The following is a 144,179-nucleotide window of genomic DNA, read 5'->3' on the forward strand; positions in this document are numbered from 1 at the left end:
AATAATGTGAAACACATATTAACATGTTAAGCATAAGATGCATTCATTATCTTCAACAGAATGGTTCTGTATTAATTTTTTTAATGTAATACAATTTCACTTTAAAAACTGAAAAATCATCATATTTTCATTAAGAAAAAAATTATAAGTATTGCAAAAAGATGAGGAAAATACCTATAATAATAACTTCCAACTATAACAATTCTGTTTTATATACTACTGATCAGCTTTCCATGTGTCCAAGCATTACAGGACTTTTTATTAAACCTAATCCTCACAAGAACATTGCTTTGAGTGATATTCCAGAGTGGTAGTCCTTTAAGGCATTAGAACAATTTGTGAAATCACTAAAAATATTAGGGAAAATATTCAAAAAATGACAATTGTGCCATTATTCCTCCTCCTCAAAGAGACTATCATAACTAAAACTCTATGCCTCATATTTCTGTTTATTTCTGTCACTTTGAAGTCTCAGAGGTATTATCGGACTTTTATCATTATATGACTCTGCTTTTCCAACAGGATCAATCATCTATGCCTTATCTAACATCCTGATAGATCTTGAATGCCTACGTTCTGATTAGCAAACTCTTTTCTCATTTTTAATAAAAACTTGAACTCCTGATGTGTCTGGAAAATATAACCCCTTCAACGGGTTGCTACTTTTTTGCTGACCCAATCTTCACCTGCCTAATAATGAGGAGGCTGGGTACATACAATTTCAGTTAATTTGTAGTTATCAGTCTATTATAGTTCTTTCCTTCTGAAAACCAACAAATAAACCAACAAGCATCACCAATAAACTTTGCCAGTTTATGGTTCATAGCATAGGTCTACACCAAGCTTTCTATTCAAATGCTTTTTCAAACCTTTTTTTGGTCTCTCTCTCCTTTATGACAACTTTTGCTTTTGGCTTTCAAAGACATTCTCTCCATTATAAACTCTGTCATTATTCTCTATTGTGCTTACTTCAAACTGGTAACTCTTTCAAATCTTACCTGTCAGTTTCTTGACCGCCATGCATGTTAATAACATTTCTTTTCTATTTTAGACAGCAAATGTTTCTCAATATTAAAAAAAATTAAAATAGTCTACTCTTTGGTCCTCTCTACCTCCCATTTCATCCAATATCACTTGTTCAAGACCTGAACTCATACAGGTTTTTGACCTCTTGAAGACTGTCACTCTATGCACTCTACCCTCTTCTCTGTCCTCCATAGCCTTCTCATTGCTTATCTTCCCTACTTGTCTGGGAAATGATGACATGTTTCACCACTGTAATTAATCTCTTTCAAATGGTCTTTATGCCAAATTATTTTATTGTATGCTCTTTCCGTGCCATGCCTTGTTTTCCAAACTTACCACAGTACACATTTTACAATTAGTTTTCCATTACTGAATTAGTGCCAATCTCTGTCTTAAAAAAACAAATACAGTAAAAAATGATAGAGTTTATTTTTTCTTATAATACTATCACTAGTGCACTATTAGAATAAATTAATCTTAAGATGATATAAGCATTTCTGTGAATGATCTTCAAATTCATTGATTGTTTTGTGATTTCAATTTCCATATTTATTGTTCCTGTTGCAGTTTCTTCAGATTTTATACTTATATATATTAACTCAGAATACATACCTCTTATCACACATATTTTTTCATATAATTTAGCTAAATCTCATAGAAAATGGCTCATTTGCATTTTATCTTATTAGACTCCTGATTTCAAATAATATATTATTTATGAGTATTTTTCTGTGCTGTAATTATTCATTCTTACAGATATGTGACATAATTCCTTGTTCAAAGGTAAAAATTGAGCTATCTTTTGTTGAGGATTTGTTGATCTCTGTCAAAAGTTTCAAAAATAAAGAACTTTAAAAGCAAAATGTAAATTCCTTTCAAGTTTTATTAAAATTACTTAAACATAGTAGCTTAAACAATATAGATTTATTATGTTACAGTTCTGTAAGTCAGAAATCTGACTTGATCACACCATGGTAAAAAAAAAAAACAACATATTGCCAGGGTTGTTTATTTCTGGGGGGGGTCTTTGCTTTTACACAGCCCAGAGGCTGCTTGCATTCTTTTACTCAGAGTCCCCTCCCCCATTCTTAAAATAAGGAATGGAGTCAGGGTGACTATGGTTAGCAATGTTGTATCGTATATTTCAAAATAGCCAGAAGAGAGGATTTTGAATGCTCTCACCATAAAGATATCAAAGATGTATGAAGTGAAGATTATGTTGAATATTCTGATTCAATATTTAAACAATACATACACATGTTGAAACATCACACTGTATCCCATAAATATGTACAATTATTATGTGTCTTAAAACAAGATTTAAATTGTTTTAAAAGGCCACCAATGGCAGTTTATGAGCTCCCATCTCATCACTCTAATTTCTTCTGCTTCCTTCTTCCACTTGTAAATGTCCTTCTGATTATTTTGGTCCCATCAGGATAATCCAGAATAACTTTCCTATCTTAATATCAACTGATTAACAACCTTAATTCAGTCTACAATTTCAAATTTCCTTTGCCATGCAATTAACACATTCACAAATTCTGGGGACTAGAATGTGGATACCCGTTGTATTAGTTTGTTCTCACACTAATAAAGACACAGCTGAAACTGGGTAATTTAAAAAAGAAAGAGGTTTAATTGACCTACAGTTCCACATGGTTGGGGAGGCCTCAAAATCATGGTGGAAAGTGAATGAGAAGCAATGTCACATCCCACGTGGTGGCAGGCAAGACAGCTTGTGCAGGGGAACTCCCATTTATAAACCCACCAGATCTCGTGAAACTTATTCACTACCACAAGAACAGCATGGGATAAAGCATCCCCATGATTAAATTGTCTCTACCTGGCCCCATTCTTGACACGTGGGAATTATTACAATTCAAGGTGAGATTTGGGTGGGGACAGAGCCAAATCATATCGTTCATGGAGAGTGGTGAATCTGCCGACCACAAGTAAGATGTACAAAGCATGGAGGGAACTACAGCCAGAAACAATTGTACCATTGGGAATTTCTAGCAGAATAAATAGCAGTTATTAACTGATAAGTTAATAGATTAAGTAAACCTAAACAATTGCCTTCATTAGCAGTGAGGCTTTTGATGGTTCCTGTATCACAAATATTTAAACACAAATTCATTTTTCTCATTTATTCGAATAACAAAAGTGTTTTTTTGTTTGTTTTGTTTTGTTTTTGAAAGTTTGGCATGTGAGAGAGATGAGCCGATCTGACTCCTCCAGGCTAGAGGATATGTAGCTGAGGGTCTATGGCTGAGTGGAGGAAAAAAAAAAAAAAAATCACAACCCCTGTCTGGGTTAACAGAGAGATAAAACTGTTTCTGTTGAGATATGATGGCCCCCATCACACCAAATTTGGGCTTCTAGCTAGCCTGAGTTCTTCAGATAGCTGACCTTCCTTCCTTCCTCCCTCTTGTAATAGTCTTTGTGTGTTTAGAAGTGCCTTGAAATACTGGTCAGAATTGTGGCACCAAAGGAAAAGGCTTGCTCACTCCACATCTTGACCTGATCATTTCCTGAACATGATTGTGTGAGACAGATGATTCTTTGCTCCTCTTTGGCTGATCTGTAGGAATAATATTGGGAATAAGCAAAGCTCCTTTGGACTCCAGAGGGTGGTGGTCAGGAAGTGGGCCATTGAGAACCTAGGTAGAAATACAGGCCAGATTATTGGAGTAGTTTGGTTTATAATGTTAAAATATTTATACATATGTTATGTGGGCTATTTCCACTCTTGTCTTAGAGTCCACACATATTGTTGGAGGGCCTAGCAATGTTTCTGGAGTTTTTGGAACTATGCCTTTTTCAAGATAAACTGAAAAACATTTATCGATAATTTTAATTTTTCCCAGTGTAGATTCCAGTGCCCAATTCCTCTCTCAGGCACTGTTTCTAGTATAACATGTTAATATGTAATCTTGCTTCTCTTAGGGATTTTTAGAGACTCTATCCCAGGTTACTTAATTCAACTCCAAGATGTACTTTTCTTTTAAATGCAGTGAATAAAGGGTGAGTTACTTAGTCATTTCAGTTTAATTTAATCCTACTATCATCTGCCAACGTGGTATTGATACTGTTTCGTATTTCTAGCTTGTAGCTAGAAATATTCTGTAATATTTATTCCTGACATATGTCTGTTACTTTAATGGGAATACATAGGCCCCTTGCCTCTCACAAGTTAGACAGTCCTTCCCAGAATGCTCAGCCGAAGAGCTGTAGCAGATCACCCTGTTCCTCCTTAACCTCTCTGTGCCTCATATGTTCACCTGTAAAATAGTGATCATAGTAACACCTATCTTGTGATGACGTAGAGAGGATTTAAAAAGCTAATTAGGGGAGACCAGACATGGTGGCTTATGCCTGTAATTCTAGCACTTTGGAAATCTGAGGTGGGCAAATCACTTGGAGTCAGGTGTTCGAGACCAGCCTGGCCAACATAGTGAAACCCATCTCTACTAAAAAAAAAAAAAAAAAGACCAATAATAATAATAATAATTAATTGGGCATTGAGGCATTTGCCTCTAATCCCAGCTACTTGGTTGGCTGAGGCAGGAGAATCACTTGGACCCAGGAGGCGTGGGTTGCAGTGAGCCGAGATCACACCACTGCACTCCAGCCTGGGCAACAGAGCAAGGTTCTGTCTCAAAATAAATAAATAAATAAATAAATAAAATAAAGTCAATTAGGGTGGAAACATTAAGAATGGTGTGTTCATAGGTTGTCACCCTCTTGAAGCAATTGTTGGACACTATTTTGAAAATGTTTTACTTCTGAGTGAAATGTTGCATTTTATTTTACTAGCAGATTCTTATGTAGTTTAAGTACATTTTACAGTATTATCAAAGAGTATGAACAAAATATTTAGGAAAAATGAGACCATATTTCTATTATTTGTGATATCACCACAAAAAATCAGGTAGATGAATTTTTATTAAGTTTTTGTACCAATTTCATATCTAAAATTTCAAAGAATTTTATTGCAACAAACTCTCTCTTATTGTTAACTCAAAAAAAATTTCTCTGTTTTAAATTGACTTCATTCCATAAGTCTCTACACTACTAATTTGGTCAGAAGTTATTTTCAATCCTAATTGGGAACTACAAAGATCCACTTGATATCCTTTCAATTTATGATGTTGAAGAAAGTTGAATTGTAATAATTTGAGTGTGCAGTCAAAACAATTTTCAACACTATGTATCACTGTAGAAACAAGTGAGAATGTCTTGGTTAACTATTTAAGTGGCTTGAGTATGGCAATTAAAATTTCATCTAAGCTTATTTTGATGAATCTTGTAAGGTGACATTTATTTCTCATGCTCTGAACATCATAAGTTCTGTTGATTTTTGTGGGAAGTTTTCAAGATCATTTTCAGAGATCTATGACAAAATGACATTATTTGAGGAATAAAAACAAGAAATAACTAAAAGTTTAAAGCATTATGCTATTCCTTAAGCCCAAACTTTTCTTCCTTTACAAAAACAAATTAAACGCAAAACAAACAAACCATCAAAAATAACTTGAATCACTGTTGGTGGGAATGAAAATTAGTTCGACCACTGGGGAACACAGTGTGGAGATTCCCCAAGTATCTGAAATCAGAAATACAACAACCCAGTAATCTCAATACTGGTTATATATCCAAAGGAATATAAATCATTCTACTATAAAGACACATGTACATATATGTTTATTGCAGCACTATTTATTCATTTCTTTTTTTTTTTTTTTTGAGTCAGATCTCACTCTGTCACCCATGCTGGAGTGCAGTGGCACCATGTCTGCTCACTGCAAGCTCCGCCTCCCGGTTCACACCATTCTCCTGCCTCAGCCTCCCCAGTAGCTAGGACTACAGGTGCCTGTCACCACGCCCGGCTAATTTTTTTTTTTTTTTGTATTTTTAGTAGAGATGGGGTTCACCATGTTAGCCAGGATGGTCTCAATCTCCTGACCTCGTGATCCACCTGCCTCAGCCGCCCAAAGTGCTGGGATTACAGGCATCAGCCATCGTGCCCAGCCTATTGCAGCACTATTTCTTATAGCAAAGACATGGAACCAACCCAGATGCCCATCAGTGATAGATAAAGAAAATGTGGTACATATACACCATGGAATACTATGCAGCCATATAAAGAATGAGATACTATCCTTTTTAGGAACATGGAAACCACCATCCTCAGCAAACTAACACAGGAACAGAAAACAAACACCACATGTTCTCACTCATAAATGAGAGTTGAACAAGGAGAACACATTGACACAGGGAGGGGAACAACACACACTGGGGCCTGTTGAGGGTAGGGAGAAAGGGGAGGGAGAGCATTAGGACTGATACCTAATGCATGTGACTTAAAACCTAGGTGACGGTTTGATAGGGGCTGCAAACCACCATGGCACATGTATATCTATGTAACAAAACTGCACATTCTGCACCTGTATCTTAGCACTTAAAGTAAAATAAAATAAAATGATATAAACAACAACAAAAATATCTTGAATCTCCAAAATAAGTTAACACAAATAGTTAAAATTGAGCATGCTTTTATTAGAATAAGAAAATGTCATTGAAAATATAATAGATAATTAATAGATGTGAACATATGTAAGAATGTATGAGTGCTTAGATCTGCTACGTAAAGTGAGTTCCAAAAGATAAACTTACAAAATTTTTTTTTGTGTGTGAAATATGTGTATTCAGTGAGATAATGTCACAAAATTCAATCATACAGATTGCTAACTTTTATGTTTATTTTTCAAAAGCAGCTCAGAATAGTTCTTTAGATTCTGTAACACCACAGCGTCCTAATTTAGCTCCTAAAAATTTGTTACAGAATTTTAAATTCACTTTCATTTAATCTTCTTCTAGGTGTGTAAGCTACATCAGAGATCTGCACGAAATGCTTTTTACTCTTTCATGGTATACATTCTCCCTAGGTAATTTTGATCACTGCAATCTTTTCCATCATCATTTCTACTTGAAGACTAACTAATATACGTAGAACAGATTTCAATTTCTAGACCTATATGCTTTCCAGATATCTCAAATAAAAGACAAAATTTGGGGAGATATACTATGTTCATGGTTTTGAAGTATGGTTTTGACAATGTGATATCGTCCTTAAGAAAGAGTAAATAGATCAACAGAACAGTATAGAAAATACAAAAACAGATGTATACATATAGTTTTTTTTTGTTTTAGAAGCAAGTCAATTCATTAAGAAAAGTATCAGCTTTGAAGAAATGGAAGAATTTTCAAAAGAAGAAATGTAAAACAATTGGGTATTTATAAGCAATAGAAAAATAAATTTGATTCATAGCTTGTAAAATACATAAACATTAATAAAAAGCCAACCTGAATGTATTAAAATCCTAGATACAAACATAAGATAAATCTTTGTGACCTTAGTTGAAGCAAATAAGTGTTTTATATGACATTAAACATTTAATTTGTAAAATAAAGTATCAACTTGAACTTCTTCAAAAGTGAAAGTTTTTAGTCTTTTTTTTTTTTTTTTTAATATACTTTAAGTTCTGGGATACATGTGCAGAACATGCAGGTTTGTTACATAGGTATATACGTACCATTCTGGTTTGCTGCACCCTTCAAACCATAATCTGCATTAGGTATTTCTCCTAATGCTATCCCTCCCCAAGCCCACCACCCCCTGACAGGTCCCGGGGTGTGATGTTCCCCATCTTGTGTTCATGTGTTCTTATTGTTCAGCTTCCACTTATGAGTGAGAACATGCAGTGTTTGGTTTTCTATTCCTGAATTAGTTTGCTGAGAATGATGGTTTCCAGCTTTATCCATGTCCTTGCAAAGTACATGAACTCATCCTTTTTTATGGCTGCATAGCGTTCCATGGTGTATATGTGCCACATTTCTTTATCCAGTCTATCATTGATGGGCATTTGGGTTGGTCCCAAGTCTTTGTGATTGTGAACAGTGCTACAATAAACATATGTGTGCATGTGTCTTTATAGTAAAATGATTCATAATCCTTTTTCTATTTAGTAATGGGATTGCTGTGTGAAATGGTATTTCTGATTCCAGATCCTTGAAGAATCACCATACTGTCTTCCACAGTGGTTGAACTAATTTACACTCCCCAAAACAGTGTAAATGTGTTCCTATTTCTCCACATCCTCTCCAGCATCTGTTGTTTCCTGACTTTTTAATGATCACCATTCTAACTGGAGATGGTATCTCATTGTAGTTTTGATTTGCATTTCCCTAATAACCAATGATTGTGAACTTTTTTTTCACATGTTTTTTGGCCACATAAATGTCTTCTTTGAGAAGTGTCTGTTCATATCATTTGAGCACTTTTCGATGGAGTTGTTTGTATTTTTTCTTGTAAATTTGTTTAAGTTTCTTGTAGATTCTGGATATTAGCCCTTTGCCAGATGGATAGATTGCAAAAATTTTCTCCCTTTCTGTAGATCATCTGTTCACTCTGATGATAGTTTCTTTTGCTGTACAGAAGCTCTTCAGTTTAATTAGATCCCATTCATCAATTCTGGCTTTTGATGCCATTGCTTTTGATGTTTTAGTTATGAAGTCTTTTCCCATGCCTATGTCCTGAATGGTATTGCCTAGGTTTTCTGCTAGGGTTTTAATAGTTTTAGGTCTTACATTTAAGTCTTTAATGTATCTTGAATGAATTTTTGTGTAAGATGTAAGGAAGCGGTCCAGTTTCGGTTTTCCACATAGGGCTAGCCAGTTTTCCCAATATCATTTATTAAATAGGGAATCCTTTCCCCATTACTTGTTTTTGTCAGGTTTGTCAATGATCAGACAGTTGTAGATATGCGACAATATTTCTGAGGCCTCTGTTCTATTCTGTTGGTCTACATATCTGTTTTGTTACCAGTATCATGCTGTTTTGGTTACTGTAGCCTTGTAGTATATTTTGAAGTCAGGTAGCGTGATGCCTCCAGCTTGGTTCTTTTTGCTTAGATTTGCCTTGGCTATACGAGCTCTTTTTTGGTTTCATATGAAATTTAAAGTAGTTTCTTCTAATTCTGTGAAGAAAGTCAGTGGTAGCTTGATGGAGATAGCATTGAATCTATAAATTACTTTGGCAGTATGGCCATTTTCATATTGATGCTTTCTATCCATGAGCACAGAACAGTTTGTCATTTGTTTGTGTCCTTTCCTATATCCTTGAGGAGTGATTTGTAATTCTCCTTGAGGAGATACTTCACATCTCTTGTAAGTTGTATTTCTAGGTGTTTTATTCTCTTTGTAGCAATTGTGAATGAGAGTTCACTCATGATTTGGCTCTCTGTTTGTCTATTATTGGTGTATAGGAATGCTTGTTATTTTGCATATTGATTTTGTATCCTGAGACTTTGCTGAAGTTGCTTATCAGCTTAAGGAAATTTTGGACTGAAATGATGGGGTTTTCTAAATATACCATCTTGTCATCTGCAAACAGAGACAATTTGACTTCCTATCTTCCTATTTGAATACACTTTATTGCTTTCTCTTTCCTGATTGCCCCGGCCAGAACTTTCAATACTATGTTTAATAGGAGTGGAATAAGGGCATTTAAAAATATTTTTTTTAAAAAGCCATGGACTGAGAAAACATTTGAATAGCATACATCTTATTGGTCAAGAAGGGTTTATCTCATCAGGACTAATGTTTGTCTTTAGAACTGGCACTTGGCTGTCTTTTGGGAGATAACCTGTGAGCCCTTCATATATTCTGTATGATGACAGTGTTTCTATATATCTTTGGCTTTAGAGTACAGTGAACAGTTGATTTTGAGTATCTGAGGACTTGGACCATGCTGTGCTCATTTGTCCAGATAGGTTTAGCCTAACAATATAATTTACGGTGAATGACTGTGTTTATTCTGACAGATGCTGGAGTCTGAGTAGCTGAAATTATTCACATAGGCACTACCCTACATGACTGATGCCCTGTAAAAACCCTGGAGACCAAAACTTAAGTGAGCTTCTCTGATTGGCAACACTTCAATATGCTGTCCAATATTGTTGCTGGGAGAATTATGTGTGTTCTTGTGGGATTCCACTGGGAGGGAACACTTGAAAGCTTGTACCTTATGTCTTCTACATTTTTTCCCCATGGGCTTTTTTTTCCTTTGTTGATTTTAATCTGTATCTTTTCATTGTAGTAAACTGTAACTGTGAATGTAACGTCTTTTCTAAGACCTGTGAATCACTGTAGTTAATAATTGATCCTAAGGGTGGTCGTAAGAAACCCCAACACACTAATAAATTACTTTCATAAAGAATATATAAAAGCTGTCAAAAATCAAAAATAAACAAATCATCCATTTTTTTAAGGCAAAAGATTGAAAACGACATCATGGATAGAAGATAGAAGATGTGGATGACAAATAAGTATATGAAAAGATTTTAACATCTGTAGTCATTAAAGAATTGAAAACCACAAAGAAATACTACTTATAGTCATTACAATGTCCAAAATGAAAACAAAAAAATATTGACCCTACCAGGTATAGGCAACACAATGGAGGAAGTGAAACTTTAATATAGTTTTGATTGACAACCACTTTGTAAAATAGACTGACAGTTTCTTAAAAAAGTAAACCTTGTAATCTAGTCATTTATCTTCTAGATATTTCTGCTTTGAAAAATGAAAAGGAAATTGTTATGTATAAATGTTCATGGACATTTTCTCTGTAATAGCTAAAACCTGGGCATGACTCAAATATTCATTATTGGTGATATATCCATATATTCAGAGCTAAATTCTGCTCAGCAATAAAAACGATGGGCTACTGACACATGCAACAACATGAATGAATTTTAAAACGATTTTGCTGTAAAGCAAAAATACCAACCAAAAATAGTGCACCTCATATGATTCTATTTACATAAAATTTTTGAATGCACCAAAATATAATATATAGTAATATGCAATATTGAAAGATGTATTTTCATCTTTGTCTAGCTATGATGCTTATTAGGAGAGACAATAATTGCAAAAGGGATTATTAAAAGTAGTCACGAGGAAACATTTTGTGGATTTATATGTTCATTATCTTGATAATAATGATGATTTCATGGATGTAAAAATATGTCAGAGCTTATCTAATAATTTATCTTACATATTTTCAGCTTTTAATATGTTAATTATAGCTCAATACATTTCTTAAAAACTCATTGAACTCTATCTGTAATCTCTGTGTTTAGTTTTAAGTAAACTGCAGCTACATAAAAGAAATTTTAAAAATAATTTTTCTCCATCATTACAATATTCAAACATACTTTCACTTACAGAATAGCATACTGAAAATTAGTACATGCTTTTATAATTACAAACAAAAGAGTAGTATATCATTTTTGCTGAAATAAATGTAAATCAATTACAAGGAATTTATTAGTTTTTATTTTAGATACTTCATGTGTATTAGCATCTAAGCCTCAAAAATTCATTGTATAATTGTCTAAATTAGTAGTAGGGTTGCCTGAATCTGATTTAATAATCAATTAATCAGTATTTATCTTTAAACATTATTTCCTTTATGAATTGTGTAACACTTTTAAAGAGCCCTTCCTACATTACAAGCATATATAAAATATATTCTTATACTATTTTAGAATAATTTTAGAAGTTAGATTGTTTTTGAGTTTTTAGTGTTTTCATTGATATCAAATTTACTTTTATGTACATAAATGTATAATTTTAAGTTAGATTATTTCAAAGTGGTATCATTGCAATTATCTGAACAAAATTTTTAAGGAGTCACATTGACTTTTTTTTAAAACAAGTTAATTTTAAACTATTTGGTGACATATGGATCTACTTCACTAAAGTTGTATTTCTCTGTGTAATTCTTTAATCCATCTATAGACATTTTAATTGTTTTTCAATCAGATAGTCAGTTAAACCAGAAAGAAAAATCTTACCAAAAAGTTTCCACTTAGAAAATTTAATAGCCAAAAAAATTAATATATGCAAGAATGAGCAAAAACATACTGATAAAAGTTATACATCATATTTTTATTGGAATATTTCATAATGAAATGTTTCACATGGTTAAAGAACTACAAATTCATTCAATGTAAATAAAAACTTCATGGGAAATGTATAATATATGAGGGATTATTTGGTATCTGAAAAAATTAGATAGAAAATAAATGCTTAAAAACTTTTAGAAGGTAATACAGTAGAATATTTCTCAGCTTAGGCTAACAAATGATATAAACATGATTAAAGAAGATCTGAACTTAAATAAAAATATTAAGTTGATGACAAAGTGTAAAACATCATTCTTCAAAATATGCAATTACAAATAGGAAAGTGCTACTAGGAGAAAAAACTAAGATGTTTATAACGCAAAAATTATTAGCATTCAAAACTGTTGATAATATAAAAAAAAGATATTAAATGGAAAAGTATTCCAGTAGTAGAGTAGCCTAAATATAAGGCAATTTGAAGAAAGAAAAGAGGAATCATGAATAGGTTTATCAATGCTGATTCCATCTCACCAGTCATTAGACTGGTAAATAAGAAAATGTATGATACTAAGAAAATGTATGATACCACCAAGGGTAATAAATATATATTTCATTTACCATTTATAGTGCTGGTAAACATATATACTGTACAACCACTTTGGAGAAAACTTGGAAGTACCTAAAATGTGAAAATGCACAGTTGCTATTGATCCAGCAAGGGTACCTCTAAGTATATATTGTGGAAAAATTCTCACATATGCATACACGGTGAAACATGTAAGAGTGCTTATAACAGCATTGTTGGCATTTTTTTAAACCCTAGATTTGACCTATATATCTATCAGTAGAGAATCAAAATATATTCAAGCTATTTTTATACAGTGGGATATAGTACATCACTGATAATTAATGAAATTAATATTATGAACCATCCAAGTTTGAATCAAATATTAGGAAATGATACAATGAAATTATAAAACTATTTAGAGTTTAAAACAGGCAAAAATGTCACCTTTATTTTAGAATTACTAATTGAATAGTAGAAGAAAGTAAAAATGCATAGGAATCATAAACATGAAACACAGGAGAAATAAATGAAGCAGAGGCAGGTGATTGCCTGCAGAGCAAGAAAATAGAGTTTATTAGGGAGGGCAGTATAAGAACTATTTAAGGTATTTTAGGATAATAAGTGGTTTTGTGAATTTGATTTCATTAAATAACACTTTCTATTTTGTTTTGTTATTTATCTTTTAACATTTTAAAAAATATATAAAAAATTTTCATAAGTATTTTTAAACTAGAAGACAAATAAGTTGAATGAAACATCTAAATCTTAAATTTTGGTGTGTACTTCCTATTAGTTTCTAAGCAAGGACACCTGGCAAGCAGAAATAACTCTGAGGACATGATGGGATTTTGAATTTTTGGACACCTCTGTAAAGTTGTTTGGCAAGCAATAATAATGGCTACCACTTACTTATCAAGTGTTTACTCATGTACTAAGCACTACCATATATGCTTTATTAATTCTATCCCATTTAGTATTCAAATCAACATGATGTCTATTTTTGTTCTGTTTTAAAAATAAAGAAGCTAACATGTCCAAGTCACATATTTAGTAAGTATTGGAACTACATTAAAACAAGATAGAAACACTTCAATGGTTTATCCTACTATCTACTTCCTAAAGCAAAATTTTAAATTTACAGTAACTGATCCAAATACATTTCCAGAGTTACTTCACCTTTCACAGTGTTGGCCAACACAATGTGTTTTTTGTTTGTTAGTTTGCTTGCTTGCTGGCTTGCTTCCTTGTTTTTAAATTGAGAACATTGCCTATAGTTGACTATTTCAATATTTAATTTTGCAATCTTGTATTTTTTATCTTGATAAACATCAGATAAGATGGAGGCAATTTATACTGAATAGACTTAAGAAGCTGACCTTTACAAGCAAAATTGAGATGCTTCATTTTACCAGAATTTCTCCACTACTTAATTTTATTACACCTGGTCCATATCACGCATTTGGGTTGCTTGCCTGGCTCCTCTACGACAGAAAAGAAGGAAAGGAGAAAAGAAGTCAAAGAGAATAAAGAACCTAAATAAGTGCTATTCATCTATTCAGAGCTGTTTCAAAAAATTAAATAAATATTTTCTTCAGTATTCTTAGTCAAATCTTGCTTCATACTTATTATAAATACCCTGAAGGAGTCATACCAATGTGTTCTCTGTAACTGCCATGAACAATACTTTCTTTTCATATAAGGGCTTTCACGACCATTGTATTAATAGCACATTTAATAATATTTCAATAGGTCAAAATTATGTCATATGTTTTCTTACAAATTTTTGTCATATTTTAGAATTAATGCTACAGCCCAGAAAATAAACATTATTATAAAGTGTTGTTTGTAAAAAATTTCAGTAATTTTATATCTTTTTTGTAAGATTAGTGGCTTCTATTGTATATATTTACAATGGATATCAATATTGATATTGAGTTATCCAATCTAATATTCTTAATAGCTCCTGCTTGAACTATGAATGGTAGATAACTATATTCTGTATGTATACCAATAGGAGTTTTTTTTATATTAAAGATTTTATTAGAATCCTTAAATAAACCATAATCGTATAATATGATTTTTGGCTGGAATTTATATAATTTATCATCATAAAAATATATTGAATTGCTCAGACAAAAATTTTAACTTCTATAAATCTTAATATATAAAAATATATTCTTCTTCAACAAATTGACATTCCAAATTGGTTTTGGAATATCCTTAAATAATTATAGTTTTATTTTCAAATAAGACAATTTTGCAAATTGTTATCATTTTTAACTTAACTTTTGTGTTTTGTTTTTTGTTTTTATGTCTTCCCCAAATGTCCTCTTTTTAATGCAAATTTAGAGAAGGTACACACCTGTCATCCTAGAATTAAGATGTGACAATAAACTTTGATTTTGTAAATGAATTTTATGCTGACCCAATAGAAGATGAAAAGTGGAAAAATTTGCACAATGAGTTCAAGAACTCGGAGGAAAGGTATTCAGACAGTCTAGTTAAGAAAACCTTATTAAGTGGAAAATTTCATACCAAGTAAGGCTGCACAACTTGGAAAAGCCCTGCACTTAAAATTAACTTCAGCCCATCATGTGCTGAGGCTCTTGACTCAAGCACAGGCACACGGGCTGGATATGATTTGGAGAAACATGGTAAATCATATGAATGTTATTAGATAACTTTAATTTTGTTGCTCGTGTGTGGAGGACGTAGGGTCAAGTCTGCCCCAAGAAGACCTCTGGAAAATATATGTGGGTCTGGATACAGAACTGATGTGACAAAAAGAAGCAATAACTAGGAAAGACTGATTCTCTCTGCTTCTCATTTAGAACGATCAAAATAACTTTGAAATGAAAAAACTCTAGGGGTTTTGAAATTATTAAACTGGCATGTACATATTAAAAGGGAGCTAATAAGGAATTTACCACTAATAGGGCATGGGGGAAAGCAGACCCAAAGTTCTAATTAATGTTTTAAAATGATGGTATCCATTTACCCGTTTTAAGATAAGTCCATACTGCTGAAAATTGCTCTATGTTTCTCATCAAATTTATCTATATCAGCATTTATTTTACTTCTAAATTAAATTACAACTTTTAAATTCCATTATACAAGTTATCTCACATTTAATTATTTGTTACCTTTTTTCTTATCTTACAATATTACTTCTCTACCTGTCAAACTATGTACAGTCCAGTTCCTATTCCAATTATGGTTATAATACTATAGGCAATTATGGTACAATTAATCAATTAATTAAGTATAGCAAAAAATCCAAAGAACTTTAAAAAATTATGTATAATTGTGATCAATATTAGGTTATTAACTATGTTCAACTATTTATACTATTTTCCTTCTCAAAGAATTTTCAGAATGCTGAACACATAAAATAAACATTGAATACATTAAAAATAATTTTTCATTCTAAACAATTTAAAGTAATTTAAGTATAGTTCCTATTTAGATTTAACCATAACACTTTGAAAAACTTGACAGAATTCACTGATTTTTAAAAATTTATAATTAATACCTATTACACAATTTGTAATATGTATTTTTACTTTGAACACAAGGACATTTTAAATTGAGCTTCTTTGAAATATAATTCACGTATAAAAATTTCAGAAAATTTTAAGGACCTTTTTCCTTTCTTTTTACTAATGCTTTGATTAGGATTTCAGTCTGCATACAAATTTATGATGATTTTATCTGATACTAATTCAGGAAACTATTTTAATAGATCATTACCTTTCTTTATCTCTCAATGTCACTAGATATATACATTTTAATCTTAATTTCTAAGAAAAATAGACATATATTTTTCTGATTATGTGCCTCTAAGTTTGATAAAAAGTTCTTGATGCAACCAGTGGACTCAATACTTCTTACTTTGCATTTATAATAATAGCAGTTTTTTTCTGCAAATTAAAGTATAAATTTTTACTTTTAATTTTTAAACTTTACTCAATGCTATATTTATAAAATGACTTCTGGAGAAACATGTCTATTTTCTATTATTTATTATGTCATAACTGAGAAAAGCAAGAACTCAAATTCATTATTATAATACATAAAACTGAATAAAGAAGACAAATATGTCTTCTTTGTTTTACATATCTACTGTAAACCATATTACTCAGATTATCTCACTTCTGCCAAGTTTTCAAATAAAAGTATTTACCCTACCTATGTGGCATATATTGTAATATATATTTAATAGTAATTCATTTAATAAAAGTTATATATTTAGAGTAGGTAAAAATAGCAATTTCAATTTATTAAATGTTGACTTTTTAATCTTATTGACATTATTCTGAAGGCAAATTGTAGAACTATTTGAATAACAACAGAAATTTCCAGTGGAGAGAAAGTCAGATATGAAACTTCCATGTGAAAACTGTGTTTATCAGTAACTGAAAATCCTTGCTTTAGGACCAGGCTCCCACCTACTTGTTCTTGTAGATACTCTGTCTAGATACAGATACAGATAGATATAGATACAGATATAGACATAGATGTAGATACAAGCATAGTTACACTGAAAAATGAAATAATATTATAAGAAATTCTGAAATAGATATAATATGTTTAACATTGTTTTAAAAGTTATTTGTTTAACCAATTAAAGCAGAAACAGCTTAAACAGAATTTACAAAATGTCATCAGATTTAATAAAGTTGTCTATTCAAAGATAGAGACTGTTTTATTTTTAAAAAATTAAATAAGAAAGCAACTATTGCTTAATTCAAATTCCTCTTCTTATCAAAATACGTATTTTGAATTTGTATTGTTTAAAACAATATAGAATTCTAATTAATAGTTATGTTAGTAAGGAAATGTCTTTCCTCAAGACTACATACAATGTCCTATCTTGCATACAAAATTACCAAATAAACACAGTGGCTGCTGATAAATTTTTACCTAATTATTCAATATGTTTCCCTTGAAAGATGAATGATTAAATGAATTAAACAACAGTTAAACAATTAGATTCAGTACGAATATTATGTGCATACTATGCATACTTTTGTATTTTCAAGGTCAATCATTGCATAGAAAGAAATTTATTTTTTTAAGAAGATAAAAATATAATACTTAATCTTGAATAAATTTGTTAATAAGTAGGGCACATTAAAATATCCCTCAAAAGTAGTAAAATTACATTTTAACATTAATACAAGAGGTTGCCTAGAATATCACAAAAGAAAAAACACCTAAAAATAAAATCATTCCAAAAACAAAGACTCAAAAGCAGCCCAAAACTTTTACAAAAATAAAAATAATGCCAAAATATTTGTTTCTATTTTAATTGAAAAAAGCAAGGTAGATTTAGTTATTACTCTAGATAGATATTTTATTATTGATTTTTCTAGATTTGATAGATTCAATAGTTGGAACTTAAAACCATATTTCTCAATTTTATTCTAATTTTCTAACCTCAAACATAAAAAACATCATTTCCCTCTTTATTTTTAAAACAACTACACACACTAGCCACATCATTCTATTTGTATTTACCTCATTCTTTTTCATATAATCTTTGTGTGTGATTCTGCTTTACCATTTTCTTAGAATATCTTTTCTCAAGTTTTCATTTATATTAAATATTGTTTTAATATATAGCATATTAATAGAAAAGCTAAGGTATAGTAAGGCCAACAGATCAGAAGACAATTGCCATTGAAAAGATACACTTTCCAAGAGAAGGGAGCATGTCACTCCAGGGGAGACTACAGGGAAGAACTCAGGTCCATCAGGAAACAGAGAGAGAGGGAGGAATTCAGGAGCAAGATCCTAGGAAGTGGTGTTTGCAGGAAGAAACCAAGCCGGGTAAACACGCTTACGACTGGCTCCTTTGAACAATTTCAGTGGGCTCTGGGGCATAAGAGCTGTCCCTAGTCGTCTGGTTTTTGGCCCTGGCGTGATTAGGACAGAAGCTCTGTGGCCTGGAGTGTGAGAGTCCTATAGAGGATGTGTTTGGGAATTGGTTAATTTGAATTTGTAAAGCCCATCCTCATAAGGAGTTCAGGGGAGACTTGGTAGCAAGAAGCTGAGGCAAGGTGACTCCAGCATACTATCCGTCGTCCAGAACAAGATGTGTCTGAATTGCTGTATGTTATAAAGATTTGATATCTAATAGAGTAAATCTTTTCATCCTGTTGGTCCTCTTTACGTTGCTTCTTTTTTTTCTCTAAGTACTATTCTCAGAATAATTCAATCTGATATGTGTGTCACTATTTCAAGGAATGAGTAGATCACGCTTTGTTTTTCTGCTGCTTGTGAACATTACTTTGTTCAGTTTTCTGAAATTGTCAACGCTGTTGTGATTTTTTTAAATTAACAATGCTACTGTGCTTATTGTGTACTTGTCGCCAGAAACACATGAGCTAATATATCTCTGGAAATGGAATTCCTGGGTCACAGGGTTGGCACATGCTCAACATTATTACACAATGTTAAATTATTATATAATGTAATCATATTAATTTGTATGCCAATAATTAGTATACAAAAGTTTGAATTGCCCTACATCCAAACTCACTCAAAAATAAATGCAGTCTACAAATTTATAATGTGATGTATATGAAATTATATTTTGGGCTGGGCACAGTGGTTCATGCCTGTAATCCAAGCACTTTGGGAGACCAAGGAAGGAGGATCAACGGAGGTCAGGAGTTCAAGAACAGCTTGGCCAACATGGGGAAACCCCGTTTCTACTAAAAATACAAAAATTAGCTGGGTGTGGTGGTGCATGTGCCTAATCTCAGCTACTTGGGAGGCTGAAACAGGAGAATCGCTTGAATCCAGGAGGTGGAGGTTGCAATGATCTGAGATCACGCCACTGTATTGCAACCTGAGCGACAGAGTGAGACTCCATCTCAAAAAAAAAAAACAAAAAAGAAGTTATATTTCGTTGTGATATGGTTTTAATTTGAATTAATAATAAGTTTTGGTACCATTTCATATCTTTTAACTTTTTACTATTTAAAAAGTCTGATTGTGTATTTTCCTATTTTAATTTTTATGTATTTTTCTAAATCCTTAACAGAAATTAATTATATCATGAATTTTAATAGATTTTTATGTACTTGCAAATGTTGCTATGCTGTTTATGAGTTTTCATTTTAACAGTGGTGATTTAGAAGGAGCAGATACTCTTGATATGAGTGGGACCAAACTTGTAAATCATCTCGCTCCAGTCGATTTTTGTGCTGGTTTGAAAATTTTTTTCATACTCTGAAATTCAGGGTAAATTGCTTTTAAAATTGTAAAGTTTTATGTTTCACATTTATGTTATCGATCACATGTATAGAGTGAGAATGAGATACATTGCCTTTTTATTATAAACAATCTTGCTTTAGTAGTTACTAAAGTTTACTTTTGAAATTGTATTTCTTAAATATTTCTGTTAATTATAGAAAATTGATTTTGTGTTCTATCTTATATCCATTAACTTTGCACTTTTAGTAATTCTAATAATCTTAGGCATTCTTCACAATGCATCATAAGATAATGTGTACATTTCATAGGATGATAATTTTTATGTACACTTAATGTTATGAGACTATAGATTATTGGGATTTTCTTTGGTTTAAAATTGGCAAACTATTTTTAAGAGGAAGTTGTTAACAATCACTTTCTACAATATGTGACTCTCTATTCAACTAGTAAATCAGAGACAAATTCTTTTTTTCAAATTTCTTTTTTTGAAAATCAATAATAATGACCTTATTTTTTAGTTTTAATGAATTATCATTAATTTAGAAAGCAAATATTACGGACTAAATGTTTGTGTCCCCCCACTCCAAATTTATGTTTTGAAGCCCTAATCCCCAGTATTATGGTTTTTGGAGATGTGGGCCTTTGAAGGTCCAAAGGTTGAAATGAAACCATGAGTATGGAGTCCTCATGATGGAATTAGTGAATTGATTAGAAAAGACACCAAAGTGCACTTTCCTGTACACTTCCTTTGTCTCTGTCTCTCTGTGTGTGTCTCATCTCTCTTTCCTGTGGGAACACAGCAAAAAGGTATCTGTATGACAAACAGGAAGAATACCCTCAGCAGAAACTGACCATGCTGGTATGCTAATAGTACACTTCTTAGCCTCCAAATTATGAGGAAAAAATTTTTGTTCTATAAGCCACCAAGTTTATTGTATTTTTTTTATGGCAGCCTGAGTAGACTAAGAAGAAAACAATAAAAAGTATAAGTAATTAAAATGAAACTAAATTTATCATCCAAACTCTCACCATCAAGAAATAACCATTTTCAAAATATGTAGAACAACATTCCACATATTTTCCTAAAATTTATAGACAAAGAGATAATTGATAAAGATTTTATACAAATTAACTATTAAGAAACAATTGTATTTAATTATAACAGAAGATAAAAATAATTTTGTATAGAGAAACTGATTAATGTTCATGCATATTTGTTCTTAAAGCACTTTCAAAGTTAAGAGAACAGATTATAACATCGTAAATTAGATGCCATAGATGACTTTTATCATTTTGAGGTATGTTCCTTCAATGCCCAATCTGTTGAGAGGTTTTATCATGAAGGAATGTTGGATTTTATTGATGGCTTGTTCTGTATCTGTTGAGATGATTCTACATTTTTTGTTTTTGATTCTGTTTATGTGGTGAATGACATTTATCAATTTGCATATGTTGAATCAACTTTGCATCCCAGAAATAAACCCTACTTGGTCATAGTGAATGAACTTTTTGATGTGCTGCTGGATTTGGTTTGACAATTTTTGCATCTATTTTCATCAGAGATATTGAAAGAAAGAAAAGGCAAGAGAAAGAAAAGGCATCCAAATAGGAAAATAAATTAAACAATCTCTCTTTGCCAATGCTATGATTCTACACATAAAAATGCTAAAGTATCCATCAGAAGACTCTTTGAATTGATAAGTGAATACAGTAAAGTTTCAAGAAATGAAAACATTGTATGAAAATAAGTAGCATTTTTATGCACCAAAATAATTGCAACTGATAACCAAATGAAGAACACAATCCAATTTACAATAGCCACAAAGAAAATGAAATTCCTAGGAATTCATCCAATCAAGGATGTCAAAGACCACTGCAAGAGGAAGTACAAAACACTGTTGAAAGAAGTCAGAGATGACACATAAATGGAAAAATATCCATGCTCATGGATTGGAAGAATCAATATTGTTAAAATGGACATACCGCCTAAAGCAATTTACAGATTCAATGCTATTCCTATCAAAATGCCAATGTTATTTTTTACATAATTAGAAAGAAACCTATTATAAAATCCATCTGGAACCACAAAAAAGCTTGAATAGCCAAAGCAATCCTAAGCAAAAAGAAAAGTCAGAGGTATCATATTGCCAGGCTTCAAACTGTACTATAAGGCTACAGTGATCAAAACAGAGTGGTACTGATACAAAAACAGACACACAGACCAGTGGAAGAGAGAGGACCCAGAACCAAATTTGCACATTTACAACTATGCGATCTGTGAAAAAGCTGACAAAAACAAGCAATGGGAAAAAATACCCCTATTCAATAAATTATGCTTTGATAATTGGCTAGTCATATACAGAAAATGGAAATTGGACCCCTACCTCTCAACATATATGAAAATTAACTCAAGATAGACTAAAGATTCACGAGTAAGACTTAAAACTATAATAATACTAGAAGAAAATCTAGGAAGTACTGTTTTTGATATAGGCTTTGGTAAATGGATGGCTGAATCCCCGAAAGCACTTGAAACAAAAACAAAAATTGACAAGTGGGACCTAATTAAACTAAAGAGCTTCTGCATACGAAAAGAAACTATTAACAGAGTAAACAACTTGCAAAATGGGAGAAAATGTTTGCAAACTATGCTTCTGATAAAGGTCTAATATCAAGCATCTATAAGGAATTTAAACAAATCTACAAGCAAAAAACCCAAAATATCCAACTAAAAAATGAGCAAAGGACATAAACAGACACTTCTGAAAAGGTGACATATAAGCAGACAAGAAATACTAAAAACTAGTAAACATCACTAATCATCAGATAAATGCAAATGCAAAAACCACAATGAAATACCATCTCATGCCAGTCAGAATGGCAATTATTAAAACTTACAAAAAACAACAGATGTTGACAAGTCTGTGGAGAAATGGGAATGCTTATACATTGTAGATGTGAATGCAAACTAATTCATCCACTGTGGAGAGCAATTTGGAGATTCTTCAAACAACTTAAAATAGAACTACCATTTGACCCAGCAATCCCACTATTGGGTATATATACCCAAGGGAAAGTAATTTATTTTGTCTAAAAGACACATGCACCTGTATGTTCATTGCAGCACTGTTCACAATACCAAAGCAATAGAATTAACCTAGGTGTCCATAAGTAGTGGATTGGGTAAAGAAAATATGGTATATATACATCATGGAATACAATGCAGCCATAAAAAGGAACAAAGTCATGTCCTTTGTGGCAACATGAATGGAGCTGGAGACCATTATCGTAAGTGACATAACAGAAGAACAGAAAGCCACATACCACATCTTCTCACTTATAGTTGAGAGCTAAACATTGAATACACATGTTAAGACGAGAACAATAGACACTGGGGACCACTGGATTGAGGAAGAAAGGTAGGGATTGTGGGCTGAAGAACTACCTGTTGGGAACTGTGTTTACTGCCTGGGTGGTAGGATCACTGGGACTCCAAGCCTCAGCATCACACAATTACTCATGTAACAGTCTTTCATTAACCTATAATAAAAGTTGAAAATAATTAAAAAAACAAAACAACTACACTGTTTTGTTGCTCTACATTTCATTTTGTCTCCATTTACTTATGGAGAGACGTGCAGAGACAGAAATAACTGTCAGGTGTTCTCATACACATAAAGTCCTAGAAATAGGAGCCACAACACATCATGCACGGGGGCCATATGGGGGAAGTACCAGAGTCGATGAAGGCAAAAGGAGCAAGACTAAAGCATGAGCCAGAGCCGTTAATATGGTTTTCCTTGGAAGGAATGAGTGAAACAGGGTAAGCAGCTGAGCAGGTTTAAGATTGGGTAGTGTGAGTATTTTTTGTGTAATTTAGTCCCTAGTGTTCCAGCACATGATTCTGGGGTGATGAAAGCAGAGGGATAATGTCCCAGACCACTGGAGCCATATAATAGGAGTTAAGCGAGGGTGTGGATTCTGGATTGGTTGGTTTGCATATAAATAACATGCTCATAGGCAAGTTGTTTAGTATTTCTAGAAATTAACTAACCCTAGGAGGAGCACTCTGTCATGAAGTCCATAGGGTCCCAAAATGTCAAAGCAAAACAAAAACAATAACCATGATTAATACAGCAAGATGGAATAACTATATGTTGCCTTAAGGAAGAAGTTACTTGGCTCTCTATGGCTGACCCTCATAGCCTGTAAGATTTGTTCTCTTGACTTGAGTTGGACAATTGGTGTTTTACTTCTGAAGCATTTTACAGGAACTATTCATGGTTCTTGTTTTCATCATAATAGTCATGATGCTGGGCCATTGCATTCGACTCAGTCTTAACTTCCTTTTTATAGCAGCCCTCTCACCAAAAGATTTCCCTTACTACAAAACTGCAAAAAGTTCAAGAACATCTCATAATATGGTTGAAAATAGAGACAACTAAACAGTCTCTAAGTAGTGAAGATTTGAATCTCTAAACTTCCCTGAACTGGCTTGGTCAATGCTTCACAAACTGGTTAATGACAAAATGGGAAGAGGATTAGCCAGATCATATCTAAGAATAGAGCTCTGACCCACATCTTTGTAGTAACTAGCCTGGGAAAGCAAACCACAGCCTCTGCATCAACCAGCTCCAAATGAATATGATTTAGTTAATGATTGCCGAGTTCCCTATTTTTGCCCCCACTGCCAACTCAGGACCCATCAGAGAAAGTCAAATATGCTTTCTAACCAATCACATAAGATGCTCCATTTTCCCATATTTATTTAGTCCGTCTTCAGTTTTCCCACACAACCTTAAAACAGAGCATATCCAAAAGCTTTCCTTTTCCAAGTACAAAACCTTCCTATTCCTCAGCCTTTGCGTCTCTGCAAAACACATATGATGACAGCTGACTCCCTTGTTATAAAAAGTCTGAATAAATATAGCTTCTCTCTGATATTATTACGTGTTATTTATTTCCACAACCTACAAAAAATCTTTAAAAGGTGCAATATTGAAAAATTCTACATAAAATCAGGAAAAAAAAAGTTAATCTCACTACTATTCTATGACACATTATTGTAAGCACTAACCATTATAAAAAGAAGAAAAATAAATAAAGGAGATAATGATTAAACAGGAAAAGCAAAATTGTCTTTACTTGAAAATGAGATGATTGTTTTTGAAAAAAACTAAGGAATACATTTCAAAAGCTACTAGAACTAAATAATATATATATATATGAAATTTATAGCAAACAAGGTTAATATATAAAAGTGCATGTTGAGTGTTCCTTATCCAGAAATCTGAAATCTGAAATGCTTTAAAAGCTGAAACTTTTTGAGAGCTGACATGAAGCTCTCAAGGATCAAGGATATGTTCTTTTAAGCTATACAGATTTTAGATTTCTGGATTAGCAATACTGAATTTGTAAGTATAATGTAAATATTTTGAAATCTGAAAATAATTTGAAATCTGAAACACTTCTGGTCCCAAGTATTTTTTAACTCACTATATGTGTTCATTTGCTTTCTTTAAACAAATACCTATTAAGCAGACACTATGAACAGAAATTGTGCAAACATTGGAAATACATAAGCACGCAAGGCAGAAGGGCCTCTTGTATTAAAAATAAATGAAGGAGGACACTAGTTAAAGTGGTAAAGATAGATTTTAATCAGTAATAACGATTACAACCAGGAAAAGAGTGCAGCATGAGTTGTGTTCAACTTCAATTTGTATATTGGCAAGTGAGTGTTTTATTTTATTTTTTATTTTAGATTCTAGAGGTACATCCACACATTTGTCACATGGGTATACTGTGTGATGCTGAATATTGGACTTCTAATGATCTCACCACCCATGTAGTGAACATAAGATACAATAGGCAGTTTTTCAACACTTAGCCGGCTCCCTCTCTCTTCCCTTTTGGCATCTCCAGTGTTTATGGTTCTCATCTTTGTGCTTTTGGGTACCAAATGTTTACCTCCTACTTATAAGTGAAAACATGTGGTATTTGGTTTGCTGTCTTTGCATTACTCTGACAAGCATTTTGGATAATCAGTTCTTGACCGGTAAAATGTATTGTTGCACACTAATAATGAATCATTAAAACATAATAATAAATTCTATTCATAATAGAATAATCACAAACATATAATTCTTAGGAATAAAGGCAACAAAATATGTATAGGTCTTTTATCTAGAAGCTAAAAAGTATTACTGAGAAATTTTAAGAACAAATAGAAAATGTGGATCTTTACATGTTCTTATTGATATGTTATTTATATTAAGATATCCATCCACCTTATCTTGATCTACAAATGTATTTCAACTCCAGTGAAAATCACGGCAGATTTTACTGCAAAATAAAAATAAACAATGTGATGTTAAGTTGTATATAAATATGCAGAAATACAAAGGAACATAGGTAACTTAAACAATCTTGGAAAAGATTATAATCAAAGAAGTAACATTAAACTATTTTAAGATTTTCAAAGCTGCATGTTCAAAAAAAGGAGCATCCATAAATATGTTCATATTTAACATAGATGATGAACTGATTTTCTATAAAAACAAAGGACAATAGAAAATACATAATTTTACAACAAATCTGAAACAACTAGATAAATTTATGAAAATCATATGAAATTTTTATTTCTAATGTTTTCTGTTGCCCAGGCTGGAGCAATGCAATCATAGCTCACTGCAGCCTCGAACTCCTGGGCTTAAGAAATTCTCCTTCCTCATTCTCCTAATGCACTGGGGTTACAAGTGTGAGGCATCATGCTTAGCCTAACTTCAATTTTTATCCCACATCATTTACAAATTTCTGATGAGTCCAATTTGAGATGCTCATAAACATACATATGAAACATAAATGTAAAAACTAATGCTATAAAGCATATAAGAGAATAATCTTGCATCAGGGAGGCAAAATAGTGCATCTTTAGGGAGACAAAACTATTTCAGACAAAACAAACAGAAAATGTAGCCATAAAGGAAAAAATATATATAAATAGGGCTTTCTCAAAATAAGATTTTCTACTCATCAAGAGAAAGCATTGAAAAAAATTTAAAGACAGGCCACAGAATCAGAGGAATTATTTTTAATACATACAAATGATTTAGAAGATCTTAATAAGTAATACTACTCAGTAATAAAATGTCTAACAGCCTCTCCCAAAGTAAGCATGAGTCTTGAATATCTTACAAAGGAAGATATGCTATGTCACATGACCAGGCACTGGACATCATTATTTATTAGGAATATGCAAATATAAATGACAATGACAGCCATTGCACATTCACTAGCAATTCCTTAAAGAAATTTTAAAATACTGACAATACCAAAAATTATGTATATGTAGCAACTGGAAGTCTTTTGTTTCTTAAGAGTGTAAAATGGGGCAAACACTCCACAAAACAGTTAATTGTTTTCTTATAAAGTTTAAAATATGTTTTTCTTTGGCCCAGTAAAGTTTTTCTCTGTTATGTATACAAAAGAAATAACAACTTATGCCATGATGAAGATTAATTCAAAACTGATTAGAACAGTTTTATTCTTAAAACTAAACCTTGAAACAACCCAAATATCCTTCAATAAAGGAATGGATACATGAATTATATATATTCATACAGTCGACACTACAGTACTCAGAATTAACAACAACAACACATCATCTATTGACATGTGTAACAAAAAGTTTGGGCCTCTATAAAATATTATATTGAATAAAATAAAAAACTTGATTATGTAGATATTCTTATTATGTTGAACAAAATTTTAAAAAATTACATGGTATAAAGTTCCATTCATATGACATTCTAGAAGAGGCAAAACTAATCCATGGTTATGGAAATAAGAATGGATTAAATATTTGATGTGTGAATGAGATTTAAGTGGAAAGGCATGAAGGAATTTTCGAGGTGAGGAAAATGCCTGTAGCTTGAATCGGTATTGATTATGTGGGTCTTTGTATTTGTCTGAAGTTACTGAATTGTAAACTTTAGATCTGTGCATTTCACAGTTTTGAAGAACTTACTTCACCTAGTGAAACTCTGTCTACCTAAAATCTGCAGAAAGCCTAACTCAAGAATTTAACATAAGGTGCCCTTAATCACATGGAGGTAAGAAACAGCCATCTTTTAAACATTTAAAAAGTCAGGGGAATAAAAATTCCAGGAGTTTTTTTTTTTTTTTTTAAACTATTAAACTTATGCCAATGAAAGAAAATAAAATTAAATTTCACAAAAGTTGATATACATGACTAAGAGGATTAAATCAATATTGATGTTGTTGAGATTAAAATACAATGCAGTTTTAATAAACATTTAAAGCATGGACATGTTGCCCTTAACAATTTGTCGATAGGGGAGAAGATAATATAAAAACTAAATTTATGCACTCCTGTAATCCCAGCACTTTGGGAGGCCAAGGCGGGCGGATCACGAGGTCAGGAGATTGAGACCATCCTGACTAACACGGTGAAACCCCCTCTCTACTAAAAATACAAAAAAGTTGGCTGGATGTGGTGGCAGTCGCCTGTAGTCCCAGCTACTTGGGAGGCTGAGGCAGGAGAATGGCATGAACCCGGCAGGTAGAGCTTGCAGTGAGCCGAGATTGCGCCACTGCACTCCAGCCTGGGCGACAGAGCGAGACTCTGTCTCAATAAATAAATAAATAAATAAATAAATAAATAAATAAATAAATAAATAAATAAAAATAAAAATAATTTTATGAATCCCACCTAAGGTACCTGTTAAAAACGTATGCCTCTGTTCTTTTTATTTAAGAATCACTCGCAGAAAGCACACATTCTTTGCTTCTGCACTGACTCTGGAATTCAATATTAGAAGACTCAACTGCCATGAATATAAATCAAATTCATCTGCATCCCCATATCAGAATAAATGTGTTTATTTCTCACTACTCTGCTATATTCCTTGTATTAATTTTAATAGAATCAAAACTGAGATGTGGAAGAGGATGTTATATATTGAACCCCCTTTCTTCCATCTAACATACCAAATATTTGCCGCATAGGCCAGAAATATGAGAATTAGAAATGCATCTTTATTTGGGGTCCTTACTTCATTCACAATTCTAGATAGTCTTCTAGTTATGACAAAGTCTAAGAATTTTATTTTTAAATAAATGATTACCATACTTTTCTGTTACCATTTTTTGGTTGATTTTCCATGCAGTTTGTGTCTACTTCCAGGAGGAAGACACCTATACTCATTTACTCTTCTCTACTTCCTTTACAGATGTGAATATGAAAAAGAGAGCCAGGAATTTCCAAAAGTTGGTTACTCCAAGATCCTAGGCATTCTGTTAAAATCTAACTTGGATGATCATCTAAAATACTTACCATTTTATTAGTATAAATATGTTCATTCAGATGGTAACAAGATTTTCACTTGATTTCTAAATCACTGATCTTAAGTGAAAAATATCAAAATAGAGGCCTTCGCAAATATTATCATTTAGAACATCCTCACTTTAAACAATCTAAAGTTATTTTTAATGTTGAATCAATCATACTCTGACCTTCTCCATAGGAAAGGAAAATGTAAATCTCCCAGACAGCAGAGAGCAAACTGTCATAAAAATAAAACTGTACTTTCAAATAGTTGTATTTCACAGCACAGCTGTAACCCAAATTGTCATTTCAGTTGCTTCACATTATTAGATAATACGTACCTTTTAGCTTTGAACATGAAAGAAAAGTACTCTTAGTCTATCAATTTCCCTAACTAGAAGATTCATGTATTTATTGGGGTCATATAAAGAAACTGATAGTGCAATTTAATAAGGATAATGCAGGGAGGGTTTGGAGACTCTTTGAAAAGCTGTTGAAGGTTTGAGAAAGAACACAAGAGACTGCAGTAACCTTTGATTAGAGTGATTTTTATCACCCCTAGTTTGAAAGGGCCAGTGGCAGAGGAAGTTTACTAACTTTAGGATAAAGTAGACTCATCAGGAGAAGAGCAACCACCTAAGCTTAGGGGATAAAGCCAATCACTGGTGGGAAGCCAGTGTTAAAAATACTTGATCTTGCTCTCTGCTTTCCTGAGAATACAAATCATTCACTTTAACTCACTGAATTCACTCAGCAGTCAGAAGAAAAGCAAGCCTCTTGCTGGAATTCACACTAAGAAGATCAGAAAGTGTAGTGGAAAAGAAAGGAATAGAACTGCAGGTGCAAGTAGAAGTCAGTGTCCAAAAAGAAGTGTATTTGTATTGTTCATTTGACCTCATTTATTTTACTATGCAAGTGTATGCTTACAAATATTTCATCTTCTTGTTACTATAAATGCAATTAGTCATTATTTATTGAAAGATTATAAATCCATCATTACTACAATGATCTCATTTTTAGCTTTCTTCTTGTTTTTTAAAGAATGCAGTAACTTCTGGCATTCCCCTGAGAATATTAATTCTACTTATTTGGAAGTCCTCTTTTTATTGCTCTCTACTGTCTTTCTTCTTGTATTTTATAGGTATTTCATTTGTTTTATGTTATTTTAAATCTTACCCTATGCACTTACAATGATGGCACTTCTCTGAATGATTGCTGATTTTCTTCCTTTCTTTCTTTTTTTCACTTTGTCTACTTATTTTGTTTTTCAAGGTGTGTTTCTGCTAGACCGTTATTACTGAGCAATCCTTTGATGGAGAAGGAAGTTCATGCTACTACCAGCCACAATTTGCCTCATTTGCAGTCAGAGCAATCTTTTTGTCAGAGAGAGGGCATGCCCATTAGGCAAATACGTATTCAGATATTTCCAACTGATCACTGCCCTTTCCTTCTGATTCAAGTTCCCGTTCTCAATATATTTACCTAATGTATGACTCCCTTTTGCCTTTTTAAACAAGACTCAAAAATCAATACCCTTGAAAAAAAATTGATTAATTTGGCTAGCTTAAATTTTAAGTCTTCTCTTCTAGCAAAATAGTTTTACTACATATTTTTTACTAACTGAGAGACAATATCTAAACTATATATACCAAAGAAAATCTATAAATAATTTAGAAAAATAAAAATATATCAATAGAAAAGTGGGAAAATGTATAAACAGGTACTTACTGGGAGAATCAAAAGAGTAGTTATAAACACCTTAATTATTTATTTAAACTAATTTAATTAAAATTTTAAAAATAACTAAAAATTTTCAATAATCGAGTAAAACAAAAACAATGGAACCTTTTATTTTGAGATGCAAAAGCATGAATCAAAGACATATGTAAAGCTTAAATTTATTCAGGTTGTAAAGCTAACCCATGTAAACCAGTCTAGGCCAGGAATTAGACTATTTCAGTGTCCCAAACTCCCCTAAGTGTCCCTTGCTAAAAGAAACCCCTCTCACCCTAAGTTTTATGTATACTTTTTCGCTGTACTTCAAAAAGTCATACAATGTATGCATCTCTGAACAACATACTTTAGCTTTTTTAGCCTGCTTTGATAATTGATATGAAATCTTCTTTTGGTATTCTTTTGTGCCACACTCCTTTTGTTCAACATATGTTTATAAGTGACAGCCCTGTTGTTGCAAGCAGTTGTAATTTATTTATTTTCACTGCTCTATAATATTTGATTGTTTATATACATGAGAATTTTCTATTTTATTCTTTCTATACATTTGTGTTATTTTAAAGTTTGGGTGCTTAGGAGCAAAGTCAATATGAAAATACTTGGACATATGCTCTCAGGAATATATGAATAAGTTTTTCTACAGCATATAACTATCCAAGGAATTTTAGGAGCAAACATATGTGGATACTTACTTAATCACAGACTAACTTTTTTTTCAAATCAATTGTATCAATTCATACTTCTTCCTGTGGTACCTAAGATTTCATGAAATTATACTTTCAATCCATGAGTTTAGCAAAATAATTCAAAGTTTAATAATATCAAATTGACATCTATAATTTAAGACCACCTTAGATGAAAACTTATGATATCTATTACATTTTACAATGTGAATAACTTACAAGCAAAATTTTCCTTAACTCATCATCTGTCTTAGAGAAATACTAGTGCATGTGCATATGAAATGCAATAGGATATCTATTACAGCTTTTAAAAAATAGTCAGAATCCCATTAAATAGATTAAATGTCTACCAATAGAGAAATGGTTAAGTAAATATGACATATCTAAGAGTTAAAGAAATGGTAAAGATTAACATGTGCTGAATCACTAAGATTTCCAGTGCATATTAAATTGAAAAATAAAAAACATTATTGTGGTTAAAAATACACAAAGTATTAGATTATCAAATCAGACTCACATGCATCAGAGATCTTATGCAAACTTAACTATTAATTTTAAGGATAAAAAATATTGTGAGGTACAGGTGAAGCAAGGTAAGGCCAGGTAGCACTGTGAGAATCCCTGGGTCCTTTCCTCTCACATCAGATGTGCTTTGACCAGGGATAGTAGATGGCGATTCTGAGTAAGATGTGCGGTCATCTTACTTACACAGAGGAGATATTTAGATCATGAAATATCTCATTTTGTCTTTAGAAGATCCAGGAAACTGTCCCATGAATCAAAGAGATTTAGGTTTCATTATAAAAAATCCTAGAAAAAAAAAAATCACAACACAACACAAACATTCTGCTAAAAACATTCTGTAGGTAAGATATTTCTTCCTGGAAACTTATCAGTTTGTTTGCCAAGAGGTTAGTCAGTTGTATGATCACCAAAAAACCTGCCTTCTTTGTCTCCAGCATGGTTCTTATTAAAGAGAGTGAATGAATTGCAGAACTATTGTTTACACATTTACTTTTAAATGGTTTATCAGTAAAATATGTGAAAATACATATTTAAAATAAACTTATGAGATTGCTTTGGAAAATGTCTGGAAATATACAAACCACTCTGATAATAATGGCCTTCTGGGGATGAACCAACACACAATAGACTTACTGGTATCATTTGGTTTTTTTCAAAAGTGCTCAATTTCTGTATAACTTGCATGATTAAAATGTATTTAATATAACTTCCACCTGTGATAATTTTCGTATGTATATGTAGGACACTGCTCTTGCTATTAGTAGGTATATACTGTCATATTTACAGCTGAACCACAGGGGTTAGCAGACTATGGCCCATACACTGAACCTATCCTGTTGCCTGTTTTTGTACAACCTGCAAGCTAAGAATATTTTTACATTTCTTGAATAATACAAAAATATCAACAGCAGAATAATAGTTCATAACATAAAATTAACAACATTTAACATTTGTGTCTATGAATAAAGTTGATAATATCGTAGCCACATCCATTTGTTTGCATATTGTCTACTTTCATGTTACAACAAGGTTTAGTAGTTGTGAACTTCTACAAGATTCCCAAAGCCTAAAATATTTACTGTCTTGCCCTTCATAGAAATAAATAGTTTGCTGACACTGTGACTCATAATAATGTTTACAACTACTTTTTGAATAAATTCAAAAGTTTACACACACACACACACACATACACACTCCTAAAATATTTATCTTGCTCTTTATAGAAATAATTTGCTTATCCCTGTGAATTATAGTGATGTGTACAACTGATTTTTGAATAAGTTAAAAAATTTAGCTGGGAGCAGTGACTCACTCCTGTAATACCAGCACTTTAGGAGTCTGAGGCGGGCAGATCATCTGAGGTCAGGGGTTCGAGACAAGCCTGACCAACGTGGAGAAATCCAGTCTCTACTAAAAATACAAAGTTAGCTGGGTGTGGTGGAGCATGCCTGTAATCCCAGCTACTCAGGAGGCTGAGGCAGGAGAATTGCTTGAATCCAGGAGATGGAGGTTACAGTGAGCTGAGATTGCACTATTGCACTCCAGCCGGGGCGACAAGAGCGAAACTCAGTCTCAAAAAAAAAAAAGAAAAAAAATGTACACATACACACACAAACGTAGATTATGGATTGAGTTGCATGTATTTGAATATTAGTTTTGTTATTCTTGCCACTTATTAGGGGATTTGACACTTTTTCTAAATTATAATTGGGTGAAATTTTTGCAATTGATAAATTGCTACATAACATAATCTAGCTTATATTATATAACTTTCAACGTTAAATCAGTAATAAACCTCATGAAGATCTCTGTTTCTAGGAAATAATTAGTTCGACAAGAAGGGGAAGTAAAGACAGAAAGTAAAACAAAGTATAAGACAAAATAAAATAAAGATGGGAATGGAATGCTATAGAAGTGTGGAAGTTGGAGGGAAAATTTCTAAAATTATTTAGATAAAAAAGAAGCCATATATTTTACTGAATCTTCTAGATGGGTTTTAATTCTGTATTCTTTCATATTCATATACTATGCCATTTTTCACGTTTTCATTCCACTAGTCCTTCCTAACTTAGGAAGAATTTACCCATATAGAGTCTTTTTATCATTTAGACTAAAATTGTATTTATTTAAAGGTAAGAACGGTTACATACTACTTAGTTGTTTTCAGAATTGAAAACATGGTTGAGGCCAGGTGCGGCATCTCACGTCTGTAATCCCAGCACTTTGAGAGGCTGAGGAGGGTGGAACATGAGGTCAGGAGTTCAAGACCAGCCTGACCAACATGGAGAAACCCTGTCTCTATTAAAAATACAAAGTTAGCTGGGTGTGGTGGTGCATGCCTGTAATCCCAGCTACTTGGGAGGCTGAGGCAGGAGAATCACTTGAACTTGAACCCGGGAGGCAGAGGTTGCAGGGAGCCAAGATCATGCCATTGTACTCCAGCCTGGTAACAAAAGCAAAACTCCATCACAAAATGGAAAAAAAAAAAAAAAAGAAAACATGGTTGAAAGTCCACGTGATAAATTGAGTTAGAAAGCCAACGAGCGCTTAGCTAAGCTAATATAAAAATGATGGAATGAAGTATCAAAACTTTTCAGAGACTTAGAAAAAAATATGAAATATTAGTGAAAATTTAAGAGAATGAGGCTTGAAATATCAAGATAATTAAACTGCAAACTTTAAGAAGACAGGAGAGATATCCTTTAATTAGTTTCTCTTGTCTAACCAATGGTTAATTGAATGCAATGCACATAACACATCCCTTTGAGTACTTATTGAATAAATGTAGAATGTCATTCTGGAATAAATTGAGGCAAGAAACTGGAGGGATAGCAGTGTGAAGAGTGAGATTAATTTATTTGGTGTAGAGTCAGTAAATTTAAGTGGGCCATTTGAAACAACAAGCTAAAAAGAAAACCAAATAAGCATTTTCAATGCATAGAAGTGCAACCATTTTTCTCCTTCTGTTCTTTCTCCATCCAAACACTACTTGAAAAAATATTTAACTTTCAGTCTTGCCTTTTTATTTCCACCAAACTCAGATAATTTCGGTCTTTTGATGACCTTTCTAAGCTAATTCCTGTTTTAGAATGCTATGGATGAATGAATCTCAATACTCTTTTGTAACCAATTTATTTTATTCCATTTCCTAAGGAATAGAAACTTTTTACCTCCGACCCAGGGGAGCTATGAAACAAACTCCCCATTTATTTCCAATCTAAACACATTTGATAAAACAGGCAGAGGAATTTTTATCAGATCTTTATTTTAAATTTTCATGACTGTTGTTCAAGAGTTTCCATTCTTTATAAATATGTAGAGGTTTAAAATTCTTTTCTGAAAAATAAACTGCTACTTTAAACGATTTTAACTCTTTTTTATAATACCTTTTTTATTCTCTGATGATCTCTTGCTGTTTTTCTTTCTCTAGAAATTATCTAAGAATAAATTAGCTGATACACTAAGAAAGGTTCACAAAATGAGTCCTTCACCTGTACAGCACCTCTTCTAAATAACAGAGAGATTACAAATCCAATGTATTAAAACTCTGAGTTGTCAATATGTGTAGTGTTAAACAGCTTTTCTCCTGAGATTTCAGTGGCTAGCTAATGATCTCTTTTAAGGATTAGGACAATTTCTAGACAGTGAAATTGCAGGAAAGCATATCAAAGACATATTTTCCATAATAGTATTCTGAGGATTGTAAAGTCTTACTCAATGTATATCACCTTTAATTTTTAGGATACGTAGAAATAAATGGCAAGTGTTTACTTGAAGATGTCTTAGAAAGACACTTTTTTCTTTTAATTTGAATTGCTACTGTAAATGTCATCACATGTATTTCAGTATTGTCTATGCCAACTTTGTACCTGAAAAGCAGTATTATGAATTGGGCATTATATTCCATATTCATAAATTTAAAAAGTAACATAAAAACTAGTGAAGTGGAATGAGGAGGGTGTGGGGAGACACAAAATTTTTCAAAAGTAATGACAAATTCAGGTATGTACTAGGCGGCTTAGCATATAATAACTTAAATGATTTAAATCAGGTATATGTTTACACCAATAAGTTTTAAATTCTTGATTCTAACCTCATCAAATACCAACAAAGAATACCTTTCCATGTTGATAACATTTTGGGAATTAAGATAAAGTATATGTAATTAAACAGTCAAACTCCTTTTGTTGTTTAGTAGGTAGTTTGATATAATAAAATAAATTGTGTTCTCATTATATATTTGTCACTTAATGAATGCATGTAAAACCTTAATCAGGATATCTGACTTCTTTTAGTGACATTACCCTTTTTGCAACTAACACATCAAATTAATAATATTTATCCTACAAAAATAATGTGAAGATAAATGAGATGAAGTATATAATAGTCACACAATATTTATTGAATTAAACTGTTTTTATCTATATATTTCTATATACTTACTACAAATGTTCTTTTTAAATATTTTATTATGGTATATATCAAGTCTTTTACTTTTTTTAATACTTAATATATTATAGAACTCACTATCCAATAAAATTGTAATACAATTTTCTTGATTTACTAATCCTCGGTGAAAAAAATACTTATGTTGTCTTCTGTTAGAATTATGCTTAGATGATGGAATTTTAAATAATCTCTTTGATTCTTCCTCTTCCCGTTTAAACTACTCTCATTCTCATTGTGGCCCAGATTCTTTTTCTCTAATATTGCCTTCAGGTGCTAAGTTTCTAATATAATAATATTTTGAGTCTTTGCCACTTCTCTCTAGAATCATGATTTAGACTAGGTTATTAAAGTAAACAATATGATTTCAACTCTTTTGTCTTTTTTTGTGGGCTAGCATCCAAAAAGCTTAAGAATTCTAGGGGAAAATGACATAATTAAGCTAGATTATTTTAATTTCAATTCAGAATTAAAAATCATTTTCAATAGCTTCTTTGTCTTTACTCAATTTAACAAGCATTTGTTGAACATTTATTATATTTTGAATTCTATTTTTTCTTTTATTTTTAGTTGACACATGATTATACATATTTATGGGATACAGAGTGACATTTTGATGCCTGTATACAATATGAAATAATCAAATCAGAGTAATTAGCATATCTATCACCTTGTACATTTGTCATTTCCTTGTGTTGTGAATATTCAGAATTATGTCTGGTAGGTTTTTAAAAAGATTCACTAAATTATTGTTAACCTAATTCACCCTACAGTGCTACAGAACACTAGAGCTATTCCTCCCTTCTAGCTACAGTTTTGTAACAAAGTCAACTTTGCTTACAGGCCTCTTTTCATCCTCTTCTTATCCCCATCCTTTCCTGCCTCTGATAACCACAATTCTACTTGCTACTTTTATAAGCTCATTTTTTATCTCCCACATGTAAGTGAGGAAATGTGTTTTTTCTCTCTCTGTGCCTATCTTACTTCACTTAACATAATGTCCTCCAGGATCACACATGTTGTAACTAATAACATGATTTCAATGAATTACAAAACTTAAAAGGATACTCAACAGTGGCAAACATTCTGTGTTAGTTTCCCAATGCATTCACTCCCACAGAATTCATAACAACAACCTTCTACAAAGTTACCGTATGTCTTACGCTAAATTGATGGTATCTCCCAATATTAAGTAAATAGAATTAATCAGACAAGAACAGTTTCAATAGAAGTTTTACAATTTGTCTCCATTCACTAATATTTTTCCCTCCATTCCATATCTGAACTATTTCTTCTATCAAAATTCTGTCTCTTAGCTCTCCCTCTCATTCTACTATTATCATTCTCATTAATGAATAACTCCCATTTTATTAAAAACTTACATTGACTTACTGTTGTCCTTGAGTTATCACCTTACTTTGTATTCTTTCTTTGAAAGAAATCAATTAAACAATAATAGAAAGTCTCCTTCAATATTTCCTGTACTGTCTTCAACCCACCTAGCTTAGTGCTTTCTTTTTTCTCTACTTACTCACTTTTTTCCCGAGTGTTCTCAAGCATTTTCATGGGTTTAAAGACCATTTACATGATAGCATCTCAGAATATTTCCAATTTTGGTATCTTCTCTGAGTTAAAGCTTTACATAGTCATCTACTTACTTAATATCAAATGTGGATTGTTTTATAGAAAACTGAAGTTCATACTGTTTTAAGTAGAATTTTGTTATTTTCTCTGCTTCCCAGTTTGTGTGTGTATGTTTGTTTGTTTACTTCAGCTGGTGTTGCCATTGATTTTATCTTATTCAATACGCCAAAACCCTATTTATCAGTAGCTCTTTTCTTCAAACTTGCATGTATCTTAAACATATATTTCATTATTTTGAACAAGGTCTCCACCTTCTTGTCCTTTCACTTTAATAGTTTTCTAATTCATTTCTTTGTGTTTATTGTTGTCCCTGTAAAAATTTTTCTTGGTTTAAGAGGCAGATATATATATCTGTTTATATAAATATATTATATATATAAGATATATAATGTATATATTTTATATATATTTGTGTATATATAAAATAAACACAGGGAAGCAAATTAGATATAAGCCAATTATCATAAATCAATATAGTAATAATATATATTACATTTTTTCTATGCTTTTTTTCTTTCTTCTTTTTCGTTTTTATTTTTTGTAAGGTGACTAAAGTTCTTTCCCTCCTCTGCCTTAAGTCCTTTAGTTACTTGTGGAGTACAATTACAAATCTCCAGGATGCTAAAGCTCTGCTCTGCTGTCTACAACAACAGGCACCATTCAAGCCCCTCAATCCTAATGACAGGGCTCTTTCCATTCCTGAAACATAGCTTTTCCCCATGTCAGGGTGTTACACAAGGCAACATCTTGTCTTGGAAGCTTCATAGTTAGGCTTGTCGATCAAATGGTTCATTTTCCATATTTAAGTCATCACTTTACATTTCATTTTCTTCGAGAGGTCTTGCATGACTCCAAGCTATCACCAGTTATGTGCTATTGTAGAACATGGTTTATCCAGAAATAGTGATAACTTTTATCACTATATCATTCATTGGTTTTGCTTACATTGATTTTATATCTTAAATACTGTAATATAAAAGACCTCAGGGATGGACCATGAATTTCATATTCATGAATTTCATATTTAGGACAATATTTCAAAAGATCCATACTATCCTTTTTCTCTTTCATTCATTTTAAAATTTTCATTTTGAATTACTTTCACATTTACAAAAATATATTTAAAAAATCCAAGAATTCCTATATATTCTTCATCCAGCTTCTTGACTACTAACACTGTACCTAAGAGCACATACTTACCCACAGACTTTATTTACATATATTGTCCGTGGTTCCACTAATGATCTTTAACTAGATCAAAATCAGGGTCACATATTGCATTTAGTTGCTACATTTCTTTAGTTTTCTTTATTCTAAGACAATTCAGTTTTTCTTTTTGTCTTTCATGCCCTTGATACTTGTTTTCTTTGTAGATTATTCCGAAGTTTGATTTTTTTCTAATATTTCTTCATGGTTAAATTCACATAATGTATTGGGGCAAGAATACCACAATGCCGAGGTTGCCCTTCTCAGTGCATCATATCAGGAAGCACGTGACATCAAGTCCTAATATTCTTGACATTAACTTTGATCACTTGAGTAAGATATTGTCTGCCAGATTTTTTCACTTTAAAATTACTATTTTAAAATCACTATTTTGTTGAGAGATACTTGGAGACTATGTAAATATCTTGTTTCTCATAATTGTATCCACTAATTTTAGCAGACTTGTCTTTTGAAACAATGGTATGGTATTCGCCAAGAAATGAGATTCTATCTCCACTATTCTTTCTATATTTATTGATTAGAATTCTACTGTATAGAAAAGCTTTCCTTTGTCTCTTTTTTTCTTATTTATCCAATTATTTATTTATATTAGTGTGGATTCATGTGTATATGGCTTATTTAATCTTAATAATCCATTGGCATCACTATTTATGCCCTTGCTCAATTTATGTCAGTTTGGGTCACTGAGAGTCACTTCTAGTTAGCTCCTATGTTCTTTGGTATGTCTCCATCATTAGTTGAGACTTCCTTATTTTCTTAACAACAGATGTCTCAGACCCATTTTGTTCTTTCTGCCCCATGCACCTAGAATCAGGCATTGATCCAAAGATCTCTGTTCCCTTTTAAAGAAGAAAAGAGTGAATCCAAGATTTGAATGCTAGATGTGCTGATTAATATTAAAATGTTATTGCTTCTAGGTCTTAGTGGTTAAAATTAAGAAATATACACACATTCACACACAAATATGTGCATCTATGTTATTTATATATCTACACATTATTTTCAATTTTCATCTAGCTTAGAAAAAAGTAAACTTAAGTATATATTGATAGTTTTGATTCTGATTGAACACCATAAGTGTTATTCTAGTCTCCACTCCCTCTCATTTCTAAATTCTTTTTCTAAAACAGAATCACTTAGTTTTGTATTAGTTAATATACTTAATATGATTAAGTATTTGCTTTTTATTTTTATTTTTTAAATTTCAACTTTTAGATATGAGGATATATGTGAGGGTTTGTTACAGGAGTATATTGCATGATACTGAGGTCTGGGGTATGACCGAAGCCATCACCCAGGTAGTGAGCATAGAACTCAAGAGGTGTTTTCTATGGCACTTTACACATTCTAGCCAACTGGTTGTTAATCAGTATAAGCACCTATAATAGTGCCTGATATATTTAGTACTTAAAAATATATGTTTAATTAAAAACAAATGTATAAATTAATGATTGAATATCAAAATATTTACTTAAAATGTAACATATTTCCAAAAGAGAAAACTTTTTTTCTAAAAAGACTCTCTCAACTGCTCTTTCTGATTTACTATTACCCCCAAATCTGCAGTTGTTTCATTATTGTTTGGAATTTTGCATTAGTTGTCAATAAACAAAAAATATGGATCATAGCACAGCTCTTTCATTGCTTTCATTTCTTGAGATATATGAATGTATGTGATATCTTTGATGTCCTATATTTTATCTTTATTGCTTTTTGTTACTTAAGAACATCTAGAAAAGAAGATAAATAAATATTAATTATGCTAGAAATTATCAAAGGTTGATTACAATAAAAATTTCTCTAATGTGATAACCACTCAAATATTTCCTTCTTCATCAAAACATAGCATTTAAAAAAAATAGAGTCCTTCATTTTCCTTCTTCATCAAAACATAACATTTAAAAAAATAGAGTCCTTCATTTTTATTTCACAGAAAATAATCAAATAATGATAGCCAGAATATTACGAACTAGAATCACATAGGATATTCTAATACTACTACTTGTGAAAAAAGTATTGAGGAGGTCTTATGACCAAAGAATATTTGTTTAATAGTGTCAGAATTCATTTTAACACCACAAAAAGGATATGTATTTGTTCAATTTTCACTCACTGCACAAAGAATTAGATAAAAGAAGATTTTCAGTAATAGCATTCATTTTGAGTCTTACCAATCCTTTCAGTTTTGGTATAACAAAAAGGCTATTAGCTTTTACTCTGTTGTGTTGAATTTTGATGATTTCTGACAGTCTTCACTGAGATACTCAAAGAGATGAGACTTGCCAGTTGAATAACTTAAGATCTCATTAAATTTACCAGCAACAAAAAAGCTATTTCTGCCTCTTAACTTTTTGATGTGTTGCCTTTTTCTAATCCTCTTCTCAGGACCTATTTAAAATACAATAAAAATTTTGTTTTTGTGTGTTGAAAGGTTTCTCCATTATCAAGAGAGTAGTTAGTTCTTAACTTTAGAATTATTGCATATATAGATAGGAAAAATAAGCAGTCATTAAGAAAACTAATCAATCTTTTACTAACATGTAATAATTATAACAAAATTATTGTGCATTGTATTTTGTAGCACTTATGCAGAGGATATGCTAACAGGTTTAAATTTTTAGGCAGAAATAGTAGAAAATAGAATATTGTCATTTTCAGGAGCAAGGATGTAACCTGTGAAAAAGTGAATGACTTTCTTCAAATAATATGCTAGTGAAACGCTGAGATATTAATGTCTAAATATTATAAAACTTTCGTTTTAATATAATGTTTTACTTTTACTTTATATTTACATTGTATTGTCTAACAAAGAAATGTGAGTCTTGTTACACCTGAGAACTTGAACTGGCAATCTACACATTGTTGTTGAAACAATTTTAAATTAAACATATAATGAAAGAGAGAAAGGATTCTGTTGCCTCAATCTTAAAAGGGATATTATGAAGAAATAATTTTCTATATAATAGTTTCTTATGATCTTGCCTTTTAGCTTCCCTGGATAAAGAAATGCATACTTGCAATCATTGAAGGAAGACAACTTTCCTTGTTTTCTGCAAATTAGAAATACATTAGGCTATTAAATACATAAATAAAAATATGCAGAATAAAGGTATTATAGAACCTAAGAATTACGTAAAGAATTATATACATAAAGTAATAAACACATATACAAATGGTATAAAAATAATAAAAATAGTATCTGCATATTGATTAATTACTATGGGTATTATATAACTCTTAGTTTCTACATTGCCTTTCTATTCTTAGTTATTATAACAGGTATATTATAAATACTAATAGAAACTACTTATAGTTTATATAAATTTGTTATATGTACATGCATATTATAATAACTAATACCTATAAACTATTTACAGTTGTAACATACATATTTTAATAACTAACAAATATAAACTACTTATTGTCAAAACTGTTTTTAACTATTAAAAGATAAAGCACACAGATATGTTTTCTTTACTCCCAGAAGCACTCATAAAACTCAGGATTTTCATATAGCAGTGATGACAGACTTGCTATTTTTATTATTCTCATTTTACAGATTAAGAGCACAAGGCTCATATTAGTGTTAGTTATCCATATCAGAGCCAATTCCCAGATATTTTTTTCCACTTGCTTTGTCATGAAGAATGAGAAGTAGAATCAGCATCAAGTTTGTGCTAAGCAAGTATGATAATAAGAAAGCACAGCAAATGCTGACCAGACTGTAAGAATATTTTTGCTTTTAGGCTACCCAAAAAAGATAAGATATATGAGGTGATCAAAGTGAATAATTACATAAACAAGAGGAATTAGAATATAAATAAGACAGGAAATTTAAGAATAAGCCAAAAAACACACACATCTATTTCTTATTTAAACCTAAATGGAGACAAATCCATTCAATCTATTTTGCTACCTCAATGGAGATAAATATCTTCTCTAAGAAAAATCCCACTTTACTTAATTTGTATCACATTATCTAATAAATAACATATTACTAAAATAGAGACCAACCAAAAGCGTTTTACTCTTTTTTTGCTCTTTTTTGAGAGATTTTTTGCTCTTTTTGCCCAAGTTGGGGTGCAATGGCATGATTCCAGCACACTGCAACCTCCACCTCCCAGGTTCAAGCAATTCTCCTGCCTCAGCCTCCTAAGTAGCTGGGCTTACAGGCATGCACCACCGTGCCTGGCTAATTTTTGTATTTTTCTTTTAGTAGACACAGGATTTTACCATGTTGGTCAGGTTGGTCTCGAACACCTGACCTCAAGTGATCCACCCACCTCAGCCTCCCAAAGTGCTGGGATTACAGGCTTGAGACATCATGTCCAGCCTCATTTATTTTCATGTAAAATACAGGATCAAGTATGTTGAGATATTAGTTACAGTATATTTTGCTCAGTATTGCCTGAGAGTTGAATTATTTTATTGTTGTAGAGAATAGCTTCTAGATTATGAGAAAATTAAATAAGATAAACTGGAGAGACACTCAGCAGCAAACTTGGTATGTAAGTATATATGTAAATATGTATCTATTTATCTATCCTATCTATCTATCTATCTATCTATCTATCTATCTATCTATCTATCTATCTCTCTATCTATCTATCCATCTCCTTTTCTTTCATTTATGTCTGGATCTATACCAAACACCAGGCAGAAGAGTTAGGAGAAGTAATGGAAAAACCCATGGGTGACATCACCAACTAAAACAGTGACAAATAATCATCATAAAATCCAGAATACAAGAGTAATTGTCCTAATCCTTAGCAGCATGGGGCCAGTAGCCGCTAGAGTTAATGGCAAAGATAAAAGGAAGATAAAAGAAAGTATTGTAAGATCTTACTATCAATAAACTACAACAAGAAATTATCAATAATTCTCATCCCCAAAAGAAAAAGACACTTGCCCTGAAGAAAAACAATTAGAACAAAATAAAAATTAATCAGAGAATCAGATAATCAGAGACAAGGAAGATAATTTTTAGAGAATAATTTTTAGAAAAAAATAATTTGAAGGTACATAAAATCAAATAGAAGTGGTACAAACTAGAGTAAGAGATACAGAGCATAAAAATAAGAGTAAAAAACAGAAATTGAGAAATTAAAAACATCTAAAAAATTTCTAAATGTAGAACTTTAGGCAAAGAATAGTAATACTCATGTACTGGTTATTTCTAAGAACAAAAATCAAAATAAAAAATAAGATAAATTATTTGAGTATGCAGGTAAAAGGATAAGAAGTTTATGTTGATAATAGACTTCTTGATAGCAGCATTTTATACAGGATGATAATAAAGAAAGGGTTTAATGATTTTGAAAGAGAGAACACAGTAGAGAGATGAGATTTTATTCATCCAAACTATAAGTCATGTCTAAGGAATGCAGAACATCATGAACATTTATGATTTTAAAAAACATTGTTCCTAATATTGCTTTTTAAGAAATGACCTACTCACTGACAAGACAAACAACACGTGAAGCTTCTGGATGAGGATTATATGTGTTTAATTTTATAATTAAGAACAAGTAATGGAGATTAAAGTGACAAAACATGATGCTATTAAACGTGTTAAACATGAAGAAATAAGAATAAAAAGAAAGTAGATGAATCCTAATGAATATCTCGGGAATATCTAACTTCCACTAAAGATATATCAAATTAAAGTAAATGTTAAGCAAAAAGAGAAAAGAAAGGAAAGAGAGTTTACTAGAGAACAGCATTATTAATCATTGAAGAAATCAATAGACAGTATTAAAATACACTGGAAAACTCATGTATTTTATTATATTAGTATAAGATAATAATAAGAATAATCATAGAAACATTTATAAATACTAAATGAGTATATCCTGCCTCTCAAATTAAAGTGTAAATACAGGCAAGATTTTATATAAATTGTTTATATAGCAAAAACTTAGATAACAAAATTTAACATCGGCATAATAGGTATATCAAAGACACAAATGGGCTTAACTCACCATTAAATGGAGTATTTTTACACTGGCTAATGGAGCAGAATCCAATCTATTCTGTGTGCAAGAAACACACTAAACAAGGCAATTCAAAATGGTTTAATGTAAAAAGAAGAGCAAAGATAGATCTTGTATGATAGCAAGATCCTGAAATAGTTGTTAGAATTTTGCTATGAGACAAGATAGAATTTAGGACAAAATAAATTTAACAGGATAAGGAAGGGAAATTTATTCTACAGAAGGCTTCATGCTTCATTCTACATTAAAAATAAAATATACATTAATAACATGGTTCAAACTACAATTTTCATAAAGCAGAAATAACAGAAGTTGAAAGAAGAAATAGACATTAAAACTGGAGATTTTAACATAGCATATTAATTGGTAAATCCTTGAAGAATGCAAATAAGCCTCACTTCCAGTAATTTTAAAAGAATTACCACAGATACTGACAATTGATCAAACTTTAGTCAGATTTTTTAGCTCTCCTCTCAACTAGACCTCCACCTAGGCCCCTGTCCTTGCCTCATCTCCGCCCGTCTCGGCCTCCCAAAGTGCTGGGATTACAAGAATCCTGCTAAGTCCATATAGAGAGAATCTCCCACTCTTGATACCTGATCACTCTGACCTGCCTTCAGCAAGAATTCTGTTAATTTGGTTTAGCAAGATTTCCCCTACTTTCGATGTATCCTCATAGTAATTTTCCATCCACTGACCCCCTCACACTGCTCTTTTGCTATAAATTTTCATTTGTGCCTGTATTTGGAATTGAGCTCATTTCTATATTAAAGTATCTCTTCCTGTGTTGCAATAATTTCTGAATAAAATCTTTCTGTATTGCTTTAATCACCCTCTGGTTCTGGATGTCTTTGACATTACTCTTTGAAGAATCAATTTAGGGGAAAAGAATAAATGCAAGAAGACAAAGTCAGAGACTATTACCCACATACAGTATGGAGATAATGATGATGGTGATGTCTTGGATAGTGACTGCAATGGACTGCATGGCTGCTGCCACCCTGTCCCCACAACTTATAGATTGAAATCCTGACCCTTAATATGATGGTATTAGGAGGTAAAACTTTTGGGAGGTGGTTACATCATGAGGTTGGACCCCTTCTAAATGGAACTAGTTCCCTTATATAAGGGACACAAGAGACTTCTCTCACTCTCTGCCATGTGGATACAAGAAGAAAATGGTAGTCTGCAACTTAGAAGAGAGATATCACTAAAATCTGGACACTCTGGTACTATAGTCTCAGACTTCCAGCCTTTAGAACTGCAAAAAATTGATTTCTGCCGTTTCTAAGCCACCTAGTCTATGGGTCTTTGTGATAGCAGACAGAATTGACTAAAACTGTAAGAGTAGCAATGGCGATGGAAAGAGTGAATGTATTTGAGATATACTTTGAATAAAGAAATAACAGGATTATCAGTCAGTTGGTGTTTGGCATGAGAGAAATGCAAGATGGTAATTAAACAACTTTGTGTCTAGGTCTGAAGGTTGGAGAATAGTCAAAGGTAAAAGTAAAACTATGGGAGTTACTGACACTTAAGAACCTTTGAAAGGAATGATTTATTTTTGTTGTTAAATCACCAAAGAAGAGTTGAAACAGACAATATAAATTAATGCCAAATGAGCTGAAAAAATAAACGTGTTGAAATTGAGTTGGGAATAAATAGCTGAGGTGGCAAGAATAAAAAAAAAGGTTGGCATATTTTTAAAGAAATCTATAATGAATAATATTTTGAAGAGGAAGAAGTTGTCAACAATTTGAAATGCTACTGAGACTTTGGGAAATATGAATGGTGCCCATGTAGAAGTTGTTGATGGTCATTAAAACAACACTCCCTTTAGCATTATGAATAAGAAACTATATTAGAATGAAACAAATGGATTCTTAATTCCAGAATTGTGGAGAAATAGAAAATCAAAAAACTCATTGGAAACACAAGAAATGAAACATGAACTATAATAACCATTCCTTTCAATATATATTAGAGAATTTCAGGTTCAGGCCATGATAAAGTAGCACAAACTCACACCCTGAAGTTGGCTATAAAAACTGGGCAAAATATGTTAGACAACTGTTGGAAGACACTGCAGAACGATCAATCTATACAGAGCTTGAGAGAGATTATTATTAAAAAGAAATAATTATAGACTATAAATTACATTCACTCAGATGTTTTTCCTCTAATAACATTTCTCAAATACTGATATGAAGAAAGAAAGCATGCACAGAAAGTGAAGTTTTACTGTGTTGAGGTGACAGAGGTGACAGAGATTAGAGTTCAGAGTATTCAGTGTATATGGGGCTCGTGAGACAAATTTCCAAGAAGGAGGTAACCACACAGAGAGAGTCTGAATATCTGGATACAAATATCCTTTAAGTGTGGCAGGTATCAAAGATATATATGCACAAGGTGAGACTTCAAGAAGCCTAGCAGAAATCAATAAATGGGAGGTTGGAGTGCTGACTTTAGATTTCAACTAGTGGTTTAGAGAAGAAAGAGGTTTTGGTTCAAACACTGGTAATTATAGAGGATGAGATGGGAGTGAGAAACTATATGGTTAAATGTGGTCATTGTTCAGGTTTTAGCTTTTATGCAGGGTGCTATATGCTGGTTGCTTCCAACACTGTAAAAGTTATTATTTAATTACCTACGTATAAAAGATGACCATGAATAGGCATAAGATGAAAGTATGTCATTAATCAAAATAATGATTAATTCAATTCTCTATAATTGAGATTCAATTAGAAAGAATATTATTCATCACATTCACAAAGTAAATGAGAAAAATCACATCATTTCAGCAGATGCAGATACATAAGCTCTGTATCCTAACAGATATTGATACAAATAAGTATTTGATAAAATTCATCATTAATTTGCTATATATATATATATGCTTTTATTAAACTAGGATTTAAAAGGCACTCATTAAGTTGATAAAGTGTATCTTTTGAAATCCTATAAACAATACCTTATGACATAATAACCTGGAAATGTTAGAAGACCTGCTTTTAAACCTGGAAACAAGAAGAGATTCTCTGTTATTTTCCTATGCTACTGTAACAAATTGCCACAAAATGGGTAGCTTAAAGCAACACAGACATTTTCTCTTACAGTTCTGAAGGCCAGAAGGCCAGAAATTCATAATCAGCATCAGTAGTCTAAAACCAAGGTGTGATCAGCATTCTAATTTTTCCAGAGAACTCACGGGAGAGTAATTCTGGAAATTATTCCAGAAACGCAGCTTCTAGAACTACATTTCTTGGCTCAGTGGCCCCTTCTTCTATCTTCAAAGACAGTAGCGTATAATTTTCAAATATTTCTCCACTTCCATGATCACATAACCTAGATTCTGTGTCAAATCTCCCTTTCCATCACTCTTATAAGGACACTTATGGCATTTAGAGACCACCAAGATAATTCATGGTAATATTCCATCACAAAATTCTTCACTTAATCACATCTGCAAGTCCCTTTGCCATAAAAGATTACATTTACAGGTATTAAGGATTAAGACCTGACATCTCTTGAGGCCATTATTCAGCCTAACACAGATGTCCTCTCTTGCTGCTTGTTTTACACATTGTACTTTCTGAATACTTTTGAGAAAGTTTGCTCTAAAGAAGAAAATATAAGTAGTTCTATATTTGTGAGATATGTAGACTGAGAGAATTACTATTTTTCCTTCCTTCCTTTCTTTTCTTCCTTCCTTTTCTTCCTTTCTTCCTTTCTTTCCTTTTGAGACGGAATCTGGCTCTGTCGCCCAGGCTGGAGTGCAGTGGCCGGATCTCAGCTCACTGCAAGCTCCGCCTCCCGGGTTCACGCCATTCTCCTGCCTCAGCCTCCAGAGTAGCTGGGACTACAGGCGCCCGCACCACGCCCAGCTAATTTTTTGTATTTTTAGTAGAGACGGGGTTTCACCGTGTTAGCCAGGATGGTCTCGTTCTCCTAACCTTGTGATCCGCCTGCCTCGGCCTCCCAAAGTGCTGGGATTACAGTCGTGAGCCACCGCACCCGACTGAGAATTACTGTTTTTCCAATGTGATATATAAAAGCACATTTATGTGACAATAGCAATAATAGAGAAGATAAATGAAAGTTATGCAGAAGGGAGAAGATTTGACAATAGCGACCATGAAAGTCCTGCAGGAGAAAAGTTTGGATGGGATACTGAATAAAATTGCAATATTACTTTTTGATGCATATGTTCACACCATTTTTTTCACAATGCTTCTTAGATTGCTCTGTATTTCTTTCCCATCAATATATATTAATTTTGACTGAAAATGATTGACTGGGATGAAAGAAAATGAAAAAGAAAACACAGAACAAGGATTTCTCAATTATATAAATATTATATTTAGGAAACCATGAATAAAAGAAGGCATGTGGACCGGGCGCAGTGGCTCACGCCTGTAATCCCAGCACCTTGGGAGGCCAAGGTAGGAAGATTACCAAGTCAGGAGATGGAGAGCATCCTGGCTAACACGTTGAAATCCCGTCTCTACTAAAAATACAAAAATGTTAGCTGGGTGTGGTGGGTGTCTGTAGTCCCAGCTAAATTAAGAGGCTGAGACAGGAGAATGGCCTGAACTCAGGAGGCAGAGTTTGCAGTGAGCCAAGATTGCGTCACTGCACTCCAGCCTGGGCGATAGAGTGAGATTCTGTCTCAAAATAATAATAACAATAATAATAATAACAATAATAATATCAAAAAGAAGAAGGCATACTTGATTAAAAAAAAAAAAAGGTATCCATATAACAGATAAGAAGCTGTAAAATTATGTGCTGTCTACTTCTGGAATTTCCACCATACAGGAATAATAATGTTGTAGGGGTTCACTTAAAGGATAGAACTTGCACTTGGTTATTTATGTACACAATCTCTGCCTTATTTGCTTTTGGTGGATCGTACTGTGTAGTTTCAGTGTGGCCATTATTGTGTTTTATGAACATATAAAACAAAGTAATATGTCTTTACATAATGTCTACATCTCTACTTTAATTTAAACTTTAATGGCTCAAAAATGCTAAATTACAAAATAGAGAAACATGTTAGATGCAGATTAATATAATTTAAATAATATTATATATGATAAAACTTTGTAAAACTTAACCATTAAGATGGATAGATAAGAAAGATAGAAACCTAGAATACTATACTAGAAAATCTAGAAACATAGTAGAGACGAGTTCAATAATTTGACTCTGTATAAGAGGTCGTCAAACTACAAACCACAGAGCTAATCAGGCCACTGATTCATTTTGGTAAACAAAGTTTTATTAGAATAAAATGACATCCTTTTATTTTACTTATTGTCTACGGCTACTTACGCACTACAGCGGCAAATATTGGTACTTGTGACAGAGATCACACAGCACATACATTCTAAAATACTTAATAGTTGGCCCTTCACAGAAAGGTTTTGAGAGCTACTGCTCTAGGAAATCTCAGGTTCAATGTCAGTCATGAATCAGCTTTGCAAAGTGTAGCCATGTTTGAAATCCTTTCCAATGACAATAATTGTTACTGCCTCTAGACAGAAGAGTCCAATTATGTTAAGGTTTCATTATTAGGAATGGTTCATTTAATTAAGCCATAGTTGTTACTTCAAGTATAATTAATTAGTGAAGGTATATTGCTTTTATGGGATATAATTAATAGGAAAATAGGTTACTGCTCTCTAGCATAGTTATAATTTAAATGCTGTGGCTTTATAGAATTTAGAGGTAGAGTCTGTTTATTATTAATTGTGCCTTCCATCATCTAGCTCATGTGAGGTAGCTCTGGAATACCACATTATTTATGTTTGCTGATCATTTATTTTAGATATAATGGTTGTTTAGAAGGAGTTCATGGTGAAGAAGGTAGAAGTCACAAAAACATGCCTGAAATTGTGATGGAGAACATGAATCCATGTATTTATTCATTTAATAAATTATGTTGCCATTTAAGCAAATAAAGATAGTTTTTACTCTGGGAATTCATATAAAAATATGTTATATAATTAATCATATCCTTCTGAATAAAATGGATGAAAGCATGGTTTGCATTATAAGCATTAATTCATTAAAATTTACCCTGAACATTGTTATTTGGTTTTATTAGCAAGAAATACAGCATCAGAATGGTTTATTAAATACATGTGAAGAACTCTAGATCATAAAGAACCTAAAATATAGAATTGTCAGCATTATTATAATCTATTTATTATGCACATTCAGGTTTATTTGTTACTGAAACTTAGTCACTTGATTTTGGGAGTTTTACATAGCTTCTGTGTTTGCACAAGTTTGTTTATGGTGAAGTGCAAAGTATTTTAGTAAAAGGGATTTGAGTCACAGATGACAAATAATTACAGAAACACATAACATAAACTACATTTGGACTTTAAAGCAGGTTTAGATTATATTACTTTTGTTATTATTCTTTGTTTCCAAAAGGGAATGATGGTTTATAGATATATGCCCAAATATTTAGGTGAAACATTACAAAAGAAAGGTGAAGATACCTTTTATCTAAGGGCCAAAGTAGAAGGTAACACTCATAAAATATACTCTGGTTTGTGTAATAAGTGAATGGAATCTTTGAACAATTTTTTTGCTAGGTTTAATTGTTTAGGAAACTTTTCTAATTGGCAATTACTTCACAGAAGAACTAGATCCAGACCTATATGTGGAACTTCCCTTTATATTAACTTGCTGAAATTATTAAAGTTAAAAGCCTGTTTTTCCCAGTTAGTATTCTCAAGACCTACAAAGAACAGTCACTCTGAAGCAATCAGTTGATTACCCTCAGGATGCCTGCATATGTTTATTTCATGTCAGACACACCTGAGGTCTGTAATTGAATACATAAACAGTGCGACCATGGAAGAAACGAAGTTGGCTTGCGGTGTTCCTATAGCAGCATCAACACTGCTTCAAGTGTACCATGAGCATGAGCACTGCCAAGAAAATATATTGGCTCTCAACTCTCAGAATACTGCCATGCTTAGAACTTTTGGCCTTGCCAACCACTGGGCAGTAAGAGACGGTAACACATCACAGCAGATATTGTTTCCTTAGGCAATTGAATTACATCAGAAAAACTAAGCTGAGAGATAACAAAACAATTTCAAAATGTCAGGAGACTAAATCAATTCATTCATAAGTTACTCATTTCACATGTCCATGGTGTTGCTTATGACTCTACTCATAGGTCACTGTCACCTTTATACCAGGATCTAGGGGACAAAGCAGCCACTCCAGAACATGAAAGTCACTGTAGTCAAAGAAAAAAGAATGTTGTGAGGCACACTCTGAAATTTTGCCTCTAGAAGGAAACAGACACTTTAGTCTACTAACATTTCAATAAGCAAAAGGAAATCACATGCTATAAGTGAATTCAGCAGGGCAGTGAGCTATATCCTACCATGTGTATGAAGAACCCAAAAAATACGTAAGCAATCCTAATGTTTATCACCTTATATTTATCTGTGCATGCTATTGTGGTCACTTTCACTGTAAAAGTAGTCATTGCAGAATCATCACTAGGATCTCACTGTATTAGAGTAATTAATACTAGTTTCTGAATCAAACTGCAAGTATCAGTGACTTAACACAATTTGTTTTTTCTTCTCATTCATATCACAGTTCAGTAGAGGATTAACTTTCTGAAATTCCTTAAAGGTTTTCACCGAATCCTCTGGATTTAGTATAAAGAGGAGTATGAGAAGCATCACATGAGGTATCTTATAGCTCAGTCTAAAAGTAGCAAATATAACTTCTACCTACATTTCATTCACAAGTGAAATGGTCTCATCCTACCTGCAATTGAGGCTGAAAAATGCAGCATTTCCATATGGTGTAAAGAAGGAAATAATGTTATCATCTCACCAATCTCTGTCAAGGTCAGTCCTTCTGATGCCAAAGTATCTGCTTTAATATTCCTCCCATTATAAAACACGCCAACTTCTCTCAAAATGAAAAATGCAGAGTTCTTTCAAGGTCTGGCATCCAGCTGAAAATTTAGTATCTCTGGCCACTCATAATTCTCCTAATGAAGTCCAGATAGGGTCCTCATTTCTCAGTAAAATCTAAACTTAAAAGACTAAATATGTGTCCTGTGTACAAATATGCAATGGTGAAGTGGGAACAAGGTGGCAGCAATAAATACATCTCTATCACCACAGTCATTTGTTCTTGACTATTTGCAAATGATTTCAGGAAGACATGGTGAAACATCCTTCACTGTAAGTGGCAGAAATCCTCTGATTAAGACCTTATTCTCCTCTCTGAGAGGAATTATCTTATCCCATGTGCACTGCAATCTCATTTCCTACCCTCTGGAGGAGTACATCAACTTTTCCTACATAAATAATGGCCACATTTTTGTATTGATACATGGTAAGTTCTAAGACGTGTATTTTTTTTTTTAAAGAGGAATTAAAATAGAAAAGCATATACCTAAAAGATGTTCCTCAGGATATATCTACATATATTTTCTACTCTTGTCATTTTAAATAAAAATACAGTGGTCCCTTGATATCCTCAAGAGATTGGTTCCAGGACCCAAGAGGATACCAAAATCAGCATATATTCAAGTAACCCTGTGGAACCAGAGTATACAAAAAGTCAGTCCTCCAAATCTGCGGGTTTTTCATCCTGCGAATACTGTATTTTGATCTACATTTCAATGCAGATGCTGATTTTTTAATTAAAAATATCTCTACATAAGGGGATGCACACAGCTTAAGCTCATGTTCAAGTATCAACCATACTGATTTTTTAATTTCTGTCCAATATAATTTAAATAACATAATTATGTGAACTGCATGCCATTAATTACATATATTAAGAGGTGGCATAATGATGTGTTTAAATTCCAAGAAATGGTCGCTAGCTAATTTAATTCTCATCTCTTCTCTGCCACAGACAAGCTGTAAAGTCTTGAGCAAAATCACGAGTATCTGTCCCTAACTTACTCATCTTAAGAAGGACCCAGTAAGTAGCAATTATCTTTCAGTGTTCTTATGAGGAATAAATAACCTATACATATCAATGCTTAGAACAGAGACTATCATGTGGTATTGTGTCTGGAGTTGGTTCCTGCCTATGGGTGTGTGGTCTCGCTGACTTCAAGAATGGAGCCACAGACCTTCGCGGTGAGTGTTACAGATCTTAAAGATCGCATGGAGCCAAAGAGTGAGCAATAGCAAAGTTTGTTGTGAGAGCAAAAGGACACAGCTTCCACGGCATGGAAGGAGACCTGAGCAGGTTGCTGCTGCTGACTGGGGTGGCCAGCTTTTATTCCCTTATTGGCCCTGCTCATGTTCTGTTTTTGTCCTATCTGAGTGCCCTTTTTTTTCAATCCTTCCTGCAAGTGGCTACTCTTAAGATCCTGCTGATTGGTCTGTTTTACAGAGTGCCAGTTGGTGCATTTTACAATCCTCTTGCTAGCTACAGAGCACTGATTGGTGTGTTTTCTGATTGGTGCATTTTACAATCTCTCTTGCTAGCTACAGAGCACTGATTGGTGTGTTTTACAATCCTCTTGCCAGACAAAAAAGTTATCCAAGTCCCTGCTCCTCCTAGGAAGTCAAGCTGGCTTCACCTCTCAGTATATTCTAAATAAGTTGCCTATTAAATATGTGATATGAATTAATCAAGCACAGAAAAAGTTACTAGTGACAGGGAAAAGGAGAAAATATGTGTTCAATATTATTTTGTAAACAATTTATAAATATACTTCACCTGTGAGTTTCTTCTTAGTACCTCAGAAACTATAACACCATGGAAAATTTTGGATAGTTCAGGGAAGTGCTTTATTTGATAATGTGAAAAATAAGGTAATTGTGATAAAGCAATTTGGGAAAAAAGAAATGGCATGAATCTTGAGGACACGTACTTTCTGAGAACTTTCATGTTTAGAATAGAGCAAGCTAAAAATCTGGAAGCGTATTTGTTGAGAGGCAATTTTCAATTGGTCTCATGTATTTCTGTGCATCTTACAAATAGAGAGGCACTGGCTTCACATTTACTACAGGTTTTCCTTTTTAAAGATCTTCATATAGTGGATAGCTTTGGGAGATCAGGATATGGTTTATTTATGGATGAGAGAACAGATTTGCTTATTTTCAAGTAAAACGAAGATATTGTTTTCTTCCACAGAAAATATCAGACAGGTATGCTTACTGTTCATTTATTAAAGATTTATGTTGCCTTTACTTGGAGTTCTTCATCTGTGACACAAACTGTATGTAGCATCAAGTTGAACTTCTTGGCATCATCTCTGGTAAACTTGAGGAAAAATAGGAACCAGAGCAAACGTGAAGCTCGTGCAACTCTGTGCTGTGCTGTAAATAATGGAAGTCTTTCTGTCTCTGACCAAAGAGTTACAAGTCTTCTGCCAACATCCATAAAACTGAAGCAGGCTAACGTGTAAGCTTAGATCCTTCACAGTTCTTGACAATAGTCCCTTAAAACTGTCTGCAGATGCACATCCCTTGGAAAAAATGTATGCATCCTTTTAAGAATAATTAATGTTCTAGTTAATGACAACTGTATGACAGGATAGATCACTTCAAGCTTCTTCCCAGATTACTATAACTTTTAGGTAAATAATGTATATGCCATTTTTTCTAAGGTTATCTAGCCATTTTCAATATGGAAAACAATATTGTGTAAGATAAACTGAGCACATTTTTCATTGTTTTTGTTTTTCAAAACAATTTTATTGCTTTTGTTAATGCCTCAGTCATCAATACTGCTTGGCATAATAGCCAAGTTTGAAGAATTATCATGTTGCAAATGTATTTTGCTCATTTATTTCAAATTAGTAGACAGAATTGAGAGGTGGAAAATTTTAGAAAAATCTCAGTTGATCATACTTGGAATTTGGTTATGTAATATGGGAAATACAAAGGTTGATATACTAGTGATAATATTCGCTCTTGGAACCATTAGATGCTTTCATGATATTAGCACGGAAGACAAATTCATAATGGTGCAGTGAGGTAAGGAAATAAAACATGTAAGTCTTTGAAAACCACACTATGAGAGCCCTTGCAGGCTGAAAATTAGATGCTAAAGCATTTTTTGTTCCTTTTGGAGAATAAAAGAAGCGTGCTCCTCAATGTCTTGTTGAGAAAAATATATAGTTTGACACACTTGTCAACATTGCTAACTCAAAAATGATGAGTATAAGGAGTGACCCTTATTGTAGTCTTATATTTCTCTCCAACAATTAAGAGAGTTGGTGGGGCTATTTTTATCCATGAGTTCACCCTGGGTCCCAGGTGATTTTCATCTTGTTTCTCTTCATAATCCTATCTTAGTGTTTCATCCTCATGGCTAAGTTCAGCAATACTTCTGCATTCCAGCCAGGGGAAATGTGTAAAAAGAGATGAAAAACAATCAGCTTTGTCTTTATGGAGATTAACTTACATTTATGCTCATAATATAATTCATATTATACTTCATCAAAATTAATCACTGGTAAGACTATAGAAGGTAATCTCTTGCTTGTGGTCATATGTACTTAGGATTCTACTACTAAACAAAATGAAAGACTGCATTATACGGACAATTAGTGGTCTCCAGTACAAATAAATTACCAGGTAATTTCCAATTTCCAATATTGAAAAAAAAAGTTTATTTCCTACTGCACTATCAAATTGGAAAGGTCAATACAGGCATGCAATAATAGTAAAAATATGAATAACAATCATATGTATCACAACAGAATCATTTTAAAAGATATATATTTAAAACATGATTATTGCATTATATTTCCCCTGGCAGAAAATAATAAATTGGAGAAAAATCACATTTGATTGTTGTCAGTTACATGGCTTTTTAAAATTTGTACCACTGAACGCTTTTTAAAGGTAAACTAATTGACGCCTATGGAAGATAAATAAATCTTTAGTTATTTTGGTAAATTTATTTTACAGTTTCATTCCTTTTCAACTTAAGCTAGGTAAGAGGTACTATATTCTCTCCTAATGTAAATGTTTATGATCATTGAAATTCCATCTGGAGAAAATAGAGACACTTTTAATTTAAATCATATTTGAAGAAGGAAATGTATAAATTTATTCAAAACTGTTTTTTAAGTGAAAATGGGAAGGTCCTATTTAAAAAGAAAAAAGAAATACTTTGCAATGACCTTTCTATAATGTTAGCAAATTTATTATGATCTGTTATGAATGACTGTTTTGCCTTCCGTGTTTCTACTGTCTCAACTCCCTAAGTACTAATTCAACTGAAAAGTAGCTTCAGGTATGGGTCCAATTTAATTTCCCTCTACAAGATCTGCAGTGCCATTAATTAAAATCATATAATCTTAGAGTCAAAAGGATCCTTAGAGATTGTCTAATCCTATTCTATTAATGCATGAGGAAATGGGTGTAGCAATCTAAGGTTGCACAAATTCAAAAACACATAGGAAGTTTTCATAATCAAATTAAATTAAAAGTATAAAACAATTAATGTTCCTAATTTACTTATGTATAAGAAAATATTAAATACCATTTTTATATGAAGTGGTTTTGATAATTTTAATGAGTTCATAACAATGCTTCTAAATATTTCAAAATTTTACTTTATCATCCAAATATAATAATAATACACACTTTCATGAGTGACAAAGTCTTCTACAGTAAAAATTACCAATTATAGGAAAGGGAAAATCATAGATATATAGGGTTGTATCAAACTCTTAAAATGTACGTGTGGAAATTTAAAAATATCCTCTTGCCAAGGAGATGTTGATGTCATTCCATAATGGGAATGACATGTGCTATTAAAACAAACAGCAAAAATTATGAATTTATAAATACAATTTTAAATGCCTGAATTTGTTATTTATAATGAATATTGAAATTTATTTAGTGAGGTAAAAGGTTAGCAAATTCTTGAATATAATTATACTACTTTTATAATAAAATGCATCCAAGCTAAAATCTCACTTCTGTTGTTAACTGCTTTGATGGTTCTAGACTCATTTCCCTATTTTTGGTGAGTCATAAGAAAGATGATGCACATGACTCAAAATCAGGTTATTTTCATGGCTAAGGTTTATCATAGCAAAACTACAGAGCAAAACCAGCTGTATTCATATTTTTAATGAATAAATTAATGATATCTTGTTATTCCCATGCATTGTCTATCATATCTACCCATAAATATGAGCACATTGAAGTTCTGTAAGTTCTGGTTCCAAACATAACTTACATATGAATGCCGTATTCATTCAACATGCATACATTAGCCTTGAATTTTGAAGATTAAAAATTGTTTGTAAAACTATCTAGAACAAATGTATTATGATTACAGCCATTATTAGATTTCAAAAGGGTTCATCAGAAAGCTCTGAGGTATATAACGGGGAAAGAATATTTTGACTACCACTATAACAGGTCTGCTATTTAATATTAGTCTCTTTTTTAATTGATGTTTCATGGACATCCAGAATACTAGCTATAAAATCATATGTGTTGCATAATGCAAGCAAAACAAAAGCACCTATAAATATTACAGAAGACTATACATGTATGTATATCATTGCCATAAAATACATATATAGTATATGTATATACACACATGATTGTTTTCACAACAATGATATTATTACTTACAAAAGTATGAAAATTTAGGGAGATGGCTAAATAAGTTATGGCTTGTTCATAAGTTGTAAGCCCATTCATTATAAAATATTACTGAGGATCAACTTTCATTTGTTCCACAACAAATTATTGAGCATCTACTATGTATATTCTAGGCCCATTTCTAGGGACTGGGGAAAAAGCAGTGAAAATAACATTCGGAATATCTTGGCTTCATAGAGCTGTTGTTCCAGTGCTGGGAGAAAAACAATAATTAATACCACAAAATATCATGTGTTGTATGCCAGATGGTTTAAGTTCTATTCTAAAAAAATATGGCAAAGAAGGGAAATAGAGAGTTCTGGGCACAAGAGGTGCTGGATACTGAACAAGATGGTTGCTGAAAGCCTCACGGGGTGCTATAATTCGAATACAATGAATGGTTATGAGAGAATGAGACAAGAGCATAATTGAGAGAACACATTTTCAGGGAGCAGAAATAGCAAATGAGGCCTTGGGGTATGAATGCACCCGTGACGTTCCACGGAGGATGCCAATGTGATAGAACAGAGGAGATGAGGTTGCGCTCCATGGGGAGACGGTCACATAAAGCTTCTTAGAAAATGGTAAGAACTTTTGTTTATTCAATTGGCAGCCAATGAAGAGTTTTAAAACAGAAAAGCAATCGCCTCTTCAAAGAATTAGCAATAACAATTTGACTGATTTGAGAAAACAGACTATAGCATAGCAAAAGAGAAAACAGGGAAATTAGTGAGGAAACTATGTGTAAACTATTCGTGAAGCTGTTCTAAACTATAAACTATATAAATGATTAATTGAAATTTTTCCATGCAAACAAGATATATTTGAACCCTGTATATTAGTGGCAAAAGTCCATGATACTGCCAATATTTTGGCCTGAACTATTGGGGAAACAGTTGTAGTTACTCACTTGGGTTTAAATTTGGGAGGAGCAAATTTGGGATTAGGGGATAGGAAAGATCAATAGTTTTATTTTTAACAGGCTTAATTTTAAATAGACAGTCATAAAACATATTTTAAATAAATTATTAATCATAAAATAATGTCAGGGTATGTTTTAATACTCACCTAAGATATCAATGATAAATAAATAAAACGATAAGAAAATACATCAAGACCACAATAGTTGTTGTAATTAGACTGTGGAGTTACTTGTGATTTTAATGATGTAGGAATTATTCAGTTTTTAAAATAATAAATCTTTATTAATTTTACAATTATCAAAGATACTATAAAAAGAAATAATTTGTATTACTATGCTACTGACATATTTCCATTGCATTGACTAACAGAAAATTAACAGTAGAATTTTCAAAAATATCCACAGTGGTTAGTTTATTTGCACTGCTAATTCAGCTCTTTTTAAGTATGCCTTCTCGTTCCCTAATTGATATAATTCAGAGACTACACTTGGACACAATTTAATGAATAAGCAAATTAGTTCCAGTTATTCCAATATGAAATTCCTTTTAATTATGGGCTACTTATGGAGATGTAGAATAATTTGAATGTTTAATTTGGTGACTCAGTATGACCTGCTGCACATTGTTTTATGAGTGGGTGAAAAATGTAAGTGCTAGGAAATGTGTACCAGAAATAATTTGCCATCTAATTACATTTCAGAACATTATACATCATCAGAGCCTTGTTTCAGCATATATCTCCTTTATTTTATTTTTTTATTATTATTATACTTTAAGTTCTAGGGTACATGTGCATAACGTGCAGGTTTGTTACATATGTATACTTGTGCCATGTTGGTGTGCTGCACCCATTAACTCGTCAGCACCCATCAACTCGTCATTTACATCAGATATAACTCCCAATGCAATCCCTCCCCCCTCCCCCCTTCCCATGATAGGCCCTGGTGTGTGATGTTCCCCTTCCCGAGTCCAAGTGATCTCATTGTTCAATTCCCACCTATGAGTGAGAACATGCGGTGTTTGGTTTTCTGTTCTTGTGATAGTTTGCTAAGAATGATGGTTTCCAGCTGCATCCATGTCCCTACAAAGGACACAAACTCATCCTTTTTTATGGCTGCATAGTATTCCATGGTGTATATGTGCCACATTTTCTTAATCCAGTCGGTCACTGATGGACTTTTGGGTTGATTCCAAGTCTTTGCTATTGTGAAAAGTGCCACAATAAACATATGTGTGCATGTGCCTTTATAGCAGCATGATTTATAATCCTTTGAGTATATACCCAGTAATGGGATGGCTGGGTCATATGGTACATCTAGTTCTAGATCCTTGAGGAATCGCCATACTGTTTTCCATAATGGTTGAACTAGTTTACAATCCCACCAACAGTGTAAAAGTGTTCCTATTTCTCCACATCCTCTGCAGCCTGTTTATTTCTTTAACATTTTAACAATATTTGGGGCATTCACATAAAATATGGAAGAGACTAGCAATAAGTGAAATACAGATACTTCAGGACCTGAACATTTATATCACTACTTTTTTTTCTTTTCTTAAAAAGAATATGTTCAAATATGTCATGAGAGAAATGTATAGCTTTATAGTTAGAATAAACCTTTAATTCAATTGCTGTTACTTGAATTAAGAATGCACAAGTCCCGGACTCTACTCCACAAACCCCACTCGCTCTTCTCACCACAGAAATACCTAGGGAGAGGGATCTGTCTGAAGGAGCGTTTCTCACAACAGCCTTTATTCCAAATGACACACCTGCCACTTTCCTGACGCCTACTCTTCTACTCCAACTCCAGTGTGACTCATTACACACAGTTTGCTTGTATGTTATATGACAGTGATTACATCAAGGATTTAGATACTAGCTAACTGAATTGATATATTTGAAAGTACTTTATAAAACAGAAAGTGCCGAACAACCATTAAGTATATGGAATAATTTGGCAACAATCATATGCAGTACCATATTTTCTGAAGTCTCTATTTCTTTAAAAACACGTTTCATTAAGTGTATTTTTGCTGTATAATCTCTCAAAGGTCACGTTTTGATATAACTACTATTATTGCCATTTTGAAATCAAACATTATTTCCTTTGCCATTTCAGAGAAGCCCTCGGTAATCCAGTCCGCAAATGCAATTCAGGGGCTTGGCTCTAAAGAGAAATAGACAAACAAAAAGAAGATTAACTACACATTCAATAATCATTTATTTATTTTCTTAGAGATATCTATAGTAGCTCTCTCTTATCCTTTTTTTTTTTTTTTTGTCTGAGACGGAGTCTCGCTCTGTCGCCCGGGCTGGAGTGCAGTGGCCTGATCTCAGGTCACTGCAAGCTCCGCCTCCCGGGTTTACGCCATTCTCCTGCCTCAGCCTCCTGAGTAGCTGGGACTACAGGCACCCGCCACCTCGTCCGGCTAGTTTTTTTTTTTTTGTATTTTTTAGTAGAGACGGGGTTTCACAGTGTTAGCCAGGATGGTCTCGATCTCCTGACCTCGTGATCCGCCCGTCTCGGCCTCCCAGAGTGCTGGGATTACAGGCATGAGCCACCGCGCCCACCCTGGTTATACATTTCTTATTCCTGTTGTGGTTGTTTGGGATGTGTATTTGTGTGTGTGTGTGTGCATGTATACATGTTATTGAATTTACTGCATTACTCCAAAGGCTTTTCTTTAACTATTTTGCTTGGTGTGTATTCAACGGTGATAGTCTCAAACAAACAAACAAAAAACAGAAGCACATCTGATTTTTCACCAATACTGTTTATAAAATGAATCCGTATAGAGTCTGAGGCTATTCTGATAATAAATTAATTAATTATAGGACTAGAAAAAACGATTTTGCCATTTTACAAACTCTCACTATGCACCTTATATAATAGTGCCAAGTTAATAAATGTGCTTCTATGTTTATAGTCTGCAATTGAAAAAACTTCTGAGGTACTATTTTCCAAATGAAAGTGAAAGTGATTACAGATTTTATTTCTTCACTTAAATTATTAAGATATACCTTTATTATGTGAGCATAATTGATTTTATTTCAGGAAAGCTCCTTCATTCAGTAAAAAAGACAGGATTGCTTCTTGAATATTAAAACATTTTCATCTTTTCAGTTTTGCTTTTCTTGATACTAGCATTATCTATTTTTCTTTTTACTGAGTAATGTGTATCATTTTTTATTTAAATATAAATTAAATAATATTTTACAATAATCTAAAATGTTTCCAAACACTTAATCAATAATTTTTGAAAGTTCAATAACTTTAAGAACGATTACATTTTTCAAATATTATTTTTGAATTATTTATATATTTGCGTTTTTACTTTTAAAGACTTTGTTTTATTAATATTTAATTATAGCAACAATTAAGAAATAAAATAAAATGACATAAAATTTTAAATCATATGAATTAGAAGTTAAATCTATATATTTAAATTGCTTTATAATTTTAGCATTTTTCATGAATATACAGAAATTTCATTTTGTGTCTCTTGTTATAATTATTACAATATTAAAAATTATTTAATGGAAAAATAAATTAAGTGTCAATTAAGTCAGCATCTCTTGACAAAAGAAAGAGATGATATATTTGATTTCCTCGATTTTTTCTCTGAAAATTGAGAAATACAGTTTGATTTTATAAATCAATAACCATTTAAATTACTTAAGTCACCATTTTAGTGTAAGTTTTTCATTTTCTAAATAAATTACTCTTCTTTTTTAAAAAAATAGAGTTATCATTTATTCTGGTTATAGGTAAAAGATAATTCTAGATGTGCAAATATTTATATATATCACGATTAGTATTTTTACTTCATGAAATCTTGGGAGCAAACTTTGCTGTTCTAAACTAAAATTCGGATTCTAATTCAACAGCTAAAGACTATCATACTGTGATAATCCCAAATGAACTCTTTCACCTAACACTTAGTGAAATTTCAAGATAAGTGTATTGAGATTCTACAAGTCAGGGAGAGGTCTTCTCTCTGTGAACTTTTAGATTTTAAGGGTACAAGGAATTTAATGGCTATTGGACTAAAGAATGTAATAACCACTATTGTGCATATGATTTTAGCCATATAAGCAAAAAGCCTAGGAGTTACATTGTTTGGTCATATGGCATAAGTGCAATTAATTGCAATATAAATTGTCAGATTCTTTCAAAAAATCTATAATAAATTATTCTTCACCAGAAATATGTGAGAGAACACTAGAAGCAATAAATCCTATAGTTATCTTTAAATGTTACCTATTTGATGGTTTTTCTGGTGACATTCCCATGTTATTTTAATTTGCATTTTCTTTACTACCCATGAATGTTAATAGATTTTTCTGTGCAAGTTCAGCACTTTGATTCATTCTTCTGTGGACTGCCTGTGCCTATCCACTTCCCTGGCTCCTTGCTTGGTGTGTGCATGTGGCTTCGTTTTAGGAAATAGAATATTTGCTGTCCCTAAGCCTTAGTCTTAAATCCTTATACAAGCACTTTTTCTTGTTCTCTTGCCTGTTTGTCTAACTTGGGTGATGATTCTTAGAGTAATTTTGGTTGCCAAGTGTTAAAGTTAGTAGAACTACTGTAAGCCTCTGACGGACTAATGGTAGTTATTTCTCTGACTTGAATACTTTCATGAGATATTAATTGAGAGAGACCGAGAGGGGAGAACTATTTTTTAAGACATGGAATTTTTATTTTGTATTCCTTAGAACAGTTTAGTTTACCCTAAATAGTAACTACCTATTATTTTCCTCTGCTGCTTTTTCTTGAGGCTCCTAACTTTATCAGGTGAATTTTAAGACCTCTATGTGACCGGGCGTGGTGGCTCACGCCTGTAATCCCAGCACTTTGGGAGGCAGAGGCGGGTGGACACGAGGTCAGGAGTTCAAGACTAGCCTGGCCAACATGGTGAAACCTCATTGCTACAAAAAGAAAAGAAAAGAAAAGAAAAGAAAAGAAAAGAAAGAAAGACTATCTGGATGTGGTGGAGGTTGCCTGTAATTCCAGCTACTCAGGAGGCTGAGGCAGGAGAATTGTCTGAACCCGGGAGGCGGAGGTTGCAGTGAGCTGAGATCACATCACTGCACTCCAGCCTGGGTGACAAGCGAGACCATATCTCTAAATAAATAAATAAATACAAAAACATCTATGTAATGTATAAATATTACCTTTTTGTCACCTAGTTTGCTAGATGACAAAATATTTGCTCAAATATATCCTTCCATCTGACAACTATTCAACATTACTTTTCTAATATTTTTACTTTATTGCTGCTTATTTGATACATATTTTAATTCATTCTACTACATCCTTATTATTTTGGAAGGTCTATCTTTTTTTTCTTTATTAAGGGGTATCTTCAATTTTTTGACCTCACAATTAGATGCATAATTTTCAAGTACTATTTGAAATAAAGATACCATCTGTTCTCTCAGCAAATTAGTTAATTTCTCTACTTACCCCTCCTCAGTAAGTTGACAAATTCAAAAAGTATAAATTTCCTCATTTTTTTTTCACAACTCCCCTTCAAGAAACCTTGGAACCAGTTTGTTCTAAGGTTTGTTCCATCAAAGTCTAGATTATACAAAAATATTTTAGAATGTTAATGATATATTGCTAGCAAAATTCTTCTATTGAATAATTTTTGATAACTTTCAACATGAAATGTTAGGCAGACATTGAAAACCAACTAGAGCTATTCATATTCTCTTAAAGGGGTTTCCATTGAGTTATGGATGAACGATAAAGTGATATAAAGAAAATGTGTATACACTGAGTACAAAATATTTTATACCCTTATATATAGCCATGAATATTAAGTCATAGGTATGGGAGAAAATTGCCAAAAACATACATTAGGCTGTTAAAAACTGAGCCCTGGAAATTGATGGATAGGCATAGAAGAAGAGAGCAGAAGCAAGTCAAAAAATCGAGGAAAGGATACTCCTATATAACAAGAAATAAAATAAAAGTACATAATGAAATTCCCTTAGAAAATGAAGTAGAGTGGCTGAGAAGATGTGGAGAACTTTTATACCAATTTCATTTTTTCTAATCACATTTGATTATAAAAGACCAACATAAAATCAATATATGTGTATTATACTCATTTCAATTTTAATTTCAAGACCTAATTTTGCTGTCTTAAAGATCATGGATAACTCCATCTTATCTCATTGTTCAATCTATAATTTATTAAGACAGAGTTTTCAAAATACTTTCTTATGATTACAACCATAGTTAATCTTAAATAAGGACATAGTGTGTGATGAATACTTGATGAAGTACTTCTCAATAATCCCTATTCTTAAAGATAACAAGCTCTAGGATCAAACTGCTTAAGTTTATATATTTGCTCAATCATTTACCACATACATATTTTACAGATGAAGAAACTATAACACTTTGTTTTTTTCTCCAAAACTGTGTCAGGGCTAACTAATTTACTCATGAGCTTGGTAAAAATAAAAATTATTAGATACCTTGTGGATCCATTGTATATATTTCAAATTTAAGTTTTTGAAGCATTTTTTGTAAAGATTTCTTTACGTGACAGTTGTTCATTAAAAAACAGTGATTCTTTTTTGAAATATGATTCAATTGTAAAATATTCTGTGTCTAGAAATGAATTTATTTTCCTAACAAAAATGAATTTAATTAATTAATTAAATTATCAGAGCCCTTATTTAAACCAAGTGCATTGATCCTACAACCAGTGAAAATAATAACTACAATGCTGAAAATTTGTGTACTACTATCCATTTCTTTCCTAGTTTATTAAAGCCAAGTTATCATAATCTGGACTTTTTACCTAAGATTTTCAGGGATGTCTAAGGTTTTTACTTCTAAATTTAATATGTTGAAATATTATTTTATGTTCTATTTACTTTTTATTCATTTAAAATAACATTTTCTCTATGTTGCGATTGCAAAAATTAACTTATTTACATATATACATGATGTCATGATATAATCTAGGTACAATTTTGTATATTTCCTTCTCCCAATGTATTTAACTTACACAGGTATTCAATATATGTAATCACCAAGCAAAAGACCTTCACTGGCTTCTATTTTATTTTTTCCTCTGGACAAGAGTTTAAGATAGTTTTAACATGAAGAAGAGCAACAATACTTTTGCGTATTGTTATTTCTTCAAAGACACTTAAGGGAAGCAAAAATCTATATAAACAAATTTTTAAAACCCTGATATCAGTTAGGTAAAATCTCTGAAATTTAAAATAATTACTAAGCTACTAAATGTTAAGCAACATGAGATTTTGAGAAATTGTCAAATGGCAAGAATTGTAAGGGAACAAAAACTTGGAAACAATGTTGTTTGTTGATATCTTGCATAATTTGCTGTGCCTCTATTTTATGTCACAGCATTTCCACTTCCAGGTTTATACAAATAAATAAAATCAGTGTTACACACAGAATAAATACACACACACACACACACACACAAGGGTTCAGATATAAAGATTTCAACTGTAGCATCATTTGTAATAAACAATATTGGAAACAATGTTGGTATATATTGCTAAGAAAATGTGTTGAGATCAATTTAGTATAATTATACAATGAAATATATGATTATTTAATTTCTTTATGGAATAGGCATAATGGGAAAATCCAGTGGCAAGTTTACCTTAAAGCTAAGAAAGTTAAATCTTTAAGACCTTTCATGTGTATGGGTCTTTCTCAGGGTCATATGAGTTTTGCAAAATTTGCTATGTACAAGGTTTTAATTAAAAATAATAAAGACCACACCTATTTTGACTGCCATTTCCCTTTAATCATTGATCTCCCTATCAGGTAGTGTGGGTCCAGCCTACAGCACTTTTAGTATTCAGCTAAGGGGAAGTTGAATAGAAACATATTTAATTTCGGTTCATTGAGGTTAATGTGTTTGATTTAAAGCCACTTCCATGTAAAATGAAGTTGTTTCTAGCAGTTCAGAGTATTTCCACTGCTCACTCCATAGATTCATCCACTGTCATAGCACAAAGATGCAGAGGCAGAGAATGCTGTGAGATGTATGCCATGCAGTACTTGGTACCAGAGGCTGTGGAGAAGGAAATAAACAGCTACCCTTAACCAAGCTCTCCTTTCCCCTAATTCTGCAATGGTGATGTGTTGAGAACCAGATGTCCTACATGTAAGGGGATCTGCTGTAGGCAAAGAACTCTAGAAAAAGGAGTCTGAGCATTTTTGTGGAAGAATGACCCAGTTGCTCTGACCCCCTTCTGAGTGTGTCTCCATAGTCACAAAATGGAAAAAATTCTGAGTTCTTACTCTAACCATTTGGATAAAAATAAATCTTTCCAAGGGAAAGATAACAGTAGAGTCTCCAGCTTTGTAACTTCTGGCATGTATCTACTGAGTCTCATCTTCTCTCGAAATGTAAATATATATCCCTAGTGAGGTAAATCCCTCAGTATGGATCCTAACCATGTTCTTTCCGTGAATTAATTTCCAGGACTAGTTCTTAGCAGAGAGCCAAAGTTTGAGTAAAATTTGCTGAGAAAGTTCTTACTATGCATAAATAACTTTATTTACAGCCTAACATGACCCATTAAAATCAACAAGAGAAAGACAAACTAATCCCAAATGACCCTGCAATTAGGACTCTAAAACAATGCTGGTTGACTATAATTGTTGAAATGAATTTGGAAAGTATTTGACCTTATCTGTTAAAATTAAGTATATGCATACCCTATGACCCAATAATTCTGCTACTATCATCCAACAGGAACACATAAATATATTCAGCAAATGTACAAAATTGTTTATTAAAGAATTATTCATAATGGCTTAAATTGGAGGTTTTGCAGTTATCCATCAAGAGTAAAATAAACACATCATAGCATATATATATATACACACATACATGTATATGCATATACATATGTACACATACATACATATATATACATACATATATACATATATATACACACATATATACACACACACATACATATATGGAGTATTATCCACCAAGAAAGATAAATGGTATACCCAAGAGAGCTTTGATGACTCCCTCAAACACAATTTTGAGTAAGAGAAGCCATACAGAAAAGAGTATATATTGTTTAATTCTATCATAAAAGTTCAAAAATAGGTTAAAAAAAGTATATGTTATTAGCAATCAGAATAATAGCTACTTGCAGATGAAGCAGATGGCAATTTAAGGGAATTTGATTGTGAAATATGTACAATCACTTTGTTAACATTAATTAACTGTGTACTACTTGCATATTTCAATAAAAACATTTAATAAACTATCTTGTCATTGCTATTTACATTTCTTACATAGTATTTAGGAATGGATAAGAAGGTTTAACCTGACTAGCCTGAATTGCTCAAATACTGTACATTTCAAAGAGGGGTCCCTCTGCAGGACTAGACCTTAGTCTAGGAGTTCATCTCTGAGCCCTTGGAGTATTTTGCGGTGTTCTTGTATTCCTGAAGTCTTGGGCCATACTCTCCCAGCTCGACCAGACAAGGTTATGTTATCAACGTGACTTATGTGAACACCTGTTTTTACTCTGGGTGTAGGAAGAAAGTTGTGCTGAAATGTCATGGAGCTGAGGTCAGTCATATGGGCATTACATGACTACGTGACTGATCCCAGTAAACACCTTGGACAACTAGGCTCCAGCGAGTTTTCCTGGTTGGTAATGCTTTGCACTTTACACATTGTTGCTGGGATAATTAAACACATCCCCATGCAACTGCTCTGGGAGGGGACACCTGAGAGCTTGGACTTGGTTTCTCCTGGAGTTCACTTCATTTGTCTTTTCTCTTAGCTGACTTCTCTCTGTACTGTTTTCACTGTCATAAACTACAACAATGAGTACAATAGCTTCTGATTTCCTTAGATAATTCTAATAAATTACCAGGTCTCAAGTGGTCTTGGAAACCCCTGGCATATTATTGAACTTAGAGTTTTCAGAATATGTGTCTTTGATATATTCTATGGTAAGCACTATATCCATCATACTTGTTCATTTATTGACAGAACTCCAAATATTTCCACATATCTAAAATTCAGGAAAGCAACCCTATCCTTACCTCTGAGGATAAAGCTTGTTAAGTGTAGGTAAACCATGACAATTTAAATTCACCTGTTTGTGATTGACTTTTTTTATGACTATTTTTAGTCAAGAAAATGTGAGGGTAGGTCTGCCAAGAGCTGCTGAAGAAAGTAACAATTTCTAAAACAAAAACAAAAACAAAAACCTCTTCTTTTCTCCTTGAGAATAATTTGTGGTATTTCCGGAATCATTGTCTGTCCATAAGGAGAGATTACTTAAACAAAAAGTCCACATAAAATATGACTACAAAGAAAGATGAGAAAAAAATTCTACTCTTGATTAATTTATTGTGCCATTAAATTAATAGTCTTGGGAGTAGATCCCTCTTTGGACTTCCAGTTAGAGATAAGGCCTTCCTCTATGGCCCAGGCTGGAGTGTAGTAGTGCCACCATAGCTCATTGTATAGCGCACTGCAACCTCAAACTCCTGGGCTCAAGCAAACCTCCTGCCTCAGCCTCCCAAGTGGCTGGAATACAGACAGGTGCCACCATGCCCACACCTAGCTATTTTTTTTCAATTGTAGAGTTAAGATCTCACTATGTTGCCCAGCCTGATCTTGAACTCCTGGCCTCCAGTAAGCCTCCCACCTCAGCCTCCCAAAGTGCTGGGATTCCAGGCATGAGCCACCAGGCCTGGCATATTTATAGTTTAAATTTTCACATAGTCTAAATAAAAGATCTAAAACTAATTGTCTAAGTTGGCAGAGCAGTCAAAACACACATATTTATTGATTAAATTCACTGTCTTATATGAATGTGGTTCATGGTGCCCAACACAATTACAATAGTAACATCAAAGGTCACTGGTTACAGATTATCATATCAAATATCATTATAATTTAAAAGTTTGAAATCTAATGAGATGTACCCAAATATAGCACATATGAACACCTGCTATTAAAAAGTGGTGCTGATAAAGTTGCTTGATGCAGGGTTGTCATAAACCTTCAATTTGTGAAAAACACATTATTTGTGAAGCCAAGTGAAGCAAAGCACAATCAATTAAAGTATGCCTACATTCCACTGCTTTTGTAGTGTGTTTATTTATGCACACGCTACATATATTTGTTATGGACAGCATCTTGTTTCCCCAAAATTAATACATTGAAGCCTTAACTCTCAATGTGTTAGTATTTGGAGGTGGGTCCTTTGGAAGTAATTATGTTTAGATGAGCTCATGAGGATGGGGTCTTCATGATGGGATTAGTGCCCTTATAGGAAGAGACCAGAGAGCTAACACTTTCTGTTCGCTATGTAAGTACACAGGAAAAGAGCAGCCCTTTGAAAGCTGGGAAAACGACCCTCCTCAAACTTGCCAGGTTCAAGAACTATAAGAAATAAATGTCTATTGTTCAGGCCAGCGCCTATTTTATTTTTGCATAACAGACTGAGCTTACTAAAACAATTATTAAGAAAAAAGCAGCAAAGCAAACAAAAAAAAGCAACTATAGTTAAAACTCCTGGAAAAATAATTTATCTTCTGTGCAGCTGTTTTTTAAGATTTTCCTTTAATGTACTACTTCTCATTTTTCTTGCTTCTTATTTGGAGTCTGTAGTAGCACAGTTCTTAATTTGTTTATCGAGTAACTTACATCATGTTGAACATGAATTTCAACCAGCAAAGAATATTATTAAAACTTCTGGACTAATACTATTTACTTGTATTCTTTCCTACTACCCAGAAATGCTTTTGCTGGCAATGATTTCTTCTTAGATACTGTGAAGTTTCAGGCCATTCTTAGAGAAACAGGTCCACTTGCCGATTAGCAGGCAGTAGGCTTTGTGATCTAAGTTCAGTAACAGAAAACCATTAGTTTCTCTGGCAATTTGATACAACATGCTTCATATATTCCAAAATTCATCAATTTTCTGGTCTGTTGATGTCCTCCTTTATTATGTTAAAGAGTTGCCACAGTCTAGTTTATTCATAATGCTATTTTCAGTTGAATTACTAGAGCTTCACTTCAGCATTTGAAAATCATATTATTGCATGTTTTTATTTCCAAATTAACAGGGCAATAAAAATCCTCTCTTACAAATCAGGGATATCAGTTTTCATCTCTTTTTATGTAAAAATATTTAAAAAATCAGAAGTGAAATATCACAGAAGATATTTTAAATATAAAGACAAATAATTAAATGAGGAGAATTTTAAAAGCCAAATATTTTGGATCAGAATAAGAAGTTGCTGGTAAAAGAGAAAGGTTATCCAACAGCCTTTTTCAAATGAAGCCAGGTTTGTGCAACAGTGAATAACTAAAATTACAACTCTTCTATATTTCATTAAAAAATCATGCCTTTTTTCAAAACATCAGATCAGTTTCATCACACCATAAAATTATTTACCCAAAGTTACGGAAAAATAGCATTTTGTCATACAAGTAGAAAATTTAAATACACAACTGATATTGAACTTCCTCTAAGCAATGTAAAGATTGTTTTTAAGCCATCTAACAGAGTTGTATTTATTATTAGGGATCAAAAAAGTGTGTAAATTAGCACAACATATTTTATACAAAATTAATCTGATTGTGTTTTCTTTAAGAGTATATAATTATAATTCTGAATTTTAAATTTATTCTTAAATAAAAACAACTGCTATGTCTGAATTATTGTTCTATATCACTCTTGTGCATATTTTTTACCATCTATATTTTAGGCATTTTGTATAGGTTAAGTACGTGCAGCTGGTGCTTACTAAATATAGCCTAGAAATGTTCACTGGTTCTTTTTGTCTAACCTTTAATTTCAGGGGTACATGTGCAGGTTTGTTATATAAATAAATTTGCGTCATGGGGGTTTGTTTTACAGATTACTTCATTAACCAGGCATTAAGCCTAGTACTCATTAGTTATTTTTCCAGATCATCTACCTCTCCCCACCTAATACACTCTTGTAGGCTCCAATGTCTATTGTTCCCTTCTTTGTGCGCATGTGTTCTCATCATTTAGCTTTCACTTATAAGTTAGAGCATGTGGCATTTGTTTTTTCTGTCCCTGCATTCTTTTGCAAAGAATAATGGCCTTTAATTCCATCCATATTCCTTCAAAACACATGATCTTGTTCTTTTTATGGCTGCATCGTATTCCCTGGCATACATGTTACACATTTTATTTATCCAGTCTTTACTATTGATGGCCACTTAAGTCTATTCCATGTCTTTGTTATTGTGAATAGTGCTGCAGTGAACATATGTGTGCATGTGTCTTTATAATAGAACAATTTATATTCCTTTAGGTATATACTCAGTAATGGGATTGCTGGGTCTAATGGTAGTTCAGTTTTTAGGTCTTTGAGGAATCACCACACTGTTTTCCACAATGGCTGAATTAACTTACATTCTTATTAACAGTGTATAGTGTTTCTTTTTCTCTGCAACCTTGCCAGCACCTGTTATTTTTTGACGTTTTAATAATAGCCATTCTGACTGCTGTGCTTACTGGTTCTTAATCTTACCCACATCTTAGAAAACTGTGGAACATTTCAAGCTACCCATACCTCTTTCTAAAAACTGAAGTTCTGAAGTTTTAGTTGGACTTTAGTAGAGCCAAGAAATGAGTATTACTTAAAATCTTACCTTGTGATTCTACTAGGAAGCCAGGGTTCAGAGCCATGGATTACATTTTTAATATAAATACACATTATTAGTTGAAGCAGTTTTGAGTTAGGATAGCTGTAAAATTGATTGAAAAGGGAATACTTATAACAGAACCCTGCCTTGGGTCGTCAAAACTTAAAAAATTACTCTGTTTTTATTATATTAAATATAATCATGCATTCATTTACTTTAGCATTTATAATTCTAAAACACATTGCAAATTTCACAAAACTAGCATTTTCTAAATGTCAACACTCTAAATACACCATTTATTTTTTAAAATACTATATTCACTTCAAATTCCATTGCTGTGTCTAGAGTTAGTTGAACTTAAAATATAAGTTAACTGATTGTGTCAAAAGAAATATTTTAACACTGATTTCATTTTTACTAAATGACTGAATTTTTCTTTATGTTTTATGCATAAGCTTCTCTGCTTTCTTTCTATTTTTTGTGGTTTAAATAAAGAACCATGATTATCTGTATAACTGATTGCTCAAAGTAATTAATCATTTTCCTTATGAAATTACCAGGGTAAATTAAGAATCTTATAATTGCAGAGTTTTCTCTTGTCTAGAGGAAACATACTGAGAAACTGTTAGGAAATTATTATTTCAAAACTCAGTCAAATTCTTACCCACTGGACTTTAAAAAACTACATATTACATATACTTTTTCTAACATGATTGAGAATATAGTTTGTTACAGATTTCCACATTTCTTAAATGAAAACAATAAAGAATTCAAAAGGCAAAAGGTATTGTTAAAAAAAAAAAGGTAATTGATCATATGTAAATGAGAATCCTATCCTCTCATTGAATTTTACTAGAGGGGTACTTATTGTTACATCAGATTGTTTGTTCAAGACACTATTTCTGATGTATTTTATTAAAGACTTCAAATGGGAAAGATATTGTAAAAAAAAGTTATTTGATCACATGTAAATGAAAATCCTGCCTTCTCATTGAATTTTACTAATTAAGGGGTACTTATTCTCGAATCAGATTATTTACACAAGATACGATTTCTGATCTATTTTATTAAAAGTCAGTATTTATTATGGGCTTTCATCTCATGGTATATATGCAAATGAAACTCCTTTGATTATGCAACGGTTATTTACCTCAGTGAATGTTGTATAATCATATTTATCAAAATGTTCTTCTTTGAAATATTTTTCTAATGCTTATTAGTAAACAGTTTTTAAATTTTAGAAAGTAAAACTTGGACTTTAGAATCAGATTTAGGCCATATGGTAAGCCAGTTACCTGAAAAATCTTAATAACAAATGCTAATATTGATGAATTTTGGAGATGTCATTACATATGTATACCTAAAACTATAGGAAAACAAAGAAAATAACCAATGCCAGAAACACAGGCAACACTTAAAAGCAGCAAGACCAGTTGCTCTGAGTTTTCTGGATGGCAAGAGAAACAGACCCAGCAATTTATAAATTCGGATTTTATTAAAGCTCATCAGTGAAGAGGTGACGCATAGCTGGACCTAGATTGAAAGCATAAATACTTATTAACCAACATAGTATAATTAAGAAGCTTGTTTGTAAATACCAGAACAATTGGTAGAAAAACAAATATATATTCTCCCCTGAGAATCTGTAACATCAAGGCTATCCATCATGTGATCATGTGTTATTTGGCTTCAAACTTACAAATTGCACAGCCTTGAACCATGAACCATCAAATTAACAAATTAACATATAGATTATTTTCTGTCCATTGATACACTGGAAGTTTGGGGCAAGAGATGCAAAATCATTCAAGAGCAAAAGCTGAAAACTTTTTTCTGCAAAGGACAAGATAATAAACATCTTAGGCATTATGGACCATTTTAAAGAGCAGCTTATAGTCACCAAAAGGGATTTCAACAAACTAGAACGTGAAGATGAAGAATTATCCTGAATGCAGAATATGAACAAAAAGATAGAGCATAAGATAAGCTGAAAGACCTGGAGGATTGAATAAAACTGTCCAAGAAATATCTAAAAGAAATTCTAGAAAGAGAATAGTAAGAATAAAAATAATGGGATTATAATAGTTTGCTTCTACTTCTGGGATGAATGGTGTAGTTGTATAAGACACATACTCTTATTAAAATGACAAGAAAAAGCTGGATAAATTATAAAAGTCACATATTTGTTAAAGCATGAGGGAACTGTAGAAGCAACGATGAACAGAGGAACTAAAAGTACAGACATACCTGAGTGTTCGAAATGGGTCAAAGAGCATGATGTTTTCACAGGGTCTGCTAGTCAATTCTGGCACAAATTAAGAAGTAGAAGGCATATTCAATGGAGGCAAAACAGTAATATATATAAACATGTGGGTAAGTCTAAAGAAGCATTTGCTATATTGAATCAAACAAATACGATACAGTAAAACAAATACTAGAGAACATTGTTAAGCTGAGCTAAGTTTGGCTCAGAGTGTCCATTTTACCTGCATAATGAAGTTTGGCCCAAAGTGGCATCCATACGTAGTGACTGTACCCTAACTTGATGTGTAAACAAGTTGTAAGCTAACATAGATGTATAGCCTTGTAACCAAGCAACTGAGCCTCAACCAATCATAGCAACCAAATCTTTAGTCAATTCCAGGCTGAATGCTGCCAAATTATACCCAAATAAGGCAAATATTGAATTGTACCAATCAGGGAAACTGAATATAATTTTCTGCATTCTGATTATAAATACATCTCACCCCTATGGAAGTGGAGTCACGCTGAACAATCTTTGTTCTGAGATGGTGCCTATTTCTCAAAACTTTTTCTTGGTCGAATAAACTTAGTTAAATTTAACATGTCTTAGTTGTATTTTTTTTAAACAACATTCAAATACCTACAAAATAGGACAGGGAACTTGTATTTAGACTAAATTGTCTAAATGCAAGTTACTTATGCTCGTTATTTGTGTGTTATAGAGAACATAGTGATATTGATATACTTTAAGTCATTTATGTACATCAGTAAGAGGAAAAAAAAAGTTACCCAATTCAATGGAAGTCAAAAGAAGAAGCAGAACAGAGCTACCAGAAAACAGTAATAAGAATTAAAGAAGATGGGAGCTCAAAGAGGAAAACTATCACTGAATTTGAGGAACTTTTCCTTGCAAGTCAAGTTAACTTTTGTTCAGATAGAATTGTCAGATAAAAAACAACAACAACAACAACAAAAACTAAAATTTAAAGTCTATGGCTGACAAAATACAGAGAGTCTGCCCAGAGACTTTTGCCATTCTAAGCCAGAATCATAAGGTTAATATACACCAATGAAGGAGAAAACAAGAACCAGCCCTTGAACATACTTGAAGACTGGGACCAAATCTGAGTTTTTCAGACACTCATATTTTCACCTTGATTTAAGATGATCTGTTATGGGTAATGCTTGCATAAGCAAAGCTTCTGGAGGAACTTATCTCCATAGTAGACAAGAAAGTAATCTTTTTTTGTTTGTTTGTTTGTTTTTGTTTTTTTTTTTTTGAGACGGAGTCTCTAATTTTTTCTATTTTTAGTAGAGACGGGGTTTCTTCATGTTACCCAGGATGGTCTCGATCTCCTGACCTCGTGATCCGCCCGCCTCGGCCTCCCAAAGTGCTCTTAAACTATCTTGACACTATTTGGGTATATAAACTTGGCCAAGTAATTTATTCCCTGTGAATCTCAGTTTCCTTAACTGTAACGTGAATATAAAAGTAACTAACTTGTAAGTCTATTAAAAAATGAAGTCAATTATTTTGGTAAATCATTTGTGTGCAATATAGTGTGCATGAGAGAGAGAGAGAGTGTGTGTGTGCATGTGTTTAGAGAGAGATAGAGAGAGAGACACACATACACAGAGAAGAATCAGCATATTGTTAAGGATAACAGAACATTCAGAAACAAATCGACAGACAAGAAAAAATAAATAAATAATAAAAGTATCAGACAGAAGTTAAAGAAAAAAATATACGCTTAAAGATGCACACAGGGAAATACAAATATGATCATGCTAGATTTAGAAAGGAAATACCTGCTAGAAGTAACAGAGAACTACTAGAAAATTAACCAAGTGCAGTAGGAAGAAAGAAAACAAATTATTGAAGAAAAGTTTCAAGATATAAAGTGTCCCGACCTGCAGGTCAGTCGAATGGACCCTGGAAGGGGGAGTGGGAATGGAGGAGACAAGAAAACACCAGAAACGGAGACAAGACAAATAGCCTGATCAAGTCTCGTTTAATGGTGGCAGTGCAATGCCTTATATAGGCTGGCAGGGGAAGAGGTTGGGCCAGGGCGGTGACGAGGGGCCGGGTTCTCTCAAATTACAATTGCGCATGCGCGGTGGGTTTGTAATGTTCCCGGGCGCGGGATCGCGCCTGCGCTGTAGGCTGCATATCTTCCTGGGCGCGAAAATGTGTGCGCGTGCGCGAGAAAGGTTGGCGCGCGCGGGAAAAGTCTAGGCGCGCGTGAAAAGTTTAGGCGCGCGGGAAAAGCTTTAGGTGCGCGCAGGAACAATTTATAATAAAGAACCCGGAAATGTGCCATCTTGTCTCCGCTTTGCGGAGATCAAGCAACAGAGGTCGGCTAATTCCGGGCCTCATGGCTCCGGACAATAAAGGATAGAGTTAAACGTTAATATACGTCTAAACTTTACCAGGAAAAGAGAGACAAAGGCAATAACTAAGGCGATAATAGAGAATGTTTTTACTACTGATTAAAGACAGATATAAGCAGATTTAAGCAGGTCAACAAATTCTGAGTGGAGTAAGGAAAGTACAATGAAGAAAACAAAAGACAAAGCAAAATTCTGTAAAGCAGCCTGAAAATAAGACTTATTACCATTAAATAACAACATTTCATTCTATTGAAACTTACATGCTAGGAGAGGGAATACTTTAAATAAAAAAAGAATGGATGAAAAGAGAAAAGTTCCATCAAGTGGGATAACTGTCATCCATAAAGAAGTAGCTGGTGAGATGGGGAGTAAAAAAACAAGCATATAAAAATCCTCTTATTTCATATAAGAGCTCAATTTTATTCCCAGATTTGATAATCCAAAAATTATACACTGATAAATATATCTGTGCTAAATGTTAAGATTCCAACAGGTAGATTATGTCTCTCAAAATGTGCCGCACATTGCCTCAACTGGAGGTTCATGATGCATATTAAAATAAGAAAGGCTTAGAGAATTCTTACCGCAAGGAAAACAATGTACATTTATTTAATTTAGTGTTTTAGCTATATTTGATCATTATTTTGGGTAGGTGGTAGTTTGAAGACAATATAAATTACTAGGAATTTTAATCAAGCAAAAAATGAATGTATTGGAAAAGCACAGCACAGCTCTTGGAATTGACAAAAAAACAAGTGAGCCAGGCTAAGGCAGGAATTAGAGAGCAAGTCAGAACCAATATCAGAAAAAGGAAGTTCTGCTTTTCATGTGACTGCTGTCTTGTCAATCATGACCACTGGCCACTGCCAGCAAAGCATGCACAGGCACTTTCCGGAATGCTGCTGGGCTCTGCTTAACTTGTCACTTCCTGCTTTACCACTGGATTCCAAAAATCTATCCGTCTGACAGGAATAATTTCAGACTCTGTGCCTACTTCTTACCTTGCAAGGTTAAAAATGCAAGGAATGAATGACTGATCAACCATTCTTGAGTCTCTGGTTTACATTTTAGCTTCCAGGTGGTGGGAGGAGAAAAATCTACTCACAATCAGCTTCAAAATGGAAAGGTCCTATATTGGCTTTCCCACATAAAAGAAAGTACTGGGGAGCTTGACAAATGGACATTTGTCTTCAAAGAACACATATTCTCCTTTAGACAAAGCTTGCACTTATATAGCACAATTAACCCATTTCTTCTCAATCAATAAAATGAAGAGACAATTAGAGAACGGGATAAGGTGTTTGCAAACTATGTATTTAACAAGGTTTAATATCCAGAATATATATGGAACTCAAAAAACTCAATAACAAAAGAAAAAGTTGATTTAAAAATGGACAAAGGAAGACATACAAATGGCCAAAAATATATATATTATTAAATGTTCAACATCATTAACCCTCAGAAAAATGCAAAACAAAACCACAATGAGATATTACCTCACCCCAGTTTAAATAGATATTATCAAGAAGACAAAATACAACAAATGGAACGATAATGTGGAGAAAGAGGAATCCTATACACTGTTGATGGGAATATAAAAGAGTATAGCCATTATGAAAAATAGTATGGAGGTTCCACAAAAAATGAAAGAGAGAATTATTATATGACCTAGCAATCCCACTACTGGGTACATAATCAAAGAAAACAAAATTAGTATGTCACAGAGACATCTGCACCCATGGTTACTGCAGCATCATTCAAAATAGCCAAGATATGGAATCAGCCTAAATGCTCATGTGACAATAAATTAATAAAGAAAATCTGGTGTATAAATGTATATCTATCTACGTATCTATATATCTATCTCTATATCATCTATCTATCCACCCCCCCCCACACACACACACCAGAACAATATTCAGCCATAAAATACTGTTATTTTTAGCAAGGTGGATGAACTTGGAGGACATTTTGTTAAGTGAAATAAGCCAGGCACAGAAAGACAAGCACTGCATGATCTCATTCATATGTGGAGTTTTAAAGATATGGAGAAAGATGTTAGGTTTTTTTCCTAGTGTGGACAATATTTAAAATTATTTTATTTGGAGAGATAACTAGAATACTCCTACCAACTTAACTATGATCCATTAAATTGCTCTTAATTATAAATCAGACACTCTGGATTAGCGCTTCACTATCATTTTCAAATCTACAGCATTTATATAAATTAATAATTACTGTAGAGCATACTACTCATGGCTGAAAAAAAGTGACCCGATGATTCTAGTTACCTAAGAACCACCTGATGTCTAACAGCACTCAGTATCAAACTATCACCTCTCTCTTAACACATCTTTCACACCAGTGTGCTAGAGCAGATAGCTGAAAAGTTTTCCCTAAGCCAGAGATCATCCTGACAAGGCATATGGAACAATGGAAATGTCAACTTGCTTTCAAGACAAGTAACAGTAATCCTGGCTCTTAACATTTTTAAATAATAATGAATTCTTTTATCATGTCCTGAGGAATGAGGGCTTCCAGATGCCTTATTTCCAGGTGCTTATCAGAAGTTTTCTTTGCTGATAAGAATAATTGTTGCAGCATGCTTTGCTATTCATATACAGAAAGACAAGAAATTTATATTCTAATAATAGAATACAAGTACATCTCTTGCATCTGATTTAGCCAGATTAAGTCACCTTTCCACCAATATCAATCTGGAAGTGATATCATGAACTAAATGGTGTCAACCTGGGGTTTCTATTATATCTCGACGAAGGAAAAGAAGTTGCTATCATTGGCAAGGTACATGCAGGGTATATCTCTGTTTCAGGAGATGGGATGAGATTTCCCTGATTCTCCTACACTGCAGAGGGGAGAGAGAGATATTTATATAATATCAAGAATTTTAATTGAAGAAGCAAAGAGGAATGGATTGATGGGATGAATAGTGTTTATCCAGTACAAGATGAAAAGCAACATATTATTGTTTCTATTGTGGTGGTTCTGGAATAAAGCACATCATTTCTCTAATTTCGATTAGATCTTTGCTGAAAGAAAATAATAAATAAAATATCCTACAGATTATCCATATCCATGTTCCTGTACACTAAATATTCATCTTTGATTAGTTATTTTTAACTATATTTGATTTCCTTATAAATTATCTTTTGAAACTTTAAGCACATAAAGACATTGTTTTCCCTTAAAGGATTTTTGTTTTCCTTTCTTTTGTTTTTTTTTTTAATCTAAAACTTTCTTTCAAAAACAATGACTTTCATAAACTTGCAACTTGTTAAATATAGTATTTTTGTTAACATTCTAGTTTGTAACACAAGGCAAAATCTAAACCTTTACCATTTATATATAATGGGGTAATACTGTTTCAACTTAACCTTGAAAACATAGAAAAAAAAAAAATTGAGTCCAGTCTGATAGCAGCCAAAAGATCTCAGAAACAGTAATCTTAGTGCTAGCCTGGCAGGCACAATCTGCACAGAACTTAATCAAAATAAGATTAAAAGTCTATAGCAATTTCCTTGAGTGGCCAGTCAGATATTCCCCATTACAGTCACCAACCAGCCTACCCCTGGGGCCTATTTCAGAAATAAATTGGTTTGTAGATGAGCTGATGTAGAAGAAGGGAAAAAAATGTTTTCTTGAGGCTGTACCTAAATCTTATCAAGTAATACAGGGAAGCTTCAAAGTCTTTTTTATTCTGAAATGTTATTTTATTCTGCTTTATATCATCTTAAATTTATTAGTATTATATTAAATATTAGTTTATGTAAGCTTATTATTTGACTCTGTATAGGTTATAATAGATGGCATTGAATATTTAATAAGATAGCAACAGCAATAACACCTGAGAAATTGTTCAGGGAAGGATTCTATTCAGTTATTAAAAGATTTGCATACTTATTGCACTAATATTACTCCACAAACACAAACACTGGGTAATGCTAGACAAATCTGCAAGAGGTACCAGTATTCCAGCACCTTAAAAACATTTTTCAATCAGCAAGATACTTCTAGATGTTTTCTGCAATAACAGAGCAGACAATTTCTAAGTGTTTATATCACTTGAACTTCACAGTATTAGTGAAATGTGTCATCCTTTATGCTGAATGTAATCAGATTATTTTATAAAGCAATTCGCAATTAAAAATAGATTACTAAGAACATACTGTATAAAATGCCTTATGAGTTATTAATACTGCATGCACTGCCACATTTGATTGTCTCAAAAAACCTCCTGAAATATGTGTTCTTAACACACTTTTACTGAGAAGAACATTATGGGTAATAGAAGTTAAAAGATTTTCCCAAAGATGTGCAAGTTAAAAAGGTCCTCAAATAAAGTTGTTTTGTCCAGTGTTGTTTTGCTATAACGTAGATGAGAATAAACATTGATTCCTGGACAGGGCTACCGTCTGTGTAGAGTCTACATGTTTTCCCCATATCTGTATGGGTTTTCCCCAGGAACTCCTGTTTCCTCTCACATCCCCAAGATGTGCAAGTCTGGTTAATTGGCATTTCCCCACTGTGTGTCCCAATGTGAGTGAATGTGGTTGTGCCCTGCCATGGAATAGCATCCTGTCCAGGGTTTGTTCCTGCATTCCATACTGAGTAAGAATAGGCTCTTGCCACCCGAGACTCTGAACTGGAAAAAGTGGGTAAATAATCATCTTACTTGTTTTTATTAATCTTTTTAAAAATGTATGTATACCTCACATTTATTTCAATGTTGAACGTTGTGTTTTAATCTTCGTTTAGAAGTGCAGTGATAATATCATTACCAGAAATATGCCATATGAACTTAAGTCTTGTTGTACCAATTGGCCTGTGGTAAAATTTGTTTAATTGTTCACCATTTTGCTTATAGTTTCAGTTTCCAATAATCTATTTACATTAAATAAGGACTTACTGTGTAAACAATAGCAAGGATCCTAAATCCTAGGTTATATCTAAGTTTAAATGGCTTGACATCATGTCAGAATTGCCTTATTATGACCATGCTCTTATAAGTGTTCCGTTTTATAAAACAGCACAAACTGAATTTTGCATGAGAATTACCATTAAAATTTTTTTGGTACAGATGGGATCTTGCTCTGTTGCCCAGGTTGACCTTGAAGTTCTGGGTTCAAATGGTCCTTCTGCCTCAGCGTCCAGTGTAGTTGGGACTATAACCATGTGTCACCACACCCAGGGCTGCAGTAAAAGTTGTTACATAAAACAGTGAGTTATGAAAATAAGCCTTTATTTGGGCAACATAGAAAACGTAAACAAAAAAGAATTGCTCAACATAAAACTTACTCATGTCACAATTTTACCTCTGACATGACATATTTCCATCCACTTCAGAAAAAAAAAAAAAAAGTGTGTATCCTTTTATTTATTTATTTATTTTCTTTCTTTTTTTTTGAGATGGGCTGGAGTGCAATCACAGCTCACTGTACCTTTGAGGTCCTTAGCTAAAGTAATCATTGTTTCTCAGCCTCCTGAGTAGTTAGAACTAAGGCATGCACCATCGTGCCTGGCTAATTTTTAACACTTTTTTGTGGAGATGGAGTCTCGCTATGTTGCTCAGGCTGGTCTTGAACTTCTGACCACATGCTATCCTTCCACCTCGACCCCCTAAATTACTTGGATTATTGGCTCAAGTACTTAGATGTATTAACAAGGATCTCAGAGAGCTTGATTTTGTAAGTTTCAATTAGCATGTAGTAACTGTAGTTGATTTTGATGCATGCATTTAATGAGAATCATTGCTTTAGACTATATGGTATTTGAAACAAAAGAGCAATAGGACTGCATGGCACAATATAAAGTCTATTATGATATAATGACTTTAATATATTATAATTAAAATTATAATATTAAAAGCTAAAAATGACAAGACAATTGTTAGAAATCATATCAGGACAGTATAATGTACCATGAACATTATTTATGTGGATACATAATGTATCATGTATCCGCAAGTGATTGATACAATAGCATGAACTGCCGTTTTGCTACAATATTAATCAGTTAATACAGGTTTTTAGGTTTCAGTTAACTGGTTAATCATAAAATATTATATAAAATATTATCAAATTGTTGTGTAAGGCATCTTCCTGTATTCTAAAATTTGTTATTTTATATTTCTAATCTGTGTTTTGCAGGGATCATGAAAATTTTAACTGGGTAACTGAAGAAGAATTGTCTCAAATACTTGAATAAATGTTAATGTTCATAACAGTATGTTCTACAAAGAAAATTTAAGTAAAAACAGAAAAAAACATATTTCGTTTTTAAAAAATCTACCCATGCACATCATTCATCTTAAAAATCCGTTTAATATAATCATCTAGTTATGTAAAGATATACCCAATAGCTACTTAAAACAGAAATATTCGATTTCATTATTAGAAATTATTATTTTAAAACGTTGTTAAAAGATCAAAAGTATGCTTATTTCTAGTAACCAGAGAACACAGCAGAGTTGTGAAACCTTGGATTCCTGTTTGGTTTGGCGGGTAACTAGATTAACAAAAATGTGAGGTTTTGAGTTTCAAAACACAATAGCATATTTAAAAAAAATACTTTCTGAGAGTCTGTCAATTGAGAAACCTTAATAGCATAATCATTGGTCTTCACAATCACTGCCAGGTACTCTTTCAAACTAGCTTGAATAACTGCAAAACACATCATCAACCCAGCTTTTTTTGCTGGACCTGGGCATATATAAACTGATTAGATTTAAAAATAAAATAATGAGAGTTTTTTCACTTGTGTATAGAAGAGGTGACCCCTGGGACTCAAAATCTCTCAAAAGTCCTGTCTTTCACTTCAGAATCTGGGTTAATTTGCACAGGAATATACTTCTGTGTTTTAATAAACACATGTAATTTTTCTGTTTTCATCTTGCAAGTAATGACAGCTTTGTTCTCAAACCAATTTTGTTTTTTATAGATTTTATCCTGATATATAATGAAGAGGCAATTGCAAGATCTGTGTAGAAATTCTTCCTCTAAATTATACTACCTTTGCAATCTGATATGAAAGTACCAGAACCATGTAAATTGACCTCACCAAGAAAAATATTACATAAAACAGTGATTCATGGAAATAAGACTTGATTTAGGCAACATAGAAACTAATAAAACTAAAAAGGAGTTGCTGGAGATAAAATTTACCCAAGTGACAATTTTACCTGTGACAAACATATTTCCATCCACTGCAGAAACAAATGTGTTTGCTTTATTAAATTATATGTTTAACAGGAAAAGATACATATAATAAATTGATTATCCCTCTCCAACGATAAATGCAATTTTAAAATAAAAATAAAAACATCCTGCTTATATTTACTATACTATTTCATGCACTAGGCTAAGATACATGCTTATTTCCGTGCTTTCAGGATGTGTTTAACAAATCTCTTATACATTTTTCAATTGTTGTCAAACATTTTACTATCTTGAATATAATATTAAATAAACATTTCTACAAATAATTTGGACCTCAAAGTTGCATAAACATCTCTCCTTCAATATTTAGGCCTAAAACATAATCTCCATCATCCATCAAATTCTAAATTTTAACTTATTATTGTTTACTCCTACTTTTTAAATTATTACTTTGGTTAAAGATACTTCATGATATTATTAAGTTCCTTACTAATAATATATATGCTTGTATTATATTCATTTATTCTTCGAAACTGAGCTACTACGAAATATAATTCAAATTATCCATATCATACCAGATTATTGTAATACAAAGTACTATATTAGATTTCATAAGAGATACAAAAACAAGTGCAACTGCCTCAGTAACCAAAACATTTGCAGTCTAATAGAGGAAAACAAGTCGTGTTATAAGAATAATTATAGTAAAAGGCTAAATAAAATACAATCCATTTTGACACACACCTTCAATTCTATTTGCTAATTCTCATTTTCACTCTTTAGTTTATTTTTGAATTGAATAATTATTTTCACAAATCAGTCTGAAGACAGAGTTTTTTTGTTTGCTTGCTTTCTTTTTGTGAGTCATCAGCACTATGCAATTGCATATACCTGTTTTGTCTGGTCTACAGAGGCTAAACATCATGTAATAGTTTTTACGCATTTTGTTCATAGGTTACTGGGTGCTTTAAGGCAAAACCGAATGAGTTTCCAATAGTCAGTACAAAACTACAAGAAATACAGACACAAAGTGCCTGGGGTTATCCTCAAATGAAGTTAGATTTGAATCGCATTCAATATTCTTTATTACAATGTGTAGATGCTCAAAGCAAATACAGTTGTTTCTCTTTGCCTCTGTGACTTGAGTTCATAGTGTTGTGTTTAAATATAACTTCTGTAATGTCTACTTCACTGAAGAAACGTTACAAAAATTTAACTCATAATGATTTTCTGTAATAACCTATGGTGCTTGGCTTGTAGAGTAAAACAGCAAACTCAATTTAATACCTACTGAATAATAACATTTTTCAACTGAGATTCCACATATAAAGCACTTAAATTTTTAAAGTTAAAACATATTATATTGACATTAAATTTAAAAAGAATAAACAAGTTAGAGAAGAAATAATTTTTAAAAACTTCAGAGAATAAACTGCTTCCAAGTATAGAAGTACTAAAGAGGCTATACACTGGTATGCTCATTATAAATAAAAACATACATTCATGTCGTATCTTAGGTCATTACTACATATTTAAAATAATTTCTCATCATTATAGTAGGCAATCATTTTCCAAATAGCATCAAGAATCCTTATTTTGAATCAGGAATCAGATCATGTAGTTCTCCTGATCAGATCTCTTCTCACTTTAGAATAAGATGCATTTCTTCATTTTAGCTTTCGACCTTTATCTGATCTGGCTCTAGATTATTGTTCGACCTCGTTTTTACTATTCTTCTCATTGGTCATTCAATTCAATTTCAGGCAAAGTGATTTTTTGCCCTTTTTGGAATACACCAGCCTTGTGGTATCATCAGAGCCTGTAACTTCCCTCTTCTTGAAATGTTCCTCCCCAAATTTACATATAGTTTATTTTCTCTCTTTGTTCAGGGCTCAATGTAATTGTAGATTTTTCTCTGCCTTGATTATGTCTTACCCCTCATTTGACTGGTTTTCCTTCATACCAATTATTTGTATTCTAAAATATTTTATATATTTCTGTTGACTTGTTCACTGAGTTCCTTCCTCTAAAATGTAGCTTCACGAGGGCAGAGATTTTGTTATAATTGCATACTACTGTATCATTAGAACTGAGAGCAATGCCTGAACAGAGTAGTTACTCATGAATCATTAGCTAAAATAAGTTAATGAATGAGAACAGGCAGGTAAAAAGCCAGGAAGAAAAGGAGGATATGATATTAAATTGAATGAGGGATTAAATTAATATAAATCTGCAGAAACTAGCGTAGGTCATGCAACATGCTTAATAAAATATGTTTGTCTCTTTTTGTTATGTAATCTAAAACCTGGTCAGCCATAAAACTTGCTTTTTACTCACTTTCTCTTTCTTCCCAGTTTAGTGCAGCATAAAATTAGTTATTGATTTTCATCTTATGCTCTGCCTCTATTAGTGAAAGAATCTTCTCTTATCATATTTCCAGTTCAAAGTTCAGTAGAAACTTTTTACACTTTTACAGTCTATTTGAAATCCTTATATAATAAACATACCAGAACTTGTTTATCACAGTACTATTCACAGTAGTAAAGACACTGAATCAACCTAAGTGTCCACCAATAGATGATTTGATGAAGAAAATGTGAGATGGTACCATCTCACTCCAGTTAGAATGGCAATCATTAAAAAGTCAGGAAACAACAGATACTGGAGAGGATGTGGAGCAACAGGAATGCTTTTGCACTATTGGTGGGAGTGTAAATTAGTTTAATCATTGTGGAAGACAGTGTGGCGATTCTTCAAGGATCTAGAACTAGAAATACCATTTGACCCAGCAATCCCATTACTGGGTATATACCCAAAGGATTCTAAATCATCCTACTCTAAAGACATGTGCACACATATATTTATTGAAGCACTGTTCACAATAGCAAAGACTTGGAACCAACCCAAATGCCCACAAATGATAGACTGGAAAAAGAAAATGGAGCACATACACATCATGGAATACTATGCAGCCATAGAAAAGGATGAGTTCATGTCCTTTGCAGGGACATGAATGAAGCTGGAAACCATCATTCTCAGCAAGCTAACACAAGAACAGAAAATGAAATACTGCATGTTCTCACTCATAAATGGGAATTGAACAATGAGAGTCAATGAACACAACAAGTGGAGCATCATATGCTGTGGCTGTTGGAGGGTGGGGGGCTAGGGGAGGGATAGCATCAGGAGAAAGACCCAATGTAGATGACAGGTTGATGGGTGCAGCAAATCACTATGGCATGTATATACCTATGTAACAAACCTGCACGTTCTGCACATGTACCCCAGAACTTAAAGCATAATGAAAAATATTTCTGTCTAAAAATAGGAAATACAATGATATACACAATGGAATACACTTCAGCCTTTAAAAATAATATACTCATGAAACTCATGTATTTTAGGGCAATTTGGATGGAACTGGAGGACATTATCTTAGATGAAACTCAGACACAGAAAGACAGATACTGTGTGTTCTCATTTATAAATGGGAGATAATTAATGCGTTCACATGGACATAGAGTGTGGAATGATAGAGATTTGGACATGAAGACTTCGAAGGGTTTGGGGAGAGTGAGAGGGGAGTAAATGATAAGAAATTACTTAATGAGTACAAGGTATGCTTTTCAGGTGATGAATATGCTGAACGTCCTGACTTCACTATGCAACCTACGGATGTAACAAAATTACTATTGCACTCCATAAATTTATAGAAATAAAGTAAAATAAATTACATTTTAATAGAGACACTATCAGAGAAATATACCAAAATGACTGGACTGAATTGGAAATGGAAAAGGTAGAAATCTCGTATTCTCTTCAGAGACTATTGCAAATTTGTAAGTATGTACACTAATCACATCAGATGCCAGTTTTAAGTACATATCTTCCTCCACTGTGTAGATTTGTTTCAGTATGGAAAAATTTCAGAATATATGTAATCAATACAAAGCCATTCCCAGTAATTTATTTTCATTCCATGCTACGTTACTTAGGTTTACATTTACTACTTTAGAAAATATTCTGTACAAAACTTTTCTTCTTATAGTGAATTAAATCTCCAACTGCTTTTGTTTTTATCTTAAGAAAGTAAATATTATGAAATAAATGTTTGCAATGTTTTTGCTTAAATAAAGTATTTCTAGATTTCTTTTAATTCATAGTTACATTGGTTTCTTTACTGATGTTCAAACACAGACTTTTAAAAATTCATATTTTTTTCAAAATGTGTCATTATTTACTTTCTAGTTCAATTTAAAAAGCATTTACCATAAAAATGGCAGCATCTTTTTGTACAGATGCTACCTCTGAATCTAAGCCTCTCTGCAACTGGCAACAGGAAGCTCTAATACTCTTTATCCCTAATAGTTATAAAATATGCAATCATCTGAAATCACATACTGATTTCTACTTCTTTTCTAACTATGGTTATATGTAAACATTTCACTTTCAAAAATAGATCTTTGCCTTTTTATTTAGTTTTTTTTTTCTCCTTGGTTTGGAAATAGTTTTTATGAAATATTCAAATACAAACATAGTCTGTAAAAGCAAAGTATGGTTCTTTGTCAGCCAAAACACTTTCCCCTAAGCATTTCATTAGTTATACAAGTGATAAATGTTTTTCTGAATGGCAGTTTACCTAAAGTGTTTCAAAATTAGGTGACCATTTGTGCTTTCCAAACCATACAGAACTTCACATTTATTCCTGGGTAAATCACTCATTTCCTTGTTCATCAAGATCAGATGAAATGATATCCGTATGAGATAATTAATTCCTCTGCTATCTATTTTATTATACTTAGTTACTCATCAAAAATAAATATCTGCTACAACAAGTGAAATATATAACAGTGTAGAAGACAACAAGTGTATGTGTTTGCAGTATGTGTAATAGAGTTAAATATATCTAAATACAGTATGTCTGTATTAAGGCAATGAACATCAATTTTAGCTAATCACCCTCATTAAAGCAAAGGGTACTACCATATGTGACATAGTTATCACTGACTGTCTGATACATCTGGTAGCTGAGGTAGCTGACAGGGAAGAGTTTGTGATAGTGAAATTTGTAGAACTGAGATAAAATTACCAAATACATAGGCATTATTAAATTCTCACCAATGACTTCAAAAAATATTGTAACTTCTATTTAACATTTCTTATTTTTAAGCTCAAAAACTCTAAATTGAGTAGAATTTGAAACAGCAGTAAATTTTAGGTTAATGGGAATAAAATCATGCTTGTTATTATTGTTTAATTTCTTTATTAAGTCTGAAGAAACATTTAATTGAATATGACATCTAAGAGTGAGGGACAAGCGCTTTTTAAATTTTCTTTCCACTCCTTTTTCTGAAAGCTTTGACACAGAAATCATTTGACACCAATGACTTTTTTTTTTTTTTTTTTGGAAACAGGATCTTACTATGTTGCCCAGGCTGAAGTGCAGTGTGCTCATGCTATCCTCCTATCTCAGCCTCCTGAGTAGCTGGGACTACAGGCACATGCCGCCATGCCCAGCTAATTTTTGTATCTTCAGTAGAAACAAGGTTTTGCCACATTGCCCAGGCTGGTCTCCAACTCGTGGGCTGAAGTGATATGCCTCCCAGTGTGTTGGGATTACAGGAGTGAACCAGTGTACCCGGCTGATGCAAATGATTTCTATTATTAATATCTAGCAGTTATTCTTCCATCAGATAGCCGTCTATGTCAAAATAAAGATTATTAGTCACTGAAGGACTGAAAAATCAAAAATCATCTTTATGAGGTGCTGTACAACAAGTGTTCTCTTTTAATATTTGACTCAGTAAAAGTTTTTTAAGAAAAATAAGTTCGTGATTTTGTGTATACTCTCTAGTGCTTACATTTATCAGGATAGAATTTTTCTAAACTAGGTCAATCTTTTTCCCATATCTATGATTGAATACTTCAGTTAAATAAAGCAATGATAGCAAACTATGGTATACTTGGCATTTTGGGCGCTTGTTGCAATTAATTGCCAAAAAAAGCATATCTCACCGCAATTGATCTCTCATTTTCCCACTCTAGTTTATTTCCTTCACTTTTTTCTTGGCTTCTGCAAAAGTATTTGTTTTTCCTTTTTTTTCTTCTTAAAAAAAAAAAAATTGGAAGAGATTTATTCTAAGCCAAATATGAGTGACCACAGCCAGTGACACAGCCCTCAGGGGGTCCTGAGAACATGTGCCCAAGGTCATCGGGATGCATTTTGCTTTTATACATTTTAGAGAGGCGTGTGACATCAATCAAATACAGTTAAGAAATACATGGGATTGATCCAGAAAGGTGGGACAACTCAAAGCAGAGGGAGTTGGCGGGGAGAGGTTGGGAGTAGCAGAGTGGGGTTGGGGGATGGGTGGGTATTGGGGTTTGGGGGTTGCTTCCAGGCTATAGGTGAATTTAAACATTTTTTTTTTTGTTGATAATTGGTTAAGTTTGTTTCAAAACCTGGGATTGATAGAAAGGGAATATTCAGGTTAAGATAGAAGATTGTGGAGACCAAGGTTCTTTTGAAGTCTTAAAGTCTTATAGTGGTTGCCCTTAGAGAAAATAAATGACAAGTGTTTCCTATTCAGATTTTTAAAAGGTACTAGACTTTTAGTTAATCTCTTTAGGACTGGGAGGGCCATTTTTTTCATATTATAATTTATCTCCTTCATGTCAGTAACAAAGATAGGAAGCGCTATAAAGTATCTTCCCAGTTTCTGCCTAACAGCATGGCTGGATTTCCTGGCCCCTGGCTTGGCATATGTTTGGGGTTAGTCTTCTTTCGTATGCTCACAAACTTCTTCTCCCACTGTTAATTTGTATGTCATAAGATGGTTGTTTTGTTCCTTAGTACATTTATGTCAGGTATAATTGTTACTGTAGTAAACAACTATTGTGTAAAACAATGATAAATGAGTATGAAAGTAAAAAATCAGAAAAGAAAACAGAATGTAAATAATTGATAAAGACAAGTCGTGAAAAAATGTCAATTGGATTTAGGAGTCAGACATCTGTAAGAGGTTTATTCGAGGGGATAGGTGTGCTGGCATTTACACACATATTACTTCTGTGTCTCTTCAACTTATTGGTTCATTTCAAAAAACCAAAGCTAAAAATCATAAAATATTCTTTATGTAAAAACAAACAATGTTCAATGAATCCATAGGTAAATACCTAAGACCTCTGTCACATAGTTGACAGGTATATTTGCATGTACGTTTTCCAAGTTAAAAGAAAATTTGTAGATGGGCACGGTGACTCATGCCTGCAATCCCAGCATTTTGGGAGGCCAAAGCAGGTGGATCACCTGAAGTCAGGAGTTCAAGACCAGCCTGGCCAAGATGGTGAAACCCCATCTCTACTAAAAATACAAAAAAATAGCTGAGGGTGGTGGCTGGCACCTGTAATTCCAGCTACTCAGGAGGCTGAGGCAGGAGAATCACTTGAACCTGGGAGGCAGAGGTTGCAGTAAGCTGAGATCAAGTCACTGCACTACAGCCTGGGCAACAAGAGCGAAACTCCGTCTCAAAAAAAAAAAAAAAAAAAAGAAAAGAAAAAAGAAAATTTGTAGGAGATGGATAAGTAATTTATTTTAGAAACAATCGTTTTTTGTAGAATGATTTGTGCTAAAACAACATTTATTTTTCTATCATATACTGATATCTTAAAAATTTTATAAGATTTCTTGTCACATTCAGTATTTAAAAATTAGGATTGATTCTAAGTTTTGAGTTTATCATGCATTTGAATATTAGAGATATTATCTCTTATTAATTTCTAGGCTTTGCTGTATTCCAAGCTCAGTCCTGCCTTATCCTTAGTAATGGCAATGAAGTGTGGGTATAGAATGTTCACTATTTTTTTATGTGCTGTTAAATTTTCATACCTCCTGTGCTATCTTGAAGTCTTACAGTATAGGAATGGTGAGTGGGGGAGACCAGCATAAAACTATTACCTAACTCATGTGGTTTTCACTGGGCAACAGTATCCTCTGAATGATGAAATGGCTACTTTTTTTTTTTTTTTTTTTTTCTTTCATGGAGCAAACGCTTGAAAACTGCACGACTAGGAAACTACAACTGTAGTCCATGTTTCAACATAGTCCATGTTTCTTTGAGTTGGCCACTTACCCTCATCTCCTTAGGTTCAGCAGTAAAGACATGTAAGATTTCTTCTGTTAGGATCATCTAGCCATTCCAAACATTTCTCTTAGATTTGATCCTTTCAAGAAAAATCAACCCAATAAAAATCTAATAAATCACGGTGATCTAGCTACCCCATTTGGTGTTCTCATCTGATCAAACCAAATTTTGTGTATACATTCAATTCTTAATCCAACCCAGTCTGTTTGCCTAAGTCATTCCAGACAAACTTCCTCTTCGAAGGTTTTAAAGGCATAAGGCAGATATCAATTCTTCAGATGCCCCACGTCACATTCTTTGAGTGCTTTACTATAGTCCCCTTCATTTAGCAATCAGTGAGGCAAACGCACTGGCATCATGATCATGTTTTTAGGAACTCTGTAAAAAATTCCCTTTGAAAATATAAGTTTTGGAAATGAGTGATGAGCAAAGGGGTTTCATTAGCATTATCACAATCTCTTGATATATCTGCTTGATAATGCAGCACCTATTATTGGGGCCATTAGGACCTTGACTGAAATTCTGGTAAAGGTAAAGAAGCCACATTTAATATTCAGTTAATTTAATTTTTGTTGTTGTTTGTTTTGTTTGTTTTTTGTTTTGTTTTGAGATGTTGTCTCACTCTGTCCTCCAGGCTGGAGTGCAGTGGTATAATCTTGGCTCACTGCAACCCCCACCTCCACCTCTTGGGTTCAAGCAATTCTCTGCCTCAGCCTGGGATTACAGGAATCTGCCAACATGCCCACCTAATTTTTGTATTTTTAGTAGAGACAGGGTTTCATCATCTTGGTCAGGCCAGTATTACATGCCTAACCTCGTGATCCACCCGCCTCGACCTCTCAAAGTGCTGGGATTATAGGCGTGAGCCACTGTGCCTGGCCTCAATATTGTTTTTAGTAAATTCTGCTTTACTTGCAGTTAATCCTATCAGGCCGTCTACCATATCCAGTTGTGTCATCAAGAAGATCTGTACAGTGATAAGTAACACATGGCTCCCAGGGCTAAACATATTCCTGACACTTATATAAACAGTTTGTCAGAAATTTGACAATATTTTATAATTAAACAATATCTTATTTTACAAGAAAAGATATGGTATCACAATACTCTGAGCAAAGAGTTAATTTGCTTCTCAAACTTCCTAGATAATGAAGTAGTCTTAAAATATTTAACTCAACATTGGTAATAGTTTCAATATGAGGAAGTGTCCTGAATAGCCTCTTTAATGCTGATATCATAAGGTTGCGTTACAACCACAGACTTCGGATTAAAGATGCATTATTTTATAAATTTTTAATGTTGTTCTAAAAGATAAAATTATATAAATACACAAGTATCATAAACTGTATGTGTGTAATATACATATACATATGTATACATGTATATATACACACACACACAGAGAAGGAGAGAGAGACAGAGACAAAGAGAGTAATAAATCCTGAATTTGTTGTTGTCAATGGTGCTTGATAGCATCACCTTGTAACTCAATAGGATATATCTGCACAAAGCTAAAATTAATTTATTTTTGCCATACAAGGCAAGTATATCTTGGTGATGTCTACAGAGAAAATAAATTACCCTCTAAAGAACTGTTTATAAATAAATAATTGATATCTGAAAACTCAGAAAAAGTTCCACTATCATTTTATTTACCATATTGCATTGAAATTATATGTTTATGCTTCTCTTGCTTCTACTTCTTTGTGAATTCAAGGTTAGAAAAGGAGAAATTTTTATCTTAGCATTCCCGGGACCAATCACAATGTCTAATACTTAGAGTATGCAATAAATGTTGGTTGAACTGAAATAAATCTGATACAAAACAAATAATGCTTTAGGGAAGTGATCTTTCATTTGAGATTATTTTCTCAGAAAAATTAATATGACCAGATTGTCATCCTATGCAAACATTAGTATGCCTTACTGATTTTTCGCTAAGTTATATAGCTTATAACACTTTTTTATGGGTGTTTCTACCTATAGATTCCAGGCACTAACAAATCTGTAGAAATTCATAAATTTAATGCATTTTTATCAAGTTGACTAATATAGCATGAACATTTTTCAATTGACTTCACAAATCATTTATTGTTAAATGTTATTCCTATAGCTGTATTAGAGAGAAAAAAGCTAGAGGTGGCAAGGTGATAAACGGATCAACTGGAAATCCACAAGTTTTGGTTTGGAACTCTTCAGAAAATTGAATGAAGAGTCACACCCTTCTTAAAACTGAATTGGTAAAAGTAATGTACATATCAATAAACAAACCTCTCTAATAAAGAAACACTAAAAATACAGTCAACATATATTTTCTGGAATATAAAATTGGGGAACTAGAATAATTCAACTTGAATAAGTGTAACTAATTCATTTTATGTAAAATATTACCCAGAGTTTGAGTATTTTTCTATTTATTCTATTGAAAAAAATGAAATACCACTGTACTGGGAATATACAGAAAAATTAATCTAATTTTTAAAGTTGTATTTATTATACCTTTATAGCCATGAGATAATATATTTGCTGTTTGAATGAGAATTAAATGTTTATGATTTATATAAAAATGGTTGACACAGACTACTATGCCCATAAAAGTTGAATGGTTATTTTTAGCTTATATATAACTACACAGGTTAATAGATAATATCTTTATTTATAAGAAATGAGTAACTTTATTAATTCTACCAACATATAACATTCTTCCTCTCAGAGAGTAACATGCAATCGTTTCCTAACCTTATTTTATTGTGCTATATTTTGAATATAATAAACATGTGTCAAAAATGTAGTTTCATACTTTTTAGAAATTGATGTATTTACTTAACTACACTAAATCTAGAAAATACTATTGTGCTTATTCAAACTTCTCTTCTTCAGAGGCAAGCCTTTATAATTTATTTTGCTTGTTTGTTTGTTTGTTCTAAGACAGAGTCTTACTCTGTTGCCCAGGCTAGAGTGCAGTGGTACAATGTGAGCTCACTGTAACCTCCACCTCCTGGGTTCAAGTGACTCTCCTGCCTCAGTGTACCAAATAACTCAGATTAAATCTTTATGATTTCTATCATGATTGATTAGTTTTGTTCATCTTCAAATTCCAATAATTAGAATTCCTACAGGATGTGTGTGTGTGAGTGTGTATCTGGTATATTTTGTTTAGCAAAAATAAGTATTGGAGATTTAGCCAAATATTTGTCTGTATCGTTTATTTTTCTTCATATTTCTGAGTTGCCTATGTATTTGTCAGAGTTTGCTTATTCATTACTCTGTTAGTGAATATTCAGATTGCTTTCAGAATTGGCTTTTATAAATAAAGCACTTAGGTGCGTTCTCAAACAGGTCTTTGTGTAAGTATGTGCTTTTATTTTTGTTGGATACATTTCTAGAATTGAAATTGCTGTGGTATAGGGTAGATACACGTTGGCCTTATTGAGAAGTGAATTATTTTTCAAAGTAGTTGTTCCATTTTTGTTGTTGTTGTTGTTTGTTTGTTTGTTTGTTTTGAGACAGAGTCTTGCTCTGTCGCCCAGCCTGGAGTGCAGTGGCGTGATCTGGGCTCACTGCAAACTCCACCTCCCAGGTTCATGCCATTCTCCTGCCTTAGCCTCCAGCTGGGACTACAGGTGCCCGCCACCATGCCCGGCTAATTTTTTGTATTTTTAGTGGAGACTGAGTTTCACTTTGTTAGCCAGGATGGTCTGGATCTCCTGACCCGTGATCCGCCTGCCTGGATCCCCCAAAGTGCTGGGATTACAGGCATGAGCCACTGCGCCCCACCGGTTGTTCTCTTTTACAATCTCACAAGAAATAGACACAATTTCTAGTTTCCCCACATATTTGCCAATATTAGTATTATCATTTTAAATGTTAATCCTTCTGATTTCAATGCATTTTGGTTGCATTTCACCTTACCTAATAATATTGGGCATCTTTAAAAATTTTTATAAGCCACTTGTATCTCTTATTTTGTGAAACACCTGTTCAAGATTCTTATAACTATTTAGTGGATCTCAATATTACTTTGTGCAGTTTGAACATGCAATTTTTTTATCATGTGTATATGGAATAATTTATCACAGTCTATGGCTTAAAATTATATTTTCTTACATTTTGCAGTTGTATTAGGATACATTTTTAATTAGTATCTACAATTTATCCATTTTTACTCATAATAGTGCTTTCTCTGCTCAAAAATATTTTTCCTATTATAATAATTCACAGATATTTTTAATTTTTTTTTCTTTTAGAAGCTTTCTGAATTTTACTTTTCATTTTTATGCCTATATTAAAAATACTGGATTAATTTTGTGTATACGAAGAACTAATGTATATATTTGTTTTAATATGAGAATGCATTTATTTCAAAAGCTTTTGTTTGAGACTTACTTTCCCCACTGAATTATCTACATGCCCTTGTAAACAATGAATTTACTGCATAGGTGGAGGTCTAATTTTGCACCCCTCTTTATCCTTATTATTTTCGTGTTATGATGTTTTGATACTGCAGCTTTCTTAGATGTCTGAAAATTGGCTCTATTTTTTTTCCTCAAAATTCTAGGTTCTATAAATTTTCCAAACAAGTTTTTAGAAACAGCTTGTGAATTTCTCTCAAAATGTTTGCTAGAATTTACTATGGAGTTGTAGTAAATAAATATATAATTCATTGTAGTCAATAAGTTAAAAACTATAGATTGCATTGATTTTTTTTTTTTTTTTTTCTAAGAAAAAAAAGACCTTTTCTCACAGGTCCACCAGGCAGTGCCCCAGTAGGGACTCTGTGTGGGTGTTCCCATCACACACTTCCCTTCCTCACTGCCGTAGCAGAGGTTGTCCATGAGGGCCCCATCCTTGCAGCAAACTTTTGCATGGGCATCCAGGTGTTTCCATATATCTTCTGAAATCTGGGCAGATGTTCCCAAACCTCAATTCTTGACTTCTGTGAACCCACAGGCTCAACACAACGTGGAAGCTGCCAAGGCTTGGGGCTTCCACCTTCTGAAGCAACAGCCTAAGCTATACTTTGGTCCCTTTTAGTCACAGCTGGAGTAGCTGGGATGCAGGGCCCCAAGACCCTAGACTGCACACAGCACAGGGACCCTGGGCCCAGTGAAACCATCTTCTTCTAGGTCTCTGGGACTGTGATGGGAGGGCTGCTGTGAAGACCTCTGACATGTCCAGGAGACATTTTCACCATTGTCTTGGGGATTGACATTCAGCTCCTCATTACTTATGCAAATTTCTGCAGCAAGCTTAAATTTCTCCTCAGAAAATGGGTTTTTCTCTTCTATCACATTGTCAGGCTGCAAATTTTCTGAACTTTTGTGCTCTGCTTCCCTTATAAACTGAATGCCTTTAAAAGCACCCAAGTCACTTCTTCAGTGCTTTGCTATTAAGAAATTTATTCTGTCAGACACACTAATCTCTCTGAAGTTCTAAGTTTCACAAATCTTTAGGGGATGGGGAACATGCTGCCAGTCTCTTTGCTAAAACATAACAAGAGTCAACTTTGCTGTAGTTTCAAACAAATCCCTCAACTCCATCTGAGACCACATCAGCCTGGATCTCATTGTCCACATCATTATCAGCATTTTGGTCAAAGTCATTCAAAACGTCTCTAGGAATTTCCAAACTTTCCTACATTTTCCTGTCTTCTTCTGAGCCCTTCAAGCTGTTCCAATCTCTGCCTGTTACCCAGTTCCAAAGTTGCTCCCACATTTTCAGGTATCTTTACAGCAGCTCACTCTACTGATATCAGTTTACTGTATTTAGTCTGTTTTAATGCTCCTCATAAAGACACACCCAAGACTGGGCAATTGACAAAAGAAAAAAAGTTTTAATTGGACTTACAGTTTCACGTATCTGGGGAAGCCTCATAATTATGGTGGAAGGCAAAGAGGAGTAAGTCACATCTTACATGAATGGCAGCAGGCAAAGAGAGCTTATGCAGGAAAACTCCCCCTTATGATAACCATCAGACCTCATGAGACTTACTCACTATCAGGAAAACAGCACAGGAAAAGCCTACCCCCATGATTCAACTCCCTCCCACCAGATTCCTCCCACAACATATGGGAATCCAAGATGAGATTTAGGTGGGGACACAGCCAAACCATATCAATGAAGCTCTCTGTTGTATTTGTTGTTGCTGATAATGCTTGCTTGTTTTGCTTTTGAGATAGTGAAGAAGATCTTACAGACAAAAAGGGGAAGCTGCATTAAAATTGGTAAAGAAGAAACATAATATGAAAGGAGGGAAATAACAATGAGATAAAAGATTCAGAGACTGCTTTCCAGACAAAGTACGAAAGAATTTCACTTTGGAATAGCAAAGCAGTGCTTGCTTGGCAAGGTGAGTCTTAGAATCTAACATCAACAGGGCAGAGTCACAGGTAATTAACAAAACCAGGAAGGAACAGGGAGCAGCAATGCGAAAACACAAGAAAGCAGGTTACTTCATCCTACTTCATAGCTATTATTTTCCTAATCATTGGAGATAAGCATGATTAACAGATAAACCACCCATGTAAAATATTGTCACCAAACTCTTAAGCAAAACAAGAAAGAAGATACAAAACTTAGCAAACAGAAGTAATTTCAGAGAATCAGAATGAAGACAAGAAACAAATGTAATTACAGTAAGCATAATTTGCATCTTCAGAAACATTCAAGAAGAGGTTGTATATTAGAAAATACTAATAATAGCTCTTGGATTAAAAACTCAACAGATGCTCTGAAGAGAATAATAGACATGGTTAAATATTGGTCTAGCGAGTTTGAAGTTTAAGAGTTGAACAATTCTCGCTGAATCCAATGGCTAGGGAAAAATTAAGAAAGGTAAAGAGAGGTAAAGTGAAGATAAAGAATTGTTGACATAAAGTTGTTGAAAATACTAGAAAAAAAAGGAAAGTAAACATAAAGATGGAAATAATTAATTAATGTAAAGATTGTTTTAGAACTAGAAATATTGTAGACTTGAGATTTAAAGTTTTCATAGAAGTATCAACTTATATTAATGGAGAAATTCTACTGATAGACATCTCTTGAAGAAGCAATGGAGTACTAATGATTAGGACAGAATCATAAAGAGTTCCAGAGTAGGAGGATAGAAATGTAATTTTCCATGGAATAAGACATAGAAAAGAAAATTTATTCTTAAACATGTAGATGTTGTTAATAACTGGGACAAGATCATCAATGTCTGAAGAAATAAATGTTTTTACAAACAGTGTCCTATAAATACCCAAATAAGCATTTAATTTTGTGGACAAAGCAAAGACAATGGTGCATATCTCCCAATTCCCAAGCATTTAAAAATCCAAAAATAAAATAATAAAAAAAAACAAATAAATTTTTAGAATTATATCTGGCAGGAGTTTGGATCAGTCATAGAGAGCAATAGAATACTTGAAAATAAGGACTATATGGCCATTTTAATGATATTGATTCTTCCTATCCATGAGCATAGAATGTTTTTTCATTTGTTTAATCATCTCTGATGTCTTTGGTATTTTTTAGTTCTTACAGAGATCTTTAACCTCACTAGTTAGCTGTATTCCTAGGTATTTGATTCTTTTTGCAGGAATTGTGACTGAGATTGCATTCCTGATTTGGCTCTCCCCTTGACTGTTGTTGGTGTATGGGAATGCTAGTAATTTTTGTATGTTGTTTTTGTATCCTGACACTCTGCCGAAAGTGTTTTTTTCAGCTTCGGGAGCTTTTGGGCCTTAAGCTTTTAGGCCTATAAGGTTTTCTACATATAGGATCATGTAATCTGCAAACAGGGATAGTTTGACGTCCTTTCTTCCTATTTGGGTACCCTTCATTTCTTTCTCTTGCCTAATTGTTCTGGCAAGGACTTCCAATACTATGTTGAACAGAAGTGATGAGAGAGGGCATTCTTTTCTTGTGCTGGTTTTCGAGGGAAATTCTTCCAGCTTTTGCCTCTTCAGTATGATGCTGGCTATGGGTTTGTCATAGATGGCTCTTATTATTTTGAGGTTCATTCAATACCTAGTTTATTGAGAGTTTTTAACCTGACAGGGTGTTGAATTTTATTGAAAGCATTTTTTCCATCTGTTGAGATGATTATGTGGTTTTTGTCTTTAGTTCTGTTTATGTGATAAATAACATTTATTCATTTGCATATGTTGAACCAAATTTGCATCATAAGGATAAAGCCAACTTGAGGTGGATAAGTTTTTTGATATACTGTTGTTCCATTTGCCAGTAACTTAAGAATTTTTGTGCTGGTGTTTATCAAGGATATTAGCCTGAAGAAAGTACCAATGACATTCTTCACAGAAATATATATTTTAAAAAAAACATATTAAAATGTAAATGGTATTTTAAAAAGACCAAATAAACAAGATGATCCTAAGCAAAAAAACAAAACTAAACAAAACAAAACATAAAAAATCTGGAGGTATCACACTACCTGATTTCAAACTATACTACAGGGCTACAGTAACTAAAACAGCATGGTACTGGTACAAAAACAGACATTTAGATCAATGAAACAGAACAGAGATCCCAAAAATAAGGCTGCACACCTACAACTATCTGATCTTTGATAAAATTGCAAAAATAAGCAATGGGGAAACGATATCCTGTTAAATAAATAGTGCTGGGATAACTGGCTAACCATATGCAGAAGATTGAAACTGGACACTTTCCTTATACTATATATAAGAATTAACTCAAAATAGATTAAAGACTTAAGTAGAAAACCCAAAACTATAAAAGCCTTGGAAAACATCCCAGACAATATCATTCTGGTCATAGGAGTGGGCAAAGATTTTATGATGAAGAAGCCAAAAGTAATTACAACAAAAACAAAAATTGACAAGTGGGATCTAATTAAATTAGAGATTTTGCACAACAAAATAACTTATCAACAAAGTAAATAACCTATAGAATGAACATTTTTGCAAACTGTGCATCTGACAAAGATCTAATATCGAGCATCTGTAAGGAACTTAAACAAATTTGCAAGAAAAAAAAATCCCCATTAAAAAGTGTGCAAACAACGTGAACAAACACTTTTCAAAAGAAGACATACAGGCAGTCAACAAGCAAATGAAAAAGAGCTCAGTATCACTGAGTATTAGAGAGATGCAAATCAAAACAACAGTGAGATATCATCTCACACCAGTCAGAATCACTATTAAAAAGTAAAAACAAAACAGATGTTTGTGAGGTTTTGGAGCAAAAGGGACACTTATACACTGTTGGTGGGAATGTAAACTAGTTCAACCATTGGGGAAAAAAGTATGGTGATTCCTCAAAGACCTAAAAACAGGACTACCATTCAGCCCAGCAATCCCATTGTTGAGTATATACCCAGGGGAATATAAATCATTCTATCATAAAGACACATGCACGTGTATGTTTATTGCAGCACTATTCACAATAGCAAAGATAGCAAATCAACCTAAATGTCCATCAATGGCAGACTGGATAAAGAAATGTGGTACATATACACCATGGAATACCATGCAGCCATGAAAAGAAATGAGATCATGTCTCTGCAGGAATATGGATGGAGCTCAAAGCCATTATCCTCAGCAAACTAATGCAGGAACAGGAAACCAAATACTGCATTTTCTCACTTAAAAGTGAGAGATAAATTACGAGAGCACAAAGACACCTAAAGTGGAGCAACAGACCCTGAGGCTTACTGGAGAGTAGAAGGTGAGAGGAAGGAGAGGATCAGGAAAAATAACTAATGGGTACTAGGCTTAATACTTGGATGATAAAATAATCTGTACAACAAAGCTCCATGACATGAGTTTAGTTAGGTAACAAACCTGTACACGTACCCCTGAACTTGAAATAAAAGTTAAAGAAAAATAAAATAAAGACAGGTAAAGATTATAGGCATTATCTAGATGTGGGTAAAATATAGGCAGTTTGGTCAAATTTTAACAGTAACTACTATAACTTGCATAGGAGCAAAATTATCAAACCAGTTAAGAAAAAATCTAAAGGTATACAATTATAGATTGAGAAGGAGGGCAGTTAGAAGGAATAGAAAAATATGTCATAATTTCAAATCACTAAAACATTCAAAGAGAGGGGTGTGATATTAAAAGTCAGCTATGAAATAATGGGAGAAGAGAAGAGAAGTGAGAAATTGAAAATACCTACAAGGCAATAAAAGCAAAATTCTGATTAAGTATAATAAAAAATAGCTTATAATAATCAAATGCAATATTAATTATGTATGAAACAGAATAAAATCAAAAATCTGAAATATGATCCAACATGATACAAATGGTCATTGTATGAATCTTGAGTCTTCATATCAACATTTGTGTTAGCTGTAGAATTCGATTACTGTTAATATCGTATTACTCTTTGGTATTTTCCCTTTTTTCTTAAGAATTCCTTAATTATTTTCTGTGTATCTTATTATGATTTGCTTCTAATTTAATTCTCTTATGAGCAAAGGACCTACTCCATATAATACAATCACTAAAACTTATTAACATTCATATAATGCCCCAGTATTTGTAAAAGATCCCTATGAACTTCAGCAAATATGCATTTGGTAGATGGTAAGTGTTCTATATACGTCAATCGTTTCAAGTTGTTTGGCAGTGTTTTTAAAACCTTCTATATCCATATGGATTTTGTTCTATCTTTTCTATCAAAAGATGAGAGAGCAGTAAAATCTACAACTATGTTTGTTTACTTATATATCAATTTTCCTTGATGTATTTTTGAGTTCTGTTATGAGATACTCATACATTTAGGATTGTTTTTTATTCTTCATGACACCACCATATTATTATAAAAATGTGTCTTTATGTCTCATTATACAGCAACTAGTTTTCCGGAATGTGTTTTGTAATGTGAATATAACCCTAGGATCATATCCTATGTTTATAGCTTATAGCATTTGCTATAATTTTACTTTTAATATTTTTGGGTTTTTATGCTTACTGTACATCCTTCTTAGCATTGGTTGTACCACGTTTTATTTAATCAAATCATAATGTCTGTCTCATAATTAGCTCATTTAAATTAAATGTAGTATTTTTTATGATTGCATTTAACACTATAATTTATTTTATTTTACTTTCTTCTATGTGTGTTATTTTTCCTTTTGTTCCTCTTCTCCTGCCTTATTTTAACTGATTGTTTTTAGTGTTCCAGCAATAGAAATTTTCCATCCTGAAGAACATAGAGAAAAAAAAATCTTGGAAAAGTCGTGAACAGACACTTGGTGTCTTGTGGGAAAATATCAAGCAAGTTAACATAAGTGTTTTGGAATTCAGAAGAATGAATTCAGAAGGAAGACAAAGAATAATATTCTGAAAAAATTATGGCTAATTTTTTTCAAATTTTGTGAAAATTATTAAGGTCAAAAAAGCTCAGCAAACATAAACAAAATAATCAGAAAAGGAAAATAAAAGCAAATGATATACAACAGAATTAAAATGCTGAAAACTTAAGAGATAAACTTAAAACAGCCAGTAGATAAAAGACAGGAACAGAGATAAGCAAGGCAGACTTCTTTAGAGAAACCTTACAAATAAAATCTCAATTAAAAAAAATTAACTGTTTCAAGAAAAAAAAATAGTTATCAAACTAGAATTTGATATCCAGTACAAATAATTTATAATTTAGCCTAAATATTTTTTTTAGATGTACAAAAGCTGAAAAGATTTGTCACCAATAGATTTGCATCGGAAGTATTAAAAGGAGTTCTTTATGCTAAAGGAAAATATCAGGTAGAAGCACAAAGAAAGGAAGTATATTTTAAATTATAAATATAGGATCAAAAATAAAATACTTTTCCCCATTTTATTTCTTTCAAGGTAAATTGCACTTAAATAAATGTAATTCCAACCCTAAATATATACTGAGATACATATGTACAGATAACTATCAAAACACATGTACTATCTTGTTCACCACTGTACCGTTTGTAACAGCTAAAATATTAAAAAAAAAACCTGAATGTCTATTTCTGATAGAATGATTAATACGTTGTGATATATTTACACAATGGAACACTATATAGCAGGGAGAATGAATAGTCATCTAGAACAGGTAACAACAGAGATAAATCTTACAATTATAATATTGAGCAAAAGTAGTTAGAAACATAAAATATACATCTAGTGCAGTGAATATGTTTGCCCTCAAGAGTAGAGGGGTAATAGAGAGTGGAATACAGAAAAAAGGAGATGTCTGGAGTGTTGGCTAATGTTTATTGATCTTTATATTGAATATGTGAGTGTGCTCTGTTTGCAAAATTTTATAACCTCTATATTTATGATCTGTGCATTTTTGTGCATATTTAAATAAAACTTACAAAAATAAAATTAAAAAGTTATATACTATAATGTAATTCATATTTTTATGAATGACATTTTCTTCTCCAGAATGATTAAAATCACAAAATAAGATAAAATATAGTAAGTCATGTATTTTAATTATTTTTAAGTTTATAATCCAGAGATAAGTTACTTAATAATGTCTCTACTCAGACATTATTAAAAAACATGTTAAGTAAATAGATCTACAAAGGGCAAAGTCCAGTTGGATTTTATGATTATTAACAAGGATGAAGTACAGAAGTCAAAATAAAATATGAAAAAAATAGTGTTATCCATAGTTCTTACATGGCCAAAGCTCATCTCAAAAACAAAACTCCTCCAAAGGAATTTTGATCCCTTTCCATTTTTTTAACATTACCCTACTCCAAAAGTGTTTGTTTGTGATTTATTTATGTGGATATATTTGTTTGTTCTCCTCTAAATGAATTCCAATTTTACCCTAAAGTCCAGTTTTAAAGTGTATATTTTTCTGGAAATAGACCAATAATAAATGTCTTTAATACAGTAGCAGAATTCAACTAGGACCTGGGAGACAAGATGTTTATTTTTGATGTTATCAAAGAAGGAATCATTCAATGTTGAACCAATAAGCATAAATGTCATAATAAATAAAAATACAAACATGTTAACATTATTTAATGTAGCATAAAATACATTGTATTCTAATATAAAATGTCAAAAACAATTATTCATTTGGTATTATTAAATTAAGTTCTGCATATCCTGAAATGATTTTCTGTCACTTTCTACCGTGTATTAGAACTACTTGCATTGTTTTTTTTTCATATATCCAAAACAATAAAATCAAGGTTATTGTTTAGGTTACATATATATATATATATATATATATTTTTTTTTTTTTTTTAGACCAAGTTTCACTCTGTGCCCCCAGCTGGAGTGCAGTGGCATGATCTTGACTCACTGGAACCTCCGCCTCCTAGGTTCAAGTGATTCTTGTGCCTCAGCCTCCCGAGTAGCTGGGACCACATGTGCATACCATTACGCCCAGCTAATTTTTGTATTTTTACTAGAGACAGGATTTCGCCATATTGGTCAGGATGGTCTCAAACTCCTGACTTCAGGTGATCCACCCATCTCGGCCTCCCAAAGTACTGGGATTACAGGCATGAGCCACTATGCCCAGTCGGTAATAATATATTTCTAGCTCTGTAGAGGCTTATTTTGAAACACTTCTCAGTGAGAGGGAAACAAATAAATAGATATTCATAGACACACCACCAAGAGTTCAATACATATTAATTCCTAGTTTTGGAATGGTATTTCATAAGAAATTATAAAAAGGAAAATATTATTAAATAGGGTATAGGTTACAAAAATTCAGACCAAAACTTTTTTAAGTTGGCAAGTCATCATATATTACGTTTTATTACAAATTATAGAATTTGTAATTATACTCATATTCAGCATGATGATTGTCAGTGTAATAAAGTATTTTCATAAAGTACTAGAGTCATAGTTTCATCTTTAAATTTAACATGAATATGAGCAAAAATTGTCTCAGATTGCCTAGCAAAGACAGCTGGATACAAAAATTTCTCCAGTTGAAAATAATTAACCAGAATGATTGTCCGGTTACTGTGATTATCTGTAAGTACTCTGTAATTAATCAGATTATTTGAATACCTCCTAAGGGAGGGAGGAAAGGAATAGGTAAAATTACTTTTTTTTGTTTGTTTCTTTCTTTTTATTTTATTTTATTTATTTATTTATTTATTTATTTATTTATTTATTTATTTATTTTTTGAGACGGAGTCTCGCTCTGCCGCCCAGGCTGGAGTGCAGTGGCGCGATCTCGGCTCACTGCAAGCTCCACCTCCCGGGTTCACGCCATTCTCCTGCCTCAGCCTCTGGAGTAGCTGGGACTACAGGCGCCCGCCGCTGGGCTAATTTTTTGTATTTTTAGTAGAGACGGGGTTTCACTGTGGTCTCGATCTCCTGACCTTGTGATACGCCCGTCTCGGCCTCCCAAAGTGCTGGGATTACAGGCGTGAGTCACCGCACCTGGCCTGTTTCTTTGTTTTTTAATAGATAGGGTCTCACTCCGTTGTCCAGGCTGGAATGCAGGGGCATGATCATAACTCACTACAGCCTCAAACTCCTGGGCTCAAAGGCTTCTCCTAACTCAGTCTCCTAAGTAGCTGGAAGCAAAGGTCCCACCACAGCACTTGGTTAAGTTGTAATATATTTTGTAGAGTCTAGGTCTTGCTTTGTTGCTCAGGTTGGCAAAATTACTTTTGATTGCAACATTTGGCGTAGAATCGGAGTTATACACTAATATACATGTTTATACATATAAAATTGTGTTCTTAGTAATTTCCTCATGAGTTCATTAAAAATTCGACCAGGTGCGGTGGCTCATGCCTGTAATCCCAGCACTTTGTGGGCCGAGGCAGGCGGATCATGAGGTTGAGAGATTGAGACCATCCTGGCTAACACGGTGAAACCCTGTCTCTACTAAAAATACAAAAAATTGGCCGGACGTGATGGTGGGCGCCTGTAGTCCCAGCTGCTGGGGAGGCTGAGGGAGGAGAATGGCCTGAACTGGGGAGGTGGAGCTTGCAGTGAGCAGAAGTCGCACCACTGCACTCCAGACTGGGGGACAGAGCCAGACTCTGTCTCAAAAAAAAAAATCAACTTTTCTTTTTAGTTGTGTTATCAAAATTTCTTGCTGTCTAATTGACTCATGTTCTACCTCTCAGGTATAAATTCAGTGTTTTTAATGCACCCTAGATTTTAATACTGAAAATATAGTAAGCTGATAAAGACCCGTAACTGGAGGAAGCCCACTATCTCTTAAGGTTTTATTAAAAATAATGACATTTTATTTAAAAAGGATTGTAATACTGTGTTATGCCCCTTTAAAGTATCCATAAAATTACTTTTTTCTTTTATGAAATGAAAATATTTTTATATTAAAAGGGATAATTAAAACACAATTTACCTGAGAATTGGAAGAAAATATCACAGACTTCCACTTCTGGCCAAGATGGAAAGTAGAAGAACCAGATTTATCTTCTCATTAGATGCCACCAAACAAGCAAAAATAAATATACACATAAAAATTGGTCTTCAAAACACTTGTCATCTGGGAACAAGGGTCACACAATCTGTAAGATACGAAGTACATGAACTGAAGTGTATGATTTCCTATCTTACTGACTTCAGAGGATTTTGAAGTTATAGTGCAGAGGGGAATCCTAAGTAAAGCCTCCTGGACTCCCTGAATTTAGGAGGCGGATCTCAGAGTTCAGAAAATCTAAAGTTGTTAGAATGTAAAGGATAAAGTAAAGGAAAAGCTTACAGAGAGAGAAGTCTGGAGACTTCTAGAGGTTCGCCCTAAAATTGTAGTTGGATATCAATAAGTGATTTTTGTGTGATTAGCTACCTAAAACTAGAGAAAGAATATTCAACAAAAAATATAATTACAATATCCAAAACTATGACAGGGCCAGGAGCAGTGTCAATTTTCATCAGTTAAACTGGGCAACCTAAATATTCTTAAGGTAATAAATAGGTAGAGTATGAGGAAAATTTTTGCCCCGGTAGTGGGGAACAATTAGCCACCAATTAAGTATGGCTCATGTCCTGCTTATAAATCTAAAAAGGAAGATAAAAATAATCCATTTTCAAGAACTTCACTTTATACAAGAAAAGCATTTCAAAAATATTTATAGAATTATAGAAAACCCATTATCCAACAATGTAAAACTAACAATGACTGTAACCAAACAAAACATTAACTGTCAAGTCATGTAGCAGGAAGGTCTAAGACATAATGAGAAAAGTGAATCAACAAAATCCACGTAGATTTGACAGAGATTGGATTTACCATTCAAGATTAATAAAATATTTTATCTAAGATGTATATATTTAAAAGTAGATATAGAATACAATAAAAGACCCAAATCCAAATTCCAGGAATGAAAACAAAAACTATGAGTAAGAAATATACTTAGTTGAGTCAGTGGTAGAATAGAATTTGCAGAGGAAAACATTTGTACACTTGAAGATATAGCAACAGAAGGAATTTAAAATGAAACAAAAATATTGATATTGGAAAGAAAAGAAAGTGAACACAGCATGTGTGAGTGACTGAACAACTTTAAACAGCATAATATGCAGAAAATTGCAATTCTATAAACACGAGTGCAGAAAAGTATTTGAATAAATTATAGCTAAAATTTAAAAAATCTAATGTAAATAATGAAACCACATATGCAAAAAGATCAATTAACTTCAAGCACAAAATACACTAAAATAAAACTGCTCAAAACTAGTGATAAAGAAAAATTCTCAAAGCAGCCAATTGCAAAAACACAGTTTGCACAGAGGAACAAAAAATGCCAGCAAACATTTTACTGGAAACAAAGAAAATTAGAAGATAATGAAGCAACATCTTTAAAGTACTGGAAGATAAACATTGTCAGCTGGAAATTGTAGACCCAGAGAAACTATCTTTCAAGATGCAGGTGAAATAAAGATTTTGTTCAGACACTCAGAAGCTGAAAGAAATCATCACCAGTAAAACAACACCATAAAAAAAAAAAGTTAAAGAAAATGTTTCAGGCAGAAGGAAAAGAATATCAAAAGGAAATCTGGATCTACATAGAAGAATAAAAAGCACTGGAAATGGTGTCAACATGATTAAATATATAAGATCCTTTTATTTCTGTTTGAATTCAATTGATTGTTTAAACAAGGTGTCAGCAAGCTATAGCTTCATGGTTGGACTGCCCGTTTATGTGAACAAATTTTTACTAAGACACATTCATGCTCATTTGTTTATGTATTATCAATGGGTGCTATAGAATTACAAAAGTGTAACTGAGTCATTATAACAGAGCCTAATGGCACACAAGCCTAAAATATTTAGCTTTTTAGAAAAGCATGTCCAGTTCTGGTGGTTCATGCCTGTAATCCCAGCACTTTGGGAGGCCGAGGTGGGCAGATCACGAGGTCAGGAGATTGAAACCATCCTGGGCAACATGATGAAACCCCGTATCTACTAAAAATACAAACACTAGCTGGGCGTGGTGGTATGTGCCTGTAATCCCAGCTACTCGGGAGGCTGAGGCAGGAGAATTACTTGAACCCGGGAGGCGGAGGTTGCAGTGAGCTGAGATGGCACCACTGCACTCCAACCTGGTGACAGAGGTAGACTCCATCAAAAATAAAAAGAGAGAGAGAGAAGGAAACAACATTATTAACCCCTAAATTAAACAAAAATAATAATATATAATGAGTTTACAACATACATAAAAATAAATTACATGACAATAACAGAACAACACAGGATAAAATAATGAAAATGTTACTTTCATTATACTGTAGGTAAAGTAGTATATTATGATTTGAAGGTAGAACGTGATGAGTTAAAGATGTATACTACAAACTCAAAAGCAACCATTAAAATTAACAATATAAAGAGCTTTAATTACCAAGTAAAAAAAGAGAGAAGATGAAACCATAAAATATATTTGATTCATAGAAAAGAAGGAAAACAAGAAGGAAAATAAGCAAAAAACAAATGGGATGGTAGGGGAAGCAAAATTGTATTACCATCTTCTTAGCTTTTTTTTTTTTTTTCCCCTCTACTAGGCCTGAGAATTAAATTGATGTAAGACAGATCAACAGGAAAATGCATATAAATTTATTTAATATATGTATTATGTGGCATGAGAGATTCATTAAGGGAAGGAAGACCCAATGACATAATCACCTATGCTCTGAATTAGATACAGAGTAGTAAATTGTGAAATATGACAAGACAAAGGAGCTGGAACTAGTGTAGTTAACTGAGTGGAGAGGTGATTAACAGGATAAGGGTTGGTTTAACAAGGTCTGTTTGTACAGGTTTCCCTTGACTCAACTTCTCATCCTGGGTGATGAGACTGTTACTTTCCTTCTTGTATAGAGGGCAGCTTTCATGTAGAAATTTTACCCCCTACTTTTAAGAAAAAGGAAAATCAAAGTGCTTTTCTTGCATCTGCTGTTTTACAACTGTCTTTAACTCAAAAAAATCAATATGCCAAAGTGGCATGTTTGGGGGCATCTCGTTCTGAATTCCTTCAGGAAAGATAGAAAGCAAAAGCAGAATGATAGGTTTAAAACTAAAAATAGCAGGGCACGGAGGCTTATGCCTGTAATCCCAGCACTTTGGGAGGCTGAGGTGGGCGGATCACGAGGTCAGGAGTTTGAGACCAGCCTGGCTAACATAGTGAAACCCCGTCTCTACTAAAAATACAAAAAATTAGCCAGGCCTGGTGGCGGACACCTGTAATGCCAGCTACTCGGAAGGCTGAGGCAGGAGAATGGCTTGAACCTAGGAGGCAGAGGTTGTAGTGAGCCAAGATCACGACATTGCACTCCAGCCTGGGCAACACAGCAAGACTTTGTCTCAAAAAAAGAAAAATTAAACTAAAAATATACATAACCACATTACATATAAATGGTCTAAATATACCAATATAACAACAGATTGGATCAATAAAACAAGATGTAAATACCTACTGTTTAGAAGAAATGCAAGAATATCTAATAAAGGACATATATGTAGAAACAATAGCTGGCATCATACTTAATGAATAAAAAGTAGTTTATTTCCCCCCTATTTCAGGAACAAGATGAGTTCGTTAACTCTTAGCACTTTGTTTCAACATGCCACTAGGTATTCTACAAAGTACAATAGACAAAAAACGTAAACAAAATAATTCCAGACAGGAAAGGAAAACATAAATTGGTTTTATTTGTAGATGACATATCTATGTAACAAGCCCACCAAAATCTACAAAAACACTGCTGGCTATAAGAAGTGAGTTAGCAACATAAAAAAAAAAAAAGCAACATATTAAACTAATATTTCCATATACCAGCAATGAACAATAAAAAATTAAAAGCACTATTAATAGTATCATCAAAAATGTAGAAGAATTAGGAACTAATCTATCAAATGATGTGAGAGTCTAGTACACTAAAACTCAAAATACTGCAGAAAGTTAAAGAAGACCTAAATAAATGGAGAGATGTAATATGCATATGGGTTAGAAAATTTACATGATAAAATGTGATTATCCCTAATTATAGATTCAGTACAATTCCAATTAAAATATTATTAGGCATTTTATAGAAATTTACACACTAATTTTAAAATGTAAAATGCAGTCAAATGTTAAAAGTAGAAATGCAAAAAGTCTAAAATAGCCAGAGAATTCTTAAAAATAAGAATATTTGGAGGGATTAGCACAATCAAATACCAAAGCTTAGAGTAATTAAATAAATACCTACAGTAATTAAAATAGTGTGATATTGGCATAAAGATAGACAGAAAGGTCATTGGAAGAGGATAGAAAATTCAGAAATACGCCTCCAGAATTTTGGTAAATTGCTGTTCTCCGAAGATACACAGTTAATTCAGTGAATAAAGGATAGCCCTTCAACAAATTCTGCTTTCGATGCTCATATGCAAAAAGCAGAACTTTAACATGTAACTCATTATACAAAAACTAATTTCGTACAGATCATATGCTTAAATGTGAAATGTAAAACCAAAGTGAAAAAAAAAAAAAGAAAAAGTACATATAGGAGAAAACATAGAAAAGTCTTTGACCTCAGGTTACCAAACACTACTTAGACATGATACAAACACCATGTTTCATCAAAGTAGAAATTGACAACTGGAGTTCATCAAAATTTAAAACATCTGTTCCTCAGAAAACACTGTAAAACAAATAGAAATATAAGACACTAATGAGGACAATATTTGCAAAATATATGTCTGGCAAAAAAGTTGTGTCCAGAAAATATAAGAACTCTCAAAACTTGATAATAAATCTGAGACCTGCAATAAAAGTAGGCAAATGACTTAAATGAATATTTCTCTAAAGAACATATGTAGATAGAAAGTAAATACATGGAAACATCCTCAATATCATTAGTCATTAGGGACTTAATCTGTGTCTGTCAAGAATGGGTTGGGCACGGTGGCTCAAGCCTCTAATTCCAGCCCTTTGGAAGGCCAAGGCAATAGGATTTCCTGAGCCCAGGAGTTAGAGAGCAGCCTGAGCAACATAGTGAGATCCTGTCTCTACAAATAAAAGAGACATGCCATGGTGTCTCTATTTAGCTGGGCATGGTGGCACATGCCTGTAATACCAGCTACTCGGAAGCTGAGGTGGGAGAATCACTTAGGCCCAGGAGGTGGAGCCTTCAGTGAACTATGGTTGTGCCAGTGTGCTCCAGCCTGCATGACAAGCAAGAACCCATCTCAAAAAAGCAAAAAGAGGCCAGGTGTGGTGGCTCACCCCTATAATTGCAGCACTCTGGGAAGTCAAGGTGGGTGGATCACATGAGGTCAAGAGATCGAGACCAGCCTCATCAACATGGTGAAACCCCATCTCTACTAAAAATATAAAAATTAGCTGGGCATGGTGGCACGCGCCTGTAATCCCAGCCACTTGGGAGGCGGAAGCAGGAGAATTGTTTGAACCTGGGAGGTGGAGATTGCAGTGAGCCGAGATTGCGCCATTGCACTCCAGCCTGGGCATCAAGAGAGAATTTTAGTCTCAAAAAAAAAGGAAAGAAAAAAGAATGGCTAAAGTTAAAAAGGCTGGCCATGCAAAGTGTTGGCAAAACTATAGAGGACAACCAACACACATGCACTGCCAGTGGTAATGGAAATTAGTACAATGACTCTGGAAAAAGGCTTGTTAGTTTTTAAAATGTTATGAAGTATGCACCTATCCCATGACTGCCAATCAATTTGTAGGGAAATGGAAGTATATGTACATAAAAACTTGTACCAAAACATTCACAGCACTTTTTTTTATGGGGGAGAGGGGCTAATAGTTCAGAACATATAACAACCAAATATTCATTAACAGATAAATGAATAAGCAAGCTTTGATATATCCATATTTTGAAATACTACACAGCAACAAAATAAATGAAACTTTCATCCATACTATAAAATAGATGAATCTTAAATATGCTAATTAATAGAAGCCAGATTAAAAGAGAACAAACTATATGATACCATTTATATAAAAAGAGGCATTGGAGCCTAGTAGTTAAGAGTGCAGCTTCTGGAAGCAAAATCCTTAGTATGATATTTTGACTCATTATGTGCAGCATTTATTTTATGTGTGATCTTGAGGTTTTTATAGAAGCCATATGCCTCAGTTTACTCATCTGTATAATTATATATATTCATCTACTTTATAAAATATAGTATTTTAGAATGTAATACTCAATAATATATATTTTATATTATATTTTACAAAATGTCATTATATTTTATAAAATATAGATAACTTAATATATATAGTTGTTGACTTTGTAAAAATAAAGATTAAATAAACAAAAATATATGAAGCACTAGATTACTACCTAGAAAATGGTACATTCTAGATATTTTCATGATTATAATAAATAAATGCATCCTCATGTTATTTTATTAATAATAATAAATAAAAACTTATTTTTAGAATAAATAAAAATGAATCTTAATATTATTATTCATTCTTACACACCTTTGAAAAATCTTAGGGTAAGATGATTGAAATTCTGTGCATAGCATCTCACCAGATGAGATCTGTAAGAAAGAACCATTGCACCTCCATATACTCAAATCAGTTATAGTTTCAATTGTTTGAAAAAAGTCATTTATTGGCATCACCACATGACATCAATCAAGAGCAAAGTGTATAGAATACTGTCAAGTTTTTCTCCAAGAATTTATTTGTTTTCAATTTGCAACTCACTGAAGTATTGAACATTTTATGAGCTCTACAACTAACAATGCCTGGGAATTTAAATATTTTCCATGGAATATAATTACTTCAAATAAAAAAAAAAAAGGAGCAGATATGATAATGAATAATTTACCATGCATATATGATACAAAGTGGAATCTTCAAAAATAAAGACACAAACAGCAACAACCACAAAAACCTAAATTGTTTCTGCTTTTGTTCTATTTTTAGTGAACTTAAAATACTTAAAATTTTAAGAGAAACTCTTTCTCCTTGTTATTAACACTTGTAGAGAGAGGGGTGGAATATTGTAAAGCTTTTTATCTGACTCTGGCTAAGTCTCAGCAGATGAAGACTCATCGAATTTAGTAGGCTGTATAGTTTTTTCTAAAAGATATGTGACGTGTTAATCCTTGGGATCTTTGAATATAATGACAGGTTAAGCAGTGAATATTACCTTATAAGGCAAAACTTGTGATTAACTTAAGGACTTTAAGGGAAGGGGCTGATTCTGAATTATACTCATGAGTTTTTTTTTTTTTTTTTTTTTTCTGAGATGGAGTCTCGCTCTCCCAGGCTGGAGTGCAGTGCTGCGATCTCTGCTCACTGCAACTTCTGCCTCCCGGGTTCAAGCAATTCTCCTGCCTCAGCCTCCCAGGGAGCTGGGATTACAAGTGCCTGCTATCATGCCCAGATAATTTCTGTATTTTTATTAGAGGAAGGGTTTCACCATGTTAGCCAGGCTGGTCTCGAACTCCTGACCTCAGGTTGTCTGCCGCCCTGGGCCTCCCAAATTGCTGGGATTACAGGCATGAGCCACTGAGCCTGGCCTGACAAATGTTCTTTTAAGAGTGAGTCAGAGGGAGACTTGACACACAGAAGAGGAGGCAATGTGACCAGGGAACAGAGATTGGAGTGGTGCAGCCATGAGTAGAGGAATGCTGGCAGCCTCCAGAAGCTGGAAGATCCACAGAATGGATTCACTCTAGGGACCTCAGAGTGTGGCCCCACTGTATTTAGGACTTCTAGTCTCTAGAACTGTTTTAGAATACATTGCTGTTGTTGAAGTCATTTAGTTTGTGTCAATTTGTTGTGATGGCCTAGGGAGCTAATATAATGAAGCATGGAGAAAGAGAGAGAGACAGAGAGAAAGAGAGAGAGAGAGAGAGAGAGAGGATAAAAGGTGGAAATCATGTGCCAAAACTAAAGAAAAGAGATGCTGATGTTTGTGATTAAATAGAAACAATAATTGCAGTATTTAAGATTAATCACTTGAGCTTGGGAGATGGAGGCTGTAGTGAGCCATCATGGTGCCACTGCATTCCAGTCTGTGTGACAGAGAGAGACTCTGGCTTACGGGGGGAAAAAAAAAAAAAAAGATTAAGGTGGTCCAGAATGCACCCAAGGATAAAATACAAAGATACAAAGATTATCTTGCTCTGTATATATTTTAGCATACCACTTAGGTAGTATTTATTTTTTAATTATCTTCTTTTTACATTTTAACAATTTTACCCCAGTAGTCAAGCCTTGTATTAGAAAAAAATAACAGAAAGAAGGAAAAACAAGGGAGGAAGGAAGGCAAGGGGAAAGAAGGGGAAGGAAAAGAAGTGGAAGGGAAGGGGAAGGGAAGGAAGGTGAAGGCAAGAGGAAGGGAAGGAGAGAGAAGGGGAAACATGTTGCTTTGGACAGAATAAATGGGTAAGGGTTTATATTTTAATTAGATTAATGCTAATTAGATTAAATCTCTGAGGAAGTCTTACTTGAGCTGAGAAACTAAATATGAGCGGGAGGAGTACCACTGCATTGGTTATAGGTGGTGTACAAGTCTACAAAAGAGTTCATTGTGGAATAGAGTAGTAAATAAATGACTTAATAATGAGTTTGTATTGTTCTTATTTTGAAAAAGTATGCAAGATCCGGATAGAGAAAGGGCAAGAGGGAGGACTTCCCAGATTGAATCAATAATATTAACAGTATCAATCTGCCATTAATAATTATTTAAGAAAAGTATTTTTCTGCTTTGAGTTTTATTTGTTAGTTTCTACTAGCCTAATGTTAAAGTCTGCCAACCAGTTCCTTCAAGTTAACCGCATTCACTTTTGATTCCCTCTTAACACATTAAGATGTTTTATAACTCTGTGAATTTAAAATCTGATGCAAATTCATTGTGGTCAGGCAAGATGCAAGACCGGTTAGGCAAATACACTTCCCTTATTTTTTATGTGTCTGAAATATCTTTTGTCTTCGGAGATGTATTGTTATACAAAAGATCTATCTGGCAATTTATAGCTTGCTTTTTATCTATTCAATTGTTCCCCGGTATTCTTAGAACAGAAAAGTGAACCTTTTTAAGAATAATAACATGCCAATTACCTTTAATTACTCTCTAGCTCTTTCAGTTAAACAAAAAAATCTCTCATTTTAGGTTTACTTGTGACAGAATAGAACATTTTATATCTAAACACTTAATGGAAAGGCTTTCCTATTTCCCACAATTTTTTGTTCTATTTTATGTGTTCTCTAAATTTAACACATTATTTAAAATGCCATCCATATACCTGATCAACTAGAAAAGATGGAGAAACACACAAGTAAAGCTTATTTTCTGTTCACATTTTATTCTGTTTCCATTTTTATAATCAAATAAATGTAGACTGTAAAATATGTATTTACAAATCTGCCTGATTTATATAATAAACTCTGAGGAAACTGGAATAAAGTAGTGCTAGAAGCAAGGGACAGAATAAAGTTGTGTGTATTAATTGCCTGATTTATACTTTGGTCCCTTTAAGTAAAAGAGTGTAACAAAGAGAAGGATAGTTATTAATATATTTGGATGAGAAAGAAAGATAAAATGAAAGATACAATGTTCTTAAAAACCAAGAGTTTTATCTTTTTTTCAGAAGTTTAAAAAATGTTTAAACATTTAACTTTATGGTAGTGCATATTTATATTATACCTTTCATTTACATTAATTGTATGGTAAATAGTTACAAAAACAGCAAGGAAAAGCTTTGAGTTAAGGAGGTCACGATTTTCCGTGTAAAATACATGTTATTTTAGTAATTTAGGAAGCTGACAGAAGCTTTCTTGCAGTCAAGAATGCTGCTCAAAAATTAATTTTAAAATGAAAATAAAAGAAAAAAAATACTGAAAGCTTATGTAACAAAACAAGTATTATAGTCCATTACAAAAATTAGCCTTTTCTGAAATCACGTTAAAAGACAAAAAGATCTTAGAGCAGAATGTCATGTACAGTTCATTTTGGGATTGATCTTAGTTGCTTGACAGGTGGTCTTACTTCATCCTGTTGGAGCTCTTCATGGAGAACTGTTTTACAAATATTCTTAGCTCTACTACTCACATAAAAATCCAGCCTATGACTCCTGTTTCTGATAAAGTAGCTATTTAAATTCATTAGGAATGTTTCATCATTTTAGTATGCAAAATGCATTGTTAGATTATGTGAGTGATACATGCTATCTTAAAAGTTAACAAATCTCCCAAAAGAAATTGGAATCAGATGCTTTCTTTATTATGGAGAATTAAGAAATACCTAAGGTTACTGCAATCATCACTTAAGAGTTTTGCATCAATTATATGAGAAACTAAAGAAGAAATTCTGACTAGAAAAGAATTGAACAAACACGAAAAAGTACATATATAAAGTCATTTTATTGGACACACATGCTAAAAATTTAAACACCATACATTTTGCTAAATCAGTCTCCTAGGAAAAACTATAAAATATGATACTGATGGCACTGATTCTGCTGAGCAAATTAAATGCAAAACTAAGATATTCACCAAATATGAAATATAGTTATTTTCTTCGACATAAAACCCACACGTAATTGTGGCAACTGCCATTTTTAGCAGAAACCAAAACTATTTCCTGTTAACAAGAAGGAAAAACCATCATCGAACACTCAAGTAATAATCCGGGGACTAGGATGGATTCTCAGTAAGAAACGATTAGAATATACCTGGACTAAATCTATTCTAACAAAATTAAGTATACCAACTGAATAGTTTTGTGTGGGCAAATGTTTTTACTATATACTTTTATAATTTCAAAAGTACCTAAACGGAGGCAAAGCAAGAAAGGACTCGTCTACAGAAAATGAAAAATCAGAATGATTATAAAATAGTGTCAAAGAAAAGACACCGCACAGAATAGTCACAGAGATTTCTGTACTAATCACCTTGATCATAATGAATAATTCCTGAATTTCATTGGCCTATTTTCCTCCACAAGATTCCATGTTATGTAAGCAACTTTGGATAATTCAATCTAATTTATTTCCTAGCATAACCAAGGAAAACACTGATAATAGGAAAGATGTTTCTTTTAGAACATATCTGATTTGTACAACTATTTGAAATATATTTTATGCTATAAAATAAAAATGGTAACTCTTATTTACGCAACTATTTATTGTGAATTTGTATAAAGACAGTTCATCCTTAGAACATGATAGACTAGGATTCTTGGTGAAGTATATATTGTATATCTGAAAAATGTAATCATGACAATATTAAAGTATTGCCACTTAGTGCTATGTTACCTAAAGAAAGTGCCACTTTCTGTCAGTCTGATCACTGACATTTAAATTTCAGATATAGGTGAATTAAATATTGAAGTGAATAGAGCTATAGACATTTGTTTTCCTAATTTTCATGGAAGTTGTTGACTTTTCATAGATAAATAAGCAAATAATATCTTCAAAAATATATCCAACTTGACTCAAATATTTCTAAGTATTTTGTCATTTGAAGGGATATGAGAAAGTTGAGAAGAAGTGCAAAGAGATAAATATTCATGAAAACTAAATTTATAACATTCAACTATTGCTCAATTGTTAGAAATTTAATCACTACTTATATTTTAAAGCAAAGTATTTTTGAATTTATTTAGAAAAATGACTTCATCTCTCATACGTCTATTCAAAGTTTTAAACAAGGTATAAAAGGAAATTAAACAGTGGAGGAAATGAGAAAGGTCATAGGCGTTCAAGAAGTTTCAACAAATTTCTGGAGGAATGAAAGGTAATTGAAGGATATGTTAAAATAATTTCTGTTATTATCTTTATAGATTTAGTGTCCAGTAAACCTTTTATTAACAATCCAACTTGCTGTTTTGTGTTCTTCAACTTTATTTAAACTGAATTATATTGTACATATCCTTTTGTGCCTTAATCATACCACTGCATATTACATTTGTGAGAGTAAGCCACATTAACATGTCTAAATAAAGTTCTCTATTTCTTTTTCTAAAGTGTAGTATTCCACTGTATGAATCTACCACATTCTACTGTTGTTGAACTTTTGCATTGTTTATAGTACTTAACTGAGCCTGCAAATATTTGGGATCACATTTCTTAATGGCCAACCATGTACATACAAACCTAGGAGTGAAAGTCAATTCTTGATCAGAATATATGGCCATCTTCAATATTACTGGGTAATACAAGCCTCTTTTTAAAATGGATATAATTTCCATTTCCAGGAAAACATATGAAATTATTATTGCCCTATACGTTTACCAAAAGCTTTTCTTATCAGACTTTTTTTTGTCAATCTGTTGTATATGTAATAATGTACATATAGAATATTTTCATTTGCATTTTTGTGTTAAAAATAAGTTAAAGGAATTCTAAATATGTATGGTGGACACTTAGATTATATATTTTATAAAGCACATGTGCAAGCCATTTTTTTTTGTTTTTCTGTCGGGTTTTCTCTAATTTTTGCCTGGCTTTGCATTTAAATATTGATTCTCCAAAGAATTGATTGTTAAGTATTATATAAGGTAAAGCATCACTTTAATTATTTTCCATATATAAAACTTTATAACCAGTTTTCTCACTCTAATTTATTGGCAAAGCTATTTTTCACTATTGATCTATAATACTAGTTTTCTTATATATCATAGGTTCTTATAAATATTTTCCTTACTGTAGTCTACCTATTTCATTGATTATTTATTACCTTGCTAATACCATATTGTATTAAGTCTTATGATATTTCCTATAATTTATTCTATCTTCCGCAATAAATTATTAACTGAACTTTAATATTTTTTGAGTTTACATATATTCTAGAATTAGCTTGTCAATATCTAAATCAACTCTTTCTGGGTTTTACTTTGGATGCACTAATGACAAAGGTTAATTTTAGGGAGAAGTGATTTCATTAAGACCTTTCAATTCAAGAATATATTTATGTCAATGTTATGTCTATGTTTATTTGAACTTTATTCAAACTGAATCATACTGTGCATATTATTTTGTGACTTAATCATACCACTACATATTATGTTTGTGAGAGTGAGCCACATTGAGACATCTAAATAAAGTTCTCTAATTATTTGAAATGCATTTCAATAGGTTTATGTCAAAGCATCTTGCTAAATTCTCATATTCATTAGTAAAATGTATCTTACAATCATTTTGAATTTTGTGTGTACTTAATATCATCTGTAATATAGCAATTTGATTTATCTTTCATAATTCTTAATGTTTTTAATATTTACAATCCTGCCCTACTGTCTAAGACCTGCAAAAGGATAAATAAAATTGCTTGTACCATCTATGTTTATTTTGTTCCCAATCACAAAGGAAATATTTTAACATTCAATTGTTAACTGTTATAATTTCAATAGAATTTTTGAAACCACATGTTATCAGTTAAACTAGGTTCTCTTTTAATTTCCGGTTGTTAAAATGTATGAATTTTTTAGGAAATAAAATTAAATATGCTTATGATATTGTTAAGCTATTTGTTGTGGTATATCATCTTAATTGATACCTTTATATGAGGCCGTTATTGCTTTCCAGGGTTTCTTAGAATAAACATTGGCCACGATGTCTTACATTTTAATGCATTGCTTATTTCTGCATGGTAGTTTTTTTAAGTTTTCTTTCATTATTTTCATAAATTACATTGGTGTTTAATTTACTTTCCCTTTACTATCCTGGTCAGGTTATAATATCAGAGTCAATAGTAGCATAATAAAATGAAGTACAGTATGTTCTTTCCTGTTTCATGCTCAGAAAGAATTGTAGGTAAGATTGGAATTATTGTTTTGTTTCATGTTTGAAACAACCTGCCAGTAAAGTCATCATGGCTTGAAATTATCTTTGTGAGATGTTTTCTGACTACTGATTAAATGCATTTGTTGTAATACAATTCAGATTTTGTTTTTCACTTTAGGTTACTTTTGGATGCATGTTTCAAGTAACCGTACACATTTTACATAGATTTCCAAACTTATTGAATTAAAAGTTTTCATACTACACCAATTTACCTTATTGATATTTGTATTATCTATAACAAAACTCAACAAATTGTGGCCAATAAGCCAGACAGTATTTATAAATAAAGTATTACTGGAACACTGTCATGCTCATTCACTGACATATTGTCAATTTTATGCTACAATAGAATTGATTAGTTGCAACAAACCATATAGCCCAAAAGTCTAAAATATTTACCATTTGATCCTTTACAAACAAACAAACAAACAAAAAGACCGGGCGTGGTGGCTGTAATCCCAGCACTTTGAGAGGCCAAGGCAGGTGGATCACGAGGTCAGGAGATCGAGACCATCCTGGTTAACACGGTAAAACTCTGTCTTTACTAAAAAACACAAAAAATTAACCGGGCGTGGTGGCAGGTGCCTATAGTCCCAGCTACTTAGGAGGCTGAGGCAGGAGAAAGGCGTGAACCTGGGAGATGGAGCTTGCAGTGAGCTGAGATGTCGCCACTGCACTCCAGCCTGGGCAACAGAGTGAGACTCCATCTCAAAAAAAAAAAGAAAAAAAAAATTATTGACACCTGATGTATAATTATTTCCTATTTTGATTCCTGAGGTTGCATACTTGTTTCTTCTCTTATTTTTATCAAGCCGTTTCTCCAGAGTTTTGTTGCTTGTATGGCTCCTAAAATAACTAACAAAATTTTGGCCATATTTCTTGACTTTTCTTTCCCCGTATTCTTAATCTGTTGATTTTTCTAAGTTCTTCAAATAAATTCAAAACATTTTAAATATTAATCTGTTGTCCTCATAAAATAAGAATTTAGGGTTCTACATTTTCCTCTAAAATGCAACATTTTTTAAAGTAGTATATATCTTTTAATTAAAAATATTTTATAATTTACATTATGATTTGCTCTTGGGTGTTGAGTTACTAAGAAGTATATTTCTGAGGTTTTTCTTCAGTATGACTGACTATAGTTATTGAGTTCCAGTTATTCTCAGAAAGAGAAAGAAAAGTTATGGATTAGTAATCATAACTTCAATATGTATATGGAGGGCAGAGTTCTAGAGCCTCTCAGAAAACCACAAGAAGAAACTTGAACACAGAAAAATACAGAAGCAAGAATCTGGCAGAGATTATACTCTGAGGGATTTGGTGTTCCATGGAAAGCACAGGTAGGGGTGTCTTTGGCTCCTCTCACTCCAGTGGCAGACTGTTGGTTTCTGAACTGTTGGAAGGCCCTCTACTCTCACAAGCCCAAGCACTGGTGTGGGCAGCAATCTGGGAACTGCTTGAGGACAGAGAACCAGGCTACTATTTCCTGCAGTGTCACTTGCCCTTCACCCTGCCCCAAGATGAGGTGGAGGCAGCATACTGGATATGCCTCTCTGCTGGACCTCTATACTGCATAGGGAATTTCAGCCCTTGTGTCTACACATCACTGGATCCCCTGCAAACATATCCCAGCACCCACACAGAATGCAGCAACCACAAAGGGCTGATGGGAGCCAGTAAAGCAGTGGGATTCCCAAGGGTCTGACCCTAGAGGTGGGCTGCCCCTAGAGGAAGGGAGAATGTGGCACACCAAGGGAGTAACCCGTGGGACAAAGGGAACCAGAGTCCCCAGTCTCCTGTGCCTGAGAGCTTCTCATTTGTGAGCTTAAGATGACTGTGTCCATTCCAGCAGAGATGTGGGTGCTGTGCTGGGCTCTACAGGGGAGGAATATGTTTCTGCCTCAATGGCTGAACAGGACAAGTATTCCAGCACAAGCATAGAGAGGGAGACTGAGGCTGTTCCTGTTGAGAAGCTGGCGAGGGTGCACTTGTGGATGGCCCTTCCAGGGCTACTAGGCATGGCTGTGCCTCCACTGGTGGTGTGTCCACTGCGCCTGGGCTTGTGTACAAGTCTTTTTGGGGGTTTTCCCCTACTAGTCTTATGTTAGGAGCTTCATGTATTTGAATAACTTGCCCCAGGAGATTCATTTTGAAAGTTCAATTCACTTTAAAATATTTAGTATTTTACCACTAAACAGGAACAGCCCCAACCCCTCTCTACAAGGAGCAACAGCATTTTAGCAGTGAAGATCAGGCAAGCCTCAAATCTGTCCGTTTGTGCTATAGAAAGATGTTCTTTCCTGAGGCCATTTTGATGGAGGGCTATGGGAAAAGCATTCTCCACAGCCCTCAACTACATTGTGAGTTGGAAATAAATGACAGTGTCTGAACTGAGAATCAAAGCCTGGGAACAGAGTGTAATAGGGAGGTAGATCACAGGATGGGGAGCCAATCACCTCCACTAAAGAGGAGACCTCAGCACATTTCACCACAAGCTCCCCCAACCACTCTCATCAGCGTGGTCCTTGTGTCCATCATTTGGGTGTTTGAGGGTAAGCTAAAAGTTCAGCTCCACCTAGCTCTTTCCCCTCTCCACAGCTGAGCAGCGAACCAGGCATTCCACCAACTAGCCCATCACCTGAGACAACAGAGAGCCCCTCTTTTTAAACAAAGATCAAGAACACATTCAGCTGCTTTTGCTTCAACTGATTCTTACTCATAATTACCACCTACTGATCTAAAGGTTGAACTGTACAACCCAATACTAAACCAGCTGACAGAAGTTCACTGTGCTGGCAAATGAGATAAGCATCCTGAGAACTCCAAAACTGCAGTCCTACAAAAGGTTGTGAGCATGATTATATACCCAGTACATCACTACTGCAGCCAGCATTTGCAGAAGCCACCTCAAAAAGACTGTCTATAACCAAGAACTCAAACAGGGCCTTGACTCCCTATAAGTACCCAGAATCACAGAATCAACGCCGAAAAAAAAAAAAAAAAAAAAAAACTAATCCATAATATACATTAAAGTCACACTCTCAAGGTAGGAAACAATGTTTCATTCAAATGAAAGTAAGGTTAAAAATAAGAAGTAACAATTTGTCCACATGAGAATGAACCAGCATAAAAATTCTGGCAGTATGAGGAAACATAATGTTATGATACCTCCACAGTATCTCACCAACAATGGAGCCTAATCAAAATGAAAACTCTGAAATGCTAGATAAAAAATTCAAAATGTAGATTGTAAGGAAGCTCAATGACATTCAAGAGAAAGTTGAAAATGAACACCAATCCATCAGAAAAATAATTCAGCATTTGAATAAAACATTTACTAAAGAGATAGATAATATTTAAAAAAATAATAATTCCAGAAATGGTCAGGTGCAGTGACTGCTGTTGGTAATATAAGCACTTTGAGAAGCCAAGATGGGCAGATCTCTTGAACCCAGGAGTTCGAGATCAGCCTAGGCAACACGGGGAGTTGTTGTCATCTCCACCAACAAACAAACAAAGAAAAATTAGCCAGATGTGGTAACACATGCCTGTAGTCCTAGCTAGTCCGAGAAGTGGGAAAACCACTTTAGCCCAGGAGGTCGAAGGTACGTGAATCATGATTGCACCCTGTTCTTCAGCCTGGGTGACAGAGCAAGACCCTGTCTCAAAAATAAACAAATAAAAATATAACCTTCCAGAAATAAAAAAAAAAATTGAAGGAATTACAAAATATGCTGAAAATTTTAACAATAAATTAGACAAAGGAGAAGAAAGAATTTCAGAGCCTGTTGACAGGTCTTTTGAATTAACACAGTCTGACAAAAAAATTTCAAAAGAATTTAAAAATTAAATAAAGCCTTTGAGAAATATGGTATTATGTGAAGCATCCAATCATATGAGGCATAGATATTCCTGAGAAAACAAGAAAAAGTAAATAGTTAAAAATCTGAAACACCTATTTGAGGGAATAATCGAGGAAATGTTCCCTGGTTTACTACAGTTTTAGCAAGCTACAGATTTACATCAAGATACAAGAAGTTCAGAGAAGACCTGGAATATATGCAATAAGACAAATTGCACCAAGACATATCAGACTATCTAAAGTCAATGTAAAAAAAAAAAAAAATCCTAAAAGCAGCAAGAAAAAAGAATTTAATTACCTCTGAAGGAAATTCCATCAGCAGACTTTTCAGCAGAAACCTTATAAACCTGAAGAGATTCAGTAGCCATTTTCAGTCTTCTTAAAAATAATAATAATAATAATAAATAAAATTGTTATCTAAACATTTTGTATTCTGCTAAAGTAAGATTCATAAGTCAGAGATAAAGTATTTTCCAGATAAAGAAATGCTAAAGAAACTTATCAACCTTAGACTGGTCCCACAAGAACTGCTCAAAGGAGTTCCATATATGAAAACAAAAGGACAATATTCACCATCAGAGAAACAAATAATAAGATAAAATTCACACGTCTTATAAAACAGTTAAACAACTGAGACTAGGAAGCAACTAGGTAACAATTAACATTACGTGTGGAACAAAACATCACATATCAATATTATTAACAATGAACTTAAATGGATTACATGTTCTGCTTCAAAAGGCTACATAGTGTGTGATTCCTACTGTGCAACATTCTGTAAGAGGCAAAACTATAGAGACAGTAAAGATCAGTGGTTGCCAGAGGTTAAGAAGGGCAGGTGGATGAATAGGCAGAGCACCAGGGACGTTTTAGGGCAGTGAAACTACTACAATCGTGGATATGTGTTATTATATATTTCTCCAAATCTATGGAAGGCACAACACTAAGAGTGAACTCTAATTCAAATGATGGATTTTGGGTGGTAATGTTATTGTGTCAGTGTTAGTTCATTGATGGTAACAAAATGCACCAGTCTCATGAGGGATTTTGATAGTAGGGAAGGCTGTGAATGCAAGGGGACAGGGAGTATATGAGATATCCCTCTACCTACTGATTAATTTTGCTATGTACCTAAAACTGCTTTAAAGAATAAAATCCCTTTAAAAGAATAACAAATAAAATTAAACTTAAAAAGGAGAGAAGAGAATACTTGTACATGTTTGCTTGTATAAACACTAAATATATCTGGCAGGGCATGCACAAAATGAGTTACATTAGTTGCTTCCAGTGAAAAAAATAGGGGTCTGGAATCAGAAGTGGAAGGAAATCTTTTCACTGTGTACTCTTTTGTTCATTTGTGATTTTGCACTATGTTGCTACCTTATCTATTTGAAAATAAAATGTTTCACTAATAGAAAAAATATATAAAATGGATAAGTGGATTGAAAAAAAGCAGATTGGATAAATAAAAATATTCAACCATATGCTGCTTATAAGAAACCCACCTGGCTGGGCACAGTGGCTCAAACCTGTAATCCCAGCACTTTGGGAGGTCAAGGTGGGTGGATCACAAGGTCAGGAGTTCGAGACCAGTCTGACCAACATGCTGAAACACAGTCTCTACTAAAAACAACAACAAAAAAAATTAGCGGGGTGTGGTGGTGCGTGCCTGTAATCCCAGCTACTCAGGAGGCTGAGGCAGGAGAATCACTTGAACCTGGAGGCGGAGGTTGCAGTGAGCAGAGATCGAGCCATTGCCTTCCAGCGTGGGTGACAGAAGGAGATCCCATCTCAAATAAATAAATAAATAATAAACCCACCTAACTGGTAATGACATTTATAGACTCAGGTAAAGGGACTGAAAAAGACATTCCACACAAATGGGAAACAAAACTGAGCCAGAGTAGCTACACTGATACTGAGAGGTGAAGCTGGCTGGGCTTCTGGGATGGGTGGGGACTGGGAGAACTTTTCTGTCTAGCTAAAGGATTTTAAACACACCACTCAGCGCTCTGTGTCTAGCTAAAGGTTTGTAAATGCACCAGTCAGCACTCTGTAAAATGGACCAATCAGTCCTCTGTAAAATGTACCAATCAGCAGGATGTGGGCGGGGCTAAATCCTGCAGCTTCACTCCTGAAGTCAGCAAGACCATGAACCCACCAGGAGGAGCAAACAACTCCAGATGCCCAGCTTTAAGAGCTGTAACACTCACTGCGAAGATCTGTGGCTTCACTCCTGAAGCCAGTGAGACCATGAACCCACCAGAAGGAAGAAACTCTGGACACATCTGAACATCTGAAGGAACAAACTCCAAACACACCACTTTAAGAACTGTAACACTCAGGGTGAGGGTCCGCAGCTTCATTCTTAAAGTCAGCGAGACCAAGAACCCACCAGAAGGAAGCAATTCTGGACATGATATCAGACCAGAGTTTAAATCCACAAAAGTTGAAAAAAAGAAGACTATCATATAATGATAAATCAATTCACAAGAAGATATGATCATCCTAAATATATATGCACCCAACACCAGAACACTCAGATTCATGAAACAAATACTACTAGTTGTAGGAAAAGAGATAGACAGCAATAGAACAAGAGTAGGGGATTGAACATCACACTGACAGCACTAGATAGATTATTGAGGAAAAATATCAACAAAGAAACGCTGGGCTCCAATTGAACTCTAGACCAAATTCACCTAACCTTTACAGAATATTCTACCTAACAGCCACAGAATATACATTCTTCTCACTCTTTAATCTTTAATTGATTTTTATTTTAATTACAGATATAGATAGATGAAATTTATCTTGCATTATTTTTCATTTTTTATCACTCTATCTTATCTATATCTTTCAGTTCTTGTATTTATTTAGATACGTTTTTAATCTCAGCATTATTTTTCCTATTCTGATTCAAAAAATAAATGTTTTTTTTTTTTTTTTAGTATTTACCCTTGAATCTACAACAACCTTTAAAATTATAATTATCTGAAGTTAATTTTTATTTGTGCTTCTCTTCAGAATAATCCAGGTGTTTTACAACTCCAAATATGTGACTGTTGATTTATATCTTAATTGTATTTTGTATTTTGTTTTGTACCTACAAGATATCATTATTTATTTTTTTATAATTAATCATCATATATATTAATACATCTTACCATTTTTATACTTGTCAGTTTTGCAATTTCTTTATAAGGTTTATATACACTAACATTTGCAAATACTTCAGTGTAAACTTTCAAAATAATTCAGTTTTCATTCACTTTTTGAACATTATCATACTGAGAACATGGACTTCACTCAGTAAATTTTACTTACTCTTCAGTTGCACATTTCATTTATCTGTCTCTTTTTCTCTCTTCTGGAACACCAAGTATGTGGGAGTATTAATTTGAATGTCTGTTCTTCATAAAAGTAAGTTGTTTTTTTTTTCCTATTTTTCATCTCTGTCACTTATTAGCTATATATGCATTTATGTGTTTAGATATTTTTGTTTCTATCTAGACATTATCCCTTTGTTTTACCAGTTTACAAATTCCTGGGTAATTTTTTTCAACAAAGAATTCATATGAATCGATTTTATTTTCACAAAAACAAACTTTTTAAATACATAATTTTTAACTTAAGTAGCTAAAATATCCTATTGCATCTCTTTCCTTACATTAATTATATTTATTCTATAACTTTATTTTTCACCTATTTTTATAACTTTGTTCTTTCCAGTGTTACTTATTTGTTTCATCACACTAGGCTGTTCTATTTTGTCTTGTTGGTTTTATATTGCTGTTTTTTTCAAGGGTTTGTTTCCTATTATGTCACTCCAATTATTGATTGTTGAAGGGACTATCCATTCTGAAAAAATTTTGCAGAAAAACAAAAATGAAAGAAAAAAATAGTTTAGGGCAAATGTCAGTGTGCTTGGAAGCTATTTGTCATAGTTTTAACATAAATTGTGACCATTATATTCATATCTTTGTAAGCCTCTCCCTAACAATGATTTCCCTCCCAAATCAGGAAAGATAAACTAAATAAGCTTCATTTCAGAATTTTTGTACAAACTTTTATTGTTTAGCAAATTCAATCACTTATAATATGAGTTTAAAACTAATACACTTTTTATCTCTCTTTTCTTTCTTTTATGTCCTATTGGTCAGTCTATATTTAATTATCTACTCATTTACATATAAATATTTATAGTGTCTAATGTTGAAATCATAAACATCATTGTTACTTTTGAAAGTATTTTCTAAGATTTGAGAATAAGCTGATGTCCATTTACCTTGCAAAGTTATATTTAGCATGTATTATCATTTATCGTTCATTTTCCTAGATCATAACAATTACTTTTATTATTTATTCATTTTACACTTTAACTTTTAATTCATTTATTTATTTTAATTTAAGAAATTCAATAGCTTTAGGAATACAAGTGGTTTGGGGTTACATGGATGAATTGTACATTGATGGGGTTTGGAATTTTAGCATACCCATCACCCGAATGGTATACACAGAACCAAGAATGTAATTTTTCATCCCTCAACCTCTTCCCACCCTCCCCACTTCTGAGTCTCCAATGTTCATTATATCACTCTGTATGCCTTTGCATACTCATAGATAATCTTCCATTTATAATTGAGAACATGTTTAGACCATAATAATTTGTTTTCATATAAATCTATAAGACAGGGCTTAAAGCACTTATATATTATATTCTTGACACCCGGCACAACCTAATACAAAATGCTTTTTGAACTAATCATCCTATATGCACAGACATTACTCTTTCTTGCATCCACTGCTATTTCTATATCTTGCTATCAGAAATTAGATAACTAAGCTCTGAACCTTGATTTTCTCATCAATAAATTGGTAATAACAATACATACCCAATTCAGTTATTTGAATGTTAACCAGATAACATTTGCGAAAGACCATAATAAATGGCATAATATAAACATTGGTAAGACATCTTTGTTATAATAGAAAGAATAACGTCAATAATTTCTTTTGTTTTTATATAATGGAAGTAATGCATTAGGCATGAATAAAAGAAAGGTTAATAGTTTAATTTGAAACTTTATAATGGTAATAAAATTTAATTGTATCCTAAGAAGTATTTTTAATTATTCAGCAAACATATGCATGTGTACACCTATACAGATAACATGTGTAAATCCAGTATGTGTATATGTGTATACTCAAACACGTAAGTATATAGCAGGTGTGTATGATTAGTACCAGAGTCAGCACTGTTTATATTATCTTAAAAATTAATTTATACTTGATTTCAAAATGTGCTAAAATATAGAGAAAATTATAGATAACATTAACTGAGAAATTATATTAGTTTAATTAAGAGTGGCTTTTTCAAAAAACACTCAGTGCATGCTACTGGAAAATATAGATACATTCTGCCTGGAGTTTACTAAAGATGGGTCAAAACAGATTGAATTGACTAATATTTTGAGTCCTATAACTTGTGTGAAAATTTTCCTGAGAATTATATTTTATATTCTAAGTCTATGTAAACTTTATTTTCAGATTTTTCCTCTTAATTTATAATTTATTTAATATCTATTTAATTTATAAAGCTACCTGAGACCACAGCTAAAAATATCAGTGAGAAAATTAATTTTTTAAATTTCCAATGTATTTACCAATATGACACTATGTTAGAAGTTCATCACTATCTTTTTCTTTTTAAGCAGTAGTATTTCACAAAATAAAATGTTAGCCTGTGTAGTTTAGAAAATAAAATCAATTAAACTAAACCATTAATTAAATTCAGTAGATGTGAAATTAGAAATACTAATATGAAGTATTCAGGTATTGCATGCCCATAGCCTTAATTTGATCTCTTAGGAAATTAAATGTATTTAACCAATACCACATGATGAAATCAAGAATGAAATTCTAGGCTATTAATAATGAAGTGGATGCAATTAAATTTTATTTATTACCATTATAAAGTTTCAAATTAACTATTAACCTTTCTTTTATTCATGCCTAATGCATTATTTCAATTATATGAAAACAAAACAAATTATTGATATTATATTTTGGAATGTATTGCCTGTATGTAAGAAAAGGATTGAGCAAATAGATTTTCAAACTACTATATAATAATTATTTGTTTAATGTCTCTAGGAATACATAGCAGTGTATCACAAACTGTGGTTGAATTATGATTTCAAAACAAGGATATTCATTAGAGGGAAATTAAATAGTTGAATGTCAAAAGAAGCAAGAGAAACTCGGTTGAAATGTGCAATATCTGCAATGTAGAAAAATTTAACTAGCACTTACTCTCCCTTATCATATGTATGGGAGATGCTGCTACCCAACCGTGGTTTGATGTAATGGAAGGACTTGACCTCACAAGTATCACCTGGTAGAAGTAGTAAGACTATACACAATAAAAGAGTAATACTATCTTAGTCAAGAACTGTAAAACCTCTGAAATTTTACCCCAATTATAAGCTACCTGCTAGCTTGCCACCATTTTATAAATGCTGAAAGAAGACCCAAGATTCGTGAGTCAGAGACAAATGACTTTATAACTCACAAATCAGTAAGCAGTACATGTTTTAGGATTTCACTGGCTCCCCTTCACTCTGAAGATTATCCAGGATTATGCAGAGTGGCGCAATTAGATGCTGGACACACAGTAAGTTTGTGTCACGGCTGAGGAATCTTTTACAAAGAGGTTGCTTGTGCTCTTTTTGCCTTATAGAAAACATTATCTTCATTATCCTGAACAGAAAACACATCTTCTTCTTGCCCTGATGTGAGACACTCTTGCTGTCTTCCAAGATTGTTTGCTATACAAACACTCTTAAAAAGATTGTCCGGACCTAAGGCTTTTTGTTCCTTAGAGGACATGAAGAAATGCAAGATACCCATGGAGAATTATCTCCCAAGAGCACCCAAGAGGAGGCTGCTCATCAATATATCTAAAGGATGCTTAAATGTCTTCAAGATTTACTTACAGTTTGAAAAAAATAATAAAACAAGTTTGCTTATCTTTTGTTTTTATTTTTCAAAAATTATGTTTTATTTTTCTTTCACGTGCTAAAAACTTTCCTAAAAGAGCAACCTATACTAAAAACAACAAACAGCCATGATTCTGTTTGTACTTAGTATTTACATTGTGCTTGCAGTTATTTTATCTTTTGCTGATCACAGAATATTTTTGAAATTAATACATTTTAATTTTAAGGCAGTTTTATGTTCACAGCAAAACTGAGCAAAAAGCACACAGAGTTCCCATACACCCTCAGACCTAACACACACACAAAACCTTCCCCATTGTCAACGTCCCCAACAAGAGTGGTACATTTGTTACAATCAGTGACCCAAAATTGACACTTCATTGTCAACCAAAACCCATAGATTACTACAGGGTCCACTTTTGTATATTCTATGGATTTTGACAATGTATCATGAAATGCACCTACCAAGATATCATAATACAGAACAGTTTCACTGTCAAGCCCTCATCTTTTTACTATCTCCATAGTTGTGTCTTTCAGATTGTCAAATAGTTGTAATAACATAGGGTGTAGCCTTTCAGTTTGACTTCTTTCCATTAGTAATATGCATTTACAGTTCCTGTGTATATTTTCATGGCTTAACAGATCATTTATTTTTAAGGTTGAATAATACTCCATCCTATGAATGTACCTGAGTTATTGTATGTATTCATTATTGAAAGACAAAAAATTTATATACATGTTTGTATATTTTAGAGAGTCATCGAAAGAAAATGTATTTCTCATTATTATTTTGGTAACCACTACCTTCTATCAGTTATTTGAAATAATGTATTCACTAACAGAAGGGAAAAAATGAAGAGAATAACACAATCAAGTCAAAAATAAAGGCTGGAACGAACCTCTTTTGAAAGCAGGGTTTTTAGTCTGTTTTTCATTGTTACATCCCACATGCTACAACAGCATCTGAGACATTTTAGGTTCATGCGTGTGTGCATTTTAGTGAATCAAATTTATTTTCTCAGAATAAAAGAAAAGTATGAGATTAAAATATACAAATTTCAATGGGACCATAGGAAGCAACGAAGGTCTTTTTTTTTTTTGAATGACTTTGTCTAGATATATCCTAAAAAATTCATAATGTTGAGGGAAAATAAATAAATATTAAAAGCTTTCAAAAAATTAAAAACTATGTACCACAGGAAAATGAAAAATGCATTAGCACCAGATACTGTGTCTCAGTGAATAAAATTTCTGTCTAAATATATATTAAGCATTTGTAAAACTGATCATATTGCAAGTGATAAAAATTATAATAAATGTGATAAAGTAGTGGCTCATGCCTGTAATCCCAGCACTTTGGGAGGCCAAGGTGGGCAGATCACCTGAGGTCAGGAGTTTAAAACCAGCCTGGCCAACATGGTGAAATCTTGTCTCTACCAAAAAAATACAAAAATTAGCTGCGTGTGGTGGTGCATGCCTGTAGTCCCAGCTAGTTCAGCCAGTTGGGCACCTGATGTGTGGGAATTGCTTGAACCTGGGAGGGAGAGGCTACAAGTAAGCTGAGAGCACACCACTGGACTCCAGCCTGGATCGCAGAGTGAGATCCTATCTAAAAAAAAAAAAGTTGATAAAGGCAGATTATCTGACTTTATCTAAAAATATATACCTGACACATATGCTAAGCATAATTTCTACCTGACAAATAATTAATAAATAAAAATGTACATGTTGTCTTTATCTCATATCTTTCATAGTTGGTTTCTTAAGAAAAATATTCCATAATTTAAAATTTTATTTTATATAAATCATATAAATATACATTCATTTGCATTTTCTTAGTTAACAGTCAAGGCATTTCCTTTCAATACAGATGTGCTGAGCAGTGCCACATCATCTTACTTCCGTCAACAAAACCCATGGAGTTTTACCTTTGATTTCTAGCTATAGCTATCATAGGGTACAACTAGTCATTAATGATACACTTAAAACAATCTTAAGGCAAACATTTAAATAGATTTTTAACTTATATCTTTTATTCATCTTCTAATATTTTGCTGCATTCATTTTACCAAGTTAACCTTCTTGTTTCCAAAGTTCTTTTAATTTTCTTTATCATAGAAACAGTAACTCTTTTAGTTTTTATATTCATGCAACTCATTGTCTATTGTCCAACTATTCTCCAGCTTCCTGGGGCCAGATACAATGGCAGCTTAGTTCAGTGCTCTATATCCAGTGATTAGCAAAATTCTCTTACATAATTAATTCCAAAACTATGTGTGGAATAAATTAATTAGCAAATGTGTACACGGGACAAAGAGAATTAGGTTAGAAAAAAACTTACCAAACTGTTTCTTGAAGAAGAAATAGAGAACTGAGATTAATAGAGTTCATAGGAATTTGGAGAGGATCATGAAGCTGTGTAATGCTGTTTAAGAAATGAGGATCCAGAGTCGCACTGATTATATTTGAATTTAGGAACTTCCACGATACTAGAGTTATGTTTTGCAAATGCTCTAACCACGTTAGACCCCATTTTCTAATCTAAACAGTGGGAATAGTAAAAATAGCTAACACATTGATATATCTTTTTGGATTAACTGAATGATTCACTTAAAGAACTAAATCATGTCTAATGCAGAGTTAAGCACTAAAACTGTTTGCTATTTCTATTTTAAAATTTTCTCTATGTATCTTAATCTTTTAACTAATTTACTTTTACCAGCTTCAAAACATATGACTTGCCAAAAAAAGTAAGTGTAAATAAAGAAACTATAGCATTCTCCAGATTCTATTAGCTAAATGAAATAACTTTAGACTTATCTATTGTTTTAATAGATTTGCATTTCCTGTAATGATTTTGGGTTGCCAAGTGTTTGACATCTATAATATCCTGTGTTTTATTTGATTGCTTATTTATATAGATAAGATCCAATATACTTCTTATGTATTTTGAGTTTACGTACTCTTTGTACAGAACAAATTAACAATTGTGCCCTCTCTACTTCTTAGCTGAGACTATCTTGAGGGAGAAACATTGTTATGTGTTTCTCTAGCACTTTACTTCTCTAAGGCAGAGGAGACAGCAGACTAGTACAGTGAAGGCCCATTGACGTGTTTTCTTCAGAACTCTTTACAAAATATATGCTGATACAGAACAATTTAGGGTAGGTGTTTAGAAAGCTGCTCTACCTTTATTCAACAGAGATTAAAAAGTTAGCTCAATGTTCTTTAATTAGATCTAAAAAGAAATATTACTTATGCTTTCTCTTTTTACAATATATGGTATAAAAAATTGAGTAGCAATATGTTAAATGGTTTCAGAGTCCATATTCCTCACATATAAGATCATAATTGTATAATACTAAATACATGTGTATTTAATTAGAGAATTAACAAATTAAATATATACCTAAATATCCAAAATTTGGGGAATTTAACAACTATGTCTTATGAACACAATTTTAGCTCAGACAGTGAGGAGAAAACAAAATAAAAAAAATTGTAATGAATATTTTCCTAGATGACATTTTAATAAAAAACTGGTTGCTGGTCAATAGACAAAACTGGTAACTTTCTCTACTTGTGGTTGGCAACTGACTCTAACTATGATCTACTTTTGGAAGATTTAAAGCAGTATAGCATCACTTATAAGAGTCTTTTTAGAGAGCTGATGACAAATGTTTATTGCATACACTCTTATAGCTTTCTGTGTTTCAGCTTACCAGATATGGCCTGTCCTTCAATCCTCTGTCCTTGCCAAATGTTGGCAAGCAAAATGGAAATGAATTTGAACTTCTATAGTTTTTATGTAGATGAATTGATTGTTCATTTTTTATTTGAGCCATGTATTTTAATTTCAAAATACATTTTCTCATAAAAATACTTAATATTTGGATGAAAACTAGAACATAGAAATCATTCAATAAACATAATAAACCAAAAATGTTTAAACTTCCCATTAATATCCCAGATTAAGAAGTACCAAAATACAGATGCACATGTTAATAGACTAAACACTTGAGGGCAATATAGGATAACATTACATAGAAAGAATATATAATATTTAAAACTGTTTACAATGTCTAAGCATGTCTTATATTTATGAAGGATTATAAATGCAATGTTGGTTTTCTCTTATTTTTTCACTCAATGTAGATGTAAACTAAAGATGCATAGTATACTGCAATAGAATAAAATTTCTTATTTTTCATTGTATTTTCTTCTCATAATTAGAAGGAATATATATTGTTAGTTAACTTTGGTCAATCAGATTTCAATAAATATTAGGTTATTTAGGGATTTTAACGAGATTGGTAGAATTAAGTTAAACAATAGGAATAACACAATATATACCATGGCCTAGGCTCAAAAGCACTCCAGCTAGTATAGAGCCCTCTAGTATTCTAGTAGTGCTCTATGAACTGGTGCTGTCCAGTACGGTATCCATTAGCTACAAGTGGCTACTTACATTTAAATGTAAATTAATTAAAAACAAATACCATTTAAAGTTCAGCTTTTTAAAATAGTTGTAGCCACATTTAAGTGTTTAATAAACACCAGACAGTTCTACATAACAATGCTAGTCGGATCTTTACCAAAAATCAAACAGTGTGTCTTAATAAAACAATTATTTCATGTTTAATGTTCAAGCTAAAGTGAGTCTATTCAAAGCCCAAAAGACTTTCTACTGATAAAGCTTTGTTTTCTACTGAAAAAGCTGTAACTCTGTTATATTTTAAAAACTAGCATTAACCCAAAAGTTTTGTTAAAGTAGGCAGATAGCTAGACATGAGCAGGAGGGGTATCCCCTGAAAAAAGAGTCTGCAGAATCTCATATGCCAGAGACCACCCAAATCATACGTGCTACATATGAGCAGAGATAAGGGGAAATACCTACGCAGAAATAAATGCCCCTAAGACACTCAGTAATTGCTCACTCTGTAGTTAACTTGCCAGGATGTAGCTAGCTACGTGCTGATATGGAGGGAAGAGGGCAAAGGAAAAATTTCTAAGAGATACACAAGTGCAGTAAGTACAGATTTGGCTGCTATTAAACCTACCTGGGGTGGTGGTAATGAGCAAGGCAGTCATTAGGTAGAATTCATATGGAACACCAGACCTACGCATGTGAACCAACAAATGGTAAGACAGAGGCCCACAAGCCTGGGTGGAAACTAAGCAGGGACTTAGGGCAGAAACAGACAAATTAGACCAAGAAAGAAGTCAGAGACTTAAGACAGAGGCAGAACTTCAAGAAAAAAATCCAACATCATAAAAATCAATGCAGAAACTTTAGGAAAAAAATCCAACATCATAAAAACCAATGCAGGAACTCTCAGGGCTGCTGCTGGCTCATTCTCTCTGTCGACTAGCCTGCTCTGATTGGTCTTTAAGAGTTACTGTCTTTTTAAATAAACCCTGCTCGTGTTATTTTTCCAAATGAGCCAATTTGTAGCTGTTTTCCAACCAGGTCATCCTGCTCCTCTCTTGGATTGTACTCTTAGCTCCTTAATAAACCCTTTGCATACATGATTAATTGTCTCTTGGCCCAAGTTCGACAAGATCTTTGTCCCAAGGTAGGCAAGAACTGAGGATCCCCAAACTTCACTGTAACAGTTTGCTTATCACTTGATTTATAAAATACCCAATATCGTGCCAAAAATTTTATCATGTGTAAGATTTAAATAAGAGTTTTAAATGGGATGCAGTTTTGAATTACAAAAAGAGAAAATAAGCATCAGCATGATAATATATGATATGTCATTTGCTGTCTGCCTCTGCTAAGAGCAGGCTGTTGAATCTGCTCATAATCATCCAGTGCATCTATTCACAATAGCAAAGACTTGGAATCAACCCAAATGTTCATCAGTGACAGGCTGGATTAAGAAAATGTGGCACATATACACCATGCAATACTATGCAGCCATAAAAAAGGATGAGTTTGTGTCCTTTGTAGGGACATGGATGCAGCTGGAAACCATCATTCTCAGCAAACTATCACAAGAACAGTAAACCAAACACCGCATGTTCTCACTCATAGGTGGGAATTGAACAATGAGATCACTTGGACTCTGAAAGTGGAACATCACACACTGGGGCTTATTATGGGGAGGGGGAAAGGGGGAGGGATGGCATGGGAGTTATACCTGATGTAAATGACGAGTTGATGGGTGCTGACGAGTTGATGGGTGCACACCAATATGGCACAAGTATACATATGTAACAAACCTGCATGTTGTGCACATGTACCCTAGAACTTAAAGTATAATAATAAAAAAAAGTTATCCAGTGCGTTTGTTCTTATAATAACTCATGTTAAAATATAAAAAAATGGAAAGTGAACTACAGTACATTGCATCACCTCACTCATCTCTTGTGCTTCAAGGAGTAGCACCAGAATAAATCAAGCTTGGAAAAACAACCACCAGATATTTGGTGAAGCATTATTCTGAGTGTGCCTGTGATAGTGGTTTTGGATACTATTAACATTTGGATTGGAAGACTGAGTAAAGCAAAGTACCCTCCCTGATATGAGTGGCTGCCATCCAATCAGTTGATGACTTGTACAGAAAAAAAAAAAAAAAAAAAGAGGCTAACCTTTTAAGTTAGAGGAAATTAACCTTTTAAGTTAGAGGAAATTTTCATGCCTACTGAGATGGATCCTTAGTCTTTTCTTGTCTTTGAACTAGAACTAAAATATCAGTTCTTCTTAGGTCTTGAGACTATTGGCGTTTCTACTGGAATTTACACTGTCAATTCTCCTGGTTCTAAAGCCTTTGGACTCAGACTGGAACTACACAATAAGTTCTTCTGAGTAATCAGCTTCCTAACTTCAGATCTTGGAATTTCTCAGCTGCCATAAACTTGTGAATCAATTCTTTATGTTGATTCTGTTTCTCTGCAGAACATTGACTAATATATCCACATTGTAGATTAGGCTTTTGTTCCATCTGAAAGGTAGGTAAGATGTGGAGTTTCTTTAATGGATGTTGTTTTCCTTTCCCATCCAGGCTAGGGGTTGGGGGAAGAGTTCTCATCACTTTCCCTAGTCTTCCCTGTAGGTGCTCAGAGAGTTTCTTGGAAGAAAACACTCTAAGAGGGTGTGAACAATCAATATCTTCAGTTCTTAGCGGCCTCACCCTCCCATGGTAGACTACTGTTGACCTTTAGTCAATCATTTAAAATTCTAGCTTCATCTTCTTAATGGAATTTATGTCATTTGCCAGTGTCTGTTGCAGTTAAACATCTGTTTGGGTTGTCTTACTCTACTTGAATATTTCATGGACAGATCAAATATACTGTGTTCACATGAAAATTATTATTATTTTTTTCTATATCCCCACAAATCTCTTCTTAGACTGCTCATCTCTATCTATGTAAATGTCACCACCTTCACACTTAGGTTCAAGTTAAAAATATAAAAATATTCAAGTACTCATGTTTGATGCTTCCCTTTCCTTTAATCCTGCATTCAAACTCATTGAAAAACATTTGTTTTTACTCCAAAATGATTCTGTAGTCCATTTTCTTTCTTTCTTTGGTTTACTCTCCTAGCTTCATTAGTCATCATCCCTTTCCTCCTAAGTCTTCCTTACTTTTGCCTTTATCTGTTAAAATCCTTTCTGTTCTTCAAAACCTAAGCTGACATTTCATACCTCTGCCTAAAACTTTTCAAGGACTTTATCTTGCATTTAAAATAAAATCTGAATTTTTTATCATGGTCAATTATTACTAAATCTTTTCACATATCTGATCCCTTCTCAACTCATTCTCTTCCACATACCATTATCCATAACCTCTGGCATCTCAGTCTTCTACTTTCCTGCAATATATTAATAGGATTTCTACTTCTGGGCATTTGCATTTATGTTTCATCTTTTTATCTTTATAAAACCAGTTAATCATATTGTTGGATTGCAAATCAGCTATCTCTTTCAGAAGGTCTTTACTGGTAACCCTATCGAGTGTTTTGCTTAAATCACAGTTATCTTTTCTTACATCATCTATATCTTCATAGCATATAATTTAATCCAGTTAAATATCAGTATACGTTTGTATTTTGTTGTGTTGGCTGTGGTTGTGTTTCTACCTCTGAAACATAGGCTTCATGAAAGAAGGGAATATTGTGTTACTCTCAAACTACATTAGCCAATTGATAAATACAGATTAAAGACATAGAACCAATGTATTGGAAATTAAGTATTCTTTATTACATAATTAGAATATAAAAGAAAATGCAGTATGAGACTCTTCTAAACGCACTTATATTGGCTATTCTGACTACAAGCTAAACATGAAGAGAAAACAAAGGGCCACATTTTCTGAAGGGAGTTGCAAACAATTGAACTGTAGTCTCCCAACCACTAATTCAACTTCTCCATTTCCTCACACCTGACTGAAAAGCAGAAAAAAAGAAAAACTGGAGAAGAATTTGAAAACGATATACCAGCACAATGAAGAAGCTTCAATGTAGTTATTTAGAGAAATTGGAGTGCCTGGACAAAGGACAGCCTCACACTCTCAGACTTATAGGCTGCTTATGTTAATGATAAGTGAAAGAAACTGATGACGATGGCTTAGTATACAAAAAAAAAAGTCTGAGGAGGTAAATTAGAGAAGATATGTATTTCAAAAGTGGGGAGTCATGCATTCCTCCTATTTGGTTTGGCAAGGATGAATAAATTTTCTAGGAATGACATGGCATTCAATGATGTTTGAGCTCTTAGATGTTCTCCATCTCCCCAAAGAAAACTTGTGAGGTGTACTTTTGCAATTGGAGCTAAAAGAGGAAGAGAAGGGCAAGAAGGCATTGAATCAAAGCAGACATTATTCACTGAGAGACTCTGCAGCAAAGAGCTCCCCTTCATAATCCTCTGAAAACTTTATACTTGTAGTACACAAAGCCATCTGGCACACAGCGGGCACCTGACAGATGTCAGTCTTGTGTATGTAACCAGTGATTACCACAAGGAAGACATTTTTTTTTTCTTCAGCAAAGGGTGCTTTCTTTTTTCCCTTGGCTCCCAACATGCTAGAGATGAGATAGGCCAATGGAGTGGGGAGGAACCAACTGCATTACTTCTCACTACAGTTACTTTGGGGCAATAGCACTAATGCTAATAAAGGAGAGGGATTATTTAATTGAGCATGAGATGGAAGGTTTAATACGACTTTGTTTGTTTTATGTGCTTGACAGTGGCTTAAAATTATGGAATTTGCTGCCCAAGATTATATGAAGGACCGGAAAAGAAAATATGTTGGAAGGTGTATAAAAACATAAATTGAGAAATAACCTAGCCAATTCCTGTGTGTAGCATACATCAGCTGTTAATTATAATGATTATATGTGCTTGGAATTAAACAAAAATATATATTACATGTTATCAATGGGTCACATCTCCTTGATTATTATTATTAACTGAATTATTTATTCTGCAAGATTTTGCCACTCTAAAAATCAAGCAATATGATTCCTACTTGTAAATCCAGCTCTCTTTTTAGCTTCAAGATAAATCCTGATTTTAAGCAGAGATTTTAAAAATGTAACTAACCATTTTTCACCTACTCTATTTGATGGCTAAGACTTGTCACCTTATGAGACTGAGTCTCTGATTTTGTATTGTTATTTTGTAGTGAGATTATCAGAATCCTTTTTTCATATCAAAACCGTGCCCTCTTTTCTTCATCTACTCAGGGCCTTGCATTTTGGATTATTTTAAGAAGAAATATTTGCTTCAATTAAACTCAACTAAAATACCACCTCCTCTTGCTATGCCTTAGTTAAAGCTTAGAATAAGAGCACATTCTACTTATTTACTTAACACTAAGGATATAAGTTTTCACGTCAGGCCACTCCCCTGGACTCCTATGCATTGTTATGTAGGTTGTATACTGTACAAAGATACTTCCTCTAAGGTTTTTGTCTATTTATTATACACAATAAAGATTTTATTTTTTTGAAATTATTTTTCTTGTATTATTATACTTTAAGTGACTAAATGTGGGCGATTTGTTTAGACATTATAATGTGTTTCTAGCAGTTAGTGGTTCAGTGCCTTATTTGAACAAAATCTATATTTCACAATAATTTTCTATTCGATGAAAATCAAATATGTTGCTCTAAGAGAGCATGGTTTTGATATGAAAAAGAGATTCTAGTCATCTCACTTTATCTACTTCTTTATCAGCTCAGTAGATAACAAAGTAGATAAAAACTCATCATAGTATCAATATTATTATTCTACTGATTGACTTATAAAGGAGGAACAAACTCAAAATCAAGCACACACGTCAATCTAACAATATACTAAGTAAAATTCTGCTTTTTCAACGGGTATATTGACTGGAAAGTATTTGAAAAAAATTGTTTAAATTTTATTTGTCTCCTATAAATTAGATATTTATTTTTATTTATTTATTTTAACAATCTTTTGGGTAAAGGTGGTTTTTGGTTACATAGACTAAGTTCTTTAGTGGCAATCACTAAGATTTTGGTCCACACATCACCCAAC

The 144,179-nt window shown here is 33.1% G+C and overlaps 1 long non-coding RNA gene across 1 annotated transcript; it reads left to right on the top strand.

Moving 5' to 3' along the window:
* Nucleotides 1–53,176: 53,176 nt before the first annotated feature.
* Nucleotides 53,177–57,320, top strand: LOC105507199. The gene is made up of 3 exons (XR_001001055.1): nucleotides 53,177–53,287; nucleotides 54,312–54,380; nucleotides 55,548–57,320. It is a non-coding gene; the product is annotated as an uncharacterized LOC105507199 (long non-coding RNA).
* The last annotated feature ends 86,859 nt before the right edge of the window (nucleotides 57,321–144,179 follow it).

Source organism: Colobus angolensis, unplaced genomic scaffold, assembly GCF_000951035.1.
Source record: "Colobus angolensis palliatus isolate OR3802 unplaced genomic scaffold, Cang.pa_1.0 Scaffold145, whole genome shotgun sequence".
In the NCBI taxonomy this organism is placed as follows: Eukaryota; Metazoa; Chordata; class Mammalia; order Primates; family Cercopithecidae; genus Colobus; species Colobus angolensis.